Raw genomic sequence first — 112,158 nt, 5'->3', positions numbered from 1 at the left:
GGCGTGGCAGGTTTTTAAAGAGAAATTGACAATATGCCCATGCACTCAGCCCCGGGTTCAGACTCATGGAATTCAATATTTATAATGAAATTCAAAGTGCCAGTAGCACAGGCACTCAGTATAGTGTGGAGAAAGAGCTTGGACACGGGGGAGATACCAGATGCGCTTAAAGCAGCAGACATAGCCCCTCCACACAAGGGAGGTAGCAAAGCATTGGCAAAGAATTATAGACCAGTTGCACTTACGTCCCACATAATAAAATTACTGTATTTGAGAGAGCGATCAGGTCACTAGTTTCATGGAGACCAATGACCTCCACAATCCAGGCCAACATGGATTTAGAGCAGGAAGATCATGCCTCTCACAGATACTTGACCATTATGACAAAATCACTGAGGCATTAGAAGAAAAACAGAGTTCAGATGTAGTATACACAGATTTGCAAAGGCATTCGATAAATGTGACCATGAAGTGATAGCACACAAAATGAGGTCAATGGGAATAACTGGTAAAGTAGGACGCTGGATACTCAGTTTTCTGTCGAACAGACCAGAGAGAGTAACAGTTAACCATATAAAATCGAGTCCAAGCGCAGTTAAAAGCTGCAGTACCTCAAGGTAGTCCTTGCACCACGGCTTTGCCTTATTCTCATATCAGATATAGACTCAAATACAAGGCACAGCTTCGTATCATCCTTTGCAGATGACACAAAAATCAGCATTAAAATTACCTCTGCTGAAGATATTGAAAAACTACAAGCAGATATTAATAAAGTTTTCGACTGGGCTACAGAAAATAACGTGATGTTTAACAACGATAAATTCCAGGTACTAAGATACAGTAAAATTGAGAACCTTAAACTTAAGGGGACTGGTCAAGTCGTATACTGCAATTTCGGATACCGGGCTAGAAACAACTTCGTTCACTGAGAAGTTTGTACATACAAACCATTCCGTTCGTATATGCGCTGGTTTGTGTTCGCTGTTGTTCTCGTCTGAACAATTAGCGCTTCCATTATTAGAATTATTTATCCATTATTAGAATAACAAGGTGCAAACCATACCCCCTTACAGTTGAAATCTGTTTATTTATATACAAGAAGGTACATTGGGTTGCGAGAGTACATAACATATATTAAGAGGTACATTGTAGCAAGATTTGAGATTAAAAGATTTAAGACTAACACGTTTAGAAACAAGGCGCCCCCGAAGGAGGCTATTATTTGTTATGCACCCCATACTCAACCAGTAAGTAGTGGAGCAAAACATAGATTACATGGTCATAAAGTCTTAATCAGACCAATTCAATTCAATTTCTTTCTTTATTATGCACCCCATACCCATCCCGTGGGCGGTGGTGTAAAGGATTACAGAGGCACATAATCGGTTCAGGAACTGAACCCTCTAGTTCGTTTAGCTAAATAAATAAATAATTTGTGACGCTAGTTACAAAATTATTAATATTATATATACATGTACACACTCTCATACATACATGTACATATATATATACGTATGCATATATATACATACACATACATATCTAATCACCTACACAAATACACACATCAATAATCTTTGTGTCACAAGTATTCAACAAGAGGCTCACAACAGTCACTATACAAGGCACTTTACATCTATGGTGAGTCACACAGTTACTAGTCTTGCTGCACACCCACCCAACTGGGCGGCAGCTTTACAGTCATGTGCATGCATTACCTACAGTAAGCAAATTTTGGATACTTCGCTAAGATTTCGAGCAGCACATCATTATGAATGAAGTACTTACACATTTCTTGGACACTATTGATGGTGTTATCTCTAAATTCCGCGATTTTTTCACATTCCATTATATAATGACGCAAAGTATGCGAATAGTTCTGCTGACAGAGTTTACATTTAGTCAAATCTATATCAGCAGATGTTACAAACTCCCAGAGGTACTTGTAGCCGAGCCTAAGCCTAGCAGTGGTAACATCTAGAAGTCTGCTAACATTATTGGATGACCCATAGACGTGCGGTTCTTTTTGCATAATAGAATGATGATAGATGGAGTAACTGGTGTGAATTTAACTTTGCCTCTAGTCTCCGAAATTTAGTTGATGTTCCTGGGATATTGGCTGCCCTCAGGCTGCTCAAAGGCAGTCCAAGTTGGTAATCAATTCCCTCTTTACGAGCAATTTACAACTAACTTAAGTTAAATAACAACCAGTAAACAGACTGCTGTTTTCTAATTCTAGTTCAGGCACTTCCTGGGATAAAACGCGAACATTCCTTGAGGAACTGTGAGGTGCTTATCTGTTTTTCCTCGTAACGGTCCCAAAGCTTCTACATATGCTCCTGTTTCTCTTCATTGCTCTTGCGGCGATTGGACTTTAGCTTTTGATCAGAAACCAGTTGGTATTGCAAGGTTACCAGGGACGCCTCACGGTATAGTAAGGGGATTCAAATATATAAAGCCAAGTTGTCCCTCACTGCCCTTTGATTCAGACGCTGGTGCCATCCTTCTACGTCATTGTTGGTCCTCACCAGCCGTCTAAATGCACACCAGTTCCCCAATTCCCACACATTGTTGCACAGCCACGTATTTTATGTAATGAGTTTAATTGTGTCGTTAAGGGTGGACTGCTAGCCGACTTTTCTAATTCAGCAAACGCCTTACAATTATGTAGTATATACGTACCACATAAGTACGTGTGTGTTACACACGTACACACACACACACACACCTTGTCAAGCACAAGACGAAGCTTGAAAAAGTTTGGTGGTATGCCAACAGGCTAGTCCCAGGACTAAGAGGCATGAGTTACGAGGACAGGCTGCGAGAAATGCACCTCATGACACTGAAAGACAGAAGAGTAAGGGGAGACATGATCACTACCTACAAAATTCTCAGAGCAATTGATAGGGTACATAAAGATAAACTGTTTAACACGGGTGGTAGGCGAACAAGGGGACACAGGTGGAAACTTAGTACCCAAATGAGCCACTGGGATGTTAGAAAGAACTTTTTCAGTGTCAGAGTAGTTAATAGATGGAATGCATTAGGCAGTGATGTGGTGGAGGCTGACTCCATACACAGTTTCAAATGCAGATATGATAGAGCCCAGTAGGCTCGGGAATCTGTACATCAGTTGATTGCCAGTTGAGAGGCGGGACCAAAGAGCCAGAGCTCAACCCACGCAACCACAACTAGGTGAGTATACACACACACACACACACGTACACACACACACACACAGACAAACATACACACACTAATGCCTCTATTCACCTTGCAGTAAATAGGAACCTGAAAGTCAGGAAGCTGCTAAAGGCTGCATCTTGGGGATGTGTGTGTGTGTTAGATAAAAATATATGTTGTTTAGATATGATGGAGGAAAAGAGGCCGAGAGTCGGTACATTAGACAACCGACGCTTAGAAAGGCGGGGTCCAAGAGCTAACAGCTAAATCTTAGAAATAATAAATTAAAATATTTAATACACCCACATACATGTTTCACATGAATTTGGCTGAGGGCAGACTGAGGGCTGATGGCCCGTCGACGGGGCAGGAAGTCGGCGGTTGATCAAAGGCCTCCCACATCCTCCACATACCTGAGGATTATTCCGGCTTAATTTTAAACGGAAGTAATGTCTTGGTATTTACGGCTTCAGCGGGTGGGTGGGTCCGTGGGTTTATTACACTATGAGTGAAAACAATCGCCTGTTCTCTATTTTATATTGCCGCTTGTAGAGCTAGAAGCTGTTGCCTCTTGTGCGCGTTGCACAAGGGGATTAATATCTGGATTAATATCTTTCAATATTTCCAGTATTTTTTAAGATATCGCTTAAATACCGAAGATACTGTTATTGGACACCGCTTAATTGACAATGTCTCAACAACGCAGGCTGAAGATGTGCGTGGCTCCTGCTATTGCAATGATGCTCATTTGCTTTTCAATGATGCGCCTTAGTTGTCCCCTCTCTAACTTACCGTTCTAAATACCCCTTCTCCATCTCTCGCAAACAATCCCCCACATACATCTCCCCCCTTTCCTCCTGTCCCCCTGTCCATCTTTGTCGCCCTGTCTATCTTTGTCGCCCTGTCCATCTTTGTCCCCCTGTCCCTCATTTTGTCCCCTTGCCCACATTTTCTGTCCTCTGTCCCCGATCCCTTTCCCACTGTCCCCCTCTCTGTCCCCCCTTTCCATCTCTCTGTCCCCCTGTCCCTCTCTATCCCATTGTCCCTCTCTCTGTCCCCCTGTCCATCTCTGTCCCCCTGTCCTCTCTGTCCCCTGTACCTCTCTGTCCCCTGCCCACTCTTTCTGTCCGCTGTCCTTCATCTGTCCCCCTCCCTTTCCTCCAGTCCCCTTGTCCCTGTCTCTGTTCCACTGTCCCTATCTCTGCCCCCTGTCCCCCTGTCCGCCCTTTCTGCCCCCCTGTTCCTGTCCCTCTGTCCCTGTCCTTCTCTGTCTGTCCCTGTCCCCCTGCCCACTCTTTCTATCCCCTGTCTCTCCTCTGTCCCCTCTCTCTTGGTCTCCTGTCCCCCGGTCCCCCTCTCTGACCCTGTCCCTCTGTCTCTGTGTTTCTGTCCCTCTGTCTCTGTGTTTCTGTCCCTCTGTCTCTGTCCCTGTCCCCCTCTCTGTCCCTGTCCCACTGCCCCCCCCCTCTGTTCCCCCGTCCCTCCTCTGGCCCTGTCCGTCTGTCCCTGTCCCTCTGCTCCTGTCCCTGTCCCTCTGCTCCTGTCCCTGTCCGCCTGTCCGTCCCCACTCTGTCTCTGCCTCTCCTCGTTTCTGCCATTCTCTGTGTCAGCCTATCTCTCTGTCTCTTTCCTCGCTCTATCTCTGTCATTCTCTCACTGACTTTGCATATCCTTATCTATCCGTCTCTGTGTCTAACATTCTCTCCCTGACTCTGTCTATATCTATTTCTCTGTCTCGGTCTTCATCTCTTTCTCTCTCTCTCTCTCTCTCTCTCTCTCTCTCTCTCTCTCTCTCTCTCTCTCTCTCTCTCTCCTTACATACATACATACATTTATTTAACACATGTGGTACACGCACAAGGGGACACAGGTGGAAGCTGAGTACCCAAATGAGCCACAGAGAGATTATAGAAAGAACTTTTCAGTGTCAGAGTAGTTAATAAATGGAATGCATTAGGCAGTAATGTGGTGGAGGCTGACTCCATACACAGTTTCAAATGTAGATATGACAGAGCCCAGTAGGCTCAGGAGTCTGTACATCAGTTGATTGACGGTTGAGAGGCGGGACCAAAGAGCCAGAGCTCAACCCCTGCAAACACAACTAGGTGAGTACATACATACATAAGATATAAAACAGTGGAGGATTCCCAGGTAGAACAATCAACCACAATGCCCATTACCCCTTTACCCTGTTGTCCTTAACTACACAACTATACAAGAGTCATTAACACGTGTAATGGCTGATCCCCCATAACGATAGCATGAAGACCAATTGCCTGACCCGCAGTCCGTCTTGCTCCTCAAATAATTTTCGGGTTAACATGAAAACGTCTCTCGAGTTTATCTCTCTAATGTTGTTTTCCCATCTTTCATTTTATCAGCTTAGTTCCTTTATTATGCCCCAATTACTCATCCATTGAGAGGTAGTTAAACTGAACCCAAATTTAATAAAGTTCCTTTTGCTAAGCAAGCTACAGTCTTGATAAAGTCAGATATATTGTTTGTTAACACATTTCTCAACAATGAACAGTCAGTTTTATCAAGCTAACATATCCTAACACAACGAGTGAGAGTATTAACTGGTCTAATTATTTTATTAGACCAGTATATATTATTAGATTATACTGGTATAATTATATATATATATATATATATACATATATATATATATATATATATATATATATATATATATATTATATATATATATATATATATATATATAGTGCCTGTTCATTACAACTATTTAACACTGGGAAGGGATCAGGATAAGGATTTGGGATGGGATGGGGAGGAATGGTGCCAAACCACTTGGACGGCGGTCGGGGATTGAACGCCTAGGACTGCTACTGTGCATTTAAATTACTAACTTACCTGAGAGTCTATATCCCTACATGTCAATGTTTGTGTATACTGTTAATGTGAGGAACATACAGAAGATAGGGGTAGCTGAACACCACAAAATGCTGAAGGACAACTTTATTAAAGTTGCATAATGAATTGTGTAAGTACTTCATTCATAATGATGTGCTGCCCGAAATCTTAGCGAAGTATCCAAAATTTACTTACTGTAGGTAATGCATGCACATGACTGTAAAACTGCCGCCCAGTTGGGTGGGTGTGGAGCACATGACTGTAAAGCTGCCGCCCAGTTGGGTGGGTGTGGAGCAAGACTAGTAACTGTGTGACTCACTATAGATGTAAAGTGCCTTGTATAGTGACTGTTGTGAGCCTCTTGTTGATCACCTGTGACACAAAGATTATATATATACATATATATATACATATATATATATATATATATATATATATATATATATATATATATATATATATATATATATATATATATATATATATATATATATATGAGTGTGTGTACATGTGTATACAACATTAATAATTTTGTAACTAGCGTCAAACATTGTTATTTGCTTAGCTAAACGAACTAGAGGGTTCAGTTCCTGAACCGATTATGTGCCTCTGTAATCCTTTACACCACCGCCCACGGGATGGGTATGGGGTGCATAATAAAGAAAGAAATAGAAGAAATTGAAATTGCATAATACGGTTATTGACATTCAATAATAGTAAGATAAAGCAATGAGGACCAAATGGGAGACCAGTGATCAGATGAATATTACAGACTCAAGGGTAGCCTTCTCTTCTTGTATATAAATGAAAAAATGAATTCGTTTGTTTAATTCTAATGCTTGTAGGCGAGAACAGTTGTGAACGCCAACTAGCGCACAAGTACATGAGCGCCCAAAATACTTTTACACAAAAGACATGTACAGACAGGCGTGTGGCTTCTGACTTCTAATTTATTGATTAATATTAAATATTAGGCGCTTACCTATAATAATTATCATTTTATACAAGTATAACTCTCACATAATAAATATAAAAGGAGTTTATCCAAAAACTGACAGAAGTGTTGTGTTTTGTGCGTTGTATCGTGTTTGTGGGCATTCGGGTGTGTGTTGTTTACGCTGGCGGGCGGCGTCCTTACCAACTCCGGATTATGTCTATTACATCACTAAACTTCATTTAATAACTATATGCCTGTTAAATAGAAGATTTTAATTGTTAATAGCATTATATTGTCGTTTTAATATGGAACACGTACACATATGCGAAACGTCGAAAGCTGGTGTCCGAAGTGGTAAAAATATTAGTGTGCGATGTTGTCAATGTACGGAGTGTGTTGTATCCAAACTTAATACAGGGTACAAAACACAATCTAATTTGCCCATAGTAGGAAAGAAACATGTAAAGGATTTGGGAATAATGATGTCTGATGACCTAAATTTTAGGGAGCATAACCAAGCAAATATTGCGGCAGCCAGAAAAATGATCGGATGGATTACGAGAACTTTCAAATCCAGGGATCCCATCACAATGGTTGTACTCTTCAAATCACTTGTGCTGTCCCATCTTGAGTACTGCTCAGTACTCACTTCCCCATTTAGAGCAGGAGAGATTGCTGAAATAGAGGGAGTACAGAAAACATATACGGGATACATGAACGAGATAAAGCATCTAAATTATTGGGATCGTCTCAAAGCTCTCCGAATGTACTCACTAGAAAGACGATGGGAGAAATATCAAATAATATACAAGTGGGAAAATACTGGAGGGCCAGGTCCCAAATCTGCACAGTAAAATAACAACATACTGGAGTGAACAATATGGTAGAAAATGCAGAGTACTGTACAACCAGTGAAGAGCAGGGGTGCCATAGGCACAATTAGAGAGAACTATATAAACATCAGAGGTCCATGGTTGTTCAACATCCCCCCAGCGAGCATAAGAAATATTGCCGGAACAACCGTGGACATCTTCAAGAGGAAACTAGATAGTTTCCTCCAACGAGTGCTGGACCAACCGGGCTGCGATGGGTATGTGGGCCTGTGGGCTGCTGCAAGCAACAGCCTAGTGGACCACACTCTCACAAGTCAAACCTGGCCTCAGGCCGGGCTTGGGGAGTAGAATAACCCCCAGAACCCCATCAACCAGGTATCAACTAGGTGTTTATGGATGAATAAATCATCAGGACGAGTAGAATTAACATGACCGAGATTAAAATACTTAGTCCATGTAGCAGGACCAAACAAAGCTTGGAAGGTATTAGAACCGGAAGGAATCGTGTGAGTGTGACTGTGGAGAGGATGGCACCGAGCACCCCCAGTAAGAGGGGGGGTAAAAGGTGCAGTTGTTACAATGAGAGATGAAGCCACTCCATGTGATGAGGTGGTCATCACTGGGGGCTTGGGGCTCAACCCTGCCACAGAGGTAGAAGGGGAGCAGAGATAGTCGGGACTGGTAGACCAAGCTCTCACAAGTCAAGCCTGGCCTCGGAGACTAGAAGAACACCCAAAACACCATCAAGCAGGGAAAGTCCGAAGCTGCTTGGTCTGGGACCAAAGTAGCAGGGGGCTACAGAGCCCGGCTTTCCATCACAGTCCGACTCGGGGGCCTGGTCTCCCACCCCACATCTGAGAACTTAAAAATAAGGGTCAGATATCAGCATGTAAATGAACAGGTAATCATTTCATCAACAAACAAGCCCCCATACCCACTATGGCGACACAATTCGAGGATAGGACACTCGATAAGACGTGGACCTTCCCCAGGGGTATATCATGGATATATGCCCAGCAATCACATGTACCACTTTAAGAACCATCAGTCCGTCAAGATTGGGCTCAGCAACAAAGAAAAAGAGTGACAATAAAAGTGTCCCTTTGCTCAACAATTTCGGGTACCACAGTTTTACTTGCGAGAGACTGTGCCTCACCTAACACCCAGTGTCAAAACAGAAGATGACATCTAAAAGAATGATCAAGAATAGCAAAAAGTCGCTGGGAAATAGCAATTAAAAAGGAGACTTGGGAAGGAGAAATTAAACTTAGTAGGAAAAAGCATTCAGCACAATTAGTGAAGAAGGCAGCAGGAGCATAAGGCTTCAAAAGGACAGAGGACACTGTCCCATGGAGCATCACACTCTAGCATCTGCCAACCAAGCCCCCTCACGATGGCAATGAGCTGGAAAGGGAGGGAGAGATGAAAAAGACGAGAGGGTGAAGAATACTGCCCGGTGAGACACCAGTGTTAATGGGTAGAGTGGGAAAATTGGAATCACTCACAGAGACATACTGGAGCCTGTCACTGAAGTAAGATTGTAGGTATTGGAGGGAGTGACCTCTTACTCCGTAATGTTGCAATTTAAGAAAGTTAATGTGTTTACAGTATCAAAACGTCTTATGTAGGTCAACAAATAAATGAATAAGTTTTCCAAGGGCTGCATAAATGAAATTAATCATACTAACTGGGCATGATTGGTCCTTTTTTGGGCCTGAAGCTGTTATGGGAAGAACTAAGTATAAATAGGAGTAAGGCTGCGTGTAAATTAACTTTAAAATAATTTAGACAAAATCTGCAGAATTGATATTGGTCTATAATTGTTGACTTCAGAGAGATTGCTGCTTTTAAGGACTAAGGTTACTCTTGCTTTTTTTTCTCAAAATATCAGGAAAGGTTTAGAGTTCAAATAATTTGTTGTAGAGCAATGCAATGGCTGGAGCTAAAAATCTAGAGGCTTTTTTTGTAAATTAGGGGTGGTATCTCAACATACAGTATCTATGCATGAGGTTCATTCATCCACTACAAACTACCTCAAGCCCATCATCATCCAACAAAAATCTGCTATCAGAACAATAAAACTGTCTTCAAACAACACCCAACCTCTCTTTTTAAAATCCCTGAACATGCTACATATACACTCGCTCTACACATTCTCTTGTGCTATTTACAAGTACAAAACCTTGTTCCTAAATGCTAACTCTGATCTGAAACTCTCCATTGATAGATGTAATAGAACCCACAAGCACCACAACATAAATATCTCTTCGATATAATTTTTTTATATAAATTGACAGTCAGGATAATATAATTGCCAATCAGACTAATATAACTTTGAATCAGGGTTTTTCACCCACAGGGTAATTGATCAATGGAACTGCCGACCCACCAAACCCATAACTGCCAAAACTGTGCTGAATTTCAAAATATACCTGGAAAAAATCATGAAGGCAAACTGGGAGGGGGAAGGGAACCTTCAACAAGCCGACGACTTCCTGTTCTCACTGAGGCTACTCGGGTTAGTGGCCCTCAGGTAAATCGGGTAAAATATTATTCCCAGACAATTACAGCATAACTGATAAAGTTAGGCTAGAGTAATAAATTTCTGGTAAATTTAGAGTGATAAATTTTTAGAGTAATATAAATTTAAATTTCATATTAACTTGACTGACAGCTATAAATGCCAATCAGCCTTCAATATGCTCTTCAGTGAAATATTTATAATCAAGAATAGAACTCATAAATAGGCCTAAACAAAAAATAAAAAATGGACATCAGTTTGCATATGAATCTCCTGAGAAGATTCCTCGATTAATATACATTTCCTTACCAATCAAATAGTGTCACCTTAAGTACATCTCAGATTGTCTTCTTCACCAACTCCAATGCTAAATAATATTACAACAAAAATGTCCATAACTTAGCTACAGAGTATATTACATTTTAAATAAATTTCCACAGGAAGCAAAAAAAGGAAGCACATTATTTACATAAATATGAAGAAAAACATTTAAAGCTGTGTTTTACCTTTGCTAAATTAAAGAGATATTTCTATACAGTACTTATAAGCAATTTTGAGTTTTCCTAGTGACAGCTTCTCCAGTTTTTGCTTGGTCATCTAACTTTCATAAAAGAACAATATAATAAAATACCTTCATATCTTTACCTTTTCATTGTGAAGTGTATTTCTCAAGCAAAATATAATTACCTCTGAAGAACATCCAACTGGCATTGTGATAGCACACTGTTAGATTAAAGGTAAGATAATATACCATTATCTGCCTCATTATCCTTCAACATTCTCTTAATTACCTTCCACACTCTAAGTGTTTAGCCTATTATCTGCATGTATCATCTTGTGATTCTTCATATTACCAAGACGACTGAATCTCTTTCCACACTCTGGACACTCGTGAGGTTTGTCACCTGAATGCACTAACATGTGCCTTATTATATTTCCACGTTCTCTAAATTTTTTGCCACACTCGGCACATTGAAAAGGTCTCTCATCCGCATGCACCATCCTGTGAGTCTTCATATGTCCACGCTCACTGAATCTCTTCCCACACTCTGGACACTCGTGAGGCTTGTCATCTGAATGCACTAACATGTGAGTCTTCATATGTCCATGCTGACTGAATTTCTTCCCACACTCTGGACATTCATGAGGTTTCTCACCTGAATGCACTAACATGTGAGTCTTCATACTTCCACCTTGACTGAATCTCTTCCCACACTCTGGACATTCATGAGGTTTGTCACCTGAATGCACTAACATGTGCCTTATAATAGTTCCACGTTCTCTAAATTTTTTGCCACACTCGGCACATTGAAAAGGTCTCTCATCCGCATGCACCATCCTGTGAGTCTTCATATGTCCACGCTCACTGAATCTCTTCCCACACTCTGGACATTCATGAGGTTTGTCACCTGAATGCACTAACATGTGCCTTATTATATTTCCACGTTCTCTAAATTTTTTGCCACACTCGGCACATTGTAAAGGTCTCTCATCCGCATGCACCATCCTGTGTTTCTTCATATTTCCAAGACGACTGAATCTCTTTCCACACTCTGGACACTCATGAGGCTTGTCACCTGAATGTACTAACATGTGAGTCTTAATATCACTAAGACGACTGAATCTCTTCCCACACTCTGGACACTTATGTGGTTTGTCACCTGAATGCACTAACATGTGCCTTATTATATTTCCACGTACTCTAAATTTTTTGCCACACTCGGCACATTGAAAAGGTCTCTCATCCGTATGCACCATCCTGTGTTTCTTCATATGTCCAAGACGACTGAATCTCTTCCCACACTCTGGACACTCGTGAGGTTTATCACCTGAATGCACTAACATGTGAGTCTTCACATGTGAAGGACGGGTGAATACCTTTGGACACTGTGGACACTGGTGAGTCTTCATCTTCTTTATGACAGGTGCAGTTTGTGTGAAGGTTTTCTCCCCCGGATGTTGGGAGAAGCGTCAAGGCTTGAGTGTTGTTTCTTAGAGTTAGACTTGATGTGAGCACTTGGCGGTCAGTGGTGGTGCTTCTTCTTTATGATAGGTGCAGTTTGTGTCAAGGTTTTCCCTTAATGCTCGTGCTGGACATCACCGGCTGGCGCGCTGCTAAAATGGTGGCGGTTGTTTACCCTCTCATCACCTGAGCGTTCCAATGTTTTTGTCTGGTTCCACATATCATTTTTCCTACTTCTTATTTTTGTTTATAAGTGATCATTTACAATTAACACTTGTATTTTTATTTATGTTTTACAATCAAAGAATGTACTTGAAATTGTATCTTTAAACATAAAGCCACACGATTATACTTTTTGAAGGAAATAGCTCTCCCACAGTGGATGCACTACATGCGCAGAGTTGACCAACAAGTTTTTCATATTCACTTTTATTTATTTATTTATTTATTTATTTATTTATTTATTTATTTATTTATTTATTTATTTATTTATTTATTTATTTATTTATTTATTTATTTATTTATATATATACAAGAAGGTACATTGGGTTTGTGAGAATACATTGGATAGTACAGTATTTACATTCTTGTAAAGCCACTAGTACGCACAGCGTTTCGGGCAGGTCCTTTATCTAGCAGATAATTTAAAGTAGGTAATTTCTATCAGAATTGATAAATGATAAAGATACATTGCAAGAGAAAAATGAGATGAGAGAGCTTAGTAAGTATATTAAAGCACATTGTTATATTAAAGCTCTGATTGATTACATTGACAGCTTGATTAGTAATTTAAACAAGATTAATAGACACCATACAGCAGATTGACAGCACATATAAGACAGCAATGATCACAATGGTGAAGATGTTCAGATTGGGTACATAAAGATTGGGAGACTGGGTAGCAAAAGATACAGATAAACAAGATTTATAAACACCATACAGCACATTGGCAGCACATATAAGAAGAGAGTGTAACGGTTCTATTGTTACGTAATGGTATGGTGACAATAAACACAGACACTAAGATACTATATATATATTTGGTCTAATATACAGAAGTACACAGGTGATACTTTGGTGTGAGTTGAGCGCACTGAGCGTCGGTACAGTATCTCGCAAGTGTCTGCTCTAGACCACACTTGAAAGTAGACTCTGGTGAATGTTTGCTATTCTGCTGCTTATATGCTCGGGCAACTCCTCACCGTGTTGCCCGGGCAACGCCTCACCTCATTCATCTCCAAAGGTTGACAGGAATATATATTAACAATGCATTTGGAGCGAGTATATTATTGGGATAATCTACTCGGTACAGAACTCCCCCTCCCAGGGGATGAAAGGAAAAATACTTGATCAAGGAACTTAGCTGGTCGGTGAATTGTACGCCCTGCTCGCGTTTCATAACCATCAAAGTTAACTTCCTCCTCTTCGCTGATGTCATCTAACTGGGGTCGTAGGGTGGGAGGTCGCACAGGATCGTCCGTCGTCGTAGGATCAGGTTGTGGTGCGGCTGGTAACTGGGGTCGTAGGGTGGGAGGTCGCACAGGATCGTCCGTCGTCGTAGGATCAGGTTGTGGTGCGGCTGGTAACTGGGGTTATAGGGTGGGAGGTCGTACAGGATCGTCCGTTGTCGTAGGTGGCGATGCTGCTGGTAACTGTGGTCGAAAAAGTGAACTGCGTAGTCGGCGGATGTGTCTCTGGATTTAGCAGTGTCGCAGACGTTGAGACGAAGCCTGGAGCAGAGCAGAGAGCTGAGTGAGGCCGGAGTCGTGGAGCTCTATGTGGGAGAGCGTGGCGGCTCGATTGAGAATTGTGAGTGTCTGAACTCGGGGAGCGAGAGCGTGGCGGCTCCATGCGGTCGTAGTCTGCTGTCTGCTCTGTGTCGAAGCTGTAGCGTCTTGGGTTGATTAGGACTGTACACGCCGAGTACTACATTGTTGACTGTGGAAATTGTAGTCTGGTACCAATAAAAGATGTAGGCAGCGTGTGGACAAGCTCGGTGTAGCAGGAGAAGAATATGCATAATTGTTGCGTCCTTGGGTCGCTGGTGGAGCATTTAGATCCGGGGCGGATGGGCTCGGGCACCAGGACATTAGGAGGTAATGTAGGCACGTAGTTAGGACAACGAGGTAATCACATCTAGAGCTGAATTGTCCTGAAGGCGACGAAGTGTCGGAAACGCAAGCTGTAAGCCCTGTACTGCGCAAAGGGCTTGAGTCGGCCGAGTATCAAAATGCAGTGAACGTGTAGATGAATCTGATGACAGAGCAGCTGTCGTGGGCGTAGGACAAGCAGTGCCCTGGCAGCGACGGAGAGTCGGCAGGACAAGCTGTAGATCCAACATGATGTAATCATTGATGAGGCTGTCAGATGAGTGAGTAACGATCGTGAAACAGCAAGCCGTAGTAGATGAAAATGCAGAGATGGACGCGATGAAAATCATAGCTGTGGCGAGGGTGTTGGCAGTGTTCCATCACAGCAAACAGTAGCAGTAGAGGTCCAGTTGTAGTCCATCGTGGCTGGGTATCGTCGAAACTCTCTGGAGTCACCAATGTAACGGTTCTATTGTTACGTAATGGTATGGTGACAATAAACACAGACACTAAGATACTATATATATATTTGGTCTAATATACAGAAGTACACAGTTAGTTTAGTTCATTTATTATGCACCCCATACCCATCTTGTGGGCGGTAGTGGAAAGGGTTACAGAGGCACATAATGGGCTCAGGGACTGAACCCCACAATTCATTTAGCTAAGCAAGTTACAATCTTGATGAGCTAGTTACAAAATTCAATATAAGTCATCACATCAACAATGGGTTCGAGATCGACCTCAAGTACAGGTTCTAAATTAAGCAACTGACATATGTGGAGAGCTAGTGTCAAAATTTATATGTTTGTCCTGCACACCGCCCCCCATCCAGTGGGCAGCGGTGGATAGGTTACAATCACTTAGTTACTACCTACAGTTAGCAAACTGGGGATATTTGGCTAAAATTTCTGGTAGCAGATCATTTTGAATGAAATATTGACACATCGCTGGAACATTGGTTATAGAATTGTCTCTAAATTCACGTATCTTTTCGCACTCCATCACATAGTGACGGAGGGTGTGCGAATAATTTTGTTGACACAGTTTACATTTGGTCAGGTCTACATCAGCAGATAATGAGAATTCCCAGAGATACTTGTAACCGAGTCTAAGCCGAGCAGTAGTAACATCTAGAAGTCTGCTGATTTTATTGGATGATCCATAGATGTGTGGCTCCTCTTGCATGATAGTATGATGATAGATGGAATTACTGGTGTCAATTTCACTTTGCCTCAGATCTACAAGATCTTGTTGAAGTTCTCGGTGTACAGCTGCTCTCAGATTGCTCATTGACAATCCAAGGTTACACTCAACGGCTCCTTTAAAGGCAGATTCTTTGGCTAACTTATCAGCTCTATCATGCATTCGGAGGCCAACATGAGATGGAGACCACATGAAATGGACTCTGTTACCATCCTTAGTAATTTTGTTGTATTTGTGTCTAGCTTCGGACACGAGCATGTTACAGTTATGTCTTAAAGAGTTGAGAGCATTTAAGGATGATAAGGAGTCACTTACAATTAATGTATCAAGTTTTGAGACTTGTACACATTTCAGTGCAAGGATCAAGGCAAATAGTTCAGTCTGAAGGGTAGAGGCCCAGTTGTTTATACGGACTCCCCACTCAAAGTATAGGCCATCGCCCATTGTCAGGACAACTGCACTTCCAGCTGCACCCGTGGTGCGGTGTAGGGAACCATCAGTGTATATAATTTGAGAGAGAGAATGCTCTGTGGACAGAGCATCAATATGGCTTAAGGCGTTGAGCTTTGCCTCAAGACGAAGCTTGGGCTGATCTCTAATTTGCTTCTTGGGTGGAAAGGGAGGGATTAAAACTGGAAAGGGTGTAACCTCCCACGGTGCAGGAAAGTGCCGCTGTTGTTTCTCTTGGTACAAATCATGAACCTGATACATTCTGAGTTGGGTTCCAGTTTTTGTTATCCATTTGGAACAATGCTGATCTTCAATAAAGAAATTCTGGAGGGCTTCTGTGCAAGGATTAGGATGAGTTAGCCTAAGCATTTTTATACCAATTTGACAGTTAATTTCAGTAACACGATCAACAACGCTCAGAATATTAAGTTCCTTTCTCATATTAAGTATCTTTGTGGTACGAGGGCACCCAAGGATTATCCTCAAGGCTTCGTTTTGCAATTTTTCAAGCCCTCCAAGCTTTCTTTCAGGCATCAAAGCAAGCAGAGGTGCAGCATAATCTACTAAAGATCTGATGTATGCAAAGTACATCATTTTGACAATTCTGACATTGGCACCATAGCTTGAGTGATAACCTGCAACAGCCTTGAGAGCTCGGAGCCTCTCTTTAAACTGACGACAGAGTCTGAATACAACAGGACCGTACAGTGGCACCTCAAGGCCAAGGTATTTGAATCTGTTTACATAGTCAAGCTGGGAGCCATCAGACAGTTGCATCTTGCGAACAGCTCCTCCCTGCCTGGGTGGGCGCCGATTTAATATCTTTGTTTTCTCTGCTGAGATAATTAAACCTAGGTCCTGACATGAGTCTAATACAGAGTTAAGAGTGTTCTGCGTGTTAGCATAACCAGCGGTGTGTATCATTATATCATCAGCATAGCTAATGATGTGGACGTTGGGTTTGCTCGGTACAGAGTTTAACAGCGTGTTTATTAAGATATTGAATAAGGTAGGACTGAGGACACCACCCTGCGGGGTGCCTAGTTCAAAGTCTCTTGTTACACTTCTAAGCCATTATCAGTATCAAAAGCTGATACTGGAGATCTGTGGAGGTGCGAATGCACCCTGCATGACGGGAGATGTCTCCCTTATGAATGTGTTAAGATGAAGATGAAGCAACCCAAAAGGTGGCACGGGCATAAATAGCCCGTAAGTGGTGGCTCTTTTAAGCCATTACCAGTATCAAGAGCTGATACTAGAGATCTGTGGAGGTGCGAATGCACCCTGCATGACGGGAGATGTCTCCCTTGTGAATGTGTTAAGATGAAGATGAAGCCACCCAAAAGGTGGCACAGGCATGAATAGCTCGTAAGTGGTGGCCCTTTTGAGCCATCACCAGTATCAATAGATGATACTGGAGATCTGTGGAGGTGCGACTGCACCCTGCGTGACGGAAGATGTCTCCCGGACCAAATGGTGACCAGATGGTGGTGGCTCAGTGATGAGAGAGAGAGAGAGAAGATTAAGCCACCCAAAAGGTGGCTTGGGCATGAATAGCCCATAAGTGGTGGCCCTTTTGAGCCATTTCCAGTATCAATAGAAGATACTGGAGATCTGTGGAGGTGCGACTGCACCCTGCGTGACGGGAGATGTCTCCCGTGCTGTCAGCGTGTGAGCCCTCTAGTGAATGTTTGCTATTCTGCTGCTTATATGTTCGGGCAACGCCTCACCTCATTCATCTCCAAAGGTTGACAGGAATATTAACAATGCATTTGGAGCGAGTATATTATTGGGATAATCTACTCGCTACAACAGCAATGATCACAATGGTAAAGATGTTCAAATTGGGAACATAAAGGTTGGGAGATTGGGTAGCAATAGATACAGTGCAATTTTAGGCAAAAAGTGAAAAACTATGAGGATGAAATTAGGTACTTTTTAGTATTGATTTTGAATGATGTAAAAGTTGGACAGCTTTTCAATTCAGTAGGGAGTGAGTTCCATAAACTGGTTCCCTTTATTTGCATGGAGTGTTTACACAGATTAAGTTTAACTCTGGGGATATCAAAGAGATATTTATTTCTGGTGTGGTGATAATGGGTCCTAATACATCTGTCCAGGAAGAGTTTCAGACAAGGATTTGCATTTAAGAACAGGGTTTTGTAAATGTAGTTGACACAAGAGAATTTATGGAGTGAGATTATGTTTAGCATGTTTAGGGAGTTAAACAAGGGGGCTGTGTGTTGTCTGAAAGCAGAATTTGATATTATTCTGATAGCAGATTTTTGCTGGGTGATGATGGACTTGAGGTGGTTTGCAGTGGTTGAACCCCATGCACAGATACCATAGTTGAGATAGGGATAGATTAGTGCATAATATAGAGAGATGAGAGCAGAGTTAGGTACATAATATCTGATTTTGGAGAGTATACCAACTGTTTTAGAGACTTTCTTAGTTATGTGTTGTATGTGGGTACTGAAGTTGAGTCTCTTGTCTAGGAATTTTACCCCTACTCAAATCTCTTAATATGTTAGATATTAAGTCACTGCACATTCTCTCATGTGTATTATACATATATAAAACGCTAAACTATAATGCCAATCCTGATCTTAAAAGCTTCATTGAAGGTTGTAACAGAACCCATGAGCACCACACCAGAAATAAATACAGTTTTGATATTCCTAGAGTACGTCTTAATCAAACTAGAAATGCTCTGCAAATCAAGGGGCCCAGAATGTGGAATGACCTTCCCAACCACGTTAAAGACTGTACCTCTCTCAACCAGTTTAAGATAAAAACTAAACACTACCTAATAAATTCCCTGTAATCTACCTCACTCCTCTATTGTCAACCCATGTCTGTTATTTTCTTTTTTTTTTAATCAACACTGTTTGTCAACCTATTGTATTTGTGCTGCTTTTTCAGTCATGTTCCCCCTTTTTTTATCTTTATTTGTATTTGTTCTCAACACTTTTTATTCTTTATGCTCAATTAGTATTAAGTTCTAGATATTAATGTTTTTCTTGCCCGAAACGCATTGCGTAATAGTGGCTTTAGGCATTGTATGTACTAGCTCTATCTATATATCAATCCATTAATGTAACATCACTTGTATGTATATACCTTACCTGAATAAACATCTGAATCTGAATCTGAATCTGAATAGGCCAAGAAACTTTCCATCATTTTTATTGCTAATGTTTACATTATCTATCTGAAGCTGAATTGATTTTGTAGATTTGCTTCCAAATAAGATGTATAGTAGGTCTTTTCTATGTTAAGCGTTAGTTTGTTGGTTGACATCCATAAGTGGACTTTTTTTAGTTCATTATTAACATCATTTAGTGTATGTGGGTTGGGGTTAGAGTAGATGAGGGTAGTATCATCAGCAAACAAAATAGGTTTCAGAATGTTATAGACATTAGGCAGATCATTGATGTATATAAGAAATAGGGGAGGTCCCAAGATGCTGCCCTGTGGCACTCCAACGGTTATTGATAGAGTGGGAGAGGATATATATTATTGATGGTTACACATTGGTGTCTATCACTATGATAGGATTAATGGATATAGTCCAGTGCATGGCCTCGGATTCCATAATGATGAAGTTTAAATAAGAGGTAGTTGTGATTAACAGTATCAAAGGCCTTTCTCAGGTCAATGAAGAGTCCAATCGGAAACTCATTTTTGTCAAGGGCTGAGTAAATTATATCAAGGAATCAAGGAGACTAATAACTACATCGTTGGTACTCTTTTGGGAGCGGAAGCCAAACTGACAGGGGCTAAGAATGTTTAATTTTACGAGGTAGGAGTAGAGCTGTTTGTAGATAATTTTTCAAATATTTTTGATAGTATGGGTAGGTTCGATATTGGTCTATAGTTGTTTATGTCTGACGGATTACCTCCTTTATGAACTGGCGTTATTCTTGCTTTTTTAAGGATATCAGGAAAGGTATGACACTCAAGGGATTTGTTGAACAGCAGAGCTATAGGTGGCGCAAGGGCATGGGAGGCGCTCTTGTATACAATGGATGGGATTTCACTGATGTTCCCAGCTTTGGTTTTTAGTGAGTGTATGATGGACACAACATCTGTCGGACTGACTGGTGAAAGGAGAAGAGAGTTTGGATAGCTGCCTGAGAGATATATGTGTTGATATATGTCTGAGTCTGTGGGATTTTACTGGCAAGGTTAGCACCAACCGATGAAAAGAAGCTATTAAATTCATTCGCCATTTCTAAGTCAGTTGACGGTGTAAAGCCATCCTTAGAGAGTGGTACAGTATCTGGTTGTAGGAGTGTTGCTTAGTTCCTAGGATAATAGATATGTCATGGTATTCCATTTGCTTTTCATGTTGCCTTTTGCTTCTAACTCTATTGTCATTACCTATCCTCTAAACCTTACATTTGTCAGAATTAAACGGCTCTGCCAATCTTTTGACCATATTTCAGTACCCAATTTAGATCGTTCGATAGATCAATTTAGACCCCCTTGTATCATGAATCATCATACATGATGATATAATGATACACACTACTGGGTATATGCTGATGATATAATGATACACACTACTTGTTATGCTAACATGCAGAACACTCTTAACTCTGTATTAGTCTTATGTCAGGACTTAGGTTTAGTCATATCTCAGCAGAGGAAACAAAGATACTAAACGGGTGTCCACCCAGGCAGGGAGGAGCTGTTCGCAAGATGTAACTGTATGATGGCTCCCAGCTTGACTATGTTAACAGATTCAAATACCTTGGCCTTGTATTGTCCTGTTGTATTCAAACTCTGTCGTCAGTATAATGAGAGGCTCCATAAGCCCTCTTGGAGATGTTGCAGGTTATCACTCAGGCTATGGTGCCAATGTCACAATTGTCAAAATGATGTACCTTGCATACATCAGATCTTTAGTGGATTATGCTGCACCTCTGCTTGCCTTGATGACTGAAAGAAAGCTTAGAGCGCTTGAAAACCTGCAGAACGAAGCCTTGAAGATAATCCTTGGATGCCCCTCATACCACAAAGATACTTAACATGAGGAAAGAACTTAATATTAACTTAATAATAGAATATGAGTGCATATTCTACTGCATTACTATTTGTAATGATCCTCATATTGTGCTTCAGTAATCCAATGTATAACCCTGAGATGTTTTCCTAATTGTACTTAGGATTCCTTGTTCATTATTGTGTATTGTTCTGATCTGCTTTTGTGTCGAAAATTCTTGCATCGTACCTGTAAACAATTTTTTGACAATTTTACTGTAATTATCCTACTTAAAATCATCTGTACTTGTAAAGTAAAGCTGTAATGTACCTGTTAAACACTTTTTATCAATTTTACTCCTAATTATTTCTCTAGAACTTTGTTTGTTTAAGGATTTGCTCAAAGGTTAGTTTAAGGACTTGCCCGAAACGCTATATATAGCTAGTGGCTTTACAAGATTGTAATTCCAACTTAAACTCTATGTTGTCTCTTAACCCCCAATGTACGTTCTTGTATATATATAAATATAATAAATAAATAAATAACGAGGGATGGAGGCATTAATGCGCAGTACGTGCTTCCCTCACCTGTGACGTCACAGCCTCATCTGACGACAGCATAAACACAGGCGGCCATTTTATGTTCCATCAAGATTAAAATTTTTTTTTTTTTAAATTTTGCTCCGAGGGGCGAGTTTATTGGGCAGCGCCCAATGTGTTCGCAATAAAATGTTCTACAAGAACATATGTATAAAATGTCACACAAGGATGCGTTAGACCGGCCGCAAATGAATAACTATACATTGATCACTAGCCGTGAGCTCCAAACAGCGACGAAATGTTTCTATTCTTTTCAGGGTTGTAAACTCCATACTTGTTCTACAGCATTAAATTTGGTAACACTGAAATCGCAATAAAATTCCCTACACGTACATAGCATATAAATGTAGAATCATGATCGCACCCACCTTCAAGAGTGTGGGAAGTGGGTGAAGTGTTACCCGTTACTGCACATCGACGAAATTAGTTTTGAAAAGTTTATTCTTTTCACTGTCCTGACCTTAATTTTCAATGTACGTATTTCATTTTTGTACCAATGTGTTCGCAATAGAATGTTCTACAAGGAAATATGTATAAAATGTCAAACAAGGATGCGTTAGACCGGCAACAAACAAAAAAACCTACGTCGATTAATTACACTCGTCGTGTCAACAAAACAATAGTATTACCACGAAGATCCAATACAAAAATGCCGTTCTCTCAAATAGGCTTTGTGACTGTTAGAGAAAACGAAAATTGTATGGCAAACATGTTCATAGTTGATCTCCAAGTCGATCGGCGTGTGAGAATTGAGACCACTGACAAAAGTTTCCCAGTCTGTCTGCCTCAGCTCTACCATACGTTCCCTGGCCTCAGCCAGAGCCGTTTGAAAGAGCTTAAGCATTTCAGCAGTGCGGGTCTTTCTATAAGCTAGTCCAATTAATTCTTCTGGCAGTGCGTTTTAGTACATGCAATTTAGAATCATTATAATAAGCATAAGTGCTATTACCAGTGTAATTTGGGTTACGTGGCCTGGACGATGGATCAAGTGATTCTATGAATGAACATAACAAAGGGGGATATTAATAAGGGTAGAGTTGACTAAATGTAAACTGTCAGCAGAACTATTCGCACACTTTGCGTCACTATATAATGGAATGTGAAAAAATCGCTGAATTTAGAGATAACACCATCAATAGTGTCCAAGAAATGTGTAAGTACTTCATTCATAATGATGTGCTGCCCGAAATCTTAGCGAAGTGTAACGGTTCTATTGTTACGTAAAGTATGGTGACAAATAAACACAGACACTAAGATACTATATATATATTTGGTCGAATATACAGAAGTACACAGGTGATACTTTGATGTGAGTTGAGCGCACTGAGCGTCGGTACAGTATCTCGCAAGTGTCTGCTCTAGACCACACTTGAAAGTAGACTCTGTTTAATGTTTGATTGATTGATGATTGATAAAGATTAAGCCACCCAAGAGGTGGCACGGGCATGAATAGCCCGTACGTGGTACAATTTTTTTTTCTCAGTATTCTGAGGTTGCTTTTAACCATCAAGCTGTTATCGCGGGGGAGGATACTGCTTCACAGTCTTTATGAGGGTGTCCAGCTGCTGGACACCTTTGTTGACCAGGAGAGTGGCTGTGTTGATGGCTTCAGGGTGGCCACTGCATGATTTAGGAACTCTTAAAGCTCTTCTAAGGTCATTGGTTGCTTCACATTCCAGTAGATAGTGAAGTAATGGCTTTTCTGTGACAGTTTGGCAGAAGATGCACTCTCTCTGTCGGGGTTCACCAATCTCCCAGTTGCATCTGTAACCTAGACGTAGTCTATATAACCTAACTGCTATTTCCCTGTGGATTCCTTTTGGGATATTTAACCTTTCAAATTTGGTAGCCTGAAGATACCATGTTGCAGATGGCGAACCTTCAGCTATTCTCTGGTGCAGGTAGGCTTTGTTGAGATGTGAGAGTTTTTTGGTGATGATGTTTTTTATGTTCTCTAGGCTGGGTTGAATTGTTTTATGTGTCACTGGATGACGAGTTGCCAATTTAGCAATTTCATCAGCTTTTTCATTTAATGGGATTCCAATATGGGATGGGATCCTGTTTAAAGTTATGTTGAGTCCTTTGCCTTTAGCGACTGCTCCAAGATACAAAATGGTGGTAATTATTTCCACATTATCTTTCCACTGTTTTTGTCCTAGTATTTGAAGTGCAAGTTGTTTAATGTTTGCTATTCTGCTGCTTATATGCTCGGGCAACACCTCACCGTGTTGCCTGGGCAACACCTCACCTCATTCATCTCCAAAGGTTGACGTTAACAATGCATTTGGAGCGAGTATATTATTGGGTAATCTACTCGCTACAGAACTTCCCCTCCCAGGGGATGAAAGGAAAAATACTTGATCAAGGAACTTAGCTGGTCGGTGAATTGTACGCCCTGCTCGCGTTTCATAACCATCAAAGTTAACTTCCTCCTCTTCGCTGATGTCATCTAACTGGGGTCGTAGGGTGGGAGGTCGCACAGGATCGTCCGTCGTCGTAGGATCAGGTTGTGGTGCGGCTGGTAACTGGGGTTGTAGGGTGGGAGGTCGTACAGGATCGTCCGTCGTCGTAGGTGGCGGTGCTGCTGGTAACTGTGGTCGAAAAGTGAACTGCGTAGTCGGCGGATGTGTCTCTGGATTTAGCAGTGTCGCAGACGTTGAGACGAAGCCTGGAGCAGAGCAGAGAGCTGAGTGAGGCCGGAGTCGTGGAGCTCTATGTGGGAGAACGTGGCGGCTCGATTGAGAATTGTGAGTGTCTGAACTCAGGGAGCGAGAGCGTGGCGGCTCGATGCGGTCGTAGTCTGCTGTCTGCTCTGTGTCGAAGCTGTAGCGTCTTGGGTTGTTGGTGGAGCATTTAGATCCGGGGCGGATGGGCTCGGGCACCAGGACAATAGGAGGTAATGTAGGCACGTAGTTAGGACAACGAGGGAATCACTGCTAGAGCTGAATTGTCCTGGAGGCGACGAAGAGTCGGAAACGCAAGCTGTAAGTCCTGTACTGCGCAAAGTGCTTGAGTCGGCAGAGTATCAGAATGCAGTGAACGTGTAGATGAATCTGATGAAAGAGCAGCTTTCGTGGGCGCCCCTGTAGAACAAGCAGTGCCCTGGCAGCGACGGAGAGTCGGCAGGACAGGCTGTAGATCCCACATTATGTAGTTACTGATGAAGCTGCCAGATGAGTGAGTAGTGATCGTGGAGCAGCAAGCCGTAGTAGATGAAAATGCAGAGATGATCGCGATGAAAATCATAGCTGTGGCAAGGGTATTGGCAACGTTCCACGACAGGTGGCTGCGGTCCACAGCAAGCAGCAGCAGTGGAGGTCCAGTGAGAGTCCATGTTGTAGTCCATCGTGGCTGGGTATCGTCGAAACTATCTGGGGTCACCAATGTAACGGTTCTATTGTTACGTAAAGTATGGTGACAAATAAACACAGACACTAAGATAATATATATATATTTGGTCGAATATACAGAAGTACACAGGTGATACTTTGATGTGAGTTGAGCGCACTGAGCGTCGGTACAGTATCTCGCAAGTGTCTGCTCTAGACCACACTTGAAAGTAGACTCTGGTTAATGTTTGATTGATTGATAAACATTAAGCCACCCAAAAGGTGGCACGGGCATGAATAGCCCGTAAGTGGTGGCCCTTTTGAGCCATTACCAGTATCAAGAGCTGATACTGGAGATCTGTGGAGGTGCAATGCACCCTGCATGACGGGAGATGTCTCCCTTATGAATGTATTAAGATGAAGATGAAGCCACCCAAAACGTGGCACAGGCATGAATAGCTCGTAAGTGGTGGCCCTTTTGATCCATTACCAGTATCAATAGATGATACTGGAGATCTGTGGAGGTGCGACTGCACCCAGCGTGACGGGAGATGTCTCCCGGACGAAATGGTGACCAGCCTGGTTAATGTTTGCTATTCTGCTGCTTATATGCTCGGGCAACACCTCACCGTGTTGCCCGGGCAACGCCCCACCTCATTCATCTCCAAAGGTTGACAGGAATATTAACAATGCATTTGGAGCGAGTATATTATTGGGATAATCTACTCGCTACAGAAGTATCCAGCATTTGCTTATTGTAGGCAAGACATCACATAGTGACTGAGGGTGTGTGAATAATTTTGTTGACACAGTTTACATTTGGTCAGGTCTACATCAGCAGATAATGAGAATTCCCAGAGATACTTGTAAGCGAGTCTAAGCCGAGCGAAGAGACATGGGAGATTTTACATAAGTACAGTACATGGTAGTTTAAGTAGCGAACGCATGTCAACGAATAACAAGTATATATAACAAAACTATTATCCTATGAAGTCGATTTAACTTCCAAACATATATTTTTTTAATAAATGTTAAATGTTTTCTGGCTAGTTATGTTAGATTATATTAAAAATACGTATTCTACTTGTTAACATTATTATTTAAATTTGTGATAATTTGTGCAGAGAAGTGCGACAACTGGATTTGCCAACAAACACTTTCCAAACAACGATATATCTTGGATAAGTCGCTCCACAACATTGACGCTTGGACCGTCGTCTTCCTTTGATGCTACTTATTTACTTATTTCATAATAAAATTATATTAGTTTGGAGTAAATATATGTTTTCTCATGTTCTGCATTCAGCACTCACATTATAGTGAGTAAATATACCATATTACTTCATTACTTAAGTAATGCTAGGAGGGTTTGAGTAGCTTTGGGCCTTTAGTGGACAGAATCTCCAATAGATGGGGCGAGAGTCGCCTCATCTCTCTCGCCCAGGCGGGAGACGAAACTTAATTTAAAATTGATATATCTTTGTCCTCCAACATGATATATTTCATTTGGTGCAATCATAATAATGTTCATATCTGGGTCCTTCTGGAGGCATATAAGATTTTAGGTTTTATTAGCATATCTTTGTTAATTATACAATATATGGTCAGCTTTCAGCCTCTGATTCTGCTATTGAGTTCAATAGGTTCTTCTCTTCCATTGGTTCATCCCTTGCAAATGATATTCCATCTTCCAGTACAGACATTAAGGACTATCTTACAGGTAACTATCCACAGTCTCTGTACCTAAAGCCTATTAATTCCACTGACGTCAATGAGATAATCCTTTCCCTTAAAACCAAGTCTGGTGCCCTTGAGGAGATACTAACTTTAATTTACAAAAAAGCCTCCAGATCTTTAGCTATTGCTTTAGCTATTGCACAATGCTATTGCTTTGCTCTTCAACAAGTCACTTGAACTCCAAACCTTCCCAGATATTCTAAAAAAAGCTAGAGTAACGCCTGTCCACAAATGTGGTGATCTCACAGATGTTAACAACTACAGACCTATATCTATCCTGCCAAACTTGTCAAAATTTTTTGAAAAATTAATCTATAAGCAGCTTTACTCATATCTAGCCAAACTCAATATACTTAGCCCTTGCCAATATGGCTTCAGACCCAAAAAAAGCACTAACGATGCACTTATTAGTATGCTTAACTCGATTCATACAGCTCTTGATAAAAATGAGTTCCCTGTTGGGTTATTTGTGGACCTGCGTAAAGCTTTTGATACTGTCAACCACCAAAACCTTCTTCTTAAATTACATCATTATGGAGTCAGAGGACACTCCCTACAATACCTCATATCCTACCTTACTGACAGGCTCCAATATGTTTCTGTGAGAAATACAATTTCTCCCACCCTACCCATCAACATTGGTGTTCCCCAGGGCAGCATACTTGGCCCTCTCCTCTTTCTCATGTACATTAATGACCTTCCAAATGCCTCCCAACACCTCAAACTAATTCTATTTGCTGACGACACAACCTTCATTTACTCCAGTCCTGATCCCCTTGCTCTAAATGCCACAGTAAATACTGAGCTAAATAAAGTCCATCTGTGGCTAACTGCCAACAAACTCACCCTTAACATTGACAAAACCTTCTATATTCTGTTTGGCAATAAATCCTCTAATCAAATAAATCTCAAAATAAACAATACCCAAATTTGTAACAAATTAGATGGCAAATTCCTTGGCATTCTCATTGACCACAAGCTGAATTTCCAGGGACACATTCTAAACATATAAAAAAAAGTTAAAAAAACTGTGGGCATTCTTTCTAAGATCAGATATTATGTACCACGCCCTGCCCTGGTGACTCTCTATTACTCCCTTATCTATCCATATCTCAACTATGGTATTTGTGCTTGGGGCTCTACTACCCAAAATCACTTACGTCCTCTAATTACTCAACACAAAGCTGCTATTAGGACAATATCCAATTCTGGCCCCAGACATCACTCGGTACCCCTACTCAAATCTCTGAATATGTTAGACATTAAGTCACTGCACATTCTCTCATGTGTATTATACATATATAAAACGCTAAACTATAATGCCAATCCTGATCTCAAAAGCTTCATAGAAGGTTGTAACAGAACCCATGAGCACCACACCAGAAATAAATACAGTTTTGATATTCCTAGAGTACGACTTAATCAAACTAGAAATGCTCTACAAATCAAGGGGCCCAGAATGTGGAATGACCTACACAACCATGTTAAAGACTGTACCTCTCTCAACCAGTTTAAGTTAAAAGCGAAGCTATACCTAATAAATTCCCTGTAACCTACCTTACCCTTCTATTGTCAACCAATGTCTGTTTTTTCTTTAAAGAGCGCTGTTTGTCGACATAATTGTATTTGTGCTGCTTTTTCATCTATGTTTTCATTTCTTGTTTTCATTCTACTCATTATGCTCAATTAGTATTAAGCTTGTCATTTAAGTTTATCATGCCCGAAACGCTTTGCGTAATAGTGGCTTTAGGCATTGTATGTACTAGCTCTACCTATAAGTCAACCAATCCTTGTAAAAATTTATTGTATGTATGTACCTTACCTAAATAAAATTGTATTGTATTGTATTGTATTGTATTGTATCAAGATGTTTTCAACAATATTCTTTCAGCCTTCGTCTTTTCCAACACGGGCGACCCTTTTGAAAACGCGATACTTGGGCTAATCCATCCTATACTTGGGTCAGTTTCCATTATGGTTCGGAACAAATTAAAGCAGCCAGGATGACTGAACCCAAGAAGGGCGATTTTGTTTTTATTAATAAACACTTTACTCCCCCCGCGGACACAAGATCGTGTCCATCGGGGGTCACTTGAAGCTGCCCGAGTAGACATATTTTTATGTCCGACGAACAAATATTTCTAAAAAATTCAATTCTTATCCGATCGACTTGGGGATAGTATGAACATGTTTACCATAAAATTTCCTTTTTCTCTAACAGCCACATAGTCTATTTGAGAGAACGGCATTGGTTTGTATCTTTGTGGAGAAACTATTGTAGATCGCCGATGTGCGTAACACTTCGCCCACTTCCCACACTGTTGCGGTTGTTCCTCTTGGATGATCTTGTCCCTCTCTGTCTCAAACCTGTAAGAATGAGTGATATGATTGATGGGAAACAAAGTGCAGGCAAGACAATGGAGGCCAGTAGTAATCAGCTTGTCAGTACACAACTTTTGCCCTTGCTTCAAAAGAGCCAGGATTCCACTATTATTTTTGGGTGATAAGTGCTTCTCTTCAATAGTGTACTTGTTAGGATCCTGTAATATATAAAATATTTATTGGGATTTAAGACATTTACAAATTTGTCTGAAAATACTAAAGAAATTAGATTATATAAATAATGAAAATTTTTGATAAAAGTTCACATGTAAAAGACACCAGTCTATTAAAACTATGGAATTGTCTACCTGTCAAAGCCATAAATAGCAAGACATAAAGTATAAAATTAGTATATATAAGTCTAAAGTTCTGCTGGAGAAATGTTTATGAAGAACTGAATTGCAACACACATTTAATTTAAGCTGTTAGCTTACCTTGCTTAGATATGAAGGGAAAATTCCACATAACTCGTTAGTATGTTCGGTTAAAATCTCTCTCTTCTTCTTGTAATATGTGAGATAATGCAGCATTTCTTGAATGGTATGTTGTTGTTCCTCTCTGGATCTCTTCTGAAGCTCCACATCTTCTACTGCCTTCTTTTTTTGAGCCAGGGACACTAATAAAAGAAGAAAATTTATTTACTGTAAGTAAACTAAAACTCAGTTTAATGTAATTACAGTTTAGGTACTTGCATAATACATTCATTTATATATATACAAGAAGGTACATTGGGATTGAGGATACATAGCATAGTAATTACAATCTTATAAAGCCACTAGTATGCGCAGCATTTCGGCCAGGTCCTTAATCTAAGAAAATTTTAAGTAGGTAAATACTTGCAAAATTTATAAAAAATGATAACAGTTACAAACCAAGAAAAAAAATAAAAAATGAGAGAAAATTGTAGGTATATTAAAGCACATAGGTGCTTGGACAACAAGAGGTCACCTGTACCGACCGGGGACCAGCTTCGCTACCCTACGCTAAGTACCTGCCATAAAGTTTGAACAAAATAACATACATAATATTACAAATATACAGTATACATATAATATTATAAATATTAAACATATAAATATATACATATAATTTTATAAAGAGTTAAAAGGACTGACATCAACAAGTGATCCATACAGTGAACCTCAAATACAATACATCAGACAATGGAGAGGTGTGGCGAGTGTTCGGGAGTTCTTGGAAAACGTAATGCAGGCGTCCAGTGTTGCATCTGTAACATAAGATTTCACCTGGGCTGTACAGAATTAGCTCCAGGATGCACAAAAAGGCAAGGAATTTACTGGGTTTGCAAAGATGACAGATTAATTTTAGAGAACATAACTAAACTGATGAAAAACATACCCGAGTCACAGAGATTATCATTCACAGACAAGCTACCAGTGATATATGCAGACTGGGAAAAGACAACATTGGATAACGACCAAAACTCAGGAACAGATAGTTTAGAGAACCGCAGCAGTAGTGTGGAGGAGGAGACTATTGTGGTACAAAATAACAGCAATATTACAGAGCCAGATAATATAAACGATGAGAGCAACAGTGAAACAGAGTGCATAGATGAAGGAATTGGGACGAAAAACGGAGATGGCTCCAATAAAGAGGTAAACAAGACAGTCACAGATATAAATACCTTGAAAAACGCAAAACCGGAACACATTTGCAAATTCTACGCTAAAGGAATATGCAAATATGGAAAATTAGGAGCAAAATGCCATTTTTTGCATCCTCGAAAATGCAGGAACATGTTGGAGAGGGGTACATGCCGTTTTGGAACAGGGTGTAGATACTTCCACCCTAAATTATGTCAATTTTCAGTTAGGGACAAAAAATGCAACAATCTTCAGTGTCCGGAATTCCATGTGAGAGGTACACAGCGTTATAGACGGGAAGATCAATATGACATTACTGGAAAATTTTTAAGAGGAAGGCAGAAAAAGAGTAGTAAATATAAGAGAGAGGAACAGTCAGATGGAACCACTACAGGATTACAGAGGGGAAGGGAGATACCCACAAGACTGGAATACAAACTATCAACAAGCACACAGGTACTACACGACACAACACCCGTCCCTACTACCAAAACTGGACGAATCACTTCCAAAACAACACACCCTGGACGCAAACACAGTGGCCTCCTTACCAGAGCCTCAGATATTAACACCAAGTAAGGCATCCAGTACTTCCACTAACACGATAACATTTATATTTGCCAACATCCAGGGTATAAAAACACGCAAATCCAACAAAGTTCACTTTATTGATGGTCTCCTTCATGAGGCAAATGCAGTGTTTGCAGCCATACCAGAAACCCACACAAAGGACTACCTTGATGGTGAAATATGGATCTCAGAGTACAATTTTTTCAGATGTGATAGGAAACACCGGCTGCAGGGTAGGGTCAGCCTCTACATCAAAGACACACTCATCTGTACTGAGCTGCTAAACACCTCAAATGATATGGTGGAAGTGCTGATAATCAAAATAGAGATTCTAAATGTAGTTATTGTCCTTTTATATAAGTCATCGGAGGCAAACCCTCAGCAGTTTAAAGACCAACTAATGAAAATAGAACACTGCTTCGAAAACCTTACAAATCCAGCTCCGAACATCATCCTGCTTGGGGACTTCAACCTACGGCACCTGAAATGGAAGCACCTGGCTAATACAGTAATATCAGAAAGAATACCAGGAAGTAGCCTAAATGAACAGGCACATGCAAATGACCTGCTACGGATGTGCGACAGGTTTGCCTTAAACCAGCAAATAGTAGAACCAACTAGGAAGGAGAACATGCTGGACCTCATTTTCACTAATAATGATGAATTGATCAGGAACATAATGATTACAAATACCTGTTACTCAGATCACAACTTAATTGAAGTTCTGACAAGCATGGGGAGTAGACCTTCAAAACCAGTCCAGATTCCCGGTGGAGGAGATTTCAGCAAATTCAACTTCAATAATAAACAGATAAACTGGGAGCAAATAAACCAGGACTTCACAGAAATAAACTGGGAAGAACAGCTAGAAAATGCAAACCTGAACCAGTGCCTGGAAAAAATAAGCTCAGTAGCACTAGAAATATGTCCAAACAGCATACCCCTAAGAAAAAAGAGGAAGAGATGCAGATTGGAACGGGAACGTCGTTCCCTATATAGGTGAAGAAAACGAATCGCGGAACAACTTGAGAGTCGCACCCTATCTCAAGAACGGCGAAGAAGGTTGGGTAGAGAAATAGAAACAATTGAACGGAAGCTACAAGAATCATACAAAACCCAGGAGAGGCAAAGAGAGCAAAAGGCCATCAGTGAAATCGAGAGAAATCCGAAATATTTTTTCTCCTATGCAAAATCAAGATCAAAAACCACATCTAGCATCAGGCCCCTGCGAAAGGAAGATGGAACTTTCACCGATGACAACAAAGAAATGAGCGAGTTACTGAGGAAGCAGTACGACTCTGTTTTCAGCGAGCCATTAAACACACTAAAGATTGATAACCCAAATGAATTTTTCATGGATATGATACCAACATCAAATCATATATCAGACGTCACCCTATCCCCACTGGATTTTGAAGAAGCCATAAACAGTATGCCTATGCACTCTGCACCAGGCCCGGATTCTTGGAACTCCATATTCATCAAGAACTGTAAAAAAACACTATCGCAGGCCCTCCACATTCTGTGGAGACAAAGCCTAGATACTAGCATTATTCCTGATATACTAAAAACAGCAGAGATAGCACCACTTCATAAAGGAGGAAATAAGGCAGAGGCAAAAAATTACAGACCGAAAGCACTAACATCGCACATCATAACATTTTTTGAGAGAGTGCTAAGAAGTAAGATCACAAAATACATGGAATCACAGCATCTCCATAACCCCGGACAACATGGTTTCAGAACAGGGCACTCTTGCCTGTCGCAGTTGCTCGACCACTATGATATGGCATTAGATGCTATGGAAGACAAACAAAACGCTGATGTAATTTACACAGATTTCGCAAAAGCTTATGATAAATGTGACCATGGTGTTATTACACATAAAATGCGTTCAAAAGGAATTACCGGAAAAATAGGCAGATGGATCTACAATTTCTTGACTAACAGAACACAATGTGTAATAGTCAACAAAATAAAATCCAGCCCATCAACCGTGAAGAGCTCACTCCCCCAGGGTACTGTGCTTGCTCCAGTACTTTTTCTCATCCTCATATCGGACATAGACAAGAACACAACCTATAGCATGGTATCATCCTTTGCAGATGACACTAGGATCTTCATGAGAGTTGGCAACATAGAGAACACGGCAAACCTCCAGTCAGATGTAGATCAGGTCTTTCTATGGGCTACAGAAAATAATATGGTGTTTAACGAAGATAAGTTCCAGCTCATGCGCTATGGAAAAAATGAAAATATAAAAACGGAAACCACATACAAAACTCAGGCAAATCACAACATAGAACGAAAAGGCAATGTAAAGGATCTGGGTGTACTCATGTCGGAAGACCTTACCTTTAAAGAACACAATAAAGTAGCCGTCACAACTGCACGAAAAATGACAGGTTGGATAACAAGAACTTTTCACACTAGAGATGCTATACCGATGATGATACTTTTCAAAACGCTTGTGCTCTCTAGAGTGGAGTACTGCTGCGCAATGACAGCCCCTTTCAAAGCTGGAGAAATTGCTGACCTGGAGAGCGTGCAGAGGTCCTTTACTGCTAGAATCCACTCAGTAAAACACCTAAACTATTGGGACCGACTAAAGAGCCTAAATCTGTACTCCCTTGAGCGCAGGCAGGAGAGATACATAATAATTTACATGTGGAAAATATTAGAGGGGCTGGTCCCAAACCTGTACACAGAAATAACATCACATGAGACCAGAAGACATGGCAGGATGTGCAGAATACCCCCGTTGAAAAGCAGAGGTGCAACAGGTACTCTGAGAGAGAACTCTATCAACATCAGAGGCCCGAGACTGTTCAACACGCTTCCGCTACACATAGGGGACATAACTGGCAAACCCCTCACAGTGTTCAAAAGAGAACTGGATAAGCACCTCCAATGGATACCTGATCAACCAAAATGTGACTCATACATTAGGCTGCGAGCAGCCATGTCCAACAGCCTGGTTGACCAGTCCAGCAATGAGGAGGCCTGGTCAACGACCGGGCCGCGGGGACGCTAAGCCCCGAAAACACCTCAAGGGTACCTCAAGGAAAGGCTCAAAGTTTTGTGAAGACATGTTTGCACTGCAAGGTTGATATTCACTATGTCACCTATTTCAGACTCCCAGTTGATAATAGAGGCAGCAGCAATACAGCTGCTTTTAGAAGTTTCATTGTGCAGCTTAAAGCTTATCTTCATTGTATCTAGAGGTGGTTTATTAACCCTTAAACTGTGTATGGCGTATATATACGCCCTGAGTAACATGTCCCACAGTGCGCATGGCGTATATATACGCCATAGGGTGCCAGGCCCGATTCAAATGGCCTGCGGCTACACTGGGTTCACAGTAGCTTCCTCAGGGCTCTTGTAAACAGATGCCATTTAAAAAAAAAATCGTGGGCAATATTCTCAGGTGTAAGAGGCACAGTACTGTTGGAGCAACCAAGGCTGGTGCATGCAGCATGAGCGAACAGCATTGATGTTCATCTTGTGACCACAGCATCGCCGAAAAATGTCAAAATAAATATATACAGGATGACCCCTGACTGTGATATAAATAACCAGGGTTGTGATAATAGCAGGATTGTTGTAATAATTAGCGCTGTGGGAGGAGTGATGTTGAGAGACGGAGGGAGACAGCATCGTTTACTGACTGTGTGGCTACCTGTTATTGTTTGCATTCACCATACCAGCTCAGTGGTTCTCTATGGTGAACACAAATGTAGATACATATATATAATGTGTGTATTAGTGTAATAACAGCAAAAGGATTATGTTGGGAGGAGCCATTTGGGTGACGGTGACGACGTCGTCTGCACGATTTGTCTAGCTGTTTAGAGGGTGGCCACTATGCTCTTTGGGCGCACTACAAGCTTAGGTGTACAGTTACGGTGCATAAAACATGTAGGTACTTATATATAATATGTGTATATAGGGTAATAACACTGCAAACAGTATTGTTGGGTGAGAAAGTTTAGTGCGTGTGACCTTGAATGAGTGAGGGAGCCACCAGCTGTGTATAGCGACGACTCCTAGTGCCTGAACTAACTATATCAGCTTAGCTGTACAGTTGTGGTGAACAAAATATATACATACTTATATATAACGTCTGTATATAGTGTAATAACACCACAAATGGTATTGTTGGGGGAGAAAGTTTAATGCGTGTGTTGAGGGAGTGGCAGCGAGTGACTGGCTGGTGTGTGGCGGTAACTCCTCGTTGCTTTTCGACTCTCAATACCAACTTAGTGGTTCGTTATGGTGACCAAAACATACAGATACTTATATATAACCTGTGTATAGAGTGTAATAGCATCAAAACTATTTGTTTATTGTTTTATAAACATAATAATTGAATCACTAATATGCACACCATACTTTTGATTATAGTGATTATTCACCACTTTTATTATATAAAAATATCACAATACACACTATTGAATAATATTACTGCAAAAAACTAAGAAAAAATCAATCGGAGACATTGAAACAATTGGGTAATAACATCTTTGTGGCAACTCCCACCTGTCAGCGCGGGTGGCGCTGATCAGCCCTGACGACCGCTCTGTCAACGCCCACTTTTTGCCAGACTTCCTCGGTCAATTGCGCCCAAAATATGTCACCTACGATTTTTTTTTATTTTCCCGTACACAGGGGACACAAATTAACATGTTTAGAAGACGAAAAAAAATGTTTAATTTTTTTTTCTTGCGCACAGGGGTGTAAATGTCCTCAGGACCCCTGAGCAGTGGAAGGGTTAATGTTGGTTAGAAGAAATATAGGGTAATGGTCTGTGGTCCTATCAGTGATTATTCCTGAGGTAAGTGGAGAGGTTATGTTAGTCCAGATGTGGTCAGGAGTGAAGGCAGTTGTTTCAGTAATTCTAAAAGGTTTAATAATTAAGGGTATGAACAAGCAGGAATTCATACAGTTGACTAAACTAGCAACTTGAAGGTTATCAGGATCACAGAGGTCAATATTAACTCTTTTTGCTGGCCCGGCAGGCGACCTAGCGCACACACCACAAGGAAGGCTGAGCATTGGCAGTGAGCGTACAAACCACACTCAAATGTTTATACTGTACTCTTTTCAGCTTTCTATTTTCAGCTTCCTCAATTTTCATGCTATGTCATTCATTTTGCTATCAATTGTTCACAATATAAAGGGGCACATTTAAAACCAGTCCCATAATATTTGGACAATAAATGGAATTTTTTAAAATCCATTAATTGATGACAGCATTATCTTCATCAGGGACTGTGCATGTTTCGGTTTTATGATGTCGATCCCCTCATCAGGCCATGAAACCCGATATTAGTTGGTTTTTGTTAACCCCTGGGATGCTCTTGCGATTTTAGCCTGCAACACGTCTTATAAAAGTGTTCACTTGTGTTCCCTGATCATGGGAAAAATAGAAAATAAATTGTGACATATTTTGGCCGCAATATGGCAAGGAAGTCTGGCAAAAGTGAGGCGTTGACAGAGTAATTGTCGGAGGCGGTCAGCTCCACCCGAGCTGTCAGGCGGGAGTTGCCACAAAGATATTATTACTTAATTATTTCAATGTCTGATTTTTTTTTTTTTTTGAGTAATATTATTCAATAGTATGTAGTGTGATATATTTATATAATAAAATGTGTGACCCATTGCTATACTCAAAAGTATTATGAGCATATTAGTGATTCAATTATTATATTCATCTACATAAATAAAAATGTAAATGTTCATTTGTTCAAAATCGCTAATCTCCAAGAGTTCTTCACAGATTGCTTTGAAATTTTGACGTTCCATTCACAACAGAGCGTGTTTTTACATACATACTATATAGATGTCATGCCTGTAATGGGAGAAAACATGCTTTTCTTGAAAAACTGTGTTTTTCACATGTTTTTTATGTGAGGGAAATCTCCCAAACCTCCTTACCGATTGCTTTTAAATTTTGACACGACGTTGCATTTGAATAAGTGAGTGTTTTTATATACCTACTATATACATGCCTCATCTGTGACAGGTAAAAACATACATTTTTTTAAAAACAGTGCCATCTTTTGCATGTAATAGCAGCACACGTTATACCAAATATGTTACGATTACATTTCATTTTAATTTAATTATTTTGTGTGACATTGCGTTGGAACTGAGCTGTGTTGTTTACCATACTGATCATTTTGTGGGTATCTTGAGGTTATCTTGAGATGATTTCGGGGCTTTTTAGTGTCCCCGCGGCCCGGTCCTCGACCAGGCCTCCACCCCCAGGAAGCAGCCCGTGACATCTGACTAACACCCAGGTACAGTACCTATTTTACTGCTAGGTAACAGGGGCATAGGGTGAAAGAAACTCTGCCCATTGTTTCTCGCCGGCGCCTGGGATCGAACCCAGGACCACAGGATCACAAGTCCAGCGTGCTGTCCGCTCGGCCAACCGGTATAGTTTTTTTTTTTTTTTTTTTCATTGTTTTCATTTTTTTTTAAGTGTTCTACATATTTGTAAGTGATGGGAACATCAGATCATTTGATGTTCCCATTTTTCTGATGGGAACATCAGATCATCTGGGAACACATTAGATGAGGGAGTGGGGGGAATGGTGGGGAAGACGAGGGGACAGGAGTGGGAAATGGTGGGGAAGGACGAGGGTGAGGATAATGGTGGGGAGGACGAGGGGGACGGGGCAGTGTGGCATGGTGAGGAGAACGAGGGGATAGGGGATTGGAGAATGGTGGGGAGGACAAGGAGATAGTGAAGTGGGGGATGGTGGGGAGGACAAGGTGACGGGGGAGTTGGGTATGGTGGGGAGGACAAGGTGACGGGGGAGTTGAGTATGGTGGAGAGAATGAAGGGACAGGGGGAGTGGGAAATGGTGGGGAAGACGAGAGTGGAGGATGGTGGGGAGGACAAGGGGATAGGGGAATGGTTGGGAGAACGAGAGGACAGGGAAGGGGGGGGGGGGAATAGTGGGAAGGACAGGGTGACAGGGGAGGGTTGCTGTGGCTCAGCAACGCGCATGCATTTTGAGACATCTACCTTTCTGGGTGTCAGACCCGGTCGATGGCAGACATAGAATGCTCCCACCCACATGCGGGTTTTAATAGACCATTGCTCCTCGTGCCTCTCTGAGGGGGCCCAGGTTCTGGCTCATGGTTCCCAGTAGGCAAGAACTCCATGCACATTGATACCAGAAAGTTATACATATCCATTCAGCCTGGATAGCTCCAGGGAGCTGATGGGGCTCCCCCTAGAAAATACTGTGTTACAATTTTTATTTACCTTATTGTTGGAATTATGTCCATCTTGAATTCTCATGATGTTGTGAATACTGTACAGTAAATATCTACTGTAATTACCTAAGTGTAGTTACAGGATGAGAGCTACGCTCATGGTGTCCCGTCTTCCCAGCACTCTTTGTCATATAACGCTTTGAAACTACTGACGGTCTTGGCCTCCACCACTTTCTCCCCTTACTTGTTCCAACCGTCAACCACTCTGTTTGCGAAAGTGAATTTTCTTATATTTCTTCGGCATCTGTGTTTAGCTAGTTTATATCTATGACCTCTTGTTCTTAAAGTTCCAGGTCTCAGGAAATCTTCCCTATCGATTTTATCAATTCCTGTTACTATTTTGTATGTAGTGATCATATCACCTCTTTTTCTTCTGTCTTCTAGTTTTGGCATATTTAATGCCTCTAACCTCTCCTCATAGCTCTTGCCCTTCAGTTCTGGGAGCCACTTAGTAGCATGTCTTTGCACCTTTTCCAGTTTGTTGATGTGCTTCTTAACCCTCAAACCGCGCATATCATATATAAATGATATCGGTGACAAAACCGAAACCGCGCACATCATTTATATATGATTTCGTGTCTAGCGCTATAATTTAAACGCCCCGCCTGGGATAGGGGCAGCTATAGTACAGCCACAACCGATAGTTGCCAGATGCCACCTAGAAAAAAAATCCAGGCCAACATTCTTGAGTGTTACAGCATCAGTATTGAGCAAGCCACCAAGGCTGGCGCACGCAGCACGAGCTCACAGCACCGCTGTTCAGCTTGTGACCACAGCATCGCCTACAAATGCCAAAATATAAATGATACTGCTATTATTTAGCAGTGATAGTATTACTGAAGCCCCCTGACTGTGATAAAACTGACCAGGATTCTGATAACAGCATGATTGTGGTGATATTTAGCGCTGTGTTCCATGGAGGGAGGAGTAAGGCTGTGGAGGGAGGGTTGTGGCGTTGTCTTCTGACTGTGTGTAGCCACCATTTATTGACTGCACTCACCATACCAGCTTAGTGGTTCGCTATGGTGAACACAAATGTAGATACTTATATATAACTTGTGTATAGTTAGATAACAGCGAGAGGAGTAGGTTGGGAGCCACCATTTTGGTGAGGGAGGAGCGTCGTCTGCACGACTTGGCATGTTATTTACTGATGGCCACTATGGTCTTTGGGCACCATACCAGCTTATTTGTTCAGGTATGGTGAATAAAACAGGTAGATACTTATATATAATGTGTGTATATAGCGTAATAACACCACAAACAATATTGTTGTTGGAGAAATATTAGTGCGTCTGGCCTTGAGGGCGGCCGCCGATCAGCTGACTGTGTGAGTAGCTACATCTTTGTGCCTTTACTCACCATACAAGCTTAGATGTACAGTTATGGTGAACAAAACATGTAAATACGTATATATAACGTCTGTGTATAATGAATAAATGCAAAAACAGTATTGTGGGAGGTGAATGACGGTGAGTGAGGTGGTGTTGAGGGAGGGAGTGGCAGTGAGTGGCTGCTGGTGTTTGGCGGTCACTCCTCGTTGCTTTTTGACTCACAAGACCAACTTAGTAGTTCGTTATGGTGAACAAAACATGCAGATACTTATATATAACCTGTGTATATAGTGTAACAGCAGCAAAACTATTTGTTTATTGTTTTATGAACATAATAATTGAATCACTTATATGCACACCATAATTTTGAGTACAGCGATGGTTCACACATTTTATAATATAAATATACCACAATTCACTGTATGGAATAATATTACTGCAAAAAAACTAAGAAAAAATCAGAGACATTGAAAAAATTAGGTAATAATATATTTTTGGCAACTGCCGTCTGACAGCTCGGGCGGAGCAGACCTCGTCTGGCGAAGGCTCTGCCAACACCCCTTTTTTGCCACACTTCCCTACCCTATTGCGGCTAAAATATGCCACCTACGATTTTTTTTTTTTATTTTTTCCGTGATCAGGGAACAAAAATGAACACTTCTATAAGACGAAAGAATTTTTTGGATTTTTTTTGTTGCGCCTGTGGGTGTGAATTCCATTTGGGCCCCTAGCGGTTTGAGGGTTAAGATATGGGCACCATACAACTGCTGCATATTCTAGCTTTGGCCTAACAAAAGTCGTGAACAATTTCTTTAGTATATCGCCATCCATGTATTTAAAAGCAATTCTGAAGTTAGAAAGCGTGGCATAGGCTCCTCGCACAATATTCTTTATGTGGTCCTCAGGTGATAGTTTTCTATCTAGAACCACCCCTAGATCTCTTTCTTTATCAGAATTCTTTAAAGATTTCTCACATAATATATAGGTTGTGTGGGGTCTGTGTTCTCCTATTCCGCATTCCACAACATGACATTTATTAACATTAAATTTCATTTGCCAAGTGGTGCTCCATATACTTATTTTGTCCAGGTCATCTTGAAGGGCATGACAATCATCTAAGTTTCTTATCCTTCCTATTATCTTAGCATCATCAGCAAACATGTTCATATAATTCTGTACACCAACTGGTAGATCATTTATGTAGACAATAAACGTCACTGGTGCAAGAACTGAACCCCTGTGGTACTCCACTTGTGACATTTCTCCAGTCCGATACATTGCCTCTGATCACAGCCCTCATTTTTCAATCAGTCAGAAAGTTTTTCATCCATGTTAAAAGCGTACCTGTCACTCCTCCAATATTTTCCAGTTTCCAGAACAACCTCTTATGTGGAACTCTGTCGAAAGCCTTTTTTAGGTCCAGATAGATGCAGTCAATCCAACCATCTCTTTCCTGTAATATCTCTGTTGCTCGATCATAGAAACTGAGTAAATTCGATACACAGGATCTTCCAGATCGAAAACCATACTGTCTGTCTGATATTATATAATTTCTCTCCAGGTGTTCTACCCATTTAGTTTTAATTATGTTTTTCAATATTTTGATTATTACACTTGTCAATGATACTGGTCTTTAATTAAGGGGGTCTTCCCTGCTTCTACTTTTGTAGATTGGAACTATGTTAGCCTTTTTCCACACATCAGCTACAACTCCTGTAAACAGGGATACCTGAAAAATCAGTTGAAGAGGAATGCTGAGCTCAGGTGCACATTCTCTCAGGACCCCATGGTAAAACTGCATCTGGACCAACTGCTTTGTTCTTATTCAGCTCCTTGAGCATTTTTTCCACTTCGTCTCTAGACACCTCTATGTGCTCTATGTTGTTCTCTGGAATTCTTATTGTATCTGGTTCCCTGAAGATTTCATTTTGTACAAACACACTTTGGAACTTTTCGTTTAATGTTTCACACATTTCATTTTCATTTTCCGTGAATCTATTTCCCATTTTCAACCTCTGAATATTATCCTTTACCTGCAATTTGTTGTTTATGAATTTACAGAATAGACCTGGTTCTGTTTTACATTTGTCTGCAATCTCTTTTTCAAAATTTCTTTCTGCCTCTCTCCTCACTGCCGTGTAGTTGTTTCTCGCATCTTTGTATCGCTGGTATGTTTGGGGGTTTGGCCTCTTCCTGTATTGATTCCATTTTTGTGTCTTTTGGTCTCTGGCCCTCTCGCACTTTCTGTTGAACCAATCCTGTTTCCTAGTTCTGCTTCTCTGTTTTGGTATAAATTTTTTTGTGCCTTTATCATATACAGTGGTACCTCGCATAACGATCGCCCCAAAAGACGAACATTTTGGGTAACGAACGGTACCGATCGGCGTCAAATCGTCCCGTATGACGAACGCTGGTTTGAGTAACGTCGGCACCACATTGTGGGGTCGCGCTGCTTCTTGCACATTCTTAGACGCCTCTGATGATGCACATAAATTATGTTGTTCTTGTTTAAAGATGCTAATGATGCTGGGATATAAAGGGGTGACTGCTGAGATGTTGCAAAGCATTGACGTTTTTGTAGGAAAAAAGAAATGAAATGTCTGATATACAACAAATGTCAAAAAGGTTCGTTCAGTGTTCGGCAGGTAGGCTGCTCTATTATAACAATCTTTCTTTGTTTCAAATGTGTCCCATTTGTTTTGTATCTGTCATTTACGTCTCAATAATGGAGAAGCCTACCTTACATATACACTCAACAAACCATTATGAAATTTTCCTTTCTTCAAATGTGTTCAATATTTATTTTTCATTTGTCTTATAGTAAAAGGTTCGTTCGGTGGTCGGCAGGTAGGCTGCTCCATGTTTCTTATATACAAAAAATGTAAATAATAAAAAAAATTAAGAATTTTGAAAACCAGTACAAATGTCAAAAAGGTTCGCTCGGTGGTCTACAGGTCGGCTGCTCCATGTCTCTTAAATAAAAAAAATAAAAGAACTGTTGAAACAATTTGAAAAAATGGACAAATGCCATAAAGGTTCGTTCAGTGTTTGTCGGGTAGGCTGCTCCATTATTGAGACGTAAGTGACAAATACAAAACAAATGGAACACATTTGAAACAAAGAAAGATCGTCATAATGGAGCAGCCTACCCAACAAACACTGAACGAACCTTTTGCTATAACGAATATGAAAGACAAGGGCTGCTGGCTGGGTTAGTACTGCGTGAGCAACCATTTGTGGCACACGTGCCTCTGGCTCTCAAACACCTGTCCGACACGGTGTTGAAAGACTGCGCTCAGTCGGTGCAATTCAGACCCTATTGTTTGAAGAACATAAAGGTCATAACATAGGTGGAGCTAGGCGCAATAAGGGCTTAACACAACAGTCGGATGCCAGTGATACAGCACCTATGAGGATGATACAGCGAGCGTATCCAGTTGTAGCTCTGAGCCCCACCCTTGCCATCTCCAATTTATATAGATGAATCATTTTCTGCATTTAGTGATGATGCATCTGATACAAGTAGCATAGATGAACAGTGTTAGTGACTTCCATGGTGGTATTGTCCATAGATATTTTCAAGAATACCTGAATCTCTTCCTGACTGAACACTCTTTGAGGCTCGCTGAATCTCTTCCTGTGTGGGACCTTACAAAGCGATCTTTTCAAGACTACCTTACAAATTGAGCTTTTCCTATAATCGTTTCAATACTACCTTATGCTTTACAAGCTTGGCTACATACCACCTACAAGTACTAAAGCCAAGGGTGAACGCGAGTGCGTTATTTACAAGCACACAGAACGATGAAACAGGAAACGAAAATGTATCTGTAGCTGGTGCAAGGAGAGCAAAGTCGCACTGTGTACCATGGACTACTTCGTTGACTATTACGCACCTCCAAAGTACTGAGTGTGTAATACAGTGTGTTACTGTGTAAATAGTATGTGAAACTGTACATATTGTAATTTTAGTGAATTTTTACCACACAATATTGTGACAATAAACATTTATTGTGGACACCTTACTGACACATGTATCACAGTTCCATGGAAAATTATGAACATTCTACTGTATACATATTGTAAAGGTCACAAATATGCATCATATACGTTAAAAGAAGCAAATAAAACCGCATTGGAAATACATAGAAAAAATATTTGAAAATATATTTGTGGCAACACGCGGTGCTTGAATGGCCTGCGCGACCGTGTCTGGGAGCTTCACACATGGGCGACCAGCCCCTGATGACGTCACAGCGCACCTTGTCCACGCCCTCACAGCCAAAGTGGAATTTGATAATTATTTTTACATAGACATGTTCAGGGAAGGAAATTTATCATTTTACAAAGAAAAATTATATTTTGAGGAACATTTGATGTCATGCACACTGGGGGAATTTCACAATAAACACAGTGCATCACACTGGTTACATGGGGGACACTCGTTTTGTATGACGTCCGTTTCACATGACGAACATGGAACGGATTAAATTCGTTACTCGAGGTACCACTGTATTTCACAAAACTTGACATACATCTCATTCACTTCCTTGCCTAGCAACAAGTCTGTCCAATTATACTCACTTAAATTTTTTCTAAGGTTGCCATAATGTCCTCTCTTAAAGTCAGGTTTTTCAATTGCATTGACCATCATATTTTCTTCCAGATTATAACGCATTGCATACTTTATTCCCAAAAAGACATGGTCACTTTTACATACTGTGCTGTATGTTGAGTACTATAAAACAGGTTATGAAACTTTTGTACACTAAAATTACTGCAACCTTAATCATAACACATTAACACTATGTACTTAAATTTAACAATTGTTCTAACTGTACACTCCACACAGGATGTTCTTAGATGTTTGCATCAGGTTTGCTGGCGCTCGCTGCTGCTGTGTTTGCCTCAGCTGCTTCTGAGCTGGTGCTGGCTGCTGTTGTACAGGTGCTAGCTACTGTTGTAATCGTGCTGGGTATAGCTTTGCTCGTGCTGGGTACAGCTGTGCTCGTGCTGGATACAGCTGTGCTCGTGCTGGGTACGGCTGTGCTCGTGCTGGGTACAGCTGTGCTCGTGCTGGATACAGCTGTGCTCGTGCTGGGTACGGCTGTGCTCGTGCTGGGTACTGCTGTGCTCGTGCTGGGTACGGCTGTGCTCGTGCTGGGTACAGCTATGCTTGTGTTGGGTACGGCTGTGCTTGTGTTGGGTACGGCTGTGCTTGTACTGGGTACAGCTATGCTCGTGATGGGTACAGCTGTGCTTGTACTAGGTATGGCTGTGCTCGTGATGGGTACAGCTATGCTCGTGATGTGTACAGCTGTGCTTGTACTAGGTATGGCTGTGCTCGTGCTGGGTACAGCTATGCTCGTGATGGGTACAGCTGTGCTTGTACTAGGTATGGCTGTGCTCGTGCTGGGTACAGCTATGCTCGTGATGGGTACAGCTGTGCTTGTACTAGGTATGGCTGTGCTCATGCTGGGTACAGCTGTGCTCGTACTAGGTATGGCTGTGCTTGTGCTGGGTACAGCTATGCTCGTGCTGGGTACAGCTGTGCTCGTGCTGGATACAGCTGTGCTCGTGCTGGGTACGGCTGTGCTCGTGCTGGGTACTGCTGTGCTCGTGCTGGGTACTGCTGTGCTCGTGCTGGGTACGGCTGTGCTCGTGCTGGGTACAGCTATGCTTGTGTTGGGTACGGCTGTGCTTGTGTTGGGTACAGCTGTGCTTGTACTAGGTATGGCTGTGCTCATGCTGGGTACAGCTGTGCTCGTACTAGGTATGGCTGTGCTTGTGCTGGGTACAGCTATGCTCGTGCTGGGTACAGGGGTACAGCTGTGCTCGTAATAGGTATGGCTGTGCTCATGCTGGGTATGGCTGTGCTGGTTGATTTTCTGCCTCTAGTTCTTGCAAAATATTGATTCATTTTCAGCACTAATAAGGCACTATTAGCAAGCCACTGAGACATCTTGTTGTATAACAATACAGCTGTAGTACAAAAATGGTAAATTCCACAATTATTCTTCCACCGGGGGACAAACACATCCCTCGCAGACCAAGCTAATGGCACTGGGTGCCTACTGAATGAACGCAGACTAGGTCTATACACCCTACAGTAGGCTGGTGTTCAAGCCAGAGCCAGTTACATAAATTTCTCTCAAATATTGTATTTACATCAAATTATATGCTTTTGGGTTACATATTTAGTTTAGTGATTATTACAATAATAAGCGCTAAAAAAAATACTTATTTCAGAACTGATTTTTTAATTTTATTATTTCGAAGCCATGAGTCACTGAAATGTGGCGACGAAATCGAACAAAATACGCATGGTGGTGTGCACACGGATTAGACCCGTCCACTCGCGCTAGAGTTGTTATGCCAATAACATGAATAATTTCTCAAATAGCAGATATCTATTACAGCACAGATATCACTGTAATAGCAGATATCAGATACAGTACATTTTTTTCTTTTATTTAGTTTAGTTTAATTAGGATAATAAAGAGCTATTAGAGCACCAGTTTTAGAAATGATTTATTAATCTGAAACTTTCAAAGTCATGGGGCACTGAACTATGACGACACAGATGAAAGCGAGTGAAACTTCACTGTAAAGTGAGGTTTACAGTACAGTATTCCCTTATCTGTCCACCCTCACTCATATTGTTTCATCACAGAAAATGTATATATGAAGATTTCAACATATTAGCTAGCTATTCACGCTTCAGCCTTTAAAGTAAGTACTGTAATCTACAAAGATACGTGCGCCACAAATCAGTGAATGAAAATCATGGAAACACAGACGTTCACTTGTGTGGACCACTCTGGCTGGTGTTTGGTTAATATGCTTCACTTGTTGTGTGGACCATTCTGGCTGGTGTTTGGTTAATATGCTTCACTTGTTGTGTGGACCATTCTGGCTGGTGTTTGGTTCATATGGTTCCCTTGTTGTGTGGTCCACTTGTGTGATCCAACTTGTAATATGAAGGAATTATTAATTATAACCTGTGATAGAATGGGAAAGTTTTACACCAGTCTGTAAACTATCCCAACATCGTAAGCTTGTGGACCACTTGTCCACGTGTGTGATCAACTTGTCATAAGAAGGAATTATTAATTGTTATCTGAGATAGAATAGAAAAGTTTTCCACCAATCAGTGAACTCTGACCCAACATCTTAAGCAAATCCGCACATCCCGCCGCTTCAGCGAACCAGAGTAAACCAAACCGGGTGAATAAATCCAGCCTGTGAAGTGTGCGACTTAGCCAGAGATACGGCAAATTCAGGTACATTGAATTGAGGTTGTACTGTACTTGTCTTCTTTGTGCATCGGACAGTTGTTTGCATCTTTATTCCTGAGTGCCAGTAAATAGGAGGTGTTATCATTATTATCAGTATCAGTTGCCGCCCATCAAGAACGCATTTACTTTTTGAAAATTCGTCAAAAACCTATTTCTTGACATATTCGGATGAAATTTTCACGACGCTGATGCCAAATAATGGGAGATTTGTTTAAAAATTTTCACTATACTTGTATTTCATATATGGAGAAATCTCCACCGTCACCGGGCCCCTTTAAGTTTGTTGGCTAGTATTACATTTCTAAGATTAAAGTTGAATTCAGCAACCTCAGTGTTAGGCATTCTGTAACTGCTCCCATAGTCAAGTCAGCCTCGGTACCCTTGACTCTGAAACAGGCAAATATATACTCGCCACAGGTGTCTCTAGTTTGAATTACTTTTAAGGAAGTCAGATTTTGGTGGTAGTACTGTATTACCACCTCTTTGGATTGGCCAACAGTTATGAATTGCCAAGTAGTTTGTTATGTTAAAGAGTTTGTTGTATCCTCTTTCAACCACGTTTCATTAACCCTTAAACCGCTAAGGGCTATTGCCCTGCAACACCACCAGGCACCACAAAAAAAATCCAAATTGTTTTTCGTTTTATAAAGGTGTTCATTTATGTTCCCTGATCACTGCAAAAATAATAATAAAATCGTAGGTGACATACAGTGCATCCTCACTCTAAAAAACCCCGCTCTAGCGAATTCCCGGAAGATCCAAACAAATTGAATTCGTTACTAAATGTTCAGTAGAACATATAAAATGTTCAATTAACCCTCAAACCGCTAGGGGCCCAAATGGAATTCACACCCACAGGCTCAACAAAAAAAAAAAAATCCAAAAAATTCTTTCTTCTTATAGAAGTGTCCATTTTTGTTCCCTGATCACGGAAAAAATAACAAAAAAATTGTAGGTGGCATATTTTAGCCGCAATAGGGTAGGGAAGTGTGGCAAAAAAGGGGCATTGGCAGAGCCTTCGCCAGACGAGGTCTACTCCGCCCGAGCTGTCAGACGGCAGTTGCCACAAATATATTATTACCTAATTATTTCAATGTCTCTTGATTGATTTTTTCTTAGTTTTTTTGCAGTAATATTATTCCATACAGTGAATTGTGGTATATTTATATTATAAAATGTGTGAACCATCGCTGTACTCAAAATTATGGTATGCGTATTAGTGATTCAATTATTATGTTCATAAAACAATAAACAAATAGTTTTGCTGTTGTTACACTATATACACAGGTTATATATAAGTATCTGCATGTTTTGTACACCATAACGAACTACTAAGTTGGTCTTGTGAGTCAAAAAGCAACGAGGAGTGACCGCCAAACACCAGCGAGCCACTCACTGCCACTCCCTCCTTCAACACCACCTCACTCACCCTCATTTACCTCCCACAATACTCTTTCTGTATTTATTCACTATACACAGATGTTATATATACGTATTTACATGTTTTGTTCACCATAACTGTACATCTAAGCTTGTATGGTGAGTAAAGGCCATAAGACGTAGCTACTCACACAGTCAGCTGATCGGCGGCCGCCCTCAAGGCCAGACGCACTAATATTTCTCCAACAACAATATTGTTTGTGGTGTTATTACGCTATATACACACATTATATATAAGTATCTACCTGCTTTATTCACCATACCTGAACAAATAAGCTGGTATGGTGCCCAAAGACCATCGTGGTCATCAGTAAACAACATGATAAGTCGTGCAGACGACGCTCCTCCCTCACCAAAATGTCGGCTCCCAACCTACTCCTCTCGCTGTTATCTCACACTATACACACGTTATATATAAGTATCTACATTTGTGTTCACCATGGCGAACCACTAAGCTGGTATGGTGAGTGCAGTCAATAAATGGTGACCACACACAGTCAGAAAACGACGCCACAACCCTCCCTCCCACAGCATTACTCCTCCCTCCATGGAGCACAGCGCTAAATATCACCACAATCCTGCTATTATCAGAATCCTGGTCAATTTTTTCACAGTCAGGGGGCTTCAGTAATACTATCACTGCTAAATAATAGCAGTATCATTTATATTATGGTATTTGTAGGCGATGCTGTGGTCACAAGCTGAACAGCGGTTCTGTGAGCTCGTGCTGCGTGCGCCAGCCTTGGTGGCTTGCTCAATACTGACGCTGTAACACCCAAGAATGTTGGCCTGGATTTTTTTTCTAGGTGGCATCTGGCAACTATCGGTCGTGGCTGTACTATAGCTGCCCCTATCCCAGGCGGGGCGTTTAAATTATAGCGCTAGACACGAAATCATATATAAATGATGTGAGCGGTTTCGGTTTTGTCACTGATATCATTTATATATGATATGTGCGGTTTGAGGGTTAAGCGAGGAATATTAGTCCAAGTTGTCACCGAGACCGAGCGTCAGAGGAGGTCTTCATCAATTATGATTCAAAGTGTAAACAGTTATACAGTGTTTTATTATGCTTACCAATTGTTTCCAGGGAGAAATGGTTGAAGGATGATAAAATTGTGTCAGGAGTCATTGGTGAGAGTTGTTGTCAGGGGGCAAGTGGTATGAATAGTTAGGGTTTATTGTTAGGGGGCAGGTGGTGTAAGTTATTCTCATGGAAGGGAGGTTGTCAGTGGGGGAAGTTGTCAGGGAAGACAGAGTAATAGTGGTGTCAGGGGAGGCAGGTTGTGTCAGTGGTGGAAGTTGTCAGGGAAGGAGTAATAGTGGTGTCAGGGGAGGCAGGTTGTGTCAGTGGGGGAAGTTGTCAGGGAAGATGGAGTAATAGTGGTGTCAGGGGAGGCAGGTTGTGTCAGTGGTGGAAGTTGTCAGGGAAGATGGAGTAATAGTGGTGTCAGGGGAGGCAGGTTGTGTCAGTGGGGGAAGTTGTCAGGGAAGATGGAGTAATAGTGGTGTTAGGGGAGGCTGGTTGTGTCAGTGGTGGAAGTTGTCAGGGAAGATGGAGTAACAGTGGTGTCAGGGGAGGCAGGTTGTGTCAGTGGTGGAAGTTGTCAGGGAAGACGGAGTAATAGTGGTGTCAGGGGAGGCAGGTTGTGTCAGTGGGGGAAGTTGTCAGGGAAGATGGAGTAACAGTGGTGTCAGGGGAGGCAGGTTGTGTCAGTGGTGGAAGTTGTCAGGGAAGATGGAGTAATAGTGGTGTCAGGGGAGGCAGGTTGTGTCAGTGGAGAGCTCTGGCCAGAGTTATCATCTAAATGGCAACAAGTGACTGGCGCCTCCGTGCTCCACCTAGATAGTTCACTCACTGTCTGCTTTTCATCAAATTAGCTGAGTAAATGTTACCATTTCAGTTGTTTGTAACACACAGCTCTATCATATTCCATAGTCAAAATGAAGAATTCATAATAAATGGTGATGTTAGTGGTGAGGGTGATGCATTGGGGGGGGGGGGGGTAAAAAAGCAGCTAGCCTCTACGCAGTCAACATTATCTGAGACGGGTCAAGGTCTGGGTCTGAGGTCTGGCCTGAGGCCTGGTCTGAGGTCTATCCTGAGGCCTTGTCTAAGGTGGAACCTGAGCTGAAGCCTAATCTGAGACCTGGTCTGAGGTCTGGCTCTAGGTCTGGCTTGAGGTCTGGGCTGAGGTCTGGCCTGAGGCCAGCTCTGTGGCCTGCTCTGAGGCCTTGTCTGAGGCCTTGTCTGAGGCCTGGCCTGAGGTCTGGCCTGAGGTCTGGGCTGGTCTGACCCGAGGCCTGGAATGGTCTGGCCGAGGCCTGGCCTGAGGTCTGGCCTCAGGCCTGGTCTGAAGTTTGGCCTGAGGTCTGGCCTGCTTGATGGGGTTCTGGGAGTTCTTCTACTCCTCAAGCACGGCCCGAGGCCAGGCTTGACTTTTGAGAGTTTGGTCCACTAGGCTGTTGCTTGGAGCGGCCTGCAGGCTCACATACCCACCACAGCCCAGTTGGTCCAGCACTCCTTGGAGGAAGCAATCTAGTTTCCTCTTGAAGATGTCCACGGTTGTTCCGGCAATATTTCTTATGCCCGCTGGGAGGACGTTGGACAATCGCAGACCTCTGATGTTTATACAGTGTTCTCTGATTGTGCCTATGGCACCTCTGCTCTTCACTGGTTCTATTCTGCATTTTCTTCCATATCGTTCACTCAGTATGTTCTTATTTTACTGTGTAGATTTGGGACCTGGCACTCCAGTATTTTCCATGTGTATATCATTTGGTATCTCTCTCGTCTCGTTTCTAGCGAGTACATTTGGAGAGCTTTGAGACGATCCCAATAATTTAGGTGCTTTATTGCGTCTATGCGTGCCATATATGTTCTCTGTATTCCCTCTATTTCAGCAATCTCCCCTGCTCTGAAGGGGGGAAGCGAGTACTGAGCAATACTCAAGACGGGACAACACAAGTGACTTGATGAGTACAACCATCGTGATGGGATCCCTGGATTTGAAAGTTCACGATATCCATCGTATCATTTTTCTGGCTGCCGCAATATTTGCTTGGTTATGCTCCCTAAACGTTAGGTCGTCGGACATCATTATTCCCAAATCCTTGACATGCTGTTTTCCTACTATGGGCAGATTCAATTATGTTTTGTACCCTGTATTATGTTTCAGATCCTCATTTTTGCCGTACCAGAGTACCTGGAATTTATCACTGTTAAACATCATGTTATTTTCTGCTGCGCAATCCTGAAAAGGCCTGGGCCAGGCCTGAGGCCCGGTCTGGCCCTAAGCCTGGTCTGGCCCAAGGCCTGCCAGTCTGGCCACCACTCCCCACCCCAACTCCTCTACCGCTAACATTCTACAACCACCCCCCCCTCCCACACCGGACTACCAGTGACCGGCCCCTCCCTCCCTCCCCCTACCACCAGCGGCCCGACAACGGCCCCTCCTCTTGTCAGTTTGTTGAGAAAATTATGTGATTTTGCTTGACTGGATTCATTAATGCTCAAATTCGTAGCATTTTTATTCCAAATTGTTTGTAAATGATTGTTCTATCAAATGCCAGAGTGAAAATTAATTCATAATACTGTAAATGAATTGTTTATGAATATTTATATAGACTGATACATTTGGCTTATGGAAATCCTGGCCAATACATCATATTTGCAGCCACCAATAACCATCACATAGTTATGATTTTGATATGGAATTGTTTACCAATGACTGTTCTATCATGTGCCATGTTCAAAATAATAAATACATAATAAATAGATTTTCTGTGAATATTGTTTAGTTGATAGTGGATGTAGGACCTCTGTTATTTTCACATTAAGGGGAGGGACAGCCTGGGGCCGACAGGTAGAACGAATTCCGAGGTGAAATAACCAGCCTCACCTCATATAGTTCTTTCAAGTGAAAACACACTGTACATCATCATGTATATATTTTTGGTTACAGATTTTGTTTAGTAATATTATTAGGATAATAAAAAGTAATAAAAATACTTGTTTCATGACTCCTTTATTGTATTAGATGGAAATTCTCCAGGCTATCTCTGGCTGGCAATCTACTGCCACCTACAGAAGAATCTCTTAGGGAGGGAGGGAGGCAGTGAATGTGGGCAGGACAGAGAAAGTGAGCAGCAGTGAGAGTGACTCCCTCCCTTCATGATTCCCTCCCTTCCTGGTGGTGGTGTACAACGAGTGTTAGGCCGCTGATCCAGCCAAATATCCGCTAGTTCGGCTTCCATGGACATTTTGGCCGGAGAGGGAGATATCTTTATCCGGCCACGATTTTTGCCAAATGAGGGCGTTTTTCTGGATTGGCGGATTCCGGATTAGTGGGTTTCTACAGTATTTTGGTATGGTGGAAACGAGGAGCTTAAACAAAACAGGGTACAGGATGCAAACAGACCTACTCGTTGAAGGAAAGCGACAGGTAAAAGACCTGGGAATTATGATGTCTGACAACCTGACATTTAGTGAACATAACTGAGCAAATATAGTGGCAGCCAGGAAAATGGCAGGATGGTTTATGAGAACGTTCCAGGGACCAGCAATGCTAATACTATTTAAATCACTAATGCTGTCCCATCTTAAGTATTTCTTGGTACTCACTTCCCCTTACAGACCAGGAGAGATCTCTGAATTAGAGGAAATACACAGAATAAATACGGCATACATAGAAATGATAAAACATCTAAATAAATTACTGGGACCGTCTCAAAGCTTTTAAAATGCACTCTTTGGAAAGGAGAAGAGAAAGGTATCAAATACATGGAAGATACTTGAAGGCCAGATCCCAAATTTGCACAGTAGAATAACAACATACTGGAGCGAAAGGTATGGAAGGAAATGCAGAATAGAACCAGTGAAGAGTAGAGGTGCTCTAGACACAATCAGATTGCACTGTCTAAACATTAGGGGTCCACAGCTGTTCAACACCGAATTAGAAATATTGCCAGAACGAAGGTGGATGTATTCAAGAGGCACATGGACAGGTTCTTGCAAGTAGTGCCGGACCAACCAGGCTATAGTGGATATGTGGGCCTGCAGGCTGCTTCAAGCAACAGCCTGTTGGACCAAGTTATCACAAGTCAAGCCAGACCCCAGGTCGGGCTCGGGGAGTAAAAGAACTCCCAAAACTCTCTCCAGGTACTCCAGGTACCATATCAGAGATAAACGTTAATGATACTATTAAGTCTATCAGAAAAGATAAAAACAATCACCATAGCACCGGACTGATGCTCACTAAACTCGCTTATCCCAGTGATAAAAGACAACACCAACATTAATATACTAGTTAATGAAAATATTTTGATTAATACACTCACAATCACTGGTTATTGACATCAACATGATAAACACACACACTGGTAATACAGTAAGAATAAAATTGTCCTTACCATCATTAATGGGCAGAAGTTGTGTTTGCTATCGTCCTGGGTAGCCGAGCAGAGACTGGAAGCAGTATTACCTATTAGGGCAAAATAAAACAAATTTAAGGTTTCTATGACAAAAATTTTCCCACCAAAACATAGTAAATGTTTAGAAAAATTAAATAATTTTGTTTAGGTATTGTGCTTTGAGCAAAAGTAAGGAGGGTGAGCAGGAGTAAGGAGGGTGGGCAGGAATAAGGAGGGTGAGCAGGAGTAAGGAGGGTGGGCAGGAATAAGGAGGATGGGCAGGAATAAGGAGGGTGGCCAGGAGTAAAGAGGGTAGTCAGGAATAAGGACGATGGGCAGGAGTAAGGAGGGTGGGCAGGAATAAGGAGGATAGACAGGAATAAGGAGGGTGGGCAGGAGTAAGGAAGATTGGGCAGGAGTAAGGAAGATTGGGCAGGAGTAAGGAAGATGGGCAGGAGTAAGGAGGGTGGGCTGGAATGGGGAAGGGGGGTTATGGGCGGGTTCTCGACTGCCTCCCCTACCCTCTCTAATAGCCTACATAATGCAAACCATGTGCATTAACCCTTAACCCTTCCACTGCTCAGGGGTCCTGAGGACATTTACACGCATGTGTGCAAGAAAAAAAATTCTAACAAATTATTTCGTCTTCTTAAAATGTTAATACTGTACTAGTATGTGTTCCCTGAGCACGGGAAAAAAAAAAATAGTAGGTGACATTTTGGCCACAATTGAACGAGGAAGTTTGGCAAAAAGTGGGCGTTGACAGAGCGGTCGTCAGAGCCAGTCAGCGTCACCCGCGCTGACAGGTGGGAGTTGCCGCAAAGATATTATCACTTAATTATTTCTATGTCTCTGAATGATTTTTTCTTAGTTTTTTGCCGTAATATTATTCAATAGTGTGTATTGTAATATATTTATATAATAAAAGTAATGAATAATCGCTATACTCAAAAGTATGATGTGCATATTAGTGATTCAATTATGTTCATAAAACAATAAACAAATAGTTTCACTGCTATTACACTCTATACACAGGTTATATATAAGTATCTGCATGTTTTGTGCACCATAACGAACCACTAAGTTGGTATTGAGAGTCGAAAAGCAACAAGGAGTGACCGCCACACACCAGCCAGCCACTCGCTGCCACTCCCTCAACAGCGCCTCACTCGCCCACTTTTTCCTCCCACCATCCTGTTTTATGTTTTATTCAAAATATAGAGACATTATATATAAGAATCAACATGTTTTGTTCACCACAACTGTACAGATAAGCTGATATAGTTAGTTCAGGCACTACAAGTTGTCGCTATACACACAGTCAGCTGGCGGCTCCCTCACTCATTCAAGTTCACACGCACTAAACTCTCTCCCCCAACAATACCATTTGTGGTGTTATTACACTATATACAGACGTTTTATATATAAGTATGTATATATTTTGTTCACCACAACTGTACAGCTAAGCTGATATAGTTAGTTCAGGCACTACAAGTTGTCGCTATACACACAGTCAGCTGGCGGCTCCCTCACTCATTCAAGTTCACACGCACTAAACTCTCTCCCCCAACAATACCATTTGTGGTGTTATTACACTATATACAGACGTTTTATATATAAGTATGTATATATTTTGTTCACCACAACTGTACAGCTAAGCTGATATAGTTAGCTCAGGCACTAAGAGTCGTCGCTATACACACAGCTGGAGGCTCCCTCACTCATTCAAGGTCACACGCACTAAACTTTCTCCCCCAACAATACTGTTTGCAGTGTTATTACCATTTCTTGAGAGTATCTTGAGATGATTTCAGGGGTTTTTAGTGTCCCCGCGGCCCGGTCCTCGACCAGGCCTCCACCCCCAGGAAACAGCCCGTGACAGCTGACTAACACCCAGGTACCTATTTTGCTGCTAGGTAACAGGAGCATAGGGTGAAAGAAACTCTGCCCATTGTTTCTCGCCGGCGCCTGGGATCGAACCCAGGATCACAAGTCCAGCGTGCTGTTCGCTCGGCCGACCGGCTCCCCATATATACACATATTATATATAAGTATCTACATGTTGTATGCACTGTACCTGTACACCTAAGCTTGTAGAGTGCCCAAAGAGCATAGTGACCACCCTCTAAACAGCTAGACAAATTATGCAGACGACATCACCTCCATCACCCAAATGGCTCCACCCAGCATAATCCTTTTGCTGTTATTACACTAATGCACACATTATATATAAGTATCTACATTTGTGTTCACCATAGAGAACCACTGAGCTGGTATGGTGAATGCAGACAATAACAGGTGGCCACACAGTCAGTAAACGATGCTATCTCCATTCTTCTATCAGCATCAGTCGTCCCACAGTGCTAATTATTACAACAATCCTGCTATTATCACAACCCTGGTTATTTATATTACAGTCAGGGGTCATCTGTAATATTGTCATCGCTAAATAATAGCAATTATATATTTATTTTGACATTTTTTGGTAATGCTGTGGTCACAAGCTGAACAGCAATGCTGTTCGCTCATGCTGCGTGCAGCAGCCTTGGTTGCTCCAACAGTACTGTGCCTCTTACACCTGAGTATATTGCCCACGATTTTTTTTTTTTAAATGGCGTCTTGTTACAAGAGCCCTGAGGAAGCTAATGTGAACCCCGTGTAGCCGCAGGCCATTTGAATCGGGCCTGGCACCCTATGGCGTATATGTACGTCATGCGCACCGTGGGACATGGCGTATATATACCCCATGCGCAGTTTAAGGGTTAAGCTGCTACAGCCTGGGCTGTAAAAGCTGGGCCTGGGAAAAAATATTTTAATTATGTGAAAATTAATATTAAATGTTAAAACAAATCTCCAACTTATTGGCTTAAGCGTCATCGCAATGTTTTCAGAAATGTACTTTAGACAATTTTAACAAGGAGAATATTTTGTTGATAAGGAGAACAGCTCCTATTAACTTGAACTGAGGGATAATGCAGTAATAAAGAGATGCAAGCACTTGTCCAATGTACAAAGAAGAATAGTAGCAAGAAGTGTCCACAAAGTGGATATGCAGCTGGTGCCTGTATAGTAATACAGTACATAATAATACCAATAATAATATGTTATTATGCTCTATTTTGTTATATATCATAAAAATGTATTGCCTAATGTTAATATGCTATTATATTTTTAACACTTTAATTAATAACTGCGCAACGCGCATGCAGGCCCACATCTGGGGTGCGCTCGGGACAGGATGCAACTCGTGCATCCTGTCCCAAGCACCCTACCGGCCCCGGGGATGTACACCACGGGAGACCAGGGAATGATGCCATCACGCACGAACTTACGGACCCCATAGCAGCCAAAGTACGTACAATTTCGACCTTCTGTTACTATACCCATACTCAGGGAAGGGTTTTTGACACTTTTAAAACAGAAAAGAATTTTTTCTAGAGGTTTTATTTCCTGCGCACTAGGGAAGGGGGGGGTTCATATTTAGATGCCGCACAGTTAAGGGGTTAATGTTCAAAAAATAATTTTTTTGGGGGGGGGGATTTTTTTTCTCGTCTCTTTTTGGTTATTATCTGATTTTGGTGTAACCTCCTGGAGAATGCATACCCATCCCTAACTATGTCATGATAGAATGAAATTGGTCATCAAATAAATCGGTCACAACTGGCAGAACTTGGGACTTCAAATTTTTTTACCGAGTGTTTCACAGATTTCAAATTCTATTTTCTGTCTCTTTTAGGCGGTTTTGATGATTAGGGACCAGATTAGGGCTTTGTCACCTTTATAAAGTATAAATTTTTATCCCCTAAATCATTATAATTATCCCTATATTTTTTGGGGGGGAGGTTATCTTGAGATGATTTCAGGGCTTTAGTGTCCCCGCGGCCCGGTCCTCGACCAGGCCTCCACCCCCAGGAAGCAGCCCGTGACAGCTGACTAACACCCAGGTACCTATTTTACTGCTAGGTAACAGGGGCATAGGGTGAAAGAAACTCTGCCCATTGTTTCTCGCCGGCGCCTGGGATCGAACCCAGGACCACAGGACCACAAATCCAGCATGCTGTCCGCTCGGCCGACCAGCTCCCCACCCCCCAGGAGGGGGGGGGTATTTTTTTCTTAACGTCATTCCAACACATATTGACCTACAACTTTCATATATTCGAGTATGAATGCCAAACAACGTTTATTAAAACATATAACTAAATTAATGAGTTAGATCTACCTTATTCATTGTTGATAACTTCAACTTCAATTATCTCTAAAACTAGAGTTTCATCTTTGAGTCAGCTTAAAAAAATCCAGTTTCTTACCGATTCTCACCATTTTTACAAATAATGTGGACAGCTGTCTGTTCTACAATCCTATTAGAATGGATTTTAAACAAACCCTAAACATTTGGAGTTATCAATTTTTCTAAATTTGGCGCATAATTCAGATGCCACACTGACAATTTTTTTTACAGTAAACTAAACTGAAAACATATCTTTTCTAAATCTATGAAAATGAAGATCATATACTATTCTGAGAGCATAATAACACCAAATGAACAATTGGTGTCAGTTTATATTCTTGCAGCTGATTTCAAAACCTGAAGTTTTCAATATTCAATTTTATAATTTTTTTATGTTCTTATTTTTCAAGTTACATTTGTGATCATTTAGACAAAGTTGCAGGATTTGCTAATATGCACAAAAAACTGGAAAGCATTAGAGCAAATTTGAGAAATTGAACTTTGCCATCAGGTTCTGTCGTATATGTATGCCATGCACAGCTTAAGGGTTAATACAGAACTGTACTGTATAAAATGCATAAAACTTCACACTAACAATATTTCTCTAATTATAACAATAATATTTTAAATAAAACAACTTGTAACAGTCAATAAGTACATCAAATTTTGAGAATACCTATAAAATAAGCACAGGTCATGTCAACGCGTTGGACCTGGATGAGATGGCTGGCACCATGTGCTTCTCCTCTTCCTGGGGTAAAAACGTCGGACTCGCATGCGAAGGATTTTCGTGATAAATTTGAACATTTTTACTGTTTGAACTCATTTAATCTGTCAAGATGTCTCAGAGCAGCATTCATGGTATTAAAGGTATAAAACAAGAGAAAATATTTGTCAATTGATTAGAAAGTTGACTTGATAGAGAAAGCAGAGCGTGGATACTCTGTTACTCAACTCGCCCAAGAATTCAACATTGGTAAAGCTACAATTTGTGATATAAAAAAGCAGAAGGATAATATTAAGAAATTCTTTGCTCAAACTGATGCAATAGGCAACAGGAAAAAGTGAGGCCTGCTAAGTATGCGGATTTGGACTCGTCTGTATTTAAATGGTTTACACAGCATGGTGTGAAAGGAATTGCTGTTTCAGTTGATTCTATTAGAAATGCAGCTGAAAGACTTGCTGTAAAGTTAAACATTGACAATTTCAAGGCTAGCACTGAATGGGTATGTCAATTTAAAGAAAGGTATGGCATCATTAACAAGAAAATTTGTGGCGAGGCATTAAGTGCAGATGTTGGAAGTGCTAATGCATATAAGCATAAACTTTCTCAGCACATTATATCTAATAATCTAAGCTGGTTTTAAGTGTACAATGCAGATGTAACAGGCTTTAACTGGAAATGCCTTCAAAGAAACACTTTGACCTTCAGGCTTGAGAAGAGTATTCCTAGTTGCAAGGTAAAGAAGGAAAGAATTTCAGCATTATTGTGCTGTAACGCAGATGGCAGTCACCGAACAAAGTGCGCAATTGTTGGGAAATCTGCCAACCTCAGAGCATTGAAAAACTGCATGAACAGATTACCTGTCATCTACTACAACACAAAAAATGCCTGATTCACACAGATTATTTTTGAGGATTGGTTCCAGAATCATTTTTGTAAAGAAGTAATAAAGCAGCAGATCAATATGTGTAGAATTCATCCTGGTGAGGTAAAGGCAATGTTGTTGACTGACAATGCCCCAGCTCACCCCATTGCTAAATTAACATCACCTGATGGCAAAATAACATGTATGGCTTTACCACCAAACACTACATCTGTAATACAACCTATGGATTAGGGGTTATCTATGCTCTCAAAGGCTTTATAAAAGAGCTATGAATTCAGATATTATGGAAGTTCTGCTCTCTGAGGAAGACGAGATGCCTAATAAGGATAAGAAGGCTAGTAGAACACTAGAAAATTTCAAAAAATATTTAATTAAAGATGCAATTTACAACTAGGCCAAGGAATGGAGCGAGTTGAAGGTCACCACACAAAAGAATGCATGGAATAAAATTCTGAGTCCGGTACCTGGTTAGAATAAAGACGAAGATGACTATGATTTTGAGGGCTTTGATAATGTGATTTTTGAGACATTCAGAGATGCAGGTGAGGAAGATTTGCAACTTTCTGATGTGAATGAGTGGTTAAATAATGATGCTGATGATCCAGGTTATGTTGAATTACCTGATAATATGATTATCCAGTGTGTTACTGGTAATAATGATGAGGATGTGGAAGAGGAAGATGACTGTGTTACCTATTCCATATGCTGCATCATTGCAAAAGGTTAATGACCTGCTTGATTTGGTTGCTGTAACTGATAATGAAGAACTGACAGATTATTACCTGCACCTAAAGGACATGAAAGATATTATAATGAAGCTCACAACAAAGAAACAAACTAAGATTCAAAAGTTTTTGGTACGGTTTCACAGTAGGCCTACAGGACCAGCACCCAGCACTAGCAAGGACTCACCTTCTGAGGATGTCCAGGCAACTGGACCAGCACCCAGCACTAGCAAGGACACACCTTCCGAGGATGCCCAGGCCACTAGACCAGCACCCAGCACTATCAAGGACTCACCTTCCGAGGATGTCCAGGCAACTGGACCAGCACCCAGCACTAGCAAGGACTCACCTTCCGAGGATGTCCAGGCAACTGGACCAGCACCCAGCACTAGCAAGGACTCACCTTCCAAGGATGCCCAGGCCACTGGACCAGCACCCAGCACTAGCAAGGACTCACCTTCCGAGGATGCCCAGGCAACTGGACCAGCACCCAGCACTAGCAAGGACTCACCTTCCGAGGATGTCCAGGCAACTGGACCAGCACCCAGCACTAACAAGGACTCACCTTCCAAGGATGTCCAGGCAACTGGACCAGCACCCAGCACTAGCAAGGACTCACCTTCCGAGGATGCCCAGGCAACTGGACCAGCACCCAGCACTAGCAAGGACTCACCTTCCGAGGATGCTCAGGCAACTGGACCAGCACCCAGCACTAGCAAGGACTCACCTTCCGAGGATGCTCAGGCAACTGGACCAGCACCCAGCACTAGCAAGGACTCACCTTCCAAGGATGCCCAGGCAACTGGACCAGCACCCAGCACTAGCCATAACTTACCTGGGAGTACCAATTGAGCTGTACAGCACAGTTCTAATGACATTAAATATACAAAGTGTAGTTTATATGATATAAGTGTACTGCAGTAGTGTGATTCTAGTGGTCTGTACTTCATGTACAGACTGTAGAGTATAATGTACATTTGTTAGAAAAGTTACTGTTCTTTAAACAATTTATATTCATATGTGTGGCACTCTCAGGATATTAAGGCTAACAAAGTTTGCACTAATAAACTCAACTGGTAGAGTAAGTACAGTACTGTAACGTGCAATATCAATTTATTTCATTGCAATACAAATTCTTTATTATTTAAATTTTTCATAAGGCAAATGTGGACTGGCATATGCATTAATGTGATTGTATTTTTTTTGGGGGGGGGGGGGGGAAGGGAGTTGCTGGGGCCGAACGGATGGAATGAATTCCACACTGGAATGAATCGGCTATGCTGTTGGATATTTCCAACACCGAAGACAACATTGTTGTATTCTTATTACTTATTACTAACCATACTAAATATTGTAGTAAGTAAAATTAACAACTCGTAGAATTCTCCTGTACTAATAATTCATCTGTGCATTAGGCTAGAATTCTCACGTCACCTGACGCCAGTATTGCGTCAGATTTCCTTACAGTAAACACATTTTATCCAATTTGTGTGAGAATTAAATACGATTCTCCATAATTAAAGCATTCTGTATGATAACTGATTGCAGACGAATTGTCCTCTAACTAAAAGCCGAATAGAGCGTTAGAATCATAGCGTCTACCTCGCGATAGAGTTAACGTCATCAATGAATGCCATGGGGAGACATTAATTCCTCTCCCTTATATATTTCCTTTTTTTTAAATAGTTAAATAATAATATGTCGTTCCTCTAAATAATAAACCCGTCCAGTCTTTAAAGTTTTAAGCGCGAATGCGAGAAATATTAATGTTCGTGACAATAATTTGTGTTATGAACGTCGACTCGGCGTGGGTTGGAGAGACGACACCACCCTTAGTACGCGGACACGTGCAGAGCCGAAAGGAAGCAAAGCTGCGCTTACCGTACTCATAAAAGACGCCATTGTCCAGCAAATAGGACAGGTGTGATTCATCCTCAGATGAAAGCCGCCACTGTGAGGCGTGAATGACCTTGCAGATAATATCTTCAACTAGTGCTGGTGTTAAATAAGGGACCCCTTGACTTGGTTCCTGACGACACGTGATCAGCCAGCTTGAAACGCATCACTATCCAGGATAGGTTCACCGGAGCCTGGGATGCGAAATCACGGCAATCTTAATACTTATACAGTGCCCACAGCTAAGTATTCCTTTATTTGATGCATCATTTACAGGTCTGTTAATAGCAGGGTGATTGTTCGTTACGCAGCGGGATAACACCTAATAACAGGTGATTAGAATTCCATCTGTAGTTATTAATATTTTTGAATATGGATTGAGTAGTTAAATCAATTGCTACTGGTAGTTATTTATCTTGCAGCCCGAGAGAAGAATCCCTCCGGCTGCCTCCTCCATGTTAACCCGTACCACTCGTCAGTGTACCGAATCTGGAGAATTAAGAGGACTACTATGGTTATCTAAAGGAATCTGCTTCAAGCTAAGGCTTATTTCTTTTTTTTTCCATTTCCTTGCAATTTGATTTATTCAGAATGTTTGATATTAATGTGTGATTTACTGTAACTCATTATTATGCTCATATTCATGTTCTTCTTTATGTGAATGATATTATATTCAGCATTATTTATAGGATTAGATTATTATTAATTGAATTAGTGAACGAATCACACTGATTCCTGGACGTACTTACCTCCAGTAATAACCCCCCAATGTAGGTGTTTGAGGTTTGTTTCTTTAATAATACAGCCCATTAATTATTCTTATGATCATGCTTTCTAGTTATATCCATAGTCACTGGTTTTCTCTAGAATTTTATCCAATGATCTGAAATTCTCAGTTTCCCTCTTTACTTTAAAAGCGGGTGGTCCTTCGTAATTTAATTTACTACTTTAATTATTAATTAATCAGAATCAAGCCCAAATATCCCACATTATGGTCCTTCGAACCGAATAGGCATTAAATTTATAATTAAAATATTAACCATTAATAACTAATCCTTGTGTGATAGAAACTAGACTAACTATTTAATTAATTGTGTCAACTAACAGTGTAACACATCAGTTAGCCTAGATCACACTAACATAGCTACCTTATACATAGCTTTAGTGGGTCATAACCAATTACCCACAACATTTAGACCTACACTTCATACTGAAGTAGAATCCTTAGGTCACCAAGAGCAACAGCTCATAACCTTATATTAATCACTAACACCAATTAAGTGTTAATCATTTAGGCTATACCAATGTTTCAATATATGGCTGTCAGCAGACTGTCCATTATAGCCTGAATCCATGATATAATTACTGATTCACTCAAGTCAGTGGATCATTAACATTTAGGGATCCAGTATACTAATATAAATTACTGATCTCATACTAGTTAATCATTACTAACCCTGATAACATTTTATTCCACAATTAGGAGTACATTCAGGAGTTAGGTAATATTTACGGCAGTAGAATACTTGCCAAACACAATTAATTCCTTTGTGTTCATTTAATTTCTTATACACATAATTACACAAGTGTATATTATATAAAATACAAAAAACCCAAAAACACAGCACAATTATTTGCACATTACTGCACCATAATATAATCTTTGCCAACCTTATTAGGTAGCAATTTAGGCTGTGATTGTGTTGAATTTGGCACAAGCACCGACTAAATATAAGTTGTAGTTTCTCAAGTAGAAATTCTCACGACTAGGCTTGAGCTAGTTAGTGACACATATATTATTCTTTTGTGCTGACCCTATCAAGGGTGGGATTAACCATTTATTGTGTAATTATTTTATTGCATATTTCTATGTATGTCTTTGAGTGTTACTGCAAGTCCACTACCCATCCGAGGCTGATTTAGAAGAGCTAAGCTGAGGAACACCTGTAGTGAAACCAAGGTACCACTCAAATCTTAGTTACTTATTATTAGGTAGGTAGCTAACCTCTAAATGAGGTAAATTACAACCAGCCTCAAGAAATATCAGGCTGTCAATAATTATACCTGCTCTGCATCAAGGAGCAGACTATAGCTATACCACTAGCTATATAAGCCTTATAAGGCTCAAATTTACATCCAGAATGGATACTCCTGAAATATTAAAGAGAATCAGTATTATCTTGAGAAGTCTCCAAAGGTACCTATCAAGACGACTTAAGGACTGCGACAACTGTTTAGAAAACAATCCAATTGACTTCTTTGAGTTCAACCTCTACACAGAGGCAGCTAATGAAAAATACGTCCAGGTGAAGGAGACCATCGAGGCTTATAAAGACAAACTCTTTAGCAGTACTACTGACCCAGACGAATTAAGTCAGATCGAATATGATCTTGATGAATATGAAGATACCATTCAAGACAAGTTAGATCACTATAAAAGAGTGCTTGCGAAACAAAATGATCCTGATTGGATAGAACGTTTTTGTAGAAAAACTACAACCGAGCAAGCACACAGCTCAGATGAAATACATGAGCTACATCAAGACGAGGAGAATCCTCTAATCAATGCTGATCACTATATAAGATCAACAACTGAAGTTCAACTTTCATTTTCTAACCTCTCATCTAATACAGCTTCATGTGATGATTTGTTTACAGAGTCTGATCAAACTTCAGACCACTCTTCTCAATGTTCCTTGGATTCTATAAGTTCAATACATAAGGCTACTGAATTAACTAGCTTATCACCAGAACCCAGAGAAACAAGTAAAGCTGCAGTGATCAGTGAATCTGAACCAGAAAATGATAAAGCTAATGCTGCAGCAGCAGTCGAAGCTGTAATCAAAGCTGAGGCTAAGCAAGAAGCCTTAAGCAACACAAGTAATGGTCACAATTGCTCTCAACAGCCTTCTAAAGTAAGTGCTGACAATGAGAAGACTATTATAAACCTTGTACACCAATTATTAAATTTATCTTCACCAGAACAATCAGTTGACTCTTTACAAGCCTTTAGTTTTCAGCTTGAGTCACTGATAAATTCTTTCAGTAAAGAGGTGGATCACCCAACTACTGAGTGGATGAATAAAATTATCATCCAGAGAAAATTGTCTGGTGACACACTTAATAAATTATATGTATGCCAGAATGGTAATACCCTGTCAATGCAGGATATATTTACAGGTTTGCATAATATGAGCAATCATACAGCAGACCAAGCAATTAATGCTAAATCTGAATGCACCAAAACTGTACCTACATCAGTTTCCTTGCCTGAAACTCCTAAAGTGACACTGTCACTAGGTAACCAAGGTGCTAATACTCAATGTAACAACACTCAGTCAAATACTGATTCATCCGTGAGACCTAAGAGTCCCACAGGTGCTCCTAAGAGACCTAATAGTCCAAAGAGCACTGCTAATAATCCATGTAACCAAAATCAGTCAAACACTGATTCATCAGTGAGACCTAAGAGTCCCACAGGTGCTCCTAAGAGACCTAATGGTCCAAAGAGCACTGCTAATAACTCCACAGGTGCTCCTAAGAGACCTAATAGTCCGAAGAGCACCCCCAATGATTCCACGGGTGCTCCTAAGAGACCTAATAGTCCAAAGAGCACCCCCAATGAGTTCACAGGTGCTCCTAAGAGACCTAATAGTCCAAAGAGCACTCCCAAGAACCTCTTAATGGTTCCCCAGAGTACACCAAGTACTCACAAGAGAATAAATGACAAGCAAATGCAAACAGCAAAACCATCACAACCTGCAAATACTGTTTTACCTAAACCGGTAACACCTAAACGATCTGTAGGATGGGGAATATGCTTGTTTTGCAATCAAAAACATTCTCTGTACAAATGTACTAATTATCCTAATAGAGACACAAGAGTCAGACGACTCAAACAGTTACACAAATGTACTAGGTGTCTCAAACCACATAATGTTAACAGCTGTGACACCCCACTGAACACCTGCAATAGGTGTAGAAAGGGGAAGCATCATGCTGCACTGTGCAAATCAGTTAGGACTAATTATGTCAATCCTAGAATAGGACGTAGAGAATCTACACCAGTACAGTGCTGCAAGGTGCGACATGTGAACAGCATAACTTCACAAGCATCTCAAGTGGATGCTGCTTTGCCTACTGCCCAACTTCAAGTGAAGAACAGAGGAGCCAAGATCACCACACGTGGACTATTTGATCAAGGTTCCCAGAGAACTTTCATTACTCAAAGGGCAGCAGAGGCACTTAATTTACAACCAATAGGACAGGTAAAATTAAACTTGTCAGGGTCCATGATAAATCGAGGAACCCATGAATACTCAGTAGTTCAACCGCTTGTACGACTAGGTAGTCAAGCCAAGGCTGTCCAAGCCATTGTTGTAGATCAAATACCTTTAGACTTAAATATTAAGGGTCTGGGGTACACAGCCCACTTCCTGCAGGAACGTGAAATTAATTTGGCTGACAACAAATTAATGTCTGACCGCCTTAACAATGTAGATGTACTAGTAGGAGCCGACTACTATTACCAGTACATAACTGGACATGTTAAACGATTGGGAATGAATATGCTCCAATCTGCAGGAGGCTACTTACTTACTGGTAAAGTTCTGAATGTGAACAAGCCTAAACCTGCTAACAATAATAATAAATTAGTCAGCAGTAAATCAATTCTCCAGCAGCAAGCTAAAAGGAGAAACACAGCTGAGTAATAAACTCAGATTGAATGTAGTGCAATTGATACTCGCCGAGATGTTTCATAGCTCTCAGTGAAAACCAATGGTCCGTACTCAAACAAGTACAAGTCACCGCCACCAAACCATTGAATTCACTGCAGACCTAGAATTATTCTCGACAAGTAGTAATTGACCACACTCAGTCTTCCTAGTTAAATTGTAATGTTAGGCTAGAGAATCTAGTACTCCCTAGGTAATTAATAATGTTAGGCTAGAGAATCTAGCACTTAATGCCACTGGCATTTCCTGAATTTAATTATAAATTCACTAGGACCACTGGTCCACTATACTTGCGCTTAAAGGTTTGCCAAGAAAGCCTTCTTAATACCATGTTTTCTGCACTAAGAGTTAGTGATAAATACTTGCATTAATTGTTTGAGTTGTTTTTTCTTTCGTTTCTGCTTATTTAGTGTAGGAGCGCAGCACGAACAAACTTGCAAACTTACTAACATGTAAGTGAATTTCCAGAGAACTAATATGTTTAATGCATTATCGTTAAACATTAGCATTGTTAATTAACATGCTTCCTGAGCTTAATATAGCTCACCTTAGAATTAACGTAATAATATGAGTGCTTGTTCACCATGCGTACGAGTTTAATATTGCTCGCCATGACAATTGAATGACAAAACTCCACCTCGTTAATTCGAGTTCACTGAACTCACCCTGTTAACTGTTAACGAGCTCACTGCAGCTCACCCTGTTAGCACTGCTAACGAGCTCACTGTAGCTCACCCTGTCAACACTGTTGACGAGTTCACTGAACTCACCCTGTTAACTGTTAACGAGCTCAATGTAGCTCACCCTGTCAACACTGTTGACGAGTTCAATGTAACTCACCCTGTTAGCACTGCTAACGAGCTCACTGTAGCTCACCCTGTCAACACTGTTGACGAGTTCACTGTAACTCACCCTGTCAGCACTGCTGACGAGCTCACTGTAGCTCACCATGTTCACGAGTTCAATATAACTCGACCTGTTAATGAGCTCAATACTGCTCACAATGTTAATTCGAGTACATTTTTGCTCACAATTAGCTTAGTCCCTCACTTAGGTAGGTTCGAAATTCAAACCATTTATTTAGGTAGGTTTAGGGACTTTAGTAGTGTCAACTGAGTACTAGCCTAATCTGTACTCACCATTAATTACAGTTGACTATACTTATAGAGACTGATTTAATAAACTCAAATTCATGTAAAGGTGATTTCGTATTAACCAGTTTACAGTGTCAAGCCTATGAGCTGCCATTTAATTAGCTCATAAGTCAGAATGACTAGGCTACTAATCTCACTGTCGACTCAGAATTTTCCTTGATTTTAATGAATAAACTTTGAGTTCTCTACTTTTCTATTATTTTAGCTAGTTAGCAAATTAGTTGTACCATCAGTCAGCATGACTACTGCACGGCAGTGCACATTTAATTCAATTTCCTCATTTGAATTTGAGGTGATCGTGATGCTGCGTGATGTTATTGTCTAGTAACTCAATAGTTACAAGTCACAGCGACCTTACTGTAGTGTCATAGTCTCCTTGATCTTAAATGACTAATAACACTTTACTGTATAATCATACAATAGTGTTATCAGTTCTTAGGAACTTATTCTGAGTTTACCTACGATTCAGCAGCTACGTAATACACCATTACATGTCACTGCAACCCTAGTTGTTGAGTTTATTGTGAGCTTTAGAGCGTTCCTGATTACCGATAACTTAATCATTTAATGTTTCATTATTTCATGCATGTTTCCACTAAGGGAAACTGCAAGCCTATTACAACTCTGAAGAAGAGTAATTTCCTTCACTTCCCACTGAGAAAACTGTGATGATGCTACGATGTGATATCACGTAACGAAACATTACACGTCACTATGACCCAGGATATCGCATCACCGTAGATTCTGTTAGTTTAAATTGGGAGAGTTAAATTCTATAAACATTGTGTAGGCTACAAACAACATGTTTCAGTTGACATGAAAATAGCAAGACTCAAGTTCTTGTAAGTCCTTGATAAATCCGGGACGTTCGTTATGTGTGTACTGACATACTAACATATTAACATACTAATGTATTAATCTTAATATCACTTCGGGATAGGTCAGTACAACACAGTACACTGCGACCCTAGGATCCTCCCCCCGGAGTTATGTTAGATATTTCCAACACCGAATACAACATTGTTGTATTCTTATTACTTATTACTAACCATACTAAATATTGTAGTAAGTAAAATTAACAACTCGTAGAATTCTCATGTACTAATAATTCATCTGTGCATTAGGCTAGAATTCTCACGTCACCTGACGCCAGTATTGCGTCAGATTTCCTTACAGTAAACACATTATATCCAATTTGTGTGAGAATTAAATACGATTCTCCATAATTAAAGCATTCTGTATGATAACTGATTGCAGACGAATTGTCCTCTAACTAAAAGCCGAATAGAGCGTTAGAATCATAGCGTCTACCTCGCGATAGAGTTAACGTCATCAATGAATGCCATGGGGAGACATTAATTCCTCTCCCTTATATATTTACTATTTTTAAATAGTTAAATAATAATATGTCGTTCCTCTAAATAATAAACCCGTCCAGTCTTTAAAGTTTTAAGCGCGAATGCGAGAAATATTAATGTTCGTGACAATAATTTGTGTTATGAACGTCGACTCGGCGTGGGTTGGAGAGACGCCACCACCCTTAGTACGCGGACACGTGCAGAGCCGAAAGGAAGCAAAGCTGCGCTTACCGTACCCATAAAAGACGCCATTGTCCAGCAAATAGGACAGGTGTGATCCATCCTCAGATGAAAGCAGCCACTGTGAGGCGTGAATGACCTTGCAGATAATATCTTCAACTAGTGCTGGTGTTAAATAAGGGACCCCTTGACTTGGTTCCTGACGACACGTGATCAGCCAGCTTGAAACGCATCACTATCCAGGATAGGTTCACCGGAGCCTGGGATGCGAAATCACGGCAATCTTAATACTTATACAGTGCCCACAGCTAAGTATTCCTTTATTTGATGCATCATTTACAGGTCTGTTAATAGCAGGGTGATTGTTCGTTACGCAGCGGGATAACACCTAATAACAGGTGATTAGAATTCCATCTGTAGTTATTAATATTTTTGAATATGGATTGAGTAGTTAAATCAATTGCTACTGGTAGTTATTTATCTTGCAGCCCGAGAGAAGAATCCCTCCGGCTGCCTCCTCCATGTTAACCCGTACCACTCGTCAGTGTACCGAATCTGGAGAATTAAGAGGACTACTATGGTTATCTAAAGGAATCTGCTTCAAGCTAAGGCTTATTTCTTTTTTTTTCCATTTCCTTGCAATTTGATTTATTCAGAATGTTTGATATTAATGTGTGATTTACTGTAACTCATTATTATGCTCATATTCATGTTCTTCTTTATGTGAATGATATTATATTCAGCATTATTTATAGGATTAGATTATTATTAATTGAATTAGTGAACGAATCACACTGATTCCTGGACGTACTTACCTCCAGTAATAACCCCCCAATGTAGGTGTTTGAGGTTTGTTTCTTTAATAATACAGCCCATTAATTATTCTTATGATCATGCTTTCTAGTTATATCCATAGTCACTGGTTTTCTCTAGAATTTTATCCAATGATCTGAAATTCTCAGTTTCCCTCTTTACTTTAAAAGCGGGTGGTCCTTCGTAATTTAATTTACTACTTTAATTATTAATTAATCAGAATCAAGCCCAAATATCCCACATTTGCCCCATATAGTTCATTCAAGCGAGTACACACATTTAATTTCTACATTTACTATCTACATTTAATGTCATCTAATTTCATGCATTTCTTTGATAAAGTGTTTACTCGTGTCCTTTATGATCTTGGTTATTTGAAACTGTTGGCCAAATTAAACTTAAATTATAGTATGTTACTCTATGTTCTGATATGTTCAAAGAAAATGTTATGAGGAATAGTTCACTTGCTTTTCTAAATTACACCTTGTATTTCCATTCTATAATTAATGTAAATAAACTACTGTACTGTTGCTAGAACTACTGACTCCATAATGTAATAGTCTATGCTTGTCATCCTTAAGTATCACCTTCTTTGTATTCATTTTTTATTTTCCTTGAACATTCTCATTTTGTTAGCTTACTTCTCTAACAGTATTAAGTGTTTTATCCCGTCACAACTTTAATTAAAAAATTTCTATATTATTATTAATTTTACCCAAAACGCTTTGCGTAATAGTGGCTTCATTAGTATGTGTAACTTCTGTCCCTTCAATTGAACAATATTCTTATGTTCTTTGTACACACAATCTTTTGAATAAATATTATTATTATTATTTACACAGAAAATCACACTAAAGTGATATACAGTACATAAATGAGAAAATTCCCTCGGGCTGTGAGATGATGCAAACCTGCAATGTTTGCATCACCTCACAGCCTCAGTGGATTGTTCATTGATGTATATCACAGTGTGATTTTCTGTGTATCTGAAGTTGAGCATACAATGTTGAACTACAGTACTTTATCCTTCACCTGAGTGCTTGGGGGTCTTACATAAAACTTGGACTGGCTTCAGGACTGTGATATCAGGATATCACAGACTTGAGGTTATCTTGAGATGATTTCGGGGCTTTTTTTAGTGTCCCCGCGGCCAGGTCCTCGACCAGGCCTCCACCCCCAGGAAGCAGCCCGTGACAGCTGACTAACACCCAGGTACCTATTTTTACTGCTAGGTAACAGGGGCGTAGGGTGAAAGAAACTACCCATTGTTTCTCGCCGGCGCCTGGGATCGATCCCAGGATCACAAGTCCCGCGTGCTGTCCGCTTGGCCGTTCCTGTGATATCAGTAGAAATCCAATTGTAAGAAAGTCAGTGGTGGTACAGTAGTAGAGTATGCAGCTGGCAATACCTTGGTCATGGGTTTGCAACACTACACAGTCCCAGTGAAATTTCTTATTATTATTATTATTATTATTATAAAAGTTATCATTATTTGATAGGCCAATGTCCACACCCCAACAATGCCAGGCATATAATTTACCCCAACAATTCCACTGGCCAACGTCCACACCTCCAACAATTCCATAGTCCTATTTCCATACCCCAACATTTTTGTTGAAGAAAAAAAAACATGCTGTTTGTTGACCAACTTGTATATTGGCTATTTTTTACCATGTTCCCCCCCTTTTTTCATCTTTTATTTTTTTTATTTTTTTATTTCAATGCAATTATACTTTAAGCTTAATTACTATTAAGTTTTAGTCTAAGTGGTTTTTTTTCCCCACCTCACCTTGCCCGAAACGCTATGCGTACTAGTGGCTTTAGGTATTGTATGTACTACCTCTATCTTTAAATCAAACAGAATGTTTGTACTGTAACTCTGCAACTATGTATGAACTTTTCCTAAATCAATTTTTATTATTTTTATTATTAACAATTGTATGTTGGTGGTGTAAGACAATGTTGGAGCAGACAATGGTGGAGCAGAAAGCTCAGTACTCACTTCCCCCCTTCAGAGCAGGAGAGATTGCTGAAATAGAGGGAATACAGAGAACATATACGGCACGCATCGTTGAGATAAAACACCTAAATTATTGGGATCGTCTCAAAGCTCTCCGAATGTACTCTCTAGAAAAGAGACGAGAGATACCAAATAATATACACATGGAAAATACTGGAGGGCCAGGTCCCAAATCTACAGAGTAAAATAACAACGTACTGGAGTGAATGATATGGAAGAAAATGCAGGATTGAACCTGTGAAGAGCAGAGGTGCCATAGGCACAATCAGAGAACATAAGAACATAAGAGCAAAGGCAACTGCAGACGGCCTATTGGCCCATACGAGGCAGCTCCTATCTATAACCACCCAATCCCACTCATTTACATGTCCAACCGACGCTTGAAACAATCGAGGGACCCCACCTCCACCACGTTACACGGTAATTGGTTCCACAAATCAACAATCAACAACCCTGTTACCGATCCAGTATTTACCCAAGTCTTTCCTAAATCTAAATTTATCCAATTTATACCCATTGTTTCGTGTTCTGTCTTGTGCTGATACTTTTAATACCCTATTAATATCCCTTTTGTTGTGTACATTCATCCACTTGTAAACCTCTATCACGGTCCGTCTAATTACCACAAGCTTCAGAAAGCTTCCTGGCAATACGTTAGTAATGAATAAATATGATATATTTACTCATTATAATGTTGGTGCTGAATGTACAACACAAAAAAACATAATTTTAATCTGAAAAAGTATCTTTTTTATAAAGAAATTAGGCGAAAACAAAAAGCTAGTAACGCCAAATAAAGTCGACGATGCAAGCGTCGGTTAGGTTAGGTTAGGTTAGGTTAGGTTAGGTTAGGATAGGTTAGGATAGGTTAGGTTAGGTCAGCCTAACCTAACATATCATATTTATTCATTACTAACGTATTGCCAGGAAGCTTTCTGAAGCTTGTGTAGCTTGTGGTAGCTTGTGGTAATTAGACGGACCCCTCTATCATGTCACCCCTAACTCTTCACTGTATAAACATCCACGGTTGTTTCAACGTTCTCCCAGTGACTATAAGAAATATTGCCGGAACAACCGTGGACATCTTCAAGAGAAAACTGGACTGTTTTCTAAGAGAAGTTCCGGATCAGTCAGGCTGTGGTGGGTATGTGGCCCTGCGGGCCGCTCCAAGCAACAGCCTGGTGGACCAAACTCTCACAAGTCGAGCCTAGCCTCGGGCCGGGCTTGGGAAGTAGAAGAACTCCCAGAACCCCATCAAGCAGGTAATGCACTCAAGTACTTACGAAGGATGATGAGAGTGCGAGGAACAAGGTGGTCAGGCGGAGCCAGTGACTCCTTCCTTCAACAGTTTTTTTTTTTTTTTTTTTTTTTTTTTTTTTTTTTTTTTTTTTTTTTTGAGATATATACAAGAGTTGTTACATTCTTGTACAGCCACTAGTACGCGTAGCGTTTCGGGCAAGTCCTTAATCCTATGGTCCCTGGAATACGATCCCCTGCCGCGAAGAATCGTTTTTTCATCCAAGTACACATTTTACTGTTGCGTTAAACAGAGGCTACAGTTAAGGAATTGCGCCCAGTAAATCCTCCCCGGCCAGGATACGAACCCATGACATAGCGCTCGCGGAACGCCAGGCGAGTGTCTTACCACTACACCACGGAGACTGTAGTGTAGTTTTGTCTCTCCCTCGTGGTATATCCTCAATGTCTTCAGTGGTGTGGCCTCACCACACACTTACACTGCCATAAGTGTCCTGAGAGTACTGTGGGAGGGACAATTTGGCGGGTATTGTGGACACAGGTCTTTAAGACAGGCGAACCTCACGAGTCATGTACACGTCTATAGCAACCTTTGTTGTGATGACGTCACTCGCTCGCTCGCTTACCCGCCACGGTGCTCTTCCCATTTTCTTTGGTTACTGATCTTTGCAGACCTTTAATTAATCTGAGAGCCACTAATATTGGTGGCCTCAACGAGGACAGGAAGTTGGCGGCTTGTCAAAGGTCCTACCCATTTGCCTGGATGATCTTTTCTATCTGTATTTTAAAACCCAGTAGTTTTGGCGTTTACCTTATCCACTCTTTGGCGGGTAAGCTGTTCCACGGGTTTACCACCATATGGGTGAAAAAGCATCTCTTGTTTTCTGTCCTACATTGTGGCTTGTTGAGCTTGAACCCGTCGCTCCTCGTTCGTGTTACATCTGCCCTTTTGAAGAAAGTATCCGGATCGACATCATCCAAATTGTTTAGTATTTTAAGTGTTTCGATGAGCTCCGCCCTGTCATGCCTGGTTTGCAGTGTTGTTTGGCCAGTGGCCCTCAACCCATCCTGATACGAGAGATGACTAATCTCTGGTATAATTTTTGTTGCCCGGTGTTGCATCTTCTCCAGAGCAGCTATGTCTTTCTGAAGATAAGGTCTCAATGCCTGTATGCAATAATCCAGGTGGGGGCGCACCAGACTTATACAATTGAAGGATTACTATAGTTTCCTTGAAAGTAAAGGCACGCTTGATTATTCCCAAGGTTTGGTTCGCTTTTTTTTACTGCCGCTCCCACTTGTTGTGCAACTTTTAGTGAATGATGGATTCTGATTCCAATGTCGCATTCTTCATCTATCTGTTGTAAGGTAGTGTGGGCAATTTGGTAGTTGTGACGTGGAATGTTATGCCCTACAGGCAAGGTCTTGCATTTACGACATTAAAGAGCATTTGCCAGTCATCTGACCATTGGTGGAGTTCATGTAGATCTCTTTGTAAGGTCTCAATATCACTTTCACTTCCTTCTTTATCATAGATCTTAGTGTCATCTGCAAATGTGTCATCTGGCCAACATTCCATCTCCCAGGATGAACAGGACCAGCAAAAGCTGCTTGACTATGTTAATGAGTCGTCCCAAAATATTCCTGTGGAACGTGAAGGTGAAAAGTGTATTGAAATAGTTCATGCTCTCATAAAAGACGAATTGCGTGTCACTCTAAATAAAACCGACATTCTTGCTGCCTACAGAGTAGGCAAAAAGAATCCATCAGGTCTAACCCAGCGAAAAATTCGCCTCAAGCTAGCTTCCCAGTCCATAAAATCGCAACTTGTCCGGACAGCTGCATCCTAACGAAAGGGCATCTACATCAACGAGTGCTTGACTAGAAAAAAGACAGCAACTCCTCACCGCCTGCGTCAAATCCGTAAACAAAACCCAGATGCGATTCATCAGTGATTCGTTAGAGATGGCGTGATTAAAGTGAGAAAGATCTCAGTAGGTAAAATGTTTACAATTGCTAATGAGGATAACCTCAACACTGTCCTCTCCCAATGTGGTTTGTCTCACCTTATTATCCCTCTCATTGAGTCAACATAATTAACCCCCTTGTCACTTAGTGAGGGCTAGGTAACCAAAGTCTCTTTGTTACACTTTTTTAAAGTAAATTTTAATTTAATTTATTTATTTATTTATTTATTTATGCATATACAAGAATGTACATAAGGAATGTGAGGATACAATTATGGTAATTACAGTCTTGTAAAGCCACTAGCACGCGCAGCGTTTCGGGCAGGTCCTTAATCTAAGAAAATTTTAAGGAGGTAAATACTTGCAAAATTTATAGACTAAAAAATGATAACAGATTACATGGAATGAAAAAAAAAAAGATGAGAGAAAATTATAGGTACAGTATATTAAAGCACATAGGTAGCTATGATTGATTGCAATGACAGCTTAAAATGGTAGTTGACAACAAATTGGTAGGCACAATACAGCAGAAACAATATAAGATTGATTGCAATGACAGCTTGAATGGTAGTTGACAAAAATTGGTAGTCACAATACAGCATATGGCTAGCACATAAAAGAAGACAGCAATGAACACAATGATAAGGTTGTTTGATATTACATAAAAATTATGAGATTGGGTACCACTAGGTACAGAGCAAATTTAAAGCTCAGTGTAGGAAACTAAATAGATGAAGTTAGGTACTTTTTGGTTTTGCTTTTAAATAAGGCAAAAGTTTTACAGTTTTTCAATTCACTAGGGAGTGAGTTCCATAGACTAGGTCCCTTAATTTGCATAGAGTGTTTACACAGATTAAGTTTGACCCTGGGGATATCAAAGATATATTTATTTCTGGTGTGGTGATAATGGGTCCTATTACATCTGTCCAGGGAGAGTTTCAGAGCATGGTTTGCATTTAAGAACAGGGTTTTGTAAATGTAGTTGACACAAGAGAATGTGTGGAGGGAGTTAATATTTAGCAAGTTTAGAGATTTAAACAAGGGAGCTGAGTGTTGTCTGAAAGCAGAGTTAGTTATTATTCTGATAGCAGATTTTTGCTGTGTGATGATGGGCTTAAGGTGGTTTGCAGTGGTAGACCCCCATGCACAGATACCATAATTAAGATAGGGGTAGATTAGTGCATAATATAGTATAGTATATTAATGTATATTAGTTCATTATTGGACTTAATTAATTGAGTGCATTAATATTTTCTCTAGTTCTTATTAATTATAGGATCATAACTAAACTATTTATAGTTAATAATCATTAGATTAAATTTGCCTATGTTTATTATTCAACTTTTTTCTTTGATTTCATTTATTACCTCTGTTGCCTAGCCTCGCCATACTCCCTTATTCCATTGTACCCCTGGCTTTGCCTGTGTCTCAAAATGCAAATTATTACTGACAGTGTACCTGAGAGTACTTGTAAGCAATATACCTCATTTTTCTTTTTTTGTTCATTTTGTGTTTGTCTTGTATAGGTCTTGTTTATATTTTAATTTTCCCCCTTTTATAAAAAAAATTTGTTTTGTAATTGCCATTCTTACCTTGTTTTCCTACAACCAGCCTTCTTATGCAAACAAGTATAGACCCAGAACTAAACCTCTTATCCACTATCTTTGACAATCATCACTTTAATGATCAAAATTGCAGATATTTTGCAGCACATGATGTAAACAATGTATTAACACATAATCACAATATCTCTGTAATTAACTTGAACGTTAGATCCATATGTAAACACTTCGATGATGTTAGTGCCTTGATTGAAACTATTGACAACATATTCTCTTTTATTATACTTACTGAAACGTGGTTGAAAGAGGATACTACTCAACTCTTTAACATGCCTAACTACTCAGCAATTCACAACTGTCGTCAATTTCTGAGAGATGGTGGTACTGCTCTTTACTACCACCAAGAACTAACATGCTTAAAAGTAATTAGAACTTCTCTTCCATTGGGTCATCCCTTGCAAATGATATTCCATCTTCCAGTACTGACGTTAAGGACTATCTTACAGGTAACTATCCACAGTCTCTGTACCTAAAGCCTATTAATTCCACTGACGTCAATGAGATAATCCTTTCCCTTAAAACCAAGTCTAGTGCCCTTGAGGAGATACCAACTTTAATTTACAAAAAAGCCTTTAGATCTTTAGCCCCTGCTATTGCATTGCTCTTCAACGAGTCACTTGAACTCCAAACATTTCCAGATATTCTAAAAAAAGCGAGAGTAACGCCTGTCCACAAATGTGGTGATCTCACAGATGTTAACAACTACAGACCTATATCAATCCTGCCAAACTTGTCAAAAAATTTTGAAAAACTAATCTATAAGCAGCTTTACTCTTATCTAGCCAAACACAATATACTTAGCCCTTGCCAATATGGCTTCAGACCCCAAAAAAGCACTAACGAAGCACTTATTAGTATGCTTAACTCGATTCATACAGCTCTTGATAAAAATGAGTTCCCTGTTGGGTTATTTGTGGACCTGCGTAAAGCTTTTGACACTGTCAACCACCAAAACCTTCTTCTTAAAGTTAATACTCCATAAGTTAATACTCTGATCGAGGGAGGACGCTACGCACGCTACGCTCCTCACTATAAGCTGTATATCAGCCCTTAAACTTACGCCAGATGATGTAGACCACCACCCACAGGCAGCTAAGTACATGGAGTCCAAGCATGTTATAGCAAAACCAAAGTAACCGACCAAAATCGACTCATTCCATCTCAAATAAGTTTCAAAACAATCCTCTACGGTGTGAGTACCAGTGCATGCTGCCGCCACCGCGCTGCCTGACGCAAGTTTCTTCTCAACATATACCCCTCAGTCCATTCTAACCAATCATGTCTCCTAAAAATGTGACTGTGCAGGGAAATAAGGGCAACAAACTCCTTAACAAGACATCCATCCCGGCCAACTCTAACAATATCCGTGTTTCTCCGTCTGGAAGCTCTGGGGTCCGGGGTGGCGGAGCTGCCCTCCCCGGATACAAGACACTCCGTACATTGACAACATCGCACACTAATATTTTTACCACTTCGGACACCAGCTTTCGACGTTTCGCATATGTGTACGTGTTCCATATTAAAACGACAATATAATGCTATTAACAATTAAAATCTTCTATTTAACAGGCATATAGTTATTAAATGAAGTTTAGTGATGTAATAGACATAATCCGGAGTTGGTAAGGACGCCGCCCGCCAGCGTAAACACAACACACCCGAATGCCCACAAACACGATACAACGCACAAAACACAACACTTCTGTCAGTTTTTGGATAAACTCCTTTTATATTTATTATGTGAGAGTTATAAATGTATAAAATGATAACTATTATAGGTAAGCGCCTAATATTTAATATTAATAAATAAAAAAGAAGTCAGAAGCCACACGCCTGTCTGTATATGTCTTTTGTGTAAAAGTATTTTGGGCGCTCATGTACTTGTGCGCTAGCTGGCGTTCACAACTGTTCTCGCCTACAAGCATTAGAATTAAACAAACGAATTTATTTTTTCATTTATATACAAGAAGAGAAGGCTACCCTTGAGTCTGTAATATTCATCTGATCACTAGTCTCCCATTTGGTCCTCATTGCTTTATCTTACTATTATTGAATGTCAATAACCGTATTATGCAATTTCAATTTCTTCTATTTCTTTCTTTATTATGCACCCCATACCCATCCCGTGGGCGGTGGTGTAAAGGATTACAGAGGCACATAATCGGTTCAGGAACTGAACCCTCTAGTTCGTTTAACTAAGCAAATAACAATGTTTGACGCTAGTTACAAAATTATTAATGTTGTATACACATGTACACACACTCATACATACATGTACATATATTATATATATATGACAATGTCAGACCACGGAGGAAAAATGAAACAGGAAATTTCCTTAAGTACTTTCGTATATTAAATACATCTTCAGAAGGTTTTAATATACGAAAGTACTTAAGGAAATTTCCTGTTTCATTTTTCCTCCGTGGTCTGACATTGTCACATTCTTAATCACGTGTTTATTTTCGTGATATACACACATTATATATATATATATATATATATATATATATATATATATATATATATATATATATATATATATATATATATATATACATATATATATATATATATATATACGTATACATATATACATACACATACATATTTAATCACCTACACAAATACACACATCAATAATCTTTGTGTCACAGGTGATCAACAAGAGGCTCACAACAGTCACTATAAAAGGCACTTTACATCTATAGTGAGTCACACAGTTACTAGTCTTGCTGCACACCCACCCAACTGGGCGGCAGCTTTACAGTCATGTGCTGCACACCCACCCAACTGGGCGGCAGCTTTACAGTCATGTGCTCCACACCCACCCAACTGGGCGGCAGCTTTACAGTCATGTGCTCCACACCCACCCAACTGGGCGGCAGCTTTACAGTCATGTGCTGCACACCCACCCAACTGGGCGGCAGCTTTACAGTCATGTGCTCCACACCCACCCAACTGGGCGGCAGCTTTACAGTCATGTGCTCCACACCCACCCAACTGGGCGGCAGCTTTACAGTCATGTGCTGCACACCCACCCAACTGGGCGGCAGCTTTACAGTCATGTGCTCCACACCCACCCAACTGGGCGGCAGCTTTACAGTCATGTGCTCCACACCCACCCAACTGGGCGGCAGCTTTACAGTCATGTGTTCCACACCCACCCAACTGGGCGGCAGCTTTACAGTCATGTGCTCCACACCCACCCAACTGGGTGGCAGTTTTACAGTCATGTGCATGCATTACCTACAGTAAGCAAATTTTGGATACTTCGCTAAGATTTCGGCCAGCACATCATTATGAATGAAGTACTTACACATTTCATTATGCAACTTTAATAAAGTTGTCCATCAGCATTTTGTGGTGTTCAGCTACCCATATCTTCTGTATGTTCCTCACATTACCAGTATACACAAACATTGACATGTAGGGATATAGACTCTCAGGTAAGTTAGTAATTTAAATGCACAGTAGCAGTCCTAGGCATTCAATCCCCGACCGCCGTCCAAGTGGTTTGGCACCATTCCTCTCCATCCCGTCCCAAATCCTTATCCTGATCCCTTCCCAGTGTTAAATAGTTGTAATGAACAGGCACTATATATATATATATATATATATATATATATATATATATATATATATATATATATATATATATATATATATATACCAGTATAATCTAATAATATATACTGGTCTAATAAAATAATTAGACCAGTTAATACTCTCACTCGTTGTGTTAGGATATGTTAGCTTGATAAAACTGACTGTTCATTGTTGAGAAATGTGTTAACAAACAATATATCTGACTTTATCAAGACTGTAGCTTGCTTAGCAAAGGGAACTTTTTTTAAATTTGGGTTCAGTTTAACTACCGCTCAATGAATGAGTAATTGGGGCATAATAAAGGAACTAAGCTGATAAAATGAAAGATGGGAAAACAACATTAGAGAGATAAACTCGAGAGACGTTTTCATATTAACCCGAAAATTATTTGAGGAGCAAGACGGACTGCGGGTCAGGCAATTGGTCTTCATGCTATCGTGATGGGGGATCAGCCATTACACGTGTTAATGACTCTTGTATAGTTGTGTAGTTAAGGACAACAGGGTAAAGGGGTAATGGGCATTGTGGTTGATTGTTCTACCTGGGAATCCTCCACTGTTTTATATCTTATGTATGTATGTGCTAACCTAGTTGTGGTTGCGGGGGTTGAACTTTGGCTCTTTGGTCCCGCCTCTCAACCGTCAATTAACTGATGTACAGATTCCTGAGCTTACTGGGCTCTGTCATATCTACATTTGAAACTGTGTATGGAGTCAGCCTCCACCACATTACTGCCTAATGCATTCCATTTATTAACTACCCTGACACTGAAAAGTTCTTTCTATAATCTCTCTGTGGCACATTTGGGTACTCAGCTTCCACCTGTGTCCCCTTGTGCGTGTACTACATGTGTTAAATAAATGTATGTATGTATGTATGTATGTATGTATGTATGTATGTATGTATGTATGTATGTATGTATGTATGTATGTATGTATGTATGTATGTAAGGAGAGAGAGAGGAGAGAAAGAGAGAGGAGAGAGAGAGAGAAAGAGATGAAGACCGAGACAGAAAAATAGATATAGACAGAGTCAGGGAGAGAATGTTAGACACAGAGACGGATAGATAAGGATATGCAAAATCAGTGAGAGAATGACAGAGATAGAGCGAGGAAAGAGACAGAGAGATAGGCTGACACAGAGAATGGCAGAAACAAGGAGAGGCAGAGACAGAGGGACAGGGATAGGAGCAGAGGGACAGGGACAGACGGACAGGGCCAGAGGAGGGACGGGGGAACAGAGGGGGGGCAGTGGGACAGGGAGGGAGACAGGGACAGAGAGGGGGACAGAGACAGAGGGACAGAGACAGAGGGACAGAGACAGAGGGACAGGGTCAGAGAGGGGGACCGGGGGACAGAGGGAGGAGAGGGGGGCAGGAGACCAAGAGAGAGGGGACAGAGGAGAGGCAGGGGATAGAAAGAGTGGGCAGGGGGACAGAGGGAGGGACAGGGACAGACAGAGAAGGACAGGGACAGAGGGACAGGAACAGGGGGACAGAAAGGGGGGACAGAGAGAGGGACAGGGGGCAGAGATAGGGACAGGGGAACAGAGACAGGGACAAGGGGACAGAGATGGATAGGGGGACTGGAGGAAAGGGAGGGGGACAGATGAAGGACAGCGGACAGAAAGAGTGGGCAGGGGGGACAGAGAGGTACAGGGGACAGAGGACAGAGAGAAGGACAGGGGGACAGAGATGGACAGGGGAACATAGAGGAACAGGGGGACAGAGAGTGACAGGGGGACAGAGAGAGGAACAGGAGGACAGAGAGGAACGGGGGGACAGAGAGAGACAGGGGGACAGAGAGTGACAGGGGGACAGAGAGAGGAACGGGGGGACAGAGAGAGGGACAATGGGATAGAGAGGGACAGGGGGACAGAGAGAGGAACGGGGGGACAGAGAGAGGGACAATGGGATAGAGAGGGACAGAGAGATGGAAAGGGGGGACAAGGGGACAGAGAGGGGGACAGGGGACAGGGGGAAAGGGATCGGGGACAGAGGACAGAAAATGTGGGCAAGGGGACAAAGTGAGGGACAGGGGGACAGGAGGAAAGGGGGGAGATGTATGAGGGGGGAATGTTTGCGAGAGATGGAGAAGGGGTATTTAGAACGGTAAGTTAGAGAGGGGACAACTAATGCGCATCATTGAAAAGCAAATGAGCATCATTGCAATAGCAGGAGCCACGCCTGCTATTGCATCTTCATATCTTCAGCCTGCGTTGTTGAGACATTGTTTATTAAGCGGTGTCCAATAACAGTATCTTCGGTATTTAAGCGATACCTTAAAAAATACTGGAAATATTGAAAGATGTTAATCCAGATATTAATCCCCTTGTGCAACGCACACAAGAGGCAACAGCTTCAAGCTCTGCAAGCGGCAATATAAAATAGAGAACAGGCGATTGTTTTCACTCATAGTGTAATAAACCCACGGACCCACCCACCCGCTGAAGCCGTAAATGCCAAGACATTACTTCCGTTTAAAATTAAGCCGGAATAATCCTCAGGTATGTGGAGGATGGGGGAGGCCTTTGATCAACCGCCGACTTCCTGCCCCGTCGACGGGGCCATCAGCCCTCAGTGTGCCCTCGGCCAAATTCATGTGAAATATGTATGTGTGTGTATTAAATATTTTAATTTATTATTTCCAAGATTTAGCTGTTAGCTCTTGGACCCCGCCTTTCTAAGCGTCGGTTGTCTAATGTACCGACTCTCGGCCTCTTTTCCTCCATCATATCTAAACAACATATATTTTTATCTAACACACACACACATTCCCAAGATGCAGCCTTTAGCAGCTTCCTGACTTTCAGGTTCCTATTTACTGCAAGGTGAATAGAGGCATTAGTGTGTGTATGTTTGTGTCTGTGTGTGTGTGTGTACGTGTGTATGTGTGAACGTGTACGTGTGTGTTTGTGTGTATACTCACCTAGTTGTGGTTGCGGGGGTTGAGCTCTGGCTCTTTGGTCCCACCTCTCAACTGGCAATCAACTGATGTACAGATTCCTGAGCCTACTGGGCTCTATCATATCTGCATTTGAAACTGTGTATGGAGTCAGCCTCCACCACATCCTTGCCTAATGCATTCCATCTATTAACTACTCTGACACTGAAAAAGTTCTTTCTAACATCCCAGTGGCTCATTTGGGTACTAAGTTTCCACCTGTGTTCCCTTGTTCGCCTACCACCCGTGTTAAACAGTTTATCTTTATGTACCCTATCAATTGCTCTGAGAATTTTGTAGGTAGTGATCATGTCTCCCCTTACTCTTCTGTCTTCCAGTGTCATGAGGTGCATTTCTCGCAGTCTGTCCTTGTAACTCATGCCTCTTAGTCCTGGGACTAGCCTATTGGCATACCACTAAACTTTTTCAAGCTTCGTCTTGTGTTTGACAAGGTGTGTGTGTGTGTGTGTACGTGTGTAACACACACGTACTTATGTGGTACGTATGCACTACATAATTGTAAGGCGTTTGCTGAATTAGAAAAGTCGGCTAGCAGTCCACCCTTAACGACACAATTAACTCATTACATGAAAAAATACGTGGCTGTGCAACAGTGTGTGGGAATTGGGGAACTGGTGTGCATTCAGGCGACTGGTGAGGACCAACAATGACGTAGAAGGATGGCACCAGCGTCTGAATCAAAGGGCAGTGATTGATTGATGAAGATTAAGCCACCCAAGAGGTGGCACGGGCATGAATAGCCCGTAAGTGGTGGCCCTTTTGAGCCATTACCAGTATCAAAAGATGATACTGGAGATCTGTGGAGGCGCAACTGCACCCTGCGTGACGGGAGATGTCTCCCGGACCAAATGGTGACCAAATGGACGAAAGGGCAGTGAGGGACAACTTGGCTTTATATATTTTAATCCCCTTACTGTACCGTGAGGTGTCCCTGGTAACTTTGCAATACCAACTGGTTTCTGATCAAAAGCTAAAGTCCAGTCGCCGCAAGGGGCAATAAAGAGAAACAGGAACATTTGTGGAAGCTTAGGGACCGTTACGAGGAAAAACAGATAAGCACCTCAAGGAATGTTCGCGTTTTATCCCAGGAAGTGCCTGAACTAGAATTAGAAAACAGCAGTCTGTTTACTGGTTGTTATTTAACTTAAGTTAGTTGTAAATGATAATGTAAAAATAGCCACTGAGAACTGATGAGTTGCCCAAGACTTTTGCTCGTAAAGAGGGAATTGATTACAAACTTGGACTGCCTTTGAGCAGTCTGAGGGCAGCAATATCCCAGGAACATCAACTAAATTTCGGAGACTTGAGGCAAAGTGAAATTCACACCAGTTACTCCATCTATCATCATTCTATTATGCAGGAAGAACCGCACGTCTATGGGTCATCCAATAATGTTAGCAGACTTCTAGATGTTACCACTGCTAGGCTTAGGCTCGGCTACAAGTACCTCTGGGAGTTTGTAACATCTGCTGATGTAGATTTGACTAAATGTAAACTCTGTCAGCAGAACTATTCGCATACTTTGCATCATTATATAATGGAATGTGAAAAAATCGCGGAATTTAGAGATAACACCATCAATAGTGTCCAAGAAATGTATAAGTATTTCATTCATAATGATGTGCTGCCCGAAATCTTAGCAAAGTATCCAAAATTTGCTTACTGTAGGTAATGCATGCACATGACTGTAAAGCTGCCGCCCAGTTGGGTGGGTGTGCAGCACATGACTGTAAACCTGCCGCCCAGTTGGGTGGGTGTGGAACACATGACTGTAAAGCTGCAGCCCAGTTGGGTGGGTGTGGAGCACATGACTGTAAAGCTGCCGCCCAGTTGGGTGGGTGTGCAGCAAGACTAGTAACTGTGTGACTCACCATGGATGTAAAGTGCCTTGTATAGTGACTTGTGAGCCTCTTGTTGATCACTTGTGACACAAAGATTATTGATGTGTGTATTTGTGTAGGTGATTAGATATGCATGTGTATGTATATGTGTATACGTATATATATATGTACATGTATGTATGAGAGTGTGTACATGTATATATAATATTAATAATTTTGTAACTAGCGTCAAAAATTGTTATTTGCTTAGCTAAACGAACTAGAGGGTTCAGTTCCTGAACCGATTATGTGCCTCTGTAATCCTTTACACCACCGCCCACGGGATGGGTATGGGGTGCATAATAAAGAAAGAAATTGAATTGGTCTGATTAAGACTTTATGACCATGTAATCTATGTTTTGCTCCACTACTTACTGGTTGAGTATGGGGTGCATAACAAATAATAGCCTCCTTCGTGTGCGCCTTGTTTCTAAACGTGTTAGTCTTAAATCCTTTAATCTCAAATCTTGCTACAATGTACCTCTTAATATATGTTATGTACTCTCGCAACCCAATGTACCTTCTTGTATATAAATAAATAGATTTCAACTGTAAGGGGGTATGGTTTGCACCTTGTTATTCTAATAATGGATAAATAATTCTAATAATAGAAGCGCTAATTATATGAACAAGTGCCATGTATTTATTCAGATGAGAACAACAGCGAACACAAACCAGCGCATATACGAACGGAATGGTTTGTATGTACAAACTTCTCAGTGAACGAAGTTGTTTCTAGCCCGGTATCCGAAATTGCAGTATACGACTTGACCAGTCCCCCCCTCCCCTCCACCCCATTGAGCAAAGGAGCAGAGTCCTCTCAACCCTCTCCTATGAACATCCTAGCATCCCAGTATAATCAACTCAAGCGAGCTTCCGGTCCCTCACCGGAATTCACTAACTGGACAGAGAATCTGTGGTTCAAAAAGTTGTGCCTAGTCCTCGAGTCACAAAATTCTATTATCTTGAGTCTTCTCAACGAGAATCTAGCGAACCGCGCTAATCTCCAACAACAACAACAAGAAATAACCCTCCTCCGCGAGGATATTAGAAACTACAAGGCTAGCCAAGACCAACTACAGCATGATTTGAATGATCTCCATGAGGAAAACAACCTTCGGAAAACTGATGAAGCCTTAAAAAAGCAGGAGGAAGCTCTCAGCAAAATGACTGCATGTATCAGTACATTTTCAGCTCAACGTTCCGTCTCCCAGGAGGAACAAGACCAGCAAAAGCTGCTAGACTCTGTTATCGTGTCGTCCCAAGATATACCTGTGGAACATGAAGGTGAAAATTGTTTCGAAATAGCTCAGGATCTCTTAAAAAACAAATTGCAGCTCAATCTAAACAAAACTGACGTTATTGCTGCCTACAGAGTAGGCAAAAAGAATCCATCAGGTCCAAATCAACGGAAAATTCGCCTGAAGCTGTCTTCCCAGTTCACGAAATCCAATCTAGTCCGGACAGCTGCATCCCTACGGAAGGGATTATACATCAACGAGTGCTTGACCAGGAACAGACAGCAAATCCTCTACCGCCTGCGTCAAATCCGGCAACAAAACCCAGATGCTATTCATCAGTGCTTCGTTAGAGATGGTCTGATAAAGGTGAGAAAACCCGCAGAGGGCAAAATGTTTACTATTACTAGAGAAGAAAACCTCAACACTTTCCTCTCCCAATGTGGTTTGTCTCACCTTATCACTCCCAATGAATTAACTTAATTAACCCCCTGTCAACTAGTGGGGCTAGGTATCCTAAGTCTCCTTGGTTCATTTTCTGACTTAATTTTTAACTTACTCTTACCTAGTCATTTACAGAAATTATTTAATTGAGTGTATTAAGTAGTTCTTCAGGTCTTTTTAATGTTACAGTCATTACTGAACTATCTATAGTTATTAATCATTAGCTTAAATTTGCCTATGTTTATTATTCAACTTTTCTTTGATTTCATTTATTACCTAGGTTGCCTAGCCTTGCCATGCTCCCTTACTCCATTGTACCCCTGGCTTTGCCTGCATCTCAAATTGCAAATTGTTACTTACAGTGTACCTGTGAGTACTCGTAAGCAATCTACCTCATTTTTGCTCAATTTGTTTTTTTTTGTATTGCTTAGTCTTGCTTATATTTTTTGTTTTGTATTGCCATATCTTGTGTTTTGTATAGTCCATGTTTACATGTTTTTTCTTTAATCTCATTAATTGCCTAGGTTGCCTAGCCTAGCCATACTCCCTTACTCCATTGTACCCCTGTAAGCCCCTTTTGTGTTTGTTTTGTACAGTATTGTGTATATATTTTTCCCTATTTTATAGCTTTTTTCTACTTATTTCTGATTCTACAATCAGCTTTTTTTATGCAGTCAAGTATAGCCCCTGAACTTAACCTCTTATCCACTATCTATGACAATAATCAGTCACTTTATAATCACTTTATCAGACAATAATCACTTTAATGATCTAAATTGCAGATATTTTGCAGCACATGATGTAAACAATGTATTAACTCATAATCACAATATCTCTGTAATCAATTTGAACGTTAGATCCCTAGGTAAACACTTCGATGATGTTAGTGCCTTGATTGAAACTATTGGCAACAAATTCTCTTTTATTATACTTACTGAAACATGGTTGAAAGAGGATACTACTCAACTCTTTAACATGCCTAACTACTCAGCAATTCACAACTGTCGTCAACTTCAGAGAGGTGGTGGCACTGCTCTTTACTACCACCAAGAACTAACATGCTTAAAAGAAATTAGAACTAGAGACTGCTATGGGGAGTATATCTTCGCCAGCTTCAGAGTCAAGGGTGCCGAGTCTGTCCTGTCTGTGGGTGCAGTCTATAGAATTCCCAACACTGATGTGTCTGTATTCAACTCAAACCTTAGAAATCTAATACTTGATAACAGACTGAACAAAAACCACCTAATTATCGCAGGGGACTTTAATATTGACCTCTGCGAGCCTGAACACCCTACTGCTGTTAGCTTCCTCAACTGTATGAATTCCTGCCTCCTCATACCCTTAATCACTAGACCTACTAGAATCACTGATAGCACTGCCACGACTCTAGATCACATCTGGACCAACATAACCTCTCCGCTTACTTCAGGTATAATCACCGATAGCACTACAGACCACTACCCCACATTTCTCTTAACTAACATTAGCAAACCACCTCTAGAAACAAGGGAGTTAAGCTTTAGGCTGCACAATGAAACTGCTATAAACAATTTTATAACTGCTGCTGATAATGTCAACTGGGAGTCCGAGTTAGGTAACATAGGGGACATCAACCTAGCAGTGCAATCTTTTCTACAAACAACTCTTAGCCTTTATAACACCCACTGTCCTAGGCTTACAAAACAAGTCACAAGCAAAAGGCTTAACAATCCTTGGCTTACAAAGGGAATACTGAAATCCATTAACAAAAAACACGACCTTGAGAAGAAGTATAGGTTAGGAATTGTCTCCAAAGAATTCTCAAAGAATTACTCATTATTGCTATCTAAGATAATTAGACGAGCCAAAACTAATTACTACGAAGATAAATTTACTCAAATAAAGAGCAACATTAAACAAACTTGGAGCACAATTTCACAAATATTGGGATCAAAGAAATCTTTAAATAACAAACCGACTCTCCTGTCTAATAACGATGGTCAGCTTTCAGCCTCTGATTCTGCTATTGAGTTTAATAGGTTCTTCTCTTCCATTGGTTCATCCCTTGCAAATGATATTCCATCTTCCAGTACTGACATTAAGGACTATCTTACAGGTAACTATCCACAGTCTCTGTACCTAAAGCCTATTAACTCCACTGACGTCAATGAGATAATCCTTTCCCTTAAAACCAAGTCTGGTGCCCTTGAGGAGATACCAACTTTAATTTACAAAAAAGCCTCCAGATCTTTAGCCCCTGCTATTGCTTTGCTCTTCAACAAGTCACTTGAACTCCAAACCTTTCCAGATATTCTAAAAAAAGCGAAAGTAACGCCTGTCCACAAATGTGGTGACCCCACAGATGTTAACAACTACAGACCTATATCAATCCTGCCAAACTTGTCAAAAATTTTTGAAAAACTTATATACAAGCAGCTTTACTCATATCTAGCCAAACTCAATATACTTAGCCCTTGCCAATATGGCTTCAGACCCAAAAAAAGCACTAACGATGCACTTATTAGTATGCTTAACTCGATTCATACAGCTCTTGATAAAAAGGAGTTCCCTGTTGGGTTATTTGTGGACCTGCGTAAAGCTTTTGATACTGTCAACCACCATAACCTTCTTCTTAAATTACATCATTATGGAGTCAGAGGACACTCCCTACAATACCTCGAGTCCTACCTTACTGACAGGCTCCAATATGTTTCTGTGAATAATACAATTTCTCCCACCCTACCCATCAACATTGGTGTTCCTCAGGGCAGCATACTTGGCCCTCTCCTCTTTCTCATCTACATTAATGACCTTCCAAATGCCTCCCAACACCTCAAACCAATTCTATTTGCTGACGACACAACCTTCATTTACTCCAGTCCTGACCCTCTTGCTCTAAATGCCACAGTAAATACTGAGCTAAATAAAGTCCATCTTTGGCTAACTGCCAACAAACTCACCCTTAACATTGACAAAACCTTCTATATTCTGTTTGGCAATAAATCCTCTAGTCTTATAAATCTCAAAATAAACAATACCCAAATTTGTAACAAATTAGATGGCAAATTCCTTGGCATTCTCATTGACCACAAGCTGAATTTCCAGGGACACATTCTAAATATATCAAAAAAAGTTTCAAAAACTGTGGGCATTCTTTCTAAGATCAGATATTATGTACCCCGCCCTGCCCTGGTGACTCTCTATTACTCCCTTATCTATCCTTATCTCAACTATGGTATTTGTGCTTGGGGTTCTACTACCCAAAATCACTTACGTCCTCTAATTACCCAACACAAAGCCGCTATTAGAACAATATCCAACTCTGGCCCCAGACATCACTCGGTACCCCTACTCAAATCTCTTAATATGTTAGATATTAAGTCACTGCACATTCTCTCATGTGTATTATACATATATAAAACGCTAAACTATAATGCCAATCCTGATCTTAAAAGCTTCATAGAAGGTTGTAACAGAACCCATGAGCACCACACCAGAAATAAATACAGTTTTGATATTCCTAGAGTACGTCTTAATCAAACTAGAAATGCTCTGCAAATCAAGGGGCCCAGAATGTGGAATGACCTTCCCAACCATGTTAAAGACTGTACCTCTCTCAACCAGTTTAAGATAAAAACTAAACACTACCTAATAAATTCCCTGTAATCTACCTCACTCCTCTATTGTCAACCCATGTGTTATTTTTTTTTTTTTTTTTTTTTTTTTTTTTTTTTTTTTTTTTTAATCAACACTGTTTGTCAACCTATTGTATTTGTGCTGCTTTTTCAGTCATGTTCCCCCTTTTTTTTATCTTTATTTGTATTTGTTATCAACATCTTTTATTCTTTATGCTCAATTAGTATTAAGTTCTAGATATTAATGTTTTCTTGCCCGAAACGCATTGCGTAATAGTGGCTTTAGGCATTGTATGTACTAGCTCTATCTATATATCAATCCATTAATGTAACATCACTTGTATGTATATACCTTACCTGAATAAACATCTGAATCTAAACTACATCATTATGGAGTCAGAGGACACTCCCTGCAATACCTTAAATCCTACCTTACTGACAGGCTCCAGTATGTTTCTGTGAATAATTAAATTTCTCCCACCCTACCCATCAACATTGGTGTTCCTCAGGGCAGCATACTTGGCCCTCTCCTTTTTCTCATCTACATTAATGACCTTCCAAATGCCTCCCAACACCTCAAACCAATTCTATTTGCTGACGACACAACCTTCATTTACTCCAGTCCTGACCCCCTTGCTCTAAATGCCACAGTAAATACTGAGCTAAATAAAGTACATCTTTGGCTAACTGCCAACAAACTCACCCTTAACATTGACAAAACTTTCTATATTCTGTTTGGCAATAAATCCTCTACTCAAATAAATCTCAAAATAAACAATATCCAAATTTGTAACAAATTAGATGGCAAATTCCTTGTCATTCTCATTGACCACAAACTGAATTTCCAGGACACATACTAAATATATCAAAAAAAGTTTCAAAAACTGTTGGCATTCTTTCTAAGATCAGATATTATGTACCCCGCCCTGCCCTGGTGACTCTCTATTACTCCCTCGTCTATCCATATCTCAACTATGGTATTTGTCCTTGGGGTTCTACTACCCAAAATCATTTACGTCCTCTAATTACTTAACACAAAGCTGCTATTAGGACAATATCCAACTCTGGCCCCAGACATCACTCGGTACCCCTACTCAAATCTCTGAATATGTTAGACATTAAGTCACTGCACATTCTCTCATGTGTATTATACATATATAAAACGCTAAACTGTAATGCCAATCCTGACCTCAAAAGCTTCATAGAAGGTTGTAACAGAACCCATGAGCACCACACCAGAAATAAATACAGTTTTGATACTCCTAGAGTACGACTTAATCAAACTAGAAATGCTCTACAAATCAAGGGACCCAGATTGTGGAATGACCTTCCCAACCATGTTAAAGACAGTACCTCTCTCAACCAGTTTAAGATTAAAGCGAAGCTATACCTAATAAATTCCCTGTAACCTACCTTACCCCTCTAATGTCATCCAATGTCTGTTTTTTTTTTTAAAGAGCGCTGTTTGTCGACATAATTGTATTTGTGCTGCTTTTTCAGCTATGTTTTCTTTCCATGTTTTTATTTTACTCTTTATGCTCAATTAGTATTAAGCTTTAGTCATTTAAGTTTTTTATGCCCGAAACGCTTTGCGTAATAAAACTTTGCTGGCCTCCCCTCCACCCCATTGAGCAAGTTGAGCAAGGGAGCAGAGTCTTCTCAACCCTCTCCTATGGACATGCTAGCATCCCAGTTTAAACAACTCAAGCGAGCTTCTGGTCCTTCAAAGGAATTCACAAACTGGACCGAGAAACAGCGGTTCAAAAAGTTGTGCCTTGTCCTCGAGTCTCAAAATACTATCATCTTGAGTCTTCTAAATGAGAATCTAGCGAACCGCGCTAATCTCCAACAACAACAACGAGAAATAACCCTCCTCCGCGAGGATATTAGAAACTGCAAGGCTAGCCAAGACCAACTACAGCATGATTTGAATGATCTCCGCGAGGAAAACAACCTTCTAAAAACTGATGAAGCCATAAAAAAACAGGAGGAAGCTCTCAGCAAAATGACTGCATGTATCAGTACATTTTCAGCCCAACGTTCCGTCTCCCAGGATGAGCAAGACCAGCAAAAGCTGCTAGACTCTGTTATTGTGTCGTCCCAAGATATACCTGTGGAACATGAAGGTGAAAATTGTGTCGAAATAGCTCAGGATCTCTTAAAAAAACAAATTGCAGCTCATTCTAAACAAATCTGACGTTATTGCTGCCTACAGAGTAGGCAAAAAGAATCCATCAGGTCAAAACCAGCGGAAAATTCGCCTGAAGCTGTCTTCCCAGTTCACGAAATCCCATATAGTCCGGACAGCTGCATCCCAACGGAAGGGATTATACATCAACGAGTGCTTGACTAGGAACAGACAGCAACTCCTCTACCGCCTGCGTCAAATCCGGCAACATAACCCAGATGCGATTCATCAGTGCTTCGTTAGAGATGGACTGATAAAGGTGAGAAAAACCGCAGAGGGCAAAATGTTTACAATTACTAAAGAAGAAAACCTCAACACTTTCCTCTCCCTATGTGGTTTGTCTCACCTTATTATCACTCCCAGTGAATTAACTTAATTAACCCCCTGTCAACTAGTGGGGCTAGGTATCCTCAGTCTCCTTGTTTCATTTTCTGACTTAATTTTTAACTTACTCTTAGCCTGTCATTTACTGAAATTATTTAATTGAGTGCATTAATAGTTCTTCAGGTCTTATTAATTATACAGTCATAACTGAACTATTTATAGTTAATAATCATAAGCTTAAATTTGCCTATGTTTATTATTCAACTTTTCCTTGATTTCATTTATTACCTAGGTTGCCTAGCCTCGCCATGCTCCCTTACTCCATTGTACCCCTGGCTTTGCCTGCATCTCAAATTGCAAATTGTTACTTACAGTGTACCTGAGAGTACTTTTGTATTGCTTAGTCTTGTTTATATTTTTGTTTTGTATTTCTATATCTTGTGTTTTGTATAGTCCATGTTTATATGTTTTTTCTTTAATCTCATTTATTACCTAGGTTGCCTAGCCTAGCCATACTCCCTTACTCCATTGTACCCCTGTAAGCCCCTTGTAAGCTACTTTTTTTTTTTTTTTTTTTTTTTGTGTTTGTTTTGTACAGTATTGTGTTCATATTTTTCCCTATTTTATAGCTTATTTTTACCTTGTAATTTGCCTTTCTTTCCTTGTTTTTCCTGCAATCAGCTTTTTATGTGCAGTCAAGTATAGACCCAGAACTTAACCTCTTATCCACTATCTATGACAATAATCACTTTAATGATCTAAATTCCAAATATTTTGCAGCACATGATGTAAACAATGTATTAACTCATAATCACAATATCTCTGTAATCAATTTGAACGTTAGATCCCTAGGTAAACACTTCGATGATGTTAGTGCCTTGATTGAAACTATTGACAACAAATTCTCTTTTATTATACTTACTGAAACATGGTTGAAAGAGGATACTACTCAACTCTTTAACATGCCTAACTACTCAGCAATTCACAACTGTCGTCAACTTCAGAGAGGTGGTGGCACTGCTCTTTACTACCACCATGAACTAACATGCTTAAAAGAAATTAGAACTAGAGACTGCTGTGGGGAGTATATCTTCGCCAGCTTCAGAGTCAAGGGTGCCGAGTCTGTCCTGTCTGTGGGTGCAGTTTATAGAATTCCTAACACTGATGTGTCCGAATTCAACTCAAACCTTAGAAATCTAATACTTGATAACAGGCTGAACAAAAACCACCTAATTATTGCAGGGAACTTTAATATTGACCTCTGCGAGCCAGAACACCCTACTGCTGTTAGCTTCCTCAACTGTATGAATTCCTGCTTCCTCATACCCTTAATCACTAGACCTACTAGAATCACTGATAGCACTGCCACGACTCTAGATCACATCTGGACAAACATAACCTCTCCTCTTACTTCAGGTATAATCACGGATAGCACTACAGACCATTACCCCACATTTCTCTTAACTAACATTAGCAAACCACCTCTTGAGTCAAGAGAGATACGTTTAAGCCTGCACAATGAAACTGCTATAGACAATTTTATAACTGCTGCTGATAATGTCAACTGGGAGTCCGAGTTAGGTAACATAGAGGACATCAACCTAGCAGTGCAATCTTTTCTTCAAAAAACTCTTAGCCTTTATAATACCCACTGTCCTATGCTTACAAAACAAGTCACAACCAAAAGGCTTAACAATCCCTGGCTTACAAAGGGAATACTTAAATCTATTAATAAAAAACATGACCTTGAGAAGAAGTATAGGTTAGGAATTGTCTCCAAAGAATTCTCAAAGAATTACTCATTATTGCTATCTAAGATAATTAGACGAGCCAAAACTAAATACTACGAAGATAAATTTACCCAAATAAAGAGCAACATTAAACAAACTTGGAGCACAATTTCACAAATATTGGGAACAAAGAAGTCTTTAAATAACAAACCGACTCTCCTGTCTAATAACGATGGTCAGCTTTCAGCCAATGATTCTGCTATTGAGTTCAATAGGTTCTTCTCTTCCATTGGTTCATCCCTTGCAAATGATATTCCATCTTCCAGTACTGACATTAAGGACTATCTTACAGGTAACTATCCACAGTCTCTGTACCTAAAGCCTATTAACTCCACTGACGTCAATGAGATAATCCTTTCCCTTAAAACCAAGTCTAGTGCCCTTGAGGAGATACCAACTATAATTTACAAAAAAGCCTCCAGATCTTTAGCCCCTGCTATTGCTTTGCTCTTCAACAAGTCACTTGAACTCCAAACCTTTCCAGATATTCTAAAAAAAAGCGAGAGTAACGCCTGTCCACAAATGTGGTGATCTCACAGATGTTACCAACTACAGACCTATATCAATCCTGCCAAACTTGTCAAAAATTTTTGAAAAACTAATCTATAAGCAGCTTTACTCATATCTAGCCAAACTCAATATACTTAGCCCTTGCCAATATGGCTTCAGACCCAAAAAAAGCACTATCGATGCACTTATTAGTATGCTTAACTCGATTCATACAGCTCTTGATAAAAATGAGTTCCCAGTTGGGTTATTTGTGGACCTGCGTAAAGCTTTTGATACTGTCAAAGACCAAAACCTTCTTCTTAAATTACATCATTATGGAGTCAGAGGACACTCCCTACAATACCTCAAATCCTACCTTACTAACAGGCTCCAATATGTTTCTGTGAATAATACAATTTCTCCCACCCTACCCATCAACATTGGTGTTCCTCAGGGCAGCATACTTGGCCCTCTCCTCTTTCTCATCTACATTAATGACCTTCCAAATGCCTCCCAACACCTCAAACCAATTCTATTTGCTGACGACACAACCTTCATTTACTCCAGTCCTGATCTCTTGCTCTAAATGCCACAGTAAATACTGAGCTTAATAAAGTCCATATTTGGCTAACTGCCAACAAACTCACCCTTAACATTGACAAAACTTTCTATATTCTGTTTGGCAATAAATCCTCTAATAAAATAAATCTCAAAATAAACAATACCCAAATTTGTAACAAATTAGATGGCAAATTTCTTGGCATTCTCATTGACCACAAGCTGAATTTCCAGGGACACATTCTAAATATATCAAAAAAAGTTTCAAAAACTGTGGGCATTCTTTCTAAGATCAGATATTATGTACCACGCCCTGTCCTGGTGACTCTCTATTACTCCCTTATCTATCCATATCTCAACTATAGTATTTGTGCTTGGGGCTCTACTACCCAAAATCACTTACGTCCTCTAATTACTCAACACAAAGCTGCTATTAGGACAATATCCAACTCTGGCCCCAGACATCACTCGGTACCCCTACTCAAATCTCTGAATATGTTAGACATTAAGTCAATGCACATTCTCTCATGTGTATTATACATATATAAAACGCTAAACTATAATGCCAATCCTGATCTCAAAAGCTTCATAGAAGGTTGTAACAGAACCCATGAGCACCGCACCAGAAATAAATACAGTTTTGATATTCCTAGAGTACGACTTAATCAAACTAGAAATGCTCTACAAATCAAGGGGCCCAGAATGTGGAATGACCTTCCCGACCATGTTAAAGACTGTACCTCTCTCAACCAGTTTAAGTTAAAAACGAAGCTATACCTAATAAATTCCCTGTAACCTACCTTACCCTTCTATTGTCAACCAATGTCTGTTTTTCTTTAAAGAGCGCTGTTTGTCGACATATTTGTATTTGTGCTGCTTTTTCATGTATGTTTTCATCTACTCATTATGCTCAATTAGTATTAATTAAGCTTGCCATTTAAGTTTATCATGCCCGAAACGCTTTGTCTAATAGTGGCTTTAGGCATTGTATGTACTAGCTCTACCTATAAGTCAACCAATCTTTGTAAAAATTTATTGTATGTATGTACCTTACCTAAATAAAATATTATTATTATATTATTATTATTATAATAGTGGCTTTAGGCATTGTATGTACTAGCCCTAACTATAAATCCACCACTCTTTGTAAAATCTCTTTTATGTCTCTTTAGGCATTGTATGTACTAGCTCTATCTATATATTAATCCATTAATGTAACATCACTTGTATGTATATACCTTACCTGAATAAACATCTGAATCTGAATCTGAATCTGAATGTATGTACCTTACCTAAATAAACATTTTTATTTTGATATATATATATATATATATATATATATATATATATATGTCGTACTTAGTAGCCAGAACGCAATTCTCAGCCTACTATGCAAGGCCCGATTTGCCTAATAAGCCAAGTTTTCATGAAATAATGTTTTTTCGACTACCTAACCTACCTAACCTAACCTAACCTAACTTTTTCGGCTACCTAACCTAACCTAACCTATAAAGATAGGTTAGGTAGGGTTGGTTAGGTTCGGTTATATATCTACGTTAATTTTAACTCCAATAAAATAAAATTGATTTTATACATAATGAACTGGGTAGCTTCATCATTTCATAAGAAAAAAATTAGAAAAAATATATTAATTCAGGAAAACTTGGCTTTTTAGGCAAATCGGGACTTGCATAGTAGGCTGAAAAGTGCGTTCTGGCTACTAGGTACGACATATATATATATATAAGAAAAAAATTAGAAAAAATATATTAATTCAGGAAAACTTGGCTTTTTAGGCAAATCGGGACTTGCATAGTAGGCTGAAAAGTGCGTTCTGGCTACTAGGTACGACATATATATATATATATATATATATATATATATATATATATATATATATATATATATATATATATATATATCCCAGCAAACACAGAACGTTTGTGGACGTTTTTAAATGGTTCCACAAAGGTAATACTGTAACTTTTGACATAAATACGTATATCTGATGTTCTTAAAACCAAAGGATATAACTAAAAACATATATTCCTGAGACACAGTTTTTTAAGATTTATGTAAAAATTTAAAAATAATAGTGAATGCTATGGTATTATAATGTTTTCATGCTTTATATTTAAGAATAAATAATTTTCAGTCAACATTTAGTTTTTTTTGTTTACTTTCTGTAAAGCTATCCAATTTACGTTCTTATAACATAAATATAACATTTATATGACGTCAGTATAACGTTATTTACACGACATCATTACGTTATTATGATGTTATATTAACGTATAATTCCTGTGTGAAAACCAGAATATATATTGAACTTTATGTTTTAAACCTTGTAAAGTTATCATAAAACTTGGAATAAGACGGTAAGCATGCTTTACTTATGAAAATATACAAACAAATCAACAAAAACATTTTAACATAAAAAACATAAACATAACATAAATTAATTGCATGCATGGGAGTTAACTGGAACTCTGTAATATTGCATACATGAACCTTAAGGTACAAACCCAGTGTATTTACCCATGCAGTTCTTTCCTAAATCTAAATTTTTCCAATTTTTACACTTTGTTTCGAGTTCTGTCTTGTGTTGCTACTTTTAATACCCCATTAATGTCCCCTTTGTTATGTCCATTCATCCCATTGTGCACCTCTACCATATGTCACTCCTAATTCTTTGCTTTTCTAGAGAATGTAATATAAGCTTTGACAATCTTTCTTCATATGACAGGTTAACAGGTAGAACAAAGATTACCATTTATATATGGATAACTATTATAAGTCGGTTTGAATAAGTGAATTGCTGCTTGAAGATAGGTATATACACCTGTGGTACTATCAGATTGCATCGTGGTGAGCCTAAAACCCTTCAGATCCAAGCAAAGGGTAAAATGCCAGCAGATACAATTGCGAACACATTGATACCAAAATGAAAGACATATGACGAGAATTGAGGTAACCAAAGTGAAAAGAGTGTTCACATTACATTGCACTAGAGTGCTCCCGGGTTACTTTCTCTCACTTTCTCTGTTTTGTGCGGATGGTACACCTTGCTTTTGGAGTTTATATGCATTTAAACCTGTAGATAATTCTATTGCTAACACATTGATACCAAAATGAAAGACCTAGGATGACAATTGGGGTGACCAAAATGAAAAGAGTGTATACATTTTATCGCTCTTGTGCGCTCCCTGGTAACACACTCTCGCTTACTCTGTTTGTTGCGGATGGTAAGCCGGGCTTTTGGAGTTTATATGCCTTTAGTCCTGTAGAGAATTCTATTGCGAACACATTGATGCCAAATTGAAAAAACTAGGATGAGAATTGAGGTAACAAAGTTGAAAAGGGTATACACTTTTCAGTATTATCACGCTCTCTAATGTAATGAGAGTTGCCTGAGGGTGGCTCAGCTTTCTTTTTCTGGTACCCTTGGCCTACATTCATCTTGTCGGCGGGTGGAGCGCGCTGCTGTCTTTGACATTATATGCACATAGTTCTGTTGGGAATTCTATTGCGAACGCATTGATACCAAAATGAAAGACATAGGACGAGAATTAAGGTGACAAAGTTGAAAAGAGTATACACTTTTCAGTATTTCCGCACACTACCTGGGAATGTCCAAACAAAAATGGAGAGAGTGGAGGGGTAACTTGCCCAAAACGCGAAAGTGTTTGGGGAGATTAACTTTCGTTCAATACTATTATGCAAAAGGAGCCACACATCTATGGTTCATCCAATAAAATCAGCAGACTTCTAGATGTTACTACTGCTCGGCTTAGACTCGGTTACAAGTATTTCTGGGAATTCTCATTATCTGCCGATGTAGACCTGACCAAATGTTAACTGTCAACAAAATTATTTGCACACCCCTTCGTCACTATGTGATAGTGAATTCAGAGACAATTCTATAACCAATGTACCAACGATGTGTCAATATTTCATTCAAAATGATCTGGTACCAGAAATTTTAGCAAAATATCCCCAGTTTGCTAACTGTAAGTAGTAACTAAGTGATTGTAACCTATCCACCGCTGCCCACTGGATGGGGAGCGGTGTGCAGGACAAACATATCAATTGTGACACTAGCTCTCCACATATGTCAGTTGCTTAATTTAGAAACTGTACTTGTGATCGATCTCGAACCTATTGTTGATGTGACGACTTATACTGAATTTTGTAACTAGCTCATCAAGATTGTAACTTGCTTAGCTAAATGAATTGTTGGGTTCAGTCCCTGAGCCCATTATGTGCCTCTGCAACCCTTTCCACTACCGCCCACAAGATGGGTATGGGGTGCATAATAAATGAACTAAACTAACTTTAAGGCATCCTGAAAGAAAGCTTGGAGGGCTTGAAAAATTGCAGAACGAAGCCTTGAGGATAATCCTTGGGTGCCTTCGTACCACAAAGATACTTAATATGAGAAAGGAACTTAATATTCCGAGCGTTGTTTATCGTGTTACTGAAAATAACTGTCAAATTGGTATAAAAATGCTTAGGCTAGCTCATCCTAACCCTTGCACAGAAGCCCTCCAGAATTTCTTTATTGAATGTAAACATTGTTTCAAATAGATAAATAAAATTGGAACTGAACTCAGAAAGTATCAGATTTATAATTTGTACCAAGAGAGACAACAATAGCACTTTCCTGCACTGTAGGAAATTACACCCTTTTCAATTTTAATCCCTCCCTTTCCATCAAAGGAGCAAATTAGAGATCAGTCCCAGCTTTGTCTTGAGGCAAAGCTCAACGTCTTAAGCCATATTGATGCTCTGTCCACAGAGCATTCTCTCTCTCAAATCATATACACTGAAGGTTTCCTACAGCGCCCAACGGGTGCAGCTGGAAGTGCAGTTGTCCTGGCAATAGGATATGACTTATATTTTGAGTGGGGAGTCCGTATAAACAACTGGGCCTCTACCCTTCAGACTGAACTATTTGCCTTGCTCCTTGCACTGAAATGTGTACAAGTATCCAAACTTGATACATTAGTTGTAAGTGACTCTTTATCATCCTTAATTGCTCTCAACTCTTTAAGACATAACTGTAACATGCTTGTGTCTGAAGCTAGACACAAATACAATAACAACTTGAGGAACCTTATCATAAACAATAATCTCAACAAAAATCACATAGTTCTCAGAGGTGATTTCAATATTGACCTAGGGCTACAAAATAACCCTCAAGTAGACTGTTTCCTCAACAGCATGAATTCCTGTATGCTCATCCCCGCAATCACCAGGCCCACCCGAGTCACTCAAACATCTGCGACTACCCTGGATCACTGATGGACCAACATAACAGCTCCTCTTACATCAAGTATAATCACTGACAGAACAACTGACCACTATCCTACCTTCCTTGTAGCGAACATGGCCATAACACCACCAGGTAACAAGAAAATTACCTTTAGGTTACAATGTGAAGCGGCAATAGGCAATCTCACAAATGCCCTCCACAATGTAAACTGGGAATCTAAATTTATCAATACACAGGATAATAATTCGTTAACTAGCCTCTTTCCAAAATTTAAAGCCTTTACAATACTTATTGTCCTCTCCTCACCAAGCAAGTAACTGGCAAAAAGGTTAAATAATCCCTGGCTCACTAATGGCATACTTAAAGCAATCGACAAGAAACATGAATATGAAAAAAAAACTTAGGATTGGCCTAGTTGGAAAAGAAGTAGTTAAGAGGTATTCATCAGTGCTTACCAGTATAATAAGAGCAAAGCGTTCCTATTACGAGAATAGATTCAAAGAAGCAAAAGGCAACATAAAAAGCACATGGAGAGCCATCTCTACCATCCTAGGAGCTAAACAACATTCACATAATAAGATAAAAATCTCCAAGGATGGTTATACACCTGCAACAGATCTTGAAACAGCAACTGAATTTAATAGCTTCTTTTCATCGTTTGGTGCTCACCTTGCCCGAAAAATCCCAGAGACTCAGACATATGTTACCACATATCTTTCACGCAGCTATCCAAACTCTCTTCTCCTCTCTCCGGTCAGCCCTACAGATGTTGTGTCCATCATTCACTCGCTAAAAACCAAAGCTGGGAACATTAGTGAAATACCATCGATGGTACACAGGCGTGCCTCCCATGCCCTTGCACCATCCATAGCACTGCTGTTCAACAAATCCCTAGAGTGTCATACCTTCCCTGATATCCTTAAAAAAGCAAGAGTAACGCCAGTTCATAAAGGAGGTAACACGGCAGACATAAATAATTACAGACCCATATCGAATCTACCTATATTATCAAAATTATTTTTTTTTTTTTTACAAACAGCTCTACTCCAATCTTGTAAAATTCAATATACTAAGTCCCTGTCAGTTTGGCTTCCGCTCCCAAAAGAGTACCAATGATGCTATTGTTAGTCTGCTTGACTTAATCTTCTCAGCCCTTGACAAAAGTGAGTTTCCAATTGAACTCTTCATCGGCCTGAGAAAGGCCTTTGATACTGTTAACCATAACTACCTCTTACTTAAATTCCACCATTATGGAATCCGTGGCCTTGCCCTAAACTATATCCGATCCTATCTTAGTAACAGACACCAATATGAAGCCATCAATGATATAACCTCTCCCACTCTACCACTTAATTACCGTAAAGGTGCCACAGAGCAGCATCCTAGGACCCTCCTGTTTCTTATATACATCAATGATCTCCCTAATGTCTCTAACATACTTAAACCTATATTGTTGGCTGATGATACTACTCATCTACTCTGACCCCAACCCACTCCTGTTAAATAATGTTGTAAACAATTAATTAAAAAAAGTCTACTTGTGGATGTCAACCAACAAACCTCACACAAAACATAGAAAAGACCTACTATATCTTATTTGGAAACAAATCAACAAATGCAATTCAGCTTCAGATAGATAATGTAAACATTAGCAATAAAAATGATGGAAAGTTTCTTAGCCTATACTTAGACAAGAGACTCAACTTCCGCACCCATATACAACACATAACTAAAAAGGTTTCTAAAACAGTTGGTATACTGTTTAAGATCAGATATTATGTACCCTACTCTGCTCTCCTCTCACTCTATTATGCACTTATCTATCCCTATCATTCTTATGGCGTTTGTGCTTGGGGTTCAACCTCTGCAAACTACCTCAAGCCCATCATCATCCAGTAAAAATCTGCTATCAGGACAATAAATAACTCTACCTTCAGACAACACACAGCTCCCTTGTTCAAATCCTTAAACATGCTAAACAAATTCACTCCATACATTCTCCTGTGTAAATTACGTTTATAAAGCCCTTTTTCTAACTGCAAACCCTGTTCTGAAACTCTTCCTGGACAGATGTAATAGAACACATGGCCACGTCCCCACCAGACATAAATATCTCTTTGATATCCCCAGAGTCAAACTTAATCTATGTAAACACTCTATGTAAATAAAGGGACCTAGTCTATGGAACTCACTCCCTTATAATGATTTGAAAAGCTGTCCAACTTCTGCCATATTCAAAAATAAAACCAAAAAGTACCTGTAGTACTTTTTAAGTACGAGGGAGTAATGCGCAAAGCGTCCCTCACCTGTGACGTCACAGCGTCACCTGACGCCATATCAACACATCGGCCATTTTGTCGTCAGTTCAGTCATGGCGAGGACTAACCCTTCATGCAAACTGCACCTACTATCAAGAAGAAGAAGATTTTGTGTTCCACCGATAGTATTATCGTAAGTAAGCACTTATATTTTATATTTTATTAAATTAATTGATTCTATTTTTCTGTAATAAAGGTCCAAAGGGTTGTTAAGGAACAAGGGTGTAGCGATACCGACGCTCAGTGCGCTCAACTCACACCAAAGTATCACCTGTGTAGCTTCTGTAATTAGTGTTAATTAGTTATGCTATAAGATAATGAAGCGAGTATAAGATTAACTCGCTACAAGGGTACTGTGTTGGGAGGTGAGGGCTGTTACTGGTGTCTGTGGGGATGTGAGGACTTGTACCAACCACTATCACCACCAGTACCTTGTCTTGCATCCTGCTTAGTATTCCTATTGAGATATGAAGTATTATTGCATTCATATAATTATTCATTCATTGTCATTACTATTTTTATGGGCTATGTTCTGTTACCCTAATGCTTTTTACCCCTGGGCATGTCCATTTACTCTCCAGCCCTTCACAAGCCACTGCTGCACCCCCTCCATGCCCATACTTACTGTGCTTATTCTTACAGGACTGCACTGCATTATGTGGTGCTCACTGCCTGGACACCTTGATACATGCATTATAGGGTTCTGGTAGTTGTTCTACTCACCAAGCCCTTCCAAGGCCAGGCTTGACATGTGAGAGCTTGGTCCAACAGGCTGTTGCTTGGACAGGCCCCTCAGGCCCACATATCCACCACAGCCTTGTTTGTCCGGCACTTCAAAATCAAATGTTTATTTACGTAAGGTACATACATATTTTTAGGTAAGGTACTCTTTATTTGGGTAAATTTATCTTCGTAGTATTTAGCTTTGGCTCGTCTAATTATCTTGGATAGCAATAACGAGTAATTCTTTGAGAATTCTTTGGAGACAATTCCTAACCTATACTTCTCCCAACCTATACTTCTTCTCAAGGTCATCTTCACTTCTTGAAGATGTTCAGGTTTTCTCTTGAAGATGTCGACGGTTGTTCCAGCAATACTGTATTTCTTTTATTGCTGAAAACCTGTTTTCAGCCATAAAAAAATAATCCTGAATCCAGAAAAAAATCCCTTTTGTATCGTCTGGAAATTTTCAAATATTGCTGATCAAACCTGAGTCTAAATTATTTGTATATATTATGAATTACAGAGGTCCCAGGACAGGGTTTTTAGGCACTCCACTTACATTTTCCCACTCTGACTTAACCCCCATTTATACAAACTCAGTCTTATCTGTTAGCTAATAATTTATTGTACACACCATACTCAGCCTGTGTAGGGTAGTTTATTGTGCATGTGTAGTATATATATTTGTGTAGTATATTTGGTATATTTAATGCCTCTAACCTCTCCTCATAGTTCTTGTCCTTCAGTTCTGGGAGCCACTTAGTAGCATGTCTTTGCACCTTTTCCAGTTTATGTGCTTCTTAAGATATGGGCACCATACAACCGCTGCATATTCCAACTTTGGTCTAACAAAAGTCGTGAACAATTTCTTGAGTATTTCGCCATCCATGCATTTAAAAGCTCTGAATATTATCCTTTACCTGCAATTGGTTGTTGCTGTATTTATAGAATATGATTTGTTCTACTTTACATTTGTTTGTTCCTTTTTTTCAAAATTTCTTTCTGCCTCTCTCCTCACTGCCGTGTAGTTGTTTCTCTTTGTATTACTGGTATGTTTGGGGGTTTGGCCTCTTCGTATATTGATTCCATTTTTGTGTCTTTTGGTCTCTGTCCGTCTTGAAATTTCAGTTGAACAAATCCTGTTTCCTAGTTCTGCATCTTTGTTTTGGTATAAATGTTTTTGTTCCTTTATCATATATTTCACAAAATTGACATACTGTGCATTAATTCATCTCAATTACTTCCTTTCCTAACAGCAAGCCTTTCCAGTAAAATTCTTTGAATTCTTTTCTGACTTCTGGCCTAATGTTTGTTTTATCCTAGTGTGTATGATGCCTAGCGTGTGTCTGGTGCCTGTTGTGTTAAACCGAAGATAAATGCATAAGTATAGGTCAGTAATTTCTCCAGCTTTGAAAGGGGCTTTCATTATGCAGCAGTATTCCACTCTAGAGAGCACTAGCGTCTTGAAAACTATCATCATCGGTATAGCATCTCTAGTGTGAAAAGTTCTTGTTATCTATCCTGTCATTTTTCTTGCAGTTGTGACGGCTACTTTATTGTGTTCTTTAAATGTAAGACCTTCTGACATCAGTACACCCAAATCCTTTACGTTGCTTTTCCGTTCAATGTTATGATTTGACTGAGTTTTGTAAGTGGTTTCCGTTTTTATATTTTTTATTTTTTCCGTAGCGCATGAGCTGAAACTTATGTTCGTTAATCACCATGTTATTTTCTGTAGCCCATAGAAAGACCTGATTTACATCTGATTGGAGGTTTGCCGTGTCCTCTATGTTGCCTACTCTCGTGAAGATTCTAGTGTCATCTGCAAAGGATGATCAAGTACTATAGGTTGTGTCCTTGTCTATGTCCGATATGAGGATGAGAAAAAGTATTGGAGCAAGCACAGTACGCTTGGGGACTGAGCTCTTTACGGTTGATGGTCCAGATTTTATTTTGTTGACTACTACACATTGGGTTCTATTAGTCAGGAAGTTGTATATCCATCTGCCTATTTTTCCGGTAATTCCTTTTGAACGCATTTTATGTGCAATAACACAATGGTCACATTTGTCAAAGGCTTTTTTTTGTCAAAGCGTTTTGTTTGTCTTCCATGGCATCTAGTGCCATGTCAGAGTGGTCCAGCAACTGTGATAGGCAAGAGCGCCCTGTTCTGAAACCATGTTGTCTGGGGTTATGGAGATGCTGTGATTCCATGTATTTTGTGATCTTACTTCTTAGCATTCTCTCAAAGATTTTTATGATGTGCGATGTTAGTGCTATCGGTCTGTAGTTTTTTGCCTCTGCCTTATTTCCTCCTTTATGGGGCGGTGCTATCTCTGCTGTTTTTAGTATGTCAGGGACAATGCCAGTATCTTGGCTTTGTCTCCAAAGAATGTGAAGGGCCTGCGATAACGTTTTTTACAGTTCTTGATGAATATAGAGTTCCAAGAGTCAGGGCCTGGTGCAGAGTGCATAGGCATACTGTCTATGGCTTCTTCAAAATCCAGTGGGGATAGGATCACATCTGATTTATGATTTGATGTTGGTATCATATCCATGAAAAATTCATTTGGGTTATCAATCAGATGGATGGAGAGCTACACTCGTGGTGTCCCATTTTCCCAGCACTCTTTGTCATATAATGCTTTGAAACTTTTGACGGATTTGGCCTCCACCACCTTCTCACCTAACATGTTCCAACCGTTTACCATTCTGTTTGCAAAAGTGAATTGTCTTACATTTCTTCGGCATCTTTGTTTAGTTCGTTTAAATCTATAACCTCTTGTTCTTGAAATTCCAGGTCTCGGGAAATCTTCCCTATCAAGTTTATCAATTCCTGTTACTGTTTTGTACGTAGTGATCATATCTCCTCTTTTCCTTCTGTCTTCTAGTTTGGAATATTTAATGCCTCTAATGTCTCCTCATAAATCCTGCCCTTCAGTTTTGGTATGAATGTTTGTGTGCCTTCATCGTATATTTTGCAAAATATGGAATACATCTCATTTACTTTACTTTAAGAATATGGTTCGATCAATTAAAAACCCTCTTGTTCAAATTGCAAAGAGACTGAAAGAGATGCAGCATGCTCAATGGATTATATATTAGTGATTATTATTAGGATTATATATTAGTGAATCATATTAGTGATTCAATTATTATGGTCATAAAACAATAAACAAATAGTTTTGGTGTTATTACACTCTATTCACAGGTTATATATAAGTATCTGCATGTTTTGTTCACCATTACAAACCACTAAGTTGGTTTGATTTTTGTTGAGATTGTTATTTATGATAAGATTCCTTACGTTATCTGAGAATGAAGCTATGTCGGTATTGGGAAATCTATAGATGGCACTTATAGTCAAGGAGGATTTAAGGGATTTACTGGAGAACTTGGCAAAGGTATATTCACAATAGTCGTCTCTATTACTAATGAGACTATTGCAGATGAAGGTATCTTTGTAAGATATTGCTATGCCACCTCCTTTTTTTATTAGGCCTGCAGTTGTGAATGGCTTTATTATCAGCCAAGTTGTAGCATACAACATAGCATATATATGTATATGGTATACATATATATATATATATATACATATATATATATATATATATATATATATATATATATATATATATATATATATATATATATATATATATATATATATATATATATATATGTTATGTTACAACATAACAGGCCAATTACACTGGATTAATCTTTGTGTTTAGATAGGAGATGCCTCGTATGGGCCAATAAGCCTTCTGCAGCCCCTATGTTTATCCCTTATGTATCCCCCCATGTTTTCACCTTCATTGTATTATCACCTGACCTAATGCGGGTATAAAATCAACTAATATATATATATATATATATATATATATATATATATATATATATATATATATATATATATATATATATATATATATATAACTGAAAACTCACACCCCAGAAGTGACTCGAACCCATACTCCCAGATGCCACGCAACTGGTATGTACAAGACGCCTTAATCCACTTGACCATCACGACCGGACATAATGAGGTGATAGCCGAGGCTATTTGAACTTTGCCGAGGTGCCGAGGTGCTTGTTCGCATATATATATATATATATGTCGTACCTAGTAGCCAGAACTCTCTTCTCAGCCTACTATTCAAGGCCCGATTTGCCTAATAAGCCAAGTTTTCCTGAATTAATATATTTACTATAGTTTTTTTCTTATGAAATGATAAAGCAACCCTTTTCTCTATGTATGAGGTCAATTTTTTTTTATTGGAGTTAAAATTAACGTGGATATATGACCGAACCTAACCAACCCTACCTAACCTAACCTAACCTATCTTTATAGGTTAGGTTAGGTTAGGTAGCCGAAAAAGTTAGGTTAGGTTAGGTTAGGTAGGTTAGGTAGTCGAAAAACAATTAATTCATGAAAACTTGGGTTATTAGGCAAATCGGGCCTTGCATAGTAGGCAGAGAAGTGCGTTCTGGCTACTAGGTACGACATATATATATATATATATATATATATATATATATATATATATATATATATATATATATATATATTCAAAATTCGTCAGTGTACTACATTTTTGTTGTTGCTTTTAGGTGATGCTTTTAACCAGTGTACGTGGGTCTGATTGTGCAACCACAGTTCGAAGAATAATGAAGATATGAACAATATTATATTTTTATATTTATTATATTTCTATCACTTGCTCTTAAGATTGTTTCATTTAATAGAGGTTGGGCATAATTGTTCTCTGCTGCTAATAGAACTGACTGACTTAGCTATAGGAAAATGTAAACTTAATTGGTTTATCCATTACAGTATTTTGCAGTTTATTTCATGATCCTGTGCTTAATACTTGCATAAATAGTAGATTACAAAATGCATTTTTATATCATTAGTATTGAATAATAATAATGCAAATAATTGGCTTATAAATGATGTACAATTAATTGGTAGGTGATATTATATTATTAATATTTTTTCATTCTTGCAAAGCCTTAACAAAGTCATTAACATGTTAATATAAACTTGATCACCTTCCACTTATTTTCTCATGTGCTACCTACATGTACAAAACCTTATTCCTAAATGCATATTTTGTTCTGAAACTTGTCCTTTATATGTTGTGTATCACCATCTCTGGAGAGTTTTATCTGATTGATGTATAAATTACTTTTAATTTTACAGAATATTATTGTTATACTGAATTTATTATTATATAAATAACTTAATTTTACAGAATCATCTATCAACGCACATCCACAAGTTGAGGAGGAGGATGTGACCTTCCAGATGTCTGAAGTACTGAAACAGGCACCAAACAGGCCTGGTGGATCTAGGTACAAGGTAAAATAATTTAAATTTTTTTTTTTTTTTTTTACTAATTGTCCGATATATATATATATATATATATATATATATATATATATATATATATATATATATATATATATATATATATATATATATATATATGTATGTGTGTGTGTGTGTGTAATTACCTAAGTGTAGTTAAAGGATGAGACCGTCTTCCCAGCACTCTTTGTCATATAACGCTTTGAAACTACTGACAGTCTTGGCCTCCACCACCTTCTCACCTAACTTGTTCCAACCGTCTACCACTCTATTTGCGAAAGTGAATTTTCTTATATTTCTTTAGCATCTGTGTTAAGCTAGTTTCAATCTATGACCACCTGTTCTTGAAGTTCCAGGTCTCAGGAAATCTTCCCTGTCGGTTTTATCAATTCCTGTTACTATTTTGTATGTAGTGATCATATCACCTCTTCTGTCTTTTAGTTTTGGCATATTTAATGCCTCTAACGTCTCCTCGTAGCTCTTGCCCTTCAGTTCTGGGAGCCACTTAGTAGCATGTCTTTGCACCTTTTCCAGTTTGTTGATGTGCTTCTTAAGATATGGGCCAACTTCTGTTGTTGGGCACCACACAACAGCTGCATATTCTAGCTTTGGCGTAACAAAAGTCATGAACAATTTCTTTAGTATATCACCATCCATGTATTTAAACGCAATTCTAAAGTTAGAAAGCGTAGCATAGGCTCCTCGCACAATATTCTTTATGTGGTCCTCAGGTGATAGTTTTCTATCTAGAACCACCCCTAGATCTCTTTCTTTATCAGAATTCTTTAAAGATTTCTCACATAATGTATAGGTTGTGTGGGGTCTATGTTCTCCTGTTCCACATTCCATAACATGGCATTTATTAACATTAAATTCCATTTGCCAAGTGGTGCTCCATATACTTATTTTATCCAGGTTTTCTTGAAGGGCATGACAATCATCTAAATTTCTTATCCTTCCTATTATCTTAGCATCATCAGCAAACATGTTCATGTAATTCTGTATACCAACTGGTAGATCATTTATGTAGACAATAAACATCACTGGTGCAAGAACTGAACCCTGTGGTACTCCACTTGTGACATTTCTCCAGTCCGATACATTGCCTCTGATTACTGCCCTCATTTTTCTATGTCAGAAAATTTTTCATCCATATTAGAAGCTTACCTGTCACCCCTCCAATATTTTCCAGTTTCCAGAACAACCTCTCTATGTGGAACTGTCGAATGCCTTTTTTAGGTCCAAATAGATGCAGTCAACCCAACCATCTCTTTCCTGTAATATATCTGTTGCTCGATCATAGAAACTGAGTAAATTCGATACACAGGATCTTCCAAATCGAAAACCATACTGTCTGTCTGAAATTATATCATTTCTCTCCAGGTGTTCTACCCATTTAGTTTTAATTATTTTTTCCAATATTCCAATTCCAATTTTTTCCAATAATGTGTGTGTGTGTGTATGTATATTTGTGTTGTTGAATATGACCGAAAGTCATAGTCTTTCTGCCCCCTCCTTACTGCTATTGTTGTTTCTCGCATCTTTGTATTGCTTGTATGTTTGGGCAATTTTTCCCCTTTTCCTAGTTCTGCATCTCTGCTTTAGTATAAATTTTGTTGTGCCATTATCATATATTTCACAAAACTTGACATACATCTCATTTACTTCATGTCCTAACAGCAAGTGTTTGTCAAATTCCTTAAGGAAATATCTGAGTTCCCCATAATGACCTCTCCACAAGTCAGGTTTTTCAACTGCTT

General features: G+C 40.0%; 2 long non-coding RNA genes across 2 annotated transcripts in view; one reads left to right on the top strand and one right to left on the bottom strand.

The window, feature by feature from the left end:
• Positions 1-27,440: 27,440 nt before the first annotated feature.
• On the bottom strand, positions 27,441-74,117 carry LOC138371231 (uncharacterized). Its single transcript, XR_011230351.1, has 4 exons — positions 74,049-74,117; positions 54,046-54,116; positions 29,529-29,710; positions 27,441-29,252 (listed from the first exon to the last, which is right to left on the bottom strand). It is a non-coding gene; the product is annotated as an uncharacterized lncRNA (long non-coding RNA).
• Positions 74,118-104,067: 29,950 nt separating this feature from the next.
• Positions 104,068-112,158, top strand: part of LOC138371230 (uncharacterized) — a 9,152-nt gene continuing 1,061 nt past the window's right edge. Inside the window, exons 1-2 of the long non-coding RNA XR_011230350.1 lie at positions 104,068-104,434; positions 110,283-110,389. This is a non-coding gene — a long non-coding RNA (uncharacterized lncRNA). The remainder of the gene's footprint in view (positions 104,435-110,282; positions 110,390-112,158) is intronic.

This window comes from Procambarus clarkii, chromosome 35, assembly GCF_040958095.1.
Source record: "Procambarus clarkii isolate CNS0578487 chromosome 35, FALCON_Pclarkii_2.0, whole genome shotgun sequence".
Taxonomy (NCBI): Eukaryota; Metazoa; Arthropoda; class Malacostraca; order Decapoda; family Cambaridae; genus Procambarus; species Procambarus clarkii.
Note: the sequence above shows the minus strand (reverse complement) of the source record. Positions and strands in the feature narration are given on the sequence as shown.